We start from the raw sequence: 144,179 nt of genomic DNA on the forward strand, positions 1-144,179 counted from the left end.
GAAGAAGTTACAGACCAAAGTCTCACAGCAAGTGAGCAGCAGAGATGTCGCCTGACTTTCACTTTACTGACTCTCAACCCTGTTTAAAGAACCTTCTCTAGAGATTTTAGTCAGTACTTTTGGAGTAGTAACATTATATTTGATTTCAGAAAGTCAATTTTGGGAAGCTTTTGCAAACTAGATTAGAACTGCTAAGCAAGAACTAAAATGTAAAATATGTTGCCAAAACTTGCAACATCTTCAATTATAGTACAAAACAAATGTGTAACCAGAATAGTTTCCAGAATACGAGATTTGAATGATTAAGGTAGCTTCCTTATATGGAAATTTAGGACATTTTATAGGCCCTTTGCATTTGCAGTTCTTCTCCCTAGTATTGGCATGGCTCACTTCTTCATGCCCCTTAGGGACATGTCACCTTCTCAGCAAGGCCTTCCCTGGCTACCCTACCTATGAATGCCATACACCCACTCTCATACTTCCTGTACTGCTTCCTTGTCTTTCATGTCTCTTTGACACTCATCCCTATCTAACATGGGATATATTTTACTTTTTTAGCTTTTCTTGTTCTCTGTGATCCTTAGCTAGAATGTAGGTCCTTGGTGGGGTGGGGAGGGCGTAGAAAAGATTCTGACATGCTGAAGGAACTCAATAAACATTTATTGAGTACTACATGAAACACAAGTATTTTGTCATTTACAAGACCACTTTGCTAATTTTATTAGCATAAATTGCCTTTAATTTTTTTCCATTTCTAGTAGGATTTCGTTTTGAGATTTTAATGTATAAAGTGAGTATAAAGTTTTATAGTTTAGTAATACTGGATTTCAAGTTATTTAAGATGAAAGATGTGGAAACAACCCAAATGCCCATCGATTCATGAATGGATTAGCAAAATGTGGTATATGTATACCATGGAATATTACTCAGCTATTAGAAATAATGGCGATATGGCATCTCTTTGGTTCTCCTGGAGAGAGCTGGAACCCATTCTATTAAGTGAAGTATCCCAAGAATGGAAAAATAAGCACCACATGTACTCACCAGCAAACTGGTTTCCCTGAGTGCACATTTGGGATTAACACCAATTGGGTATTGGTCAGAGGTCGGGGCTGGATGGAAGGGATGGGTGTATACCTACTTGATGAGTGCGATGCGCACTGCCTGGGGAATGGACACGCTTGAAGTTCTGACTGAGGGGGATAGGGTGGGGGGAGGGGAGGGGTGCACACCTACATGATGAATGTGATGTGCACTGTCTAGGGAATGGACACAATTGAAGCTCAGACTCGGGGGGATGGGGAGGCATGGGCAAGTATATAGCCTGATCTTTTGTACCCCCATAATGAGCTGAAAAACAAACAAACAAAAAAAAAGGATAGAAAAAAAAGATGAAAATGGAAATGTGAAGTTTATCTAAGAAAATTAATTTTCTTCTTCCGTAACGTCTAACTCTTCATCTTCATCATATTCTGCTTGTTGATCCTTTCTTAGTCGACACGTAGATACCTGTCCTTTTCCAGATACACACTTAGTTGACAGTGATCTCTGAAGAGATTAATTTGAATTTATTCTTACAATATCTCTAAATCTTCATCCTCATCAATCTTTTGTATGTTTTGGCAGGCAGCAGGGTAGACCTCTAATGCCTTGCAGTGAAATAACATTTCAACTGTGATAAATTCTGAAAATATAGTCTTTATATTTTTTATTTTCTGCTTTTCAAAATTGCCAATTGTTTTCCCCAGATGACGAGTTATTTGGGTAGCATCCGTTGTAGCTCTCTGTAATTTGGTTTCTGTCTTGCATGTTTTTAAAGACTGAAATTCCAAGGATACAGTAACATGTCCATCAGATGGGTTTCACTGACGAGTTATTTCTGAGTTAACTGCTTAGCTTCTTGATTCCTTGCTGTTAATGTTGCTTTGAGGTCATCTCATTTCAGTGTTGCAGTGGTTCCATAAGCTTTCAAAGGTTCAACTACTTTGGCTTCAAGTCATTCAACTTCTGCTTGTCAATAATCCTGAAGTATGGCAAACTTATCAGCAAAGTTTTTCAGGCCCTGCTTTAAATTTGGAGTCTCTGTAGAGGCATACACGTTGATTTCATTCACCAGGAGATCTGCTTTGTCTCGCAGCCTGGCAGTTTTCCGTACGTAGGCAGCAAAGATTTGGCACAGCTCTCCAAAATGCTTCTCCACATTTGTGACAGCATCTTGCAGTTGTCTGGTTTGAGCGTCCCAGACACCCAGTCTCCAATGCTCCTAGGCAATTCTCACTTTGCTAATTTTAAAAGAAATTAAAAGTAAAAACTGATTTAGAAATTATGTATGTAACTTAGTATTCCATATATATAACTTGCAAAAACCAGTTAGCTTTAATAGGTACTTATATTTTGTACTTAACAAATAAGAATAAGTTTTATTTGACCGTTTTCCAAAACAGTGATGAAATGTTTAAACTATTAAATATCTCAATTAAATGCCTAAATAATGTTTTGTCATACTTTTGTGCATGGATATGAAAAATATTCAATGTTACAGAATGATATACAATATAAAAGTAAAGGTGAGAGATACAGTAAGTCTACATATTTAACTTTAGAAGATACTGACAATTTTGTAAAGTAATAGTGCTAATGTTCACTTCTACCAGCAGTGTATTGTTTTTGCTCCACATTCTTGCCAATACTTGGTACTGTTGGTTTTTTAAATTTTATTGACTCTGGTTGGCATGTGGTGGTATCTCATTTTAGTTTTATTTAGCATTTCTCTAATTACTAATGAGATTGAACATCTTTCCATATATTTATTATCCATTTTGATGCCCTCTTTTATAAAATGTCTATTTAAATGTCTTATCTAGTTTTCTATTGTGTTATCTGCCCTTTTTATTGATTTATAGTATTTCTTTATATATTCTAAATAGGAGACCTTTGTCAAATATTTTTGTTGCAAATGTCTTTTCCCATTCTGTTGCTTGCCTTTTCACTCTCTTAATGGTATCTTTTATGAGCATAATTTGTTAATTTAGTATAGTACAGTTTATCACTTCTTCCTTATTGTGTCCTCTTTAAGAAAACATTTACAAGCCCAAGGCCATGAATAAATGTTATGATATCTTCTAGATGCTTTATTGTTTACCTTTCACATTTATATATATAGTTTCCTCCCTCATCCACCCCAAGTTGATTTTGTATATGGAGTGATGTTAGGTTCAGACTGTATGTTTTCCATGTGGATATACAACTGAACCAGCACCATTGATTGAAAGGATAATTCTTTATCCAGCACTCTGCAATATTACCTTTGTCATCAATTAAGTATTCATATAACTGTGGCCCTATTTCCAAACTCTGATCTTTTCTGTTGGTCAATGTGTGTATCTTTGTTTAGTACCAAGTGTCTGAATTACAGTAGCTTTTAAGCAAGTCTTTATATTTAGTAGAAAAAGTCCTCTGGCTTTGTTCTTCAGAATTATCTTGGCTTAGGCCTGGCGTGGTGGCTTATGCCTATAATTCTAGCACTCTGGGAGGCCGAGGCGGGAGGATCATTTGAGCTCAGGAGTTCGAGACCAGCCTGTGCAAGAGCGAGACCCTATCTCTACTAAAAAAATATAGAAAGAAATTAGCTGGACAACTAAAAATATATAGAGAAAAAATTAGCTGGGCATGGTGCTGCATGCTTGTAGTCCCAGCTACTCAGGAGGCTAAGGCAGTAGGATTGCTTGAGCCCAGGAGTTTGAGGTTGCTGTGAGCTAGGCTGACACCACGGCACTCTAGCCTGGGCAACAGAGTGAGACTCTGTCTCAAAAAAGAAAAAGAATTATCTTGTTTTTTTTTTTTTAACTGTTTACATTTCCATGAAAATTTCAGAATCAGTGTGTCAATTTCAACAAAAAACACAGCACACCTGAATTTACATCAGTTTATATATTAAATATATAAACTAATTAGGAGAGAATTGAAATTTCTGCAATACTGAGAGTTCTAATTTATGAATTTGATATATACCTTGTATTAAGAGTTTTAAAAATTTCTTAATTTATCAGAATTTTAGGAATGTATAAAGTGAGTGGCATGACATTTATAAAACCAAGGTTAGAGGAAGAGGTAAATCAAAAGAGATAAGTTCTGTCTGTCCTGTTATTTAATTATAGGTGGTAGAACAATTTAGTCAACTACTTGCTCTCAAAGCAGCCCAATCTGCCATTTAAACCCAGGCCAAAGCCAAAAGTATGTGACTCTAACTGTGGTAAGACACATTCCGAGAGGGAAATTTAGTAACAGAAACTTCGGCTGGGGGTCACCTCACAAGAGAAGGTTTGCTTATATTCAAAAGATAAGCCAGCATGACCAGAGCTCATATATTCAGAGTCTGTACTCAGAACCAGGAGAGAAAAGATTGTCACTGGAACTGAGAACATATGTTGCAGATAGCAATAATCAGGAATCTAAACACCTATGTACAAATACAAACTGATAATCAAGAGTCACCAATAATTTAAGAAAAACTAACACAGGCACAAAAAAGGAATATCAAACTCAAAAACAAAAATAATTTTACCTTTTGGGAATGGGAAAACAAAATATAGGAACAAAAGAACACTAATTATAATTAGTATCAGATAAACAGGTAAGATGTATCTGTCTTGACACAACTAGCTTCTATGAAAATGAAACTAATTGTTATAAGTTTAAATAAAACAAAATCTTAGTATTGGGGATGAATAGTAGAAATAACAGGTCTAAACATCAGTTTCCTGAGCTGGAATGTTGAGCTGAGGAGTTTTTACATAACCCATATAAAAATCATAAAGATATGAAAAAAGTACAGGAGTTTGTTGCATTTGGTGCCTTTTATTTCTCTTTTCGGGCTTTGAAGATTCCTCAGCTTCACATACTATATGCATTTATGTTCAGCCTTTGGGAGACAGGAGAGAGAAAATGTTTGAAGTCATAAAGGGAACTTCTAGAAAGGATTGAGCATAATAGATGTAACAAAATAAGAAGATGCAGTGGAAGGAAGGAGCAGTTTTATATTTAAGTAACTGATATACTTACCTTTATTATATTCTTCATTTCATTTTTTGTGGGGTTTAAAAAAATAGGGTCTATCTTTTCCTTCCATCCTCCTACTCCTACAGTTAGCAATTTGTTTGTAGTTCTTTTGAAAGATGCCTTATAATTTTATGCAATGCACTTATATCTCCCCTGACATAGCATCTTCAGACATTCTCTATTATCTCCCACTATAAAAGGTGAGGAACTAGCTAAATTTTATTTAATATTCACTGTGTTCCAGGCACTGTATTAATGCATTTATCCTCACAACAATCCTATGAGTTATGTACTATTATCATCCCCATTTTACAGATGATGAAGCTGAGGCATCTAGAAGTTAACTGGATCAAGTTTACATAACTGGTCAGTGGTGGACTACACTCAAACACATTGGCTTTCATGCCTCTGCTTTAACATCTTTATACCATATGGCTTCTCCATAGGTCAAGGCTATACCTATATTATAAATCTGTTATTAAAGGATTATGTAAGAATATAGGTACTTTTATCAACCTTAGCTATGAAATTTTAAGTGTAGAAATTTGCCATATGTTATGAAATTATTTATAATGGAATTCTGATACCAATGGTTTCTCAGTACTGATTGCTCTGGAAATACTTACTGGATGGATTCTGGTGCTACATTTAGTTTTTTATTAGTAACTGTGAAAATAATTCCCGTGTATTGTTAAAGCAATTAAATGGTGAAATAACTTTAGAACATTAATCTTTACTTATAAATAAATTCCCCTTGGGCAAACAATACATGAAGATAAGATGATACAGCTTAAAATGAATAATAGGCTTTTATTAAAGTGTCTAAATATGGCAATAACTGAAGAGGTCAGCTGGCAACTGTACTGTTTTGGAAAGCTACTGACTTTGGGAGCAAAGTGATGTTGACAAAATCACCTCTACTGTTCAGATTTGGAAGTTTGATGGCATCCTGTGTTCACTCTGTAAACAAAAATATCTCGAGGAAAAAAAGGAAACAAAATGTTTTCCCCTCCTTCCCCAAGTGGCACACTCTCTTGGCTGCAGTCCCACAAATATGTTCATTGAAACAAAACCAAAAAAGTGTTTACAGCCAGATATAAAACCAAAATTCTCTATAAGAAAGCTGATTCAGGCCGGGCGCAGTGGCTCACACCTGTAATCCTAGCACTCTGGGAGGCCGAGGTGGGCGGATCGTTTGAGCTCAGGAGTTCGAGACCAGCCTGAGCAAGAGCGAGACCCCATCTCTACTAAAAATAGAAAGAAATTATATGGACAGCTAAAAATATATAGAAAAAATTAGCCGGGCATGGTGGTGCATGCCTGTAGTCCCAGCTACTCGGGAGGCTGAGACAGAAGGATCCCTTGAGCTCAGGAGATTGAGGTTGCTGTGAGCTAGGCTGACGCCACGGCACTCACTCTAGCCTGGGCAACAGAGCGAGACTCTGTCTCAAAAAAAAAAAAAGAAAAAAGAAAGCTGATTCAAAGCCATTCATAGGAAAATGACATGCTTAAAGCTTCTCATAGCTTAATAACATCATCTTTAAATAGATGTTTTAAATGTTATATTCAGAACTTGACCTTAACTTTTAAAAAATCCAATTTAATTACTTTATGTCTCCACTATATAGGATTTGAGAAGAGAAAGTTTAAAGTCTTTCTCAAACTCATCCATGAGCACTGTCTTCATTATTTGTCTTTTGTTCTTTCACTTGCTGTTTAAATAACATAATGTTTGCATTAAAATGTTAAAAATTCAGTTTCAAAGACATTCATAAATTCATTCTGAAAACTGAAGAGAGTTTTTATATTTTATTGGGATTCCCGCAATCAGGTAGATATAACCTGAGATTAACCTGATGTTCAGAGGCATATAATATAGTTGAAAATACAAGAACAATGTGATGATTTGGTAGCTTCCTGCCAATCAAGGATATGTCCCAGAATATAGAGCAATAATTTGGAAAATATGGGAAAAATTTTAGAGATATGGAAGAAAATTCAAGGAGGTCTCACTTCCAAATTAACAGGACATAAACAGATGGTGGCAGAATGATAATTTTTGAAAATAGAAGAAAATTGCCCTTAGTTTAAAAAAGACTTGATTATTCCAACTCCCACCCAAAACTATTGGTGGATGCTATCAGGGAGATATTCTGCAACTCCAAAGAAAAAGATAAATGCGGTGATACAGAAAGAACAATGAGAGGAAATTTTAAATAATATAGGTATGAGATGAACAAAAATTATTAGAAGACAGTGAGTACAAATTGAGAAGCAAGAAAAAATGTGTCTAGTCAGAATCACCTCTAGATGAATGAAATACTATAGAGATAATCTCTTTTAGGAAATCCATACACCTGCTTTTTTTCCTTACCTTCTTATTGAAGTATTAACACACACAAAAAGAGCACAAATCAAAAATATAGCTTACTGAATTTTCACAAAGTGATCACCCCTGTGTAACTATTACCCAGGTCAAGAAAGAAAACATTATCAAGACCGCAGAAGTCCTCTCTTCTGCTTCATGCCCTTCCCAGTCACTCTTCCTTCTCCCTTTCCAGAGAGTAACCACATTTCTCACATTTAGTGTCATAGATGGTTAGTTTTGCTTGTTTTTCAATTCCATATAGATGAAAATATTTATTTATTCCTATGCATTCTGTTGTCCCTGGCTTCTTTCACTTTTTGCACTCAGCATTATGGTTATAAATTTATCCATGTTTTTTTCTAAAGATTATTCTATTGTGTGGATATACTACAATTTATCCTTTCTATGATGGACATGTGGGTGTTTTATGGCTATTACAAATAATGCTGCTATTACAAACAATGCAAATAAAGGAAATTGGCCACAGTAAAAAACAACCTTCAACCTCTAGGAAGCTATAGATAATAGTGTTCAAGAATGAAATAATATTAATTTAGAAAGCAGCTTAAGATCTTCAAATGAAACTCTTAGCAAGTTATTTTCTTTTCTATTTTCTTGTATTCCAAGTATGTAATATATCTTGTAACATATATAATTAAATCTTACTGCTTTTATCTACTTTATTGATGATTAGCTGCCCAGTTATCTTCTAAGCATTCTTTGTATGTAATTCTCTTTTCTAACTGGAACACCTTTAATGAGAGATAGTTTCACTCAAGTTGCTGAACAGTTGAGTCCCATAAAGTTAATGATCATCCCAGGATTAAGTTTATCTCAAGAATTTTAGTGCCCTTTTTTATTATATTACTGATGCTCAGTTTCATCAGATGTGGTTTTTCTGCCTTCTTGCTTCTTGATCATGTTAAATCCTTTGATTTCCTGGTTCCATGAAGATATATCTTATTTGTTTTCCAGTGCTTTAGAACAAGTAAGAGATACCAATATATGAAAACAACCAGCAACCTTTAAGAAAATGATACCTCCATAATGCTTTCCACAGGGCTTGCACTAGTTTGCAGTCCCACCAGCAGTGTATTAGTGTTCCTGTCTCTCCACACCCACGCCAACATGTGTTGTTTTGGGGTTTTTTGATAAAGGCCATTCTCATTGGAGTTAAGTGATATCTCATTGTGGTTTTGATTTGCATTTCTCTGATGATTAGGGATGTTGAGCATTTTTTCATATGTTTGTTAGCCATTCTTATATCTTCTTTCGAGAAGTTTCTTTTTTTTTTTTTTTTTTTTTTTGAGACAGAGTCTCACTCTGTTGCCCAGGCTAGAGTGAGTGCCGTGGCGTCAGCCTAGCTCACAGCAACCTCAAACTCCTGAGCTCAAGCGATCCTCCTGTCTCAGCCTCCCGAGTAGCTGGGACTACAGGCATGCACCACCATGCCCGGCTAATTTTTTCTATATATATTTTTAGCTGTCCATATAATTTCTTTCTATTTTTAGTAGAGATGGGGTCTCGCTCTTGCTCAGGCTGGTCTCGAACTCCTGAGCTCAAACGATCCGCCCACCTCGGCCTCCCAGAGTGCTAGGATTACAGGCGTGAGCCACCGCGCCCGGCCTCGAGAAGTTTCTATTCATGTCATTTGCCCACTTTTTGATAGGGTTGCTTGATTTTTTCTTGCTGATTTTCCTGAGTTCTAAATAGATTCTTGTTATCAGTCCTTTATCTGATGTGTAGTATGCAAAAATTTTTTCCCATTCTGTAGGTGGTCTGTTTATTCTCGTGACTGTTTCTTTGGCTGTGCAGAAGTTTTTTAATTTAATCATGTCCCATTCATTAATTTTTGTTGCTGCTGTGATTGCCTTGGGGGTCTTCTTCATAAATTCTTTGCCTAGGCCAATGTCTGTAAGAGTCTTTCCTACATTTTCTTCTAGAATTCTGATTGTATCACGCCTAAGGTTTAAGTCTGTTATCCACCGTGATTTGATTTTTGTGAGAGGTGAAAGCTGTGGGTCCTGTTTCAGACTTCTACAAGTGGCTAAACAGATTCAAGTAGACCTGCCATTTGACCCAGCAATCCCATTACTGGGTATATACCCAAAGGAAAAAAGGTCATTCTGTAACAAAGACACATGTACCCGAATGTTTATAGCAGCACAATTCACAATAGCAAAGATGTGGAAACAACCCAAATGCCCATCAATACATGATTGGATTAGTAAGCTGTGGTATATGTATACCATGGAATATTACTCAGCTATAAGGAATAATGAAGATACGACATCTCTATGGTTCTCCTGGAGAGAATTGGAACCCATTATATTAAGTGAAGTATCCCAAGAATGGAAAAACAAGCATCACATGTACTCACCAGAAAATTGGTTTCCCTGAACATCACCTAAATACAAATCTGGGAACAACACCAATCGGATATCAGACTGAGGTGGGGAGTGGGGGAGGGGATGGGGGGTATGCCTACACAATGAGTGCATTGCGCACCGTTTGGGGAATGGTAACGCTTGAAGGTGCTGACTCGGGAAGAGGGGGTGGGGAAGGGAGGGATACATACCTACATGATGGGTGCAACCCGCACTATCTGGGGAACAGACACGCCTGGAGCTCTGACTTAGGGGGAAAGGCGGTACAGGGGCAACGTATGTAACCTGCAATTCTGTATCCCCCATAACAAGATGAAATAAAAAAAAAATAAAATAAAAAAAAAGAAAATGATGTTTATCTTAATTCTATAGTATTTACAAACTATCATTTAATGAAGGTTTAACTGGAAAGTATTAAAATCTCAGACCTAGTAGAGAGGATATTACCAGCAATTTCAGAATTCAAAAATAAGATCAGTTTGTTTGAATTGAAATTTCAGTTTTGTTTTCTTTCCTTACTCTGGCTATTGTTTGCTAAGGGGTAAGATATAAAATCACTGAGATTTCACATTGGAATTATTAATTCTAAAATAAAAATTAGTGGATTGTTTCTTCCATAAAATAACATTTTAAAATATATTCATTGATTAATCTTATTAATATGAAGTTTATAAAGAAAAAACTTTGGTGAGTCATTTTATTGATTTCATAAAACCTACAATTTTAAGGTTACACTTTGGTTTGTATAAAATGCCAAATCACAATAGCTTTAATGCCCATTACTGCAAGAGTCTAATGGGCCAATTAGACTCTTAAGTCTAATAAACTAAGGCCCACAGGCCAAAGTCAGCTTGCCATCATTTTGATAACACCTATACGCTAACAATGATTTTTACAAATGAACATTTGCAACCAATTTGATATAAGGGGGTACTAACTTTGAACCCTCATTAAGCAAAATGTTCCAAAAGAAAAAGAAACCCTTCCATTCTCATTAGTATATTTTTCAATGTACTCAATTATAATTATATTTTGAATTTTGTCAGTAGAGCAATTTGTTGTCTACATTTTGTTAGATTTTCTGTAATTTGTTATGTTCTGTATAGTATCCTCAATTTTGCCTCTCAGCCTGAAAAACCTAAAATATTTACTATCTGGTTCTTTACAGAAAGAGTTTGCTAATCCCTGCATCATTACATCACCAAATGCTACCATCACACTAGTGAATTATCACGATGGAATATATTTTTTATAAAATCTACTCAAGATATCATTAATAATTTTCTTACCAGAGTTGTAATTTTCTTGAACTTATACATATATCTTTTCTTCTGCAGCTACTATGAATGTAAGGGATTGGAATTGAAATATATTATTTTGGTTCATGTCTATGTAAAAAATGTGAATAATTTCTCAACTGTTAACTCAGCATATGTGACCACATTCAAGCTCTGCCTTCCTGCCTGCCTGCAAGGTATGTAACTATTACTGTCATTTGAAGAAGGAGTTGCCTGAATGCCCAGGGCCGGGCACTTTTCTGGGTATCTCCTTTAATCCTCACTCAGGGTTCATGCTCTGACGTCTGGCTCTGAAACCTGCTCTGTATCATGCTTTCTCCCATTGGGAGAGTCGCTATGTTGTTTTTTCCTACTTGTGTGGTTTTCGTGTTTCCTAACATGAATTATTATCACAGATTTCTTTTATTTTCCTCTCTTATTTACCTATTCTTACTATTTTTTAACAACCACTGTTAGTAATCCACATGTGAAGACACACATTCATGGTAAGGCTTGAGAAGTAAAGGGATTCTGGGACATAAGGATAGGAACGTCAATATTAGAGAAAAGTAAAATTGGCAGTGAGGTGAAGAAGGAATCGTCATGGAACTACTATACTCTTGCTCTTGTTGAAGTGAGTGTTAGGTGATATTTATTGGTATTTGAGGTTATAAGAGGATAGAAGGGAGATGAATTTGAGGAAATAACTTTAGCACAGAGAAGATTTATCATCTATTATAGTAGAAAAGGAAGAGCCCACAGGACAAAGATTGGAGATACGAAAAAGGGAAGGAATAGTTGTGGAGGCAGTGGGGGTATACTTCTTATACTCAAACAATATTGGAAAAGGAGGTGCTAGATGAATTTACTTAAATATTAATGGAGTAGAGAGTTGGAATTAAGACAGATGAGTGTCATCTTACTAAACTAGAAAGTGCCATCAGATTTCATTTGTTTAATTGCTCAGATAATTCAAGTGAAGTGACATGGAAATGTATATACTGGTTTAAGAGAGCTGACTGAACATTTTGACAGCTTTTTTCTGTCCTCTTTACCAAAATTCCATTGAAATGACAGGAGAAATATAAAACAATAATAAATCCATACCAACTTTAGAAAGCAGGGAAGGGTGTCATCAGCAGTGTGAATTTCTGGAAGATGCAAAAGAAATGGGAAAGAAAATGTATGTCAAATCCCAACAAAGTTGACCCTGCAGCTCCATAGAGATGGAAAAGATCCTCAAAACAAAAAAAACCTGGCAATAAGCCCAAGATTAAAGGCTTCAGGAAACTTGGAGGAATAGGCTTTGTCTTGTTGGCTAGTTAATTAATTATATAGAACAACATAGAACAATTGCACCACTGTCCTGCTTGCAAAGCAGTTGACTCTCTTATGTACAGGATAAAGCCACAAATATGGAAATCCAAATCTGATGTGGGAAATTCCCAAAAGAGACTTAGATGGGGCAGAGTCTTCCCGGACTTAATGGGCCTCAAAAGAGAAAGAAGTACATACACACACTCCAAAGATATACAACCTATACAAGCCAGCCTGTCAATGTGCCCAGTACCCATGTAATCATCGTCATCCTCAGAGTCAGGTGAACACTGTCACTTGAAATATACTCCAGCTAACAATGCAAGAACCAAACATTGAAGAATAACTGACATAAGCACAAAGAGGTATCAAACTTAAAGAAAACAATGTAGCCTTTGAGGAAACAATATTAAGTTGGGAAACAAAGAGAATTTGAAAATTATTTTACTTACGATTTTTAGTGACATTCAAGCAGATAAAAAATCTGGGAAGAAACGCTGCTGTGAAAATGAAATGATTAGTGACTTTTTAAAAAAAATCACTCAATAGTTGAGCTGAATAGTAGAAAGAACAGACCAAAGATCAGTTTAGTGAACTGGAAGGTTGGACAGACTAATTTTCACATAACCGCATGTAAAATGAGAAAAAGGAGAAAAATATAAGAATTTGTTAACTTAACATCCTTTCTTTTTCCTTTTTGGGGTTTGCAAATTCTCACCCTTGTTGCAATTCTTTGTTGGTCTTTCTTCTTGTCCCAATCTTGCTGTATATCTTCCAGAAATTTCTTACTGTTCTTGTATTCTGGTAGCATATCTCTAACTTTGCAGCATTGGTAAAGATACATTTTTAGATTTTTATTTCTACTGTCACTTTAGAATTTGGAGACAGACAAGAAATAAATACTTAGGTTTGATTAGTCACTTTGAGGCACAACAATATAATCTTAAGATTTGAGGGAAGAGCTTTTTCTCATTCAGTACTTTGGCTTTCTTTTCTTCTCTTTTCTTTTCCCTTTTTCTTTTATAGTTGGCTTATTTTTTAGAGTTGCCAGAAAAAGTACTTTTCTTTTCTTAGTAGATTTCCTTCTCCACCAGGGTGACATGAAGATTGGTGGTGGTCTCTCTCACCCCAAAGAGAATCTGCACATTCAGAATATTTCTCATTGGGTACTTGCCGGCATAGGATCATATAATCAGTCTGTCAAGGTTAGTAGATTTGCTTAACATTTTCTTCTTTTTGTTTTTGTGGCAACCAAGTGAGTATATGAAGTAAGTTGACTAGTTGGCTCTTTTTTAATAACAAAGTTTATGACTAAAATCATATAAGTGATCTCAGGTATGTATATTGACATCTTTAAAATGGGAGACCTTGATTTTGTAAGCAAAAACAAGAAAAACAATCCTATTTAAGATATCCTATAAAATATATTTATATGTGATTTCATGTAGGAAAAATTTTTCAAAACACATGCTACACAGTTTTTTGATAATTAACTGAAAATAAATATATATTTATTTTACAGTATAGTTTTATATCTTTAAAATGATTCCTGGATCAGTTTCTGCAGTGTAAAACTTCTAGTACTTCTTATTTGTTATAGTCTAGCATAGGATATAAAGCAAAGATATTTGTTATTTTTGGTTATTGATTTCTAGCTTAATTAAATGGTGGCCAAAGTATGCACTCTGTATGATTTTAGTTTCTTGAAATTTATTGGGGCTTGTTTTATGGCTCAGCACATGATCAATTTTGGTAAATGATCCATATGCACTTATGAAGAATGTGTACTCGATGATCATTGTGTGAAGGGTTGTACATATGCCAATTAAGTAAAGTTTATTAAAACTGTGCTTTAGATCTGCAGTCCTCAACCCCCGGGCTGCGGACTGGTACCAGTCCCTGGTCTGTTAGGAACCAGGCTGCACAGCAGCGAGCAAAGCTTCATCTGTATTTACAGCCACTCCTGTCAAATCACCAGCGGCATTAGATTCTCATAGGAGCGCTAACCCTACTGTAAACTGCCCATGCAAGGGATCTAGGTTACAGGCTGCTTATGAGAATCTAATGCTTAATGATCTGAGGTGGAGCTGAAGCTGTGTTGCTAGCACTGGGGAGCAGATTATCATTAGCAGAGAGGTTTGACTGCACAATAAGTGTAATACGCTTGAATTGTCTCAAAACCACCTCTCTCCCTGGTATGTGGAAAAGTTATCTTCCATGAAACCAGTCCCTGGTGCCAAAAAGGTTGGGGACCGCTGCTTTAGATCTTCTAGATCTTTGCTGATTTTTTCTTACTTTCTTTATCAATAATTGAGAGGGGATGTTTGTATGGATTTGTCTTCTCTTTAAATTCTGTCAATTTTTGCTTTAGATATTTGAAGCTATGTAAAATCACATTTAGCAGTATTTCATCTTCCTCGAGTCATGCATTCTACATTAATAATTGAGTAACTATACCAACTTTCTTTTGTTTTGTATTTCCATAGCGTATCTTTTTCATCTTTTTACTTCCAACCTTTCTCTGTCCTTATATTTAAGAAATATCTCTTATAAGCATCATCTAGTTATATTTTGAATCCAATTTGAAAATATTTGCCTTTTAATTGGACCAATTACTTTTAATGTAATTACTGATATATTTGTGTTTATATTTATCTATTTTCTGCTTGTCTCACTTGTTTTATGTTCCTTTTTTTCCTGCTTTACAAAATTTAAGGTTAATTAGACATCCTTCATTATTCTATTACCTCCCCTTTATTACTTTGTTAATTATATATTCTTTTACTCTTTTACTGTATATCCTAAAGAATACAACATACTTCCTGGACTTATTACAACCTAATATAACTTCATGTGTTTATACTTGAACAAGTCTAGATCCTTAGAATATTTTAACTTCATTTATTACCATACTTTGTGTTATTGTCATTAATCATCTTAGTCTTACATGTTTTTTTACCCAGAAAACATCATAGTTACTGTTTTGTACAATCACTATTTATATTTACCCACATTTTTACTCTTTTTATTGTATTTCATTCCTTCCTGAATTTCTCTGTTTCTATTAGGAATCATTTTCCTTTTGCTAGCAGAACTAACTTTAGTATTTATTTTAGTGAGGATACACTAGTGAAAATTTCACTTGATTTTTGTTTTTCTGCAAAAGTCTTTATTTTGTCTTAATTTTTGGAGTATATTTTTGCTGGATAGAGAATTCAAGAAAGACAATTTTCTTTCAGCAGCTTGAAGATATCACTCCATTTTTTTTATTTCCATTAAGTATAAGAACATAATTCTTATGCTTAATTCTTCCACTCTGTTTTTTATTATTTCCATTAAGCATAAGAACATAATTCTTATGGATATACCTTTGAAGATAATGTATATTTTTGCCCTTTAGCTATTTTCATTCTTTTTTCTTTTTCCTTTGTCTTTGGTTTTCATCAGTTTTACTGTGATGTACCTAGGTGTGGTTTTCTTTGCCTCAATGTCTTTCACTCTGGAAATTCTTCATTTCTTTAATTGTTTCTGTCCTAGTTTTTCTTTCCTACTCCCTCTGGGACTCCAAATAGATATACCTTCTTACCAGTCCCATATGGCAGCTATAATCTTTCAGTATTTCTATTCTTTTTATTCAACAAGTTTCAGCACAGATACTTTCTGATATTTCTTCCAGATCACTAACCTTCTCTTCAACTTCCAGTATGCTACTTAACCTACTTATTAAGTTCTTAATTTCAGTTATTACATTTTTTTCAGTTCCAGAATTTCCATCTGATTTTTTAAAAATAAATTCTAGCACTTTGGAATCTATAAATTCTCTGCTGTATCATCTGTTTTTTAACATACTAATTAGAGTTTTTTTTTTATCCAAATGGATAATTTCAATAAATGAGTCATCTATGGATCTGTTTTTTTTTTTCCTCCTATCCTGTTTTGTGTAATGTCTGCTATTTATTTTTTTATTAATGCTAAGTATTTTGTTAAACCATAGTGGTTCTGGATAATGTTACCTCTTTCCATGGATCTGGCTGGCTAACAGAGTGTTGGCAGATTACTTTATTCTAATTTGGGGACTCAACTACAGATTTTATAATGCTCAATTTGCCTCTTGTTTATCTCTGCTTTTCAATTACATGGACACCAAGGTTCCCAGTTGAGATCTCTGAGTTTTTAATCAGAATCTCTCCCCCTTAGAAGTTTCTGAACTCTAGTTTTTGCCTCTATAGGACTGTGAGACTATGGAAAACCTTGCTCAGTCCTTCATTGGCTTTCTGCCTAGCTTCCTCTTGTTTTGTATAATTCAGTATTTTAGCAAATGATTTCTTATTCTTCAGTTCATTTATCTTTTGGAAATGCATGATTTATTGTTTATATAAGATTTTAAAAATAATTGCACGCATCGTAAAATACACACTTTTAAAATGTAGTAGCTTTCCTTATCCTCGCATTTAAAAAAAGAAAAAGAAGCTTCTTCATATAGTCTGCTTTCCCTGGTAGCCAAATAAAGTTTGTTTGTTTTCTTTTTCTTTTTTTTCAATTTTCTTAACCAGGCTTCAGACTTTGTATCATTAAAGTAGTTATTCATGTTTGGATAGTCATAAGATTATAAAATTTAGCGTTGGAAGGAACCTAAGACATCATCTTCTGTTGGCTAACCTCCCACACAGTGCAGAAATGTTTTCTGCAGCATCCTTGGCATATGCTCATCCGGTCTCAATTTGGATATCTTCAGCAAAGGAGCTCATCATTTCCTGAAACAATCCATTCTGTTGGACAACTCTATTTTAAAGATCCTTATGTTGAGCTAAAATATGCCTCTTTGTAACTTATACTCATTTAATCATTGTTTCAAGTTTTCCTTCTGGAAAAAGTCAAAACAAGCGAACATTTCAGATAACTGTACTTAAAGCATATCTTAATGTCATTTCTGTCTTTTTTTTCTTTTCCTTTTTCTTTTTTTTTTTTTTTTTTTTTTTTTTTTTTGCTTTCTTGTCCCAAAGCATTAAACAGAAATTACTGAACTTGGGTTAAGAATCATAAGGAACGGCATCTATTTTGTAATGATTAAAACAACTAGCTTTATAACATACATATCCCTCTGACATTTTGAAGAAAGAATCTTTTGTTGAGTATCTTGAATTTTACTTTTGTGCAGAAAAAAGAATAAGAAGACTGCCATTTATTTTCAAAGATGACACCACATAACCTCTTATGGGGATGTAGAGGAAAAACAATCTTAGTTACCAAGATGTGATTGAAATCTGGCAGTGTACATTTTTGTTTTCTTTTAATACTTGTAGATTGCTTTTAAAACCTGTTGTTTGGGCCTTAATAATAATTATAATCATACAACAGCTAATACTTGCTGAGTACTTACTGTTTAATTCATGTATCTTGTCTCACTTTTAGACGGCATTTTCTGCTCAGTAAAAACCTCCCATCCCTTTTAATATAATATATGACGTAAGCAGGGAGTCAAAGAAAACATAAGAGTCAAAGAAAGTACTATTAGTAATTACATTGGGACAATAGATATAAACTGGAACTATCTAGGCAGATCAGAACTTATAGTCATTCTTCTTAAAGCTGAACTTCAGGTTATTCTATCAGCTAATACTATTTCCCAGAAATTTATATATACATGACACATTGTTTCAAATAATGCCAAAAGGCATTCTTATGAGGTCATTATGTCCCATCCCGCTTATGATTTAGGCTTCTGGCTACATCCTAACCCCTTTTTCACATTCATGATTGTGCAATGTAGTTTTTTGTAGGCAAAAACTGCCACTTTTTTCATAACCGGCCAAAAGTGAAAAAGGTCAATTTTTCTTACTGCATCATCCCTCAGCTAAAATAGCAGAAGCTGTAGGGTGTGCAAGGCTAGACCTCCTACTCTTAGACTATCCCTTATTGGCCCTTACACTGTTTTTAAGATGTGAAAAGAGGTGGAGTTCTCAAACCAGACTGCATAATCAAGTGGTGCTAATGCCTGAATGTCACTCTAGTTTTTTTAATTGCTCTGAATGGGGCCTGGGTTTGTTATTTTTAAAAATTCCCCAAGTTATTCAAATGTGCATCTACAGTTAAGAGACACTGTTTTAAGGCTACTATGACACAGGGCAACAAAAAAACAAAAGTTTTCTTCTAAGCCCAAGAAAGTGAAATGCTACTGACAGTTAAAAAGTGCACACAGGAGTATCCCACAGATTACAGATATTCACACCTCAAGATCAACAAATCACTCTGAAACATCTGATTAATTCTGAATGAAACTTTCAGAATCCTGCCAGTCAGATCAAGGGTGGAAGGAAATTTAATTTTCAAAACAAATACTCCCTTTTAACCTCAACCTGACAGAAATCAGTTTGATTAAGATCTTATGTGCAGAAAATAAAAAACTTGGTGAGTTAGTTCGATTTTACAATATTTCTTTGTTTTTAATTTCAGAATATTATGTGAGTACAAATACATTGGTCACATAAATTGCCTTTGCACAGCCCAAGTCAGAGCCACAAGCATGCCCAGCCCCCAGACAGTGCGCACTGCACCCATTAGGTGTGACTTTACCCATCCTCTCCTCCCCGCTCCCACCTGCTGGATCCCCGATGAATGTTACTTCCATGTGCGCACATAAGTGTTGATCAATTAGTACCAATTTAATGGTGAGTACGTGTGGTATTTGTTTTTCCGTTCTTGTGATACTTCACTTAGAAGAGTGGGCTGCAGTTCCATGCAGGTTAATACAAGAGGTATTAGTTCACCATTTTTTTAATGTCTGAGTAGTACTCCATGGTATACATATACCACATTTTATTATTAATAATCCACTCTTGTATTGAGGGACATTTGGGTTGTTTCCATGTCTTTGCAATTATGAATTGTGCTGTTATAAACATTCAAGTGCAGATATCTTTTTTATAGAATGTCTTTTTTTTTTTTTTTTTGACAAATACCCAGTGATGGGATTGCTGAATCAAATGGCAGTTGTACTTTCAGTTCTTTGAGGTTATCTCCATACTACTTTCCATAGAGGTTGTACTAATTTGCAGTCCCACCAGCAGTGTATGAGTGTTCCTATCTCTCCACATCCATGCCAACATTTGTTGTTTTGGGACTTTTTGATAAAAGCCGTTCTCACTGAAGGTAAGTGATATCTCATTGTGGTTTGGACTTGCATTTCCCTGATGATTAGAGATGTTGAACATTTTTTCATACGTTTCTTGGCCATTAATCTATCTTCTTTTGAAAAGTTTCTGTGTCTATAATATTTCATACTCTAGAAATTGCATCAAAGAAATGATTAGGTAAACTTGGAGGAAAATAAATCCATCTGCTTCCTTTTGTTAACAGAGAAAAACAGCATAAAATACCTGTTTCCCTCTGCTTTTGCTTTTTTGCTTTTTAAAATGGGTTTAAGGCAGTTATTATAGATTCTCTCTAAGGAGGAAATTTTCACACATATAATATTCATTAGGAGTAATATTAGATGATCGCCATACAAAAGTGCCTCTTCTTTTTTAGCTATCTTTTCTAATTTGTACACAATCAGTCATTTTACCTGTGCTAGCTCTAGGATGGATTGAGGAAATTTTTTTTTTTCATTTTAATATCAAATGTTCTTTTTCTTAATGACTTTACATCATCATGTCCATTGTTCTGTTTTTTTACATATTATACTATTTTCTTTCCTGATTATATTATGTTCAAAAAAGGTAGCTGCCAAATCATAATTATGACCCATCGGTTAGGTATTTCTGATTCTACCTGCTGGAATGAATCTCCCATGAGCCAGCATCTCAGCATTCACACTAAGCAGTGGTCCATAACACTGCCAGAAGGCTGTACTGCAATCAAACTTCAGTTCTGAGAGTTAATAGTTTCCTCACGCTCCTCCCTCTGTGAAGTATATTTAGCTGAGCTTGTGCATATGACTTCAGTTCATAAAAAGTTTACAAGTACAGCTGGAATGCTTAGCATTTGATTGTTACATAAATATTTGAGAACATATGTAAACTTGACAGCATTAGTACCAGATGTTCCAGTAACACAATAATGTACTTTGAATGTCCGTTCTCACTTTCGACTTGTTTACTTTGGCAATACCTCTTTATCTGCTAACTTTCAGATAAGCATATATTTACTCTATCCATAGTGTTGATCCTCTTATTGTTACATTCAAATTACATTTATCATATCTAGTGTATAGAAGGACAAATAACATAGACACTAATATGTTAAGTCATCTTTACATATATCTTATTATATATAATTGAAACTATTTTAAGTCCTAAATGTTTATGGCATATAAAGAAGAAAGCATCTTCTCTGGGCAAAAGTATATATACTCTCATCTCAATAGGAATTACCTTTCCAATTGGAGGTTCTCCAAGTATATTCTTTCTTTTTTTGACCAATAGTAACTTAAATGAAGAGATTTCTATCTACTGCACACATTCCTCTGCCTTCCTTAGGTTTTCCCCACCCTATCACCATACCTAACTGTATCTTTTTGTTTGGTTTGGTGTTTTGTTGTTTGGTTGAAAAATAATAATTGTATGTATTTATGGGTACGATGTGATGTTTTGATATATTTTACATTGTAGAATGATAAAATCAAGCTGATTAATATATCCATCACCTCACATACTTATTTTTTGTGGTAAATGATAGAAGCTTTTAGCATTCTAGAGCAGTTTTTATTTCTTTAGAGGTTTATTTTGCAATCATTTTAAACTTACAGAAAAGTAGCAAAAATAAGAATAGTATTTAATACGTAGAATGCTCACATATCTGTCTGTATATCTTCTACCCACATTCACCTGTTGTTGACATTTGCTCCATCTGCTTTATAAGTACACTCATGCATTCACCCTCTCTCTCTGTCTCTGCATATATATGTGTATATACACGTGAGATATGTATGTATATGTTTTATGTAAACACATGCACACACATTTTTTCTAAACCTTTTGGAAGTTAGTTGTATGGCCCTTTATTCCTATTACTTCAGCATCTATTTCCTAAAAATAGGAATATTGTCTTGCACACAAGTAAATTTAAAATTGATGCATATTTCTAATCTTCCACCGTATTCTAATTCTATTGGTTGACCCAGTGATATCCATTATAGTATTGTTTTTCCTCTAATACAAGATTCCACCTAAAATCAGGTATTACATTTAGTCTCTTCAGTTTTCTTTAATCAGGAAAATTTCTATAAAGCTTTTCTTTGTCTTTTGTAATACTGACACCTTTGAAAACTGTAATTCCATTTTTAATAATAGAAAGTTCTTTCTTTTGGTTTTGCATGATGTTTCTTCATGGGTAGATTGAGGTTATGCATTCTGTGCCAATTACAGACTGATAATGTGTTCTTCTCAGAGTGTCACAGGTGGAGGAACACTATACCCATCTGCCCTCAATGGGGATGTCCATCTTGATGACCCAGTCAGAGTAGTACCCAATTTCTCTGCCTTATGGTTATCCATTTTTCTCTTGCCACTAATAAGAAATCTGAAGGGCAACAATTTAATGCAAATATACTAGAGCATGGTTTTTTTAATGACTTAAGCATTTTTTATGATTGTACTATGTAAACCATACTATAAGATCCCTAAATCTGCCCAGATTTCCCTTTCCGCCTTTTTTTATCCCTGAAATGCTTCCTTTCCTCTCACCTATCTTGCTTTGAAACTGCTTTGGTTCTTAAGGCCACATGACAACATCTATCCAGTCTTTGCTTCGTGGCCTTTCCCAGTTGAGTTCTTACTTTTGGAGTCAGATTGAATATATTGGGTGTGGTCTTTGCAGGGGGGCTCTGCTGAGGTAGTTAAAAGGTTCTCTGGGAACCATAGTAGCTCCAAAGTTTACTGAAGGAGGTAAACTATTTGGAGAAAAAGTCCAAATATGGTCAAGAATGAAAGCAAAAGCTTGAAGCCAGAAACTTAATTCTTAGACTCAGAATGAGAGGTTATGTAAGCCTCCAAAAAGACAATAAATCATGAGATCCAAAGCCAAAATCAACAGGTTCGGAGACATGGTACAATTTATGTTAAGGCAAGAGGTTTAGAATTAATTCCCTGAGATTGATAGAGGTCTGTCTTTATGTGAAAACATCTCTATAGCAAAGAAGCAAGCCTAACACCCTCAAGAGCCTGATGCTGCCTTGCTTGGGCTTTGCATGATAGAACATCATGATTCAGTAAGGGGCATGACCTCAGAAGGAGTAGAGCAGGATCCAAATTAGAGTAAGCATAATAAGGAGTAGTGGGGAAAAAAGAAGTGAAAGGTAAATAGGTAAGTGATTTCTAATTTTCAGAGCAGGCCTATGAATCATACAACAGGCTCATAGCATGGATGCATGGCACAGTTCTGGAAGGAAGAGAGTCAATTGAGTTCACTGCTTGAATTATTTACCTTGATGGGAAATGTGTTTTATTTCTATATAATATTGTAAAAATTATTTTAGAAATACACTATTATAAACTTCAAACTCACCTCCAAAGATACAGAAAAACAAGAAAAATGTGCATTAAGTTAGTAAGAGTAGATCTAATTAGCATTCTTATAGAATGAGCTGTAGATTTACTGGAGATTTACTAAAGGGAAAAATACCAGAGCACCAGACTAGCACATCAATCATTTGAGATTGTCTGACAGTCCTGAAGAGGATATCCTGGCTGCAGAAAGCACATTGCTGTCTTAAGGCTAGGGGCCCAGGTCAGAACATAGTAAGAACAAAAGATGAGCAATTTTGAGAGGAACCAGCTGGCTTAAGGTGATCCAAAGTGCACAGATGTTAAAGACTTAGTGTTCCAACAATGCCATTACCTAACACAAGAAAAACAGAATAACCATTAAAAAAATTATAAGCTTGATTTACCACATTGACCCTTGAGGTCTGACTTTGGTGTTTCTTTTCCATTATGCTAATTTTCTATTACTATTTTAATGTAATTTTATTTTGTGTTTTCTGGTTGATGGCTGTAAAAAAGAACAGAATTTCTTTAAAAAGCTGAAAATTAAATTGTAACTGATCTTTGTTAGAAATATGTATAGAATTCTTCTGTTGATGTGAGATCTTTAGTAGGCTTTTTAACCAAGAATCTGTGATTTCCTCTATACTTACTTCAACATTCTCAAACCCTAACACAGGTGGTATTGTGGCAAGTAAAGAGATGGTAGATCTGAAGTCAATTATGAATCTTCTAAAATGGTAATTGAATGTAAAAGGGAGTAATCTAAAACTGAAAATCTAAGTGGTTTGAATCATGGGAGTAATCAGGAGCTAAAGACATAAGTGGTTTGGAAAATGTTAATTTTGTTGGTGCAGAGTGTCTATGGGTATGTGGTTAAAGTCATGAAAAATACTTCAATGTTCTTTAAGACTTTAGTCATTGTTTTCTATTAAATAATATTGAACATTTTGTGAATTCAAGGAATGTTACTAGTAATTATTTGGAGGCATAATACACTCTAGAAAACAGTTACTGTGTACCCTTTAAAGATATTTAAAATAAAGCACCATATATAGTAGAACCAACAGGATACTACCTGACTCAGAGGTATCCAAGTTTATTTATTCAATGAATATTATCAAATACTTAAAAACCTTTATGCTTATCTCAGTAGCATTATTGAGTACATGGGTTGGTCATGTGAAAATTCCATGTTATATGCACCATGCCATACAAGGAGATTTCCCATTTGCTCTCATATGAAAATGTGAAAACAATAGTATTAAAAGTGTCCCTCTGTGACTAGTTGTCTCTATTTTCAATTCTAGGTCATAATAACAGTATAAAATAAGCAGAATTACAAATTTGATTATCAAACTCTGCAAGTACATCACATTCGTTTGTTATTTGTATTCAGAGAGTGTGAGGGTGAGACTATCTAATTTAGCTGCAGCTTGCTGATTTTTTTTAAGCCATCAAAATAGCTTCATAGAGATGAGCTTTGAAGAATGGCTTAAACATACTCTTTTTTTCTTTCTTCTCAGGTTAGTGTCACTTCAAAAATAAAAATAAAAATAGGCACTCTTCCTGGAACATCGGGAGTAATGCTGGGTATAAAAAGGCTTAGAATATACTTAACTATAGTAATCCTTCCCGACACACATAGAGATGAATTGATAACCGGATTTGGCATTTCAAATATTTTTTACCCAAGGCAAAGGCTTTAGGGTGTTTTCTTGGAATTAGAGAGTTTAGAGATGAAAAAGGTGCCATTTATTATTTTCTCTTTCTGTCAACTGAGGACTTCTCTTTGCGATCATGTTTATAATACTGGGCCTATCTGTTCTTAAATGTTTCACCTGTTGAAAGATGTTCCATCAAAGGACGTGCTAAAATGTTAGCTCATGTGTACCCAAGATTTTGACTGAATAATATTCTAATAAAATCAAAAAGGTAATTTATTGGAAAAAGAACTTGAACTTACAATCGGAAGTAGTAAGTTCTAGTCAAGAATCTACAACATAATTTGTACATGATCTTGAGCAAATCACTTAGGATCTCTCATTTCTCTATTTCCTCATGTGATATGTGAGAGGTTTTGGCTAGCCTATAAGATTAGATCAGTTAGATAACGAGATGAATGTGTGATTTAATCAAATTAACCACATCAACTGATCAGTTTAGCCAAAATATTTAAGCCATTAATGTAAGAGTATAAACAATCAGAAAACTAGATTGTTGTATCTGAGAACCTCAATATTTGCTTTCTTAATATTAGTACTACTTTTCCAAGTCATAACAACTTAAAAGACCTTTCCCTTAAACATGGTATTATACCATTTTGCTGCAGTATTATTCTCCAGAATATTACCACAGCTTAGCTATTACCAGGGCCATAGAGTATAAGTGAACAAAAAATGATTAACTTTTACAATCCCACTTTATCATGGGACTCAAAGAAGAAAATACCTGCCCTTCTTTAAAAAATAAAAAAGATAACTGTATTCCCATTCCTCACAAAAAAAACCAGACTATTCAAATAGAAAGTAAATAGTCACTAACCACCCCTTTTTTTAAACTTGAGAGCTCATTAATTTTAATAAATTTTCTCTTTACCAAAACTGACATATTTTACTTCATCACCAGGTTATTTCTGATTGCAAAGATATAACCTTACAGTAGACTTATAATGAAAAAAGCATAGGATTTAGAATCAGGAGATCCAGCTTCAAGAATCTGTCCTATCACCTCTATATAGACAGATTTGGGTAATTCCTTTAACACCTCTGAGCCTCAATTTCCTTATTTTTAACAAGGTGGTAGCAGTAATACTTACTTTTGAAGCTGCTGTCAAGAAGAAATGAAATAATGAAGGTGAATCATAAAAAGTAGTATGCAATATTAATACTGTCACAAAAATATTCTAAAATATTTTATATTTAATAAATTGCATTTTTCCATCTGACTACGTACAGATAACATAATACATTTACAGAAAGTATTTTAAGCTCAAATATTAAAGGTGGAGGGAAAGAAGGAAGAGGAATGGAACCAATATTTCTTGAGTACCCTGCCACAGCATCATGATGGAAAAGCAGGCAGTGCTTTATTTTCTAACTCCAACATAATGTACTTTTTGACTCCTGAATAAGAGACAAGGCATCACCACGTTATCACCTCTGTAAGAAAAAGAAACATCCTTTCTGGGTTTTATAAATTGTGGCACAAAGAGGAGTTGCCCCTAAATGCAGAAACTCGAGCTTTCCTCTACCACCTCACTGCTGCACCATTTCACCAAATTTTATTTTTTAATATATAAAACATTGGCCGGGCGCGGTGGCTCACGCCTGTAATCCTAGCACTCTGGGAGGCCGAGGTGGGCGGATCGTTTGAGCTCAGGAGTTCGAGACCAGCCTGAGCAAGAGCGAGACCCCATCTCTACTAAAAATAGAAAGAAATTATATGGACAGCTAAAAATATATATAGAAAAAAAAAAAATTAGCCGGGCATGGTGGCACATGCCTGTAGTCCCAGCTACTCGGGAGGCTGAGACAGGAGGATCGCTTGAGCTCAGGAGTTTGAGGTTGCTGTGAGCTAGGCTGACGCCACGGCACTCACTCTAGCCTGGGCAACAGAGTGAGACTGTCTCAAAAAAAAAAAAAACATTGTAAGTATATAGCTTACAAATCTAATTGATGTGGTTCCTCACTAATCTATGAACTGATTTGTGTATCAGAAGATTGCTATTCAAGTTTGAATCCAGGTGGATATTTAGCTGAAATGCCATGAGAAAGAAAAGAAAAGAGAAAAACCGTCCTCATTATGAATATGAGATAATTACTTTTCAAAAATCATTGCAGCCCCAATCCAAGAAGGGGCCACAAGGTTTAATTGTGGGTGTGCTATTTACAGATTAATTAGGACATTTAACTTCATTTTTTATACCACAGAATTAATCCCATAAAAATTAGTGATCTCGAAGGAGTCAGTTGTCAACTCTGACAGGATCTCTTTGCCATAATCTATTAAAATGCTGCTTTTATCTTGTCTTGCCTGTGTCATATTTTATGGATTTTTTCATAAACACTGCCTATACTTCATAAATGTCTCAATTTTCTAGTCTATTAACATTACTTCAAAAGCAATTGATAAAAGAGTAGGGCATGCATGAAATAATATACCAATAATGTGAAGTGCTGGAGGCAAGAACAGTGGGTAGGATCTGCACAGCTTGTGAGCTGAAACAATGAAAGGATGTTTTATCTACTACAATAAAGAAACAAATGATCATTTTTGATAGTAGAAAAAAGATTGCTAGTAATTGGGCAGATGAAAAATGGGTTACACAGAAAATACAGCATATTTTGAAAATGATAACTGAAATGAGAAAATAAACATCCCCAAGTATATATTTACATTAGAGGGAACCTTTTCCCTTTGGTTAGTAAAGATTTCATATTCAGCCTGATTTGTCTTAGTTCTATATATGATAGTTTTATTCAATATATAAATATATTTCTTTTGAATGCATATATTTTAACAAACCTATATGTATTTAATGTATTGACTACAATAGATGTTGGAATTTATTTTTTAAAATCTTTATAATTTTTTATTTCAGTTTTTGAAATTAGTTTTTCTTTTAATGTATGGATGATAAGTCTATAGAATCCTCTTTATATTTTTAAAGCCCTGATGCAAGACCTAGGTTGATAGAATGAAATGAGAATCTTATACAAACTGACTTTTCAAATTTTGTAATTATATATTTAAATCTACTAAATGAAAAACAAAGAAGAGAAAGGGCATTAAACAAGATGCAGAATCCCTGATTTTTTTTCTTTCATGCTTCATACTTTACCACTTGAATTAGCTAAATGAATGAAAGCTAGTGTCTGAGCTTTCATTCTTAAGACATCACGCTTTATAAATTGAATGACGTTAGATTCCAGTATTCCTGGACAGTCATGGTGTTTTCCTGTAATTATCAATAGCTCCTTCTTTCATTCTCACACGTGTCTTGGCTTGGATGACAAAATATGTGAATGTGATAAAATGACTATTGGAAGGAATTTTTTATAATACATATAATTTTAAATTTCTTTAAACCTACATAGAGCTATCTAAAATAATTAGTGTGATTTAGTGCTGAAAAAGTGGTTCTTGATTCATATAATTCTCTTGTTCTTGTTTTTTAACTTGGAAACAACACCATTTTATTGAAATAATCAAGAAAAATCTGGACTAACCCCAGAGTAATCATTCAATTCTAGCACATGGAAAGTAGATGAGTTTTTTCATACCTCGAGAAATGGTTGCTGGTACTCTATGAAGGCAGGTAATGTAGTCGATTAAAGTACAGGACCCAGCATAATGATGATACCATATGTGTCTGTGATCTTACAGTGGCACAGAAGATCTGATCAAGGGGATTCTTTAGTTCTCAAATGTTGCAAAGAATATTTGCAAAGAATATTCCAAGAGCCCCAGTCCTTGGTACTAACCTAAGGAAACAGTCACCAGAACTATGTGGGAAATAGCCAGTTTTACCACGTGGGATGAGAGACAATACCCAACATAATAGCTTATTGACCTGACATTAATAATTCCCACCCTTCTCCCAAACCCATTTGTCTTTCTTCATCTCAAGAAACAGCATAAATATTGCTGATGCTCAAGCCAAAAACCTACAAATTTTTCACGTTCCTTCTTTTGTCCATTACATCTATCAAAAAATTCAGCCACTTTTACTCCCAGAACCCATTCAGAATCTACCTGCTGCTTTTAATCTCCACCCCTGCAGTCTTAGTCCAAGCTACCTTCATTCGTCTCCATGTTACCTGGCCTGCCCACTTCTCCTCTGTCCCCTCCTCCATGATTTATTCTCCTTATAGTACTCAAAATGATCTTTTAACATGTAAATCTAATTACATAATTCAGATTTCATTAAATTTAAAATAAAATGCAAACTCCTCACGCAGCCTATGAGTACTACCCAATACAACCCTGTCTACCCCATCTCCTACCATTACCTCCTATTTCATTGTGCTCCAACCACACCATCTTTTATTTATACTCATTCAGCACACCAAGCTTATTCTCACTTGCTGTTGCCTCTGCATGGCTGGCTACTCTTTGTCATTTGGGTTATCTTTTTAGAGGCCTCTCTGACTATTCTTTTGACTACTATTTCTACTCCCCCCTCACTACAACCCCTGTCTTACTCCCTCTAGTTCTAGACCAGCAATGATGACTTGAAGCTAGCTTTGTCAGTGACCTTGGCAAATATCATAATAATAGCTAACATTTATTGAGCACTTGCTATATATGTGCCAGCACTCTAAGTGTTTTACATAAATTCTACTTCTCACAACAGTTCTATGAGGTCGACACTATTATTATTCTCTCTTTATAGTTGAGAAAACCACAACACAGAAAGGATAAATAACTCACTAGGAAGTGACAGAATCAAAATTGGAACCCAGATTTTCTACCTCACTACCCCACTACACTGTGCTACTTCATATGCAGTAGGGTGAATCATGTCATGTGGTCAGGAGAGACTTTTTGGGGTTTGAAGGCCAACATGAGTGCAGAAAAGATAAAAACAGGTCAGCACTCAAGGACAACGACCAGAAACAACATAGATTCCTCACCATAACTCAGCGTGGGCAGAGCAAAAGCAGAGCCTGGCACCAGCCAAGGCACAAAGCTGAGTCAACTGGTGAGTCTTCAGGTAAGAGCAGCAGTGAGATGAAAAGCAGAGGCAGGCACGCAGGCTGCTGGACACCCTGAGCTTCTGTTTGTTTGTGTTTCTTCATCCCACTGGCCATTTCTTCTGTCTCCTTTGCAGGCTTGTCCTCTTTACCTCCTGTGAGTTCAGCCCAAGCCCCTCTTTCCATGCTATATTCTCTTCCTAGGTAATCTCATCCATATACATGGTGCCCCTCAGTCACCACCTATGCATATACAAATGACTCACAAATTTATATCCTTCATCTAGATTGTTCCTCAGAGTCCCAGACTTTTATATCTACCTGCTGTTTATCATCTCTTCATGAATGTGTCAAAAAAAATCAAATGTAGCATGCCCCAAAACAATTTATGATTTGCCCCTGATACCTTGGCCTCTCCCAATGCCCCTAAGTCAGTGAGGCATAAATACAAAACCTTGGCAACACCCTTTAAATTTCCCTCTCCCCTATCCTCATTTTTTTAATCCAGATATGATAGGACAAATGATCTTCTTCCTAAATATTTGTAGAATCCATTCACTTCTCACCATCTCTGTGCCCACAGTCCTAGCACAAGCTCCCACCATCACTTACCCAGACTGCTCTAGCAGCTTCCTAACTAGTCTCTTGGTATTAACTCTGGCTCTTCTTCCAGGGTGATATTTTTTTAAAGTGCATATTTGATTGTGTTGAACTCTTTGTGGTTTTTTTCATCATTATTTTCTCTACCTCAACCACACTTTCAGTCCATATTCATTCATTCAACTACATTCTAGGAGTTGAACATATGGCCCTGGCCTTTTAGAGTTTATATTTTAGGGGAGAAGCAGACAGTAAGAATAGCAACAAATATAATAGTTTCAGATTCTGCTCATTACTATGAAGAAAATAAGTTAGGACTCAGAAATAGAGAATAATTTGGATGAATCCATTTTTAGATTAGAGAGTCAGGGGAGTCTTTCCCCCTAGGAAGAGACAGGAAGGAGGTAAGGTTGGGGGAGTGGGCGAGTATGAAAGAAAATGTCAGAGATAAGATTGGAGAGAGAGGAGGCAGTGAAAAGTGATTTAAAAAAGGGGGTGGATTTAGCATACATTATGAAGGTGGAGCTAACACAGGTTGGTGAAGGAAAGGTAGGAATTAAGAATGGAATGACACTAAGGTTTTTTCCTTGACCATCAAATGAATGGTAGTCTTATAAATTGAGACGGGGAAAAATAGAGAAGGAGCAGGTTTGGTGGGAGTATAGGAAACCAAGTTATTTCTTTTTTTTCTTAAGGAGGGGTGGCTGGGGCAGGTTAAATTTACTATATCAAGTAGGTAGATGATTACAAGAGTCTAGAACTCCAGGGAACAGTCAGGACTGCAGGTATAAAATTGAAAGTTTTAGCATATGGATGGTGATTAAAATCTAGGAACCTAGTAAAGACACCTATAGAAAAAAGAGAAGTGAAGAGGGATCAAGTCATGTAGCACTTTCAGTAAAATCAGGTACTATCCTTTTGTGGATCTCCATCTGTTTGAGATAAAAGGAAAACTAAGAAAGTGTGGTATCTCAGAAGTGAGGAAAATACTTCAAGAATGAGGGAGTGGAAAAAATAAAGAAGAATTAGGTAGTGAGAAAAATGCTACACTGAATAGAATAAGATGAGGACAGAGAACTGAATTCAGGGTTTGGCAAAATTAAGTTTGTTGAGAACCTAGACAAGCCTGGATTGAACAGACTGGTGAAGATAAAAGCTTGGTAGATGGTGTTTAAAGTGAAAGTGGGAGAATAGACAGTGGATATGAACTCCGCTTTCAAGGAGTTTTACTATAAAAGGGAACAGAAAGAGGGCAGTTGGCAGAGGAAAACTAGGGATGAGGGGTATAAAAAGATTATTTTTAAGTTTGGAGTTATTACAGGATATTTTTTATGTTCTGGGTATAATCCATTAAAGAGAATAAAACTGAAAACACAGGATAGTGAAATAGTAATTTCAGAATCCACGTCTTTGTGTTGGCAAGATGGGTGGGAACTTGAAGTAGAGCTATTAGTCTTAAATAGGAACAGAGTAATTCTATTGTGATCCAAAGGAACATGCAGTATATGGGCTCATCTATTTGTAGATTCGGCACTGCAAAGATGAAATAAGAAACTAGATCAAAAGTTTAGGGAAGATGAGATAGAAAATGGTTGTCAGGAGAAAGAGAAAGTTAAAATATTAGTACTAGGGAAATGTAGTAAGATTAGGCAGCATTAAATGCCTGCTTGAAATTTGTAATCATAAGTGTAATGTGATGCTTGTCTGCACCGTTATGTGTTTTTCTCTAGCAACATTCAGCAGCTTGGATAGTGGCACAAATTAGCTGGAGAGCAGGGTGTAGCTTTTGGGATTTTGACAACAGATTATAGCAAGGAATAAAGGAGTTAAGGGTATGATTAAAGTGCTAGAGCCTGGGATCTGAGCCAGGTTAGGAGGGATATGAGCATATTGGGAGGGTAGTGGTATAGTATAAAGTGGTAGGGTCAAGAAATTAGAAGTCCGGCCTGGGCGTGGTGGCTCACACCCGTAATCATAGTACTCTGGGAGGCTGAAGCAGGAGGATCGCTTAAGGTCAGGAGTTCGAGACCAGCCTGCGCAAGAGTGAGACCCCGTCTCTACTAAAAATAGAAAAGTGAGCCAGACTTGGTGGCATGTGCCTGTAGTCCCAGCTACTAAGGAGGCTGAGGCAGGAGGATCGCTTTAGCCCAGGAGTTTGAGGTTGCTGTGAGCTAGGCTGACGCCACAGCACTCTAGCCCAGGCAACAGAGTGAGACTCTGTCTCATAAATAAATAAATTAGAAGTCTGAATGGGGTTGAAAATTTTAGAGGAAGGGTACTAGAGTAAGTAGACTCTAAATTAGAAGATGGTAGTTAGCAAATGGGATATTTAAAATCAGAATTTTGGAAGTAATGTGGTTATTGGTGATTACAAAGCCAATCAGTATTTCCCAAACTTTTTGGACTGGAGAAAGTAACATGATGTTTAAATCAACTCAGCATATATATATATGTATATATATATATATGGTATGTAATTGAATAAATTTTTGTGAAACAATGTTTACCTTACTTCATGTCATGAACTATGATAGTTCAAAATGTATGTTACTTTAAAAAACCTGGTTGTAACCCATTAAATTTATTTTCAGGATTACTAATGGGTCAAAACTTGCATTCTGAAAGAACAGCACTAGTGACCATGGGAATGAGTGATTGATGTGGGGTGGAGGAAAAGGTTGTTGGAAATGTAGAATTCAGCCACTGGAGAGTTCACAGTGTCAGTTTGATTATCTACCTAGATATGGAAGTCATCAGAGATGATGGCATGGAGGAAGACAGTGAAATTGGGGCTAAATTACTCCATGGGTGAGTGGGGTGTCAAGGGGATTGGTGCTTGACAATACCTAGGAGAGGAAGTGGCAGTGTAGTCTGGTGGTGGTTTGTACTTCTAAGAGGCTGGAGATGTTAAAAAGCTGGGGAAGACACACCAGCTCCATGTCGTAGAATGTAAGTGGGAAAGAAAAAACAACTTCCATTATGAGGTACTCAGGGAAAGATGCAGTCTTAGAGTGTAGCTTGGTTTCTCTGTGAGCAAAAAGGTGAAAAAAAAGTCAACAGAAAGGATTTTAGATATGGGGGGATTTGTTGCTGAGAGATTCTGGTTTGTAAAGGATCCAGGGAAAGGCTTTGGGACATCAGAGAGGGGTGGGAGATAGGTCAAATGAAAATGACTTGGAAGGCTGAGATTAAACATGAATCTGTTTAGTTTTGATGATAATGTAGGGAAAGTTGGGTAGACAATCCAGGATTGTAGAGATGAGAAGGCAGTATTTCAGCTGAGGAAGAGCAGCCTTGCTGGGAGCAAGGTACTTCCAAGGACGGCTCCTTCAATCCTGAGGTAGCTGATGTAGCAATAGGAGGGAGATTTGGGGCTGTGAGGAGAAGCAGTGTCACTGAGCCCCTTGAACTCACTGTGCAACAGGACCTTTGCACATAGCTCACCCTCTACCTGGAAGCTAGCTAGCCACCCATATTTTCTTCAATCTCTGCACAGCGTCATGTCCTCAGGAAAAGCTTCCCTCTCTGGCCTCCCTGACCAGGCTCTTAGAGCACCTTGCACTTCACTTTTATCCCCTATGTCACAGTTACAGTTTTATACTTACCTGTAGAACTCCTTTGCTAGACTAGGCACCATGCAAAAGGGACTATACCTGTTTTTGTTCACTATTGTATCTCAAGCACAGTGCATGGCATCTTTGCTAAGCAAAGATACATTTAATGAAATGAGAGCTACCAGATGTTGATAAGAACAACAACAAAAAAAAAAAACCAGCAGAAGGAACTAAAGAGAACCAACAGGAGGTACTGTTGAACTGTTGAATTTTCGAGGAAGGCTTCTTGCTAGAATTAGAAGAGCCACAGCTCAGTCCTCATGGACATAACTCAGTTGATGCTGAAGGAACAGTACTATGAACCTAGTGTCTGAAAGCAAAAAACTATTTTAAAGACAATATTAATAGCAATTGTAATCACCAGAGTGGTGTGAGATGGAAATTTAGGGGGACTGCAAGTCTGGAGACAACTTCAAAGACAGCTCCTTCAAGAACCAAATCCTAATTAAAGAAATAACAACTATTAGAGTTCTATAAGTGTCTGAGGGAGCAGGATGGACACAGGAGAGAAGACGTGCATTTGGGGTTGGCGTGGTGTGGGAATAGAGGGAACAAGGAGTAACATTACAGCATTTTTTAAAGCAGGGAAACAACTGGCTGTGTTTGGAGTAGATTCAGGAACTAGGGCACTTTTAGGAGTGCAGCAATGCCAAAGATGGCTGGGGAAGGGCAGAGTTAGTCAAAGTTAGAGCAAACAACTGGACTGGCTGAGATGCGGGGCTCTCTCCCCACTGAGTAGGACTTAGAGCCTAGAGGTTGGAATGCCAAAGGTTTTATGGGAACTGGGCTCTCCCCTTATGCTAGCAAGTGTCACCCAAGAAAATACTATGAGACAGTAATACAGAGTTAGGTCATCTTGGACAAAAGTCATAACCAAGTTGAAAAATCACCACTAGGGAAGATTTCATTCTGTTTCCATTTTAATTTTGTACCAGTCAGGAATACCATTGCATTCCTTTTATACCACCCCTCTGCATTGACAGTGCATACTCTTCATTTGTCTTGTTAAGACCTGCATTTGAGAAGTGATTTTTTTTCCTTACTGGATCATCATTCAATAGCAGAGTAGGACACCCCTGAGCAATCACTGAGTTTCATCTTTCTGTCACAAAGGAATTCAGTTACTTACCTCTTGCAACTGCATTAACTCTTTCAGGCCAGCACTTTGGAGGAAGTAATTTACTAAATGGTGCCCTTGTGGCCAGAAAGCCTTAACACACATAAAAGGAGAAACCATGGATTCCATTTCTCCTCTTCAGAATGTTGGAAACAATTAGGATTAATTATGTGTTTTTGCGTGGAAGTGATGATATGAATTTCAATGGCATATAAGAAAAGAAGCCTATTTTTTAGTTCCGGTTTAGGTCTATTATAGCTGCACAATGTCATTATGAGATATGACAAGGAGATAACTAAATTATTCATATTATAATTTTATTTGTGTTCCATTCTTTATTTTTCCTGGAAAATGTCCCTATTTGTTATTAAAACTAGCATGTTTTATAAAGAGATTTATGTTAATTACACAGAAAGCTGCCTTAGTCAGAATAGCAAATTCTATAGTGAATTTCAGCATTTTTTAATGTGTGATCTCTATGCTGTAGAATATTTCTTGCTAATGGTTCATGCCATCTATATATCTTGTGATCTTTGAACCCCATGTTCATTATTATGGTTATAGCTATACCCAAATGGCAGCATATTATTAAAATATGAGGTAATGATTGAAGAAACTAGATATAATTATGCTTGTAAAGGAAAACAAACCTTCTAGGAGTAAGTTTTTAGAAGGCAAAATAATACCTTTAAAATGTTATACTTAAAGTAAACATATTACGACAGATGAGAAATGCCAGGTTTTCAGACAAAGAGGGGGAGAGGCTGAACACACTATCAAAGGCCATCTCAGAAAAGTTGCTCACTTCAAAAAAATGTACTTTAAAAAAAATAGGAAGTTTTTCAGGATTTTCTTTTACTACATATGCATTTCCTATTATCCAAATGAGTAAATATAAAATCATTTTTATTTCAGCAAATACTAAAGTCCTGATCCTACGAATAGGAGGATCCTATGAATGGAGTCATCACTAACTTTGCCATATTTAATCTTCAGCCCAGTAGGCCTATTTCTGTGTCATAAAGGCCAGCAGCCTGGAAAACAGTGAAGACTAATCCCTGTCACCAGCTAAACCAGTTCTGTTATCACATTAGTCCTGAACATTTAAAGGGGAAAACAGTTATCAAACATTCTCATATCAAGGTACAGAAATATATTTCACAACAGAGACCCAGACTTAGAGGGCTGATGTTAAACTAGATGTCTTATAGACCAACCACAAATTTGCAATTAATCTACTGAACTTCTCTTTAAAAGGAGATATATTTATTATCAATTAGGACCAGGTAGACAAATTACATTTGTAGTATATTTTTAATGTAGTAATAGCTTACTACCACTGCCAGGTGTTTGGAGTGTGTTTACCTTGGATACAACTATAAAGAATATATTTTTAGAGTGGAACTCCTTTTCCTGAATATGTTTTATCAAAACAATTATGAGGATGTATTTTGAGGGCCGGGTGTGGTGGCTCAGGCCTGTAATCCTTGCACTTTGGGAGGCCAAGGTGGGAGGATTACTTGAGGCCAGGAGTTTGAGACCAGCCTGAGCAAGAGCAAGACCCTGTCTCTACAAAAAGTAAAACAATTAGCTGGTGATAGTGGTGAGAGCTACTGGGGAGGCTGAAGAAAAGGATCACTTGAGCCCAGGAGTTTCAGGTTGCAGTAGGGTATAAGAATGTATTTTGAGATTGCATTAACATTTAGATATGTGTACTGATTTTTTTTATACTATTACTCCTTTTAGGGCTCAGTTTTGAAAGCTCCCCTGAGAAAGGAAAGAAGTGCTTATGTGAGGAAGCAAGAAGGCTGTTAATGAATCAAGTACTAGGAGAAGGTGTGGCAGTGCCTAGGTCAGGAAAAAAATGAGTGAGCAAAGAGAATTGAACAAAATAGCAAAATAAGAGAATAGTGGTATAGGACTGTGATCCCCAAATCCCTAGGCCACGGACCAGTACTTGTCCGTGGCCTGTTAGGAACCAGCCTTAGGGTTCTGCCTCCCCTATCCTGTGGAAACATTGTCTTCCATGAAACTTAGGAACCAGGCGGCACAGCAGGAAGTGAGCAGCAGGCAAGTGAAGCTTCATCTGTATTTATAGCCACTCTCCATCGCTAGCATCATCGCCTGAGCTCCACCACCCCTCCCCACCATCCGTGGAAAAATTGTCTTCCATGAGACAATTCCATGAGTCCTGGTGCCAAAAAGGTTTGAGGACTGCTGGTATAGGAGATAGAAAATGGTGAAGACTGTCTCAGAAGGAAAATAAGACCCAGAAAAAAATGTATATCATAAAAAGCACCACCCTGACAAGATAATTTCCATTAATCTCTGCTCAATTACCGTTCTTCATGTCTGGTCATTCATAAGTAGACAAGAATGAGCTATCCGCCATAAGCCCTAGGACATCACAACATCGTCTTTGGTAGCTGACATGCTGGAAGTAAATCCTGGAAAATTGGGAGGGGATGAGAACATTAAGAAATCTTCTATTAAGTCAATTTCCCTCTTCCTTCATAAGAATATCTTACCCAAATAAACAGAAAATAAAATATGTAAGAAGAGCCAAAAATTAACATAACAGGCCTGCATACGTAAAATAATTTAAAAGTGATGCTGTGGAGTTTTGCCCTAACATAAAAATCTATAGGATGAACTGTGTTACAGTATCACACTTCCCTTACTATAATTTGCCTGAATTGCTAACCAGTGTTTAATGTATTTTTCCTACTTATTGTTGATTGTCAGGTTATAGACATGTAGATTTTTATTTTAAATTGCTATAAAATTATAAGACTTTTTTTTTTTTAACTGGCAGTGTAATGATTATCTGTAATGCTTCTGCTTTCACTTCTTTGAGGATTAGGTTAATTTTCTGCTAATGGTTTTGGAGAGTAGGTAAGCAATTTCCCTTATTGCCTGTGAGTAACTTGTATGGTGGACATTGTTTCTTTTAAATAAAATTAACTTGTGTTGGGAACTGTTAATATTAACTATATGAGAATAGGATTGGTTTAATTATTTTACCTTCTAAAATCTATTATAATTAATTAGGGTTTTTTAGTGCTGACCAAAAAAAAGTATCACATGAACCACCCCAACCTCCTAGTAACAAACAATGATGGCATGCACAAAGGGTGGATGCTTTAAGTGGCAGAGGGAGGGACAAAAGTAGATAATTATTTGTAGCGATGCTTTTACTGTTGTTTGAAATGAGACAGACTAACAGTGGCAGCAGTCATTTTGCCGAATCAAAGTCCATGTTAGTCGCATTATACACTGCCACAAAAGGTTGTTAAGGCTGGTATTAGCATGTACCACTGAGGACATTGGAAGGACTCGATCTGTCACACTAAATCGCCTTCTTGCCCTCAACCATTGAAGTCTCCAGCTCCTCTGACATGTTCTTTCATTAATGGCTCGGCCTTGACAACTGATCCTAATTGCCTCTGAACCGCACTTCATGTATTATTGGTGTCTGCCTGCCCTGGTTCATGTCAACAAGCCACAGCATGTGCAGGGTGTGCCCAGTGCCTTTGCTGAAATGATGTTCCCATCGTCATATTCCTCTGAGGGGAGTGGGTCCTGGGAGGGCGGGGAACCTGCAGCCGTAAGGCCACATGTTGCCTTCTAGGTCCTTAAGTGAGGACTTTTGACTGAATCCAGATTTTACAGAAAAAATCCTTTTATTAAAAGGGGTGCAGCAGAGGAAGATGAAGCTTTTCTTGCCTCCTTTGGTGCTTAAAAAAGAACGATCTTGAAATCAGAAGGCCTCAGATTCCCCAGCCTTTAAACCTTCCATTAAGGCACAGATGTAAATGCTTACTTAAATTTGCCCTTATTTTAGTAAGTGGTAAAGTGTGTGTTCATTGTAAAACCTTTTCAGCATCAGTTATTATGGCTTACATTTCTTTACAACTTTAGTACAGTTTACATTCCTTTTATTTTGATTATGCATAACAATTTCAATTTGATGTATGATAATGGCCAAAAAGGTCTGTAATATTATGTAGTTTCCAGGTAGAAGTATGCATTAGACCAGAACTCCCCAAAAGTAAATTATTAAAGGATATTTTTGTCTTAACATTTATCAACAGATTTATATTTCTGCATTTTCTAGAAGTAGCTAAAATAATCAATTTAAGTGCATTACATGTATTAAAAGCCTTTATTTTGTTGTGACATTTCAAGAAACCCACATAAAGGAAAAAACAGTTTAGATACATTTTAATTTATAAGGTGAGTTATTTGCTTACAGCAAAATATTTGAAAATCTAAAACATAAAATGAGATATGCTCAAGATATTTACCTCTTTTTTTCTGGAAGTGTCTCTGAGATTTAAAATTTACCTCATTCCTATGACAATTTTTTACAATCCCATCTCTGATAATATGAGATTCTTTCAATCTTTTCATCCTTTTTTATTTATTGAAGGCAGTTTTCTGGTGAGCCTCTTAAGCATGCAAGTTCTACCCGTGATCATAAAAAATAAATCACAGAAGCTCTCCGGTGCTAGGTATCATTTAGCCTAATCTAGACAGTGACATTTGGGCCACTAACAGCATAATCATGGTTATTGCTACAAATTGCTCCATGTTTGAGTTTTAATGTTATAAGTAAATTATGCCACCGGATAAAATATATGTTTCTTTGGGAATTAAACATGTTTATTTCGGCAATGTGGCCATGGAATAGCACGTAGACCTTAAGCTTCTTTCATGTAGTAATACTGCCACCTTCTGAAGCCCAGAGGAATTATCCTCAAGGTTAGCTGTTTTAAGAGACTCCTCGGTGGCCATTTGCAGTGACCCAGCAGCAAGAAACTTCCAGTCTAAAGCATCCAAGTCTAAAAACTGTCTGATTTTTAGCATATAAACAATAAGTTTGATTTTAACTCTTCGTTTTAAATAGGTAGAAATGAATCCAACAGTCGGTAAAAACACTATTTCCTCTTTTCATTTTACCCCCAAATACCTTTTATTTTCTGGGCTTTATAACTGTCTTTATTGGTGATGTGGAGTTTTCTGTGAAAAAGCTCAGGTGATGCAAAGTTAATCTGGTATGGAAGTTGCACAGCAAAAGCAATTGCTGAGCAGAAGTGGGGCAGTGGTGGCCACAGCTGGGATTGTGAGAAGGGGATGGCAAATGTTTTCCTATCATTCAATCAGACAGTATGCCCTTCAGCAGAACAGCAAGCTCTCCTGATTCTTTGGAATTAGTGAGATTAGCATGAAGCACATAATGCAGGATGATGGGATTTGTCATAATTTGCATTGTCCTGGAAAAATGCGGGTTGATAGAGCGATGCATCTTGGAGCATGTCATGTCCCACGGGCAGGTCACAGAGGAAGCTTGGCAGAAATAATTTTGTGATATGTGCATCAGTTGCAAATGCTTCATAAGTAATTTGTCAAAATAAAATAAAATAGGAAGATGTTAGGAAGGTAGAGAAAGTAGGGTCATTGCGAAAGCATCTGAAAAAATTGGGTATGCCATCCTCCACAATCACATTTTCAGTCACTAAATAAAAATACATTCATTCTCCTTTTGGTTTCAAATTCCCAATGCCTTTCTGATAAGTCTTTCGTTTTTCCATGGTCAAGGAGTAACATCCTGGAAAATGCATGTGTGTTTCTGCAAAGTTTATTTATGGAAGTGCCTCACAGATATTATCAAATATAGCCACATTAGGGAAGGTTTTCTGAGAGATTGTGTCTGACCTTGATAATATTCCCAAACTACAGATAGGAAAGGATAATCGGTATGTAGTTGACAAAACGAACATGACAGTGTTACTTATCTGCAGCAGCATTTCTGGAAATGGGCATGTAGAATTCAGACAGGCAAGGGAAGCATGCTTTTTTAGCATAGCGTTGTAAGAATGCAAAGTCCAATGTCAGATATTGTCCTTGGTTTATTTATGGAGCACCTGACAGTGATGCCACTGTCTTTGATATTTAGAAATTTCTTCTACCCAAGAATATAATAACTAGTATTTACAGGTTATATTATTTATCATTTCAATATCAGCTTCTACTGCACAAAGACATTTTGCAATGTCTCCTTTATTTGTCTCTATACATTTCAAACAAAAGATTAATGTTGGCAGTTCAGTAACACTGATCTTCTGTGACAGTTGAACATTTGTGGGTTGAGGGTCTAATAAAAAAAAATTTAAGTGTGGGTTTTAAGGAAAATGAAAAAAAATAATCGCTTGTGAGGATCAGTCTTATAATAAAAATGTGTCTTCTTACTACAGTGTTAGTAGGAAGAATACCCATTTTCTCAGATGGTTATAATTGTAGAATTAGGTTTTATGAAAACTAAAATTACCCTAGGGCACAGCTCAACATGAATAAATCTTTCAACACCCAGTATCTGGAAACATGATACACATGAAACTAATAATGCCCTACAATTACAAGTAGATCAAGAAGAACTGTGTGAAGTTTTTAAAAAGCATTATTTATTGAGATCTATAACATGAAAGTGACTCTGAATAATGTTAGCTCAGACCATTTTAAATCATTTGTTGTTTGTAAAATAATAGCCTTCTATATAAACCTCATGTGTTTTTAAACTTGCCCTCCTGTCTATAATCTTCAAAACTGGTTGCTTTCAAACAAACTGTTTTACTAATCAGAGATAATAAGTACTTTATGGTGCCAATTGTCAAAAACTAGATTTTTTGTGAACATTATTTTCCTAATATATCATCTCTTGACTCATAAAAAGATTTTCTTTAATGAACTGTGTTTTCTGAGTTATAATGTTTCAGCCCAATTTCAGCATTGTGGCTATAAGTGGATATTCTGTACAATATTTGTTTCATTAAGAGTTGGCATTGTAGACTCCATTTTTATTATCTTATGCCACATTTTAGCTATTTTTTCTATTGTCTTCTTTTTGCTGTATACTACTGTGCAAAAAAAAAAAAAAAAAAAAGGCACCTGTTGCTTCTCCTGTGAAAGTTCTTTCCTCACTGAAAAGGTGCTTGTGATGCCAGATAATTTGCCTTGGTTAGAATTTTTCTAGCGCTGTCCCCTAGATGGCAAAGCCTTTGTACTCTTAACTAATCTTCAGGGGAGAATAAAAATACCACTTAGCTTTCTTAGCAGAAAATGATAATAAAAAAAAACTTCTTCAAACAAATATACATCTCACCATCACCTCCCAAAATTTTTAATAAAGACTTTAATTCTATTTTTCAAACAAAGTTTTCTAAATTGAATAAACAGGATAATGTGCTAGATATTAATGAATCCATTTTTGCAATGTCTTTAAACTTTACTATTCTGTTACTCTAGCTAGTGAACACCAACCTGGCAATGCTAGTTTAACTCTCAATGCTTTATGAACTGTTTATTCAGTTATTTGTTCACTCAGTCAGTATATGCTTCTAGTGGTTATGGTGCCTCTTCTGTGTCATTTGAAGGATGTTGTGCAAGAATTTATTTCCCATGGGGATGAAGAGTGAAGTGAGCAGAGAAGGCCCAATCAACAAATTTGATCAAGAGGTATTTATTGGGCAAAGCACCTCATCCAGAGTTAATGGCATTGCCACTCTGTGAATGAGTCTTAGAAAATGAAGAGGTAGATAAAGGAATTAGCTTATTAACATACTATCATCACATCTGGACTAGATCCAGTTCTTGGTGCTTGCCTGGAAGATTCATTGCTGCTACATTATCAGAATACCTGGTAATACACATATTAATGGAAGGGGTACAACCAAATATTTATTTGAAAATAAAGTGATGTTTCTTGCCCAAAATAGATGACTTGAAGAAGCAAACTATACATGTTTTCCATTCTGTTTACACTAACTTGTCTTTAACAAACTTAATGCCTCCAAGATTATTAATAGTGATTGCATGCTTTTTCCATTTTGCCTCAGCTTCAATAGTTGCCTCTTTCTTTCATTTCAGAGTTGTTGAACTCTTACTTTCATTTCAGAATGGTTTTTTAGAATTCTCTATGGTGAATAAATAATAGTCTCAAGGAAAAAAAAGTAAAAGATAAACTAACAACTGAGTCAGCCAAGAATCTCATAAGGAAGAATGTGCCATAGAGACATGATTATAGGTATTTCAAGACATACAGGTAACTTTCTTCAGTAACCAGGAATGTTATAGCTAAACAATTATCCACCGAATTTGATGCTAAGTGTTTATTTTTAAAAACAAAAAAATAAATTAAGTAATTACTTAATTTTAATTAAAAAGTACTACTTTAAAGAAAAATATTTGGCTACCATAAAATCTTTGAAAATATGTTGGTACTGGCAGATAAGAAATCATGGCTAGGAGTAGAATAAACTCATTTTAGATACAGTTTTCTTTCTCCCTACCAGGGTAGATATCTCTAATGCATCTCAATGTGCATAAATTTTGGAGGATCCATTCATGAATTTTCCTTTATATCTGTCATAGTTTTGCTTCTTTTAATACAAAAGTCATCATAATTGTTTCTGTCTTAAACTTGCCATATAAGTTCTTTTACTAGGACTATGGGGAAAGATGTTTCTTCCTTCGTCCATCTTTACTTTTCCAAGCTCACTCCCCACCCCCCAAAATTAGGAGTCTATTAGCTATTATAAAATAATTTATATTATAACTTTGTACAATCTATATAATTTATATTATAAAATTTGTATGATTTATATTATAAAATATTTCTGAAGTTATAAAGTAAATAAATCAGTGAGTTCTCTCGCTTTTTTCTTCTTCATTAATTTTTAAATCATCATTTTTATTGTTCAGAAAATTTTAACAGTCTATTAATCCTTGATGTAGGTAAGACTTCTTGGAGTATTTCAGGATTAAAATTTAGCAAAATGACAAACATATTATTATACTTTAGGGAAAAAAAATAAGCACTTCATTTCCTTTGCACACATGTTAATTTTATTCCTCATGGATAATTTAGAAGGATTTCTTCTTGTATATATTATATGGGAAAGATATTATTTGTAAATATGTGGTAAGATCATATTGTACATTTCGTAGGTTTGGTTGTCATCAAGCTCTCAAAGTTTCTGTAAGTGCATGGCAGCTGACAAGTGAGAATACATGACAAAAGAAAAAAAGTCAGTAGTTTGACTGTGGGAGATGATCAGATCACACTTGAAATGGAAAGCTTCCCTGTTGCCAGAAAAGAACTGTGTCCAGAAAAGAAATAGTGTTCCTATATCCTGTTGGCCCCTCAGAACTGGATTAAAGATAATGGATTCTAAAATTTATGCTTAACAAAAGAATAAAACATCTGAAATTACCACAGCAAAGATAAAGAGAGCCAAAAGAATCACTAATACAACTCTTGGAGAACCATTTCTTCCCACCAACAATTTATATTGCTATGGAATATTATCAAATGTCAAAAGTAGTTTTACAGGGCATTCAAAAGTTGTCTAAGACCCTGTGTGTGTGTGTACTATCCGCACAATGAATAAAAGTAAATCATCTTTCTTTATAGAAATGATGACCATTGTTTTTACTTTAGGTTGAATGGATTTTGGTGTTAATAATGGGATTCTAGAGGATCCTTCCCTGGGGTTGGAGGGGAGGGAAGGACCATATAAGTAATGAGTCATTCATGAATGCCAAGAGAAATGAGGAGAGCTGATGACAGGAAGACACATAAATCTTGCTTCTGATCAGGAAAGGAAGCTAATGTGATAGAATCAAGGGCCAGGAAAAGATAGCATTCCCCTTTAAGGCCATATGGCTGCTATGCGAGAAAACCCAGAATGTAGGTGAGAAAAGTTTGTTCAGATCTACTAAAGAAACTGATCAGGGACTGGGCTCAAATCCACAGAGACTCGGTATATTTCTCATGCTATGCTAAGCAGCTTATCATTTAATCCTCACAGTTGTCCTCTTAGATGAATAATATTATCCCATTTTCATGTATGGAAGCTGAGCTTCAGAGAAGTTCTGTAACTTGCCTAGAAGCACACAGCTAATAACTGGTAGAGTAAGGATATTAACTTCAACTCTACATGACTTCAAACCTATGTTCTTATCATGCAATATTTTTCAAGTTTGGGAAAGAATGAACCCAATAAAAAAGGAAAGACTGAGGTTCTCTAAAAGCTGTGTACAGAAACTGAATCATGCCGTAGGATTACCAAAACCAACTAATGAACTGGAAAATTGGTTTTATATTTGGAGAGAATAGAAGAATTGGGGGTAGTCTTAGAGAAGCAAAGATTAATAAGATGAGTAGAATAATATTGTATTCTCAAATATTATCTTATCTTAATAATATGACCCATCTTCATGAGAATAATGCTGCAGTTGTTCTTTTATTAACCGAAGACAATATACAAGGAAATGGATTTAAGTGAAAACAAGGAAACAAACAAAACAAAACAATTATTTGTGGCATGTGAGAATGTCTTGACCACAGAGTATCGAAAGGCTATTATAGGCTACCTGAGGTATCTACCATAGATATCTCGATTAGAATGTGTCTCTACAAAACATTCTTCCTTTAGCTGTATTAGCTCTCAGAGATCTATTGCCTGACTCATACATGATAGTCAATAAATGCTTTAAGAATGAATGTATGACTGAATGAATGAGCCTTTTGCCACCCCACCCCCAGCCTGGGAATTCATGAATTCCTTTCTAAAAGGGATGATACCTGAACAAGGGACCAATGTTTTAGACAGAAGAATGGATATTAAGAGGTCATGACTTTGTTAAAAGCTATAGGAAAACAAAATGAGTTCTCTGGCTTCCAGCCTCCTGCTCAGGCCAAAAGGTATGTCTCCTTTTGGTCACTTTTTAGTGAAAAACTTTATTATTAGCACATGTTTTCTGAATTAGAAAAATTATTTGGGGTCAAAATATGTTGATATGTATTTAAATGACGATATATATTTAAATGACAATGTTTTTCTTGGGTCTGTAATTTTATGAGTTATTTGGAGGGGATATACCCTGATTACTTTGTTTTAGAGTGGGTTGATTATGTTTATAGTTTTAAAAGGAAGTAGTGATGTAATTCACCCTTTAGATCTCTTATAGACAAGAGTTTGCTTGAGGGAGCAAAATTAGGTGCCCTTTTGCTTTTTACAGTATAGTTCACTCAGAATTGTAAATGAAATGGTATCAAAGGCCAGATAGGCAATTATTTGTCTATTTTAATATTATATTTGAAGCATTCACCAGTAGAAAACATGGAAAAACAATCAATTATCTGTGCAACGAAGGCCTAGAAGAGCTCAAACATTTGTTGTAATATCTGGGAGAACTTGAACTTTTAAAAACCAACTCTTTGCAATGAAAATTATGAATAAAATTGAGAGAATTCCTAGGATTTCCATCCTCAATGAACATAAGGTGAAAGAGAAAAATAATTTTTTACCTCCCTCACCTACTTAATGGTGCTTTAGGTTTTATTAAAGCTTCTAGAAATTTAAATTTGAAATTTGCACCTTTAATATGTTTAAGATAAATTAATAAATAGTTCTCTGTAGCTATAAAAGCTCAATATGGAATAATTCAAATTTCACATTTGGATTATTATCATTAAGGCTGATGTGTACTGTTGGGCCGTCCACAGCATGCATAATTCTGTGCTATCATCTCAGTTATCAGTGTATTTTCTCTATATATACCTTTTAAAAGTCTAACCACATCACAATTTCTACTTTAAATCCCGTCTCATCTATAATACTTTTATGCCAGTCATGAACTGCAAGTGACTTTTGTCTACCCTAACCTCTAATATCATTAATTGGTTAAGACTCTTTGGTTATCAGTTGCAGAAGCCTGCTAAAGCTGTTAAAGCAAACAGTAGGAAATTTATTATTACGATGGTTTCCATCAGAACCTCAAGGGTAGGACATGACTCGCCCTCCGAAGGTTACTATAAATTAGAACTAGAACCAGGAACTAAAATCAGAATAATAATGATAGCAAAGATTTATGTAATGTGTATTAGTTTCCTCAGGCTGCCATAACAAAATACCATAGATAGAGTGGCTTACACAACAGAAATTTATTTCTCACAGTTCTGTAGGCTGGGAAGCCCAAGATCAAGGTGCCAGCCAATGTGGTTAGTGGTGAGGGCCGTCTTCTGGCTTCTAGACAGCTACTTCTCACTGTGTCCTTACATGGGCTTACCTTGAAACACACACATGAAGAGAGATCTCTCTCTCTTTCTCTTCTTATAAAGTCATTAATCCACTTAGATTAATAGCCCACTCTTATAGCCTTGTTTAACCTTAATTGCCTTCTAAAAGTTTGGTCTCCAAATACAGTCACTTTGGGGGTTAGTGCTTCAAAATATGAATTCGAATGGGACAAAATTCAGTCAATAGCATCATGCTTCCTAAATAACTGCCCCTTGTCATAAGCACTTTAGATATATAATCATTTCTCAGTATCTGTGGGGGATTAGTTCCAGGGCCCCCATGGATACTAAAATCTATGAATCCTTAAGTCACTTATATAAAATGGCCATAGTATTTGCATATAGACTATACACAGTCTCCCATATACTTAAAATCATCTCTAAATTACTTATACTACCTAATGCAATGTAAATGCTGTGCAAATAGTTGTTATACTGTGTTGGTTTTTTACTTGCATTATTTTATTGTTATAGTATTATTTTTTATTGGTTATTTTTTGAATATTTTTTGACCTGTGGTTGGTTGAATCTTACAGACACAGAATTCATGGATATGGAAGGCCAATTGTATTAAGTCTTAAAGCACACAAGAACCCTATAAAATAGGCACTATTTTACCACCATTTCATAAATAAGGAAAGAAAGCAGAAAATGTGAAGAAGTAAGTAACTTGTCCAAGATTACATAGGTTATAAATGATAAAGCCAGTTTAAACACAGCTGTCTGACTATAGCGTTCATGCCCTTGAACAGTGAACTAAACTGCCCCTGCTGAAGCCAACAGGGCTCCCTTCTGTCATCTCTGCTTCTATGTGAGTATTTGCTCTGCCTTGCAGCATAGCTTTCTCTATTTCTTCAGTCCACAAGAGGAAGCTGCCCAGCCTTCAGCCCCAGAGTTTCCATATTGCAGTTCTTTCAATCCCTGTCCCATATGTCTGGGAAAGAGAATTCTACTACCAGTGTGGGTCAGCTTTGCCCTGCGTAGTACCTGACAACATTGATTGAAGAAGTGAAAAAATAAGTGGTTACTATGTATTTCATATTACTCTAACTGCTTATACTCTATATGTATCATGGTAACTGCCAAAATGGATGAATCATGCTCTCTTTGTGTTTACTCATCTTGTTTCACTATTATTCTCCCCTGAAATGGCACCTTGATTCAGATGCTTTCCTTTGAAGTAAGTTTAATTGTTGTGTGCTTTTTTATTAAATGTTTTTTTTGTCTTCTTTCCCTGAAGAAATGTTTGCAAAGGATATGTTTTCTTGCTCCTTTTCTTCAAATAGTGAAAACAAAGGTCTCTAATTGGGGTGGGGAGCCAGAAAGGGTGAGTAATGCTTATTTTTTAACTCAGTGAACCTTATTTGAGTCCTTCTATTCCAAGGGAACTGTCTATGTGTGGGGCATCATGGCAACTTTTGGGGATAAGGGTTACAGCCATGATGTGAAAGAAGTTTAGCTGAACTAACCCTTTTGTACGGAAGCCTTATGTTTGCTTGCCGGTGGTTTCCTTGGCATGTTTAGAACTCACCTCAATTTTAATGCCTCTCTATCTGATTAGACCAATAACTAAAGAATGTGCCATTGGTAGGTAGATGATCTTGGCTTCAGCTCCCATTTCTGCCAGTTTACAAGCTATGTGACCTTTGGCAAGTTACTGAACTTCTCTGAGTCTGTATACTGAGCTATATAATGGAAATAAATGATCTTTATATCATAAAACTGCTATGAAAATTAAATGAAAATGTATCTTAAGTATTTAGTCTGTGTTAGAGACTGCACAATATTGGCTTTCTTCACATTTCTTTATTCAGAGAATATAATCATAATAAAAACATGGAATGGACTGGATTCTCTTAGGAAGTTGTCATTCCCTACATGTATAAGAGCATTTTGAAGGATATTAGAGTGTACTAGATAAATCTTAGATTTTTCCTAGATGGCCTTAAAGAAATAAAATAGGCAAAATCTCCACTATTATGGACCAAATGCATTAACTAAGTCCTAAAACTAGAAATAACTGTTGAAAAATCACTCTAACTTCATTATCAGCACAGTACTACTTAAGGTACAATTTGTGAAGGCTGGAACAAATGTATAACAGTAGGCTCTGCCTACTTCTGGGCTTTGGTTCCCAAAGCCCAGATGTTTCCATTTAACATTGAAATTCTCTTACCTTTAACTTACAATACAAATAACAAAATAGCTGACAAGATTAGCAGAACTAGTTGCACTCGGTTCATAATATTGTTTCTCTGAAAATGACCTTCTACTTCAACACAGCATAGACTGAAGATTGTAGCAAGTAATCTTCCATTCTTTCTTTTTCTTTTGTATTTCTTATTTTCCTAGTTGTGCCAATGAATACCATTCTTTTGATTGTTAACAGACAGCAGATCCAACTCTGTGGATTGCATCTTGTATTTCGGCTCGTGTTTTTAAGAGTTTAGAAACACAGCCTTAGCAATGTGGAAAAAAAATAAGGAATACAGAGAATGAGGTCCTGAAATTCACTGAAACAGGTTTATTCTTACTGAAAGCCCTAAAAGAGTCTAAACATCTCATGTGTTCAAGGGTTTCTGGGGCTGCATTAAGTTCTCCCTACTCTTAGAGCTTTTGTCAAATACTATAATGAGATATTTTACGCCAAGAACAAGCAGTAACTAATAAATTTGGGAAAGTTCATAGAACAACAGTGAAAAAAAGAGTATGGATCTTAAGGAATTGGAATTATTTAACTTAGAAAGGAATGACTTTGAGAAGAGTTAATAGTCTTCCAATATATGAAAGGATTTTATTTAAGTAGTCCTCATAATATGCTTTCTGTTTTTATAGAATAACAGGGGATGAGTCTGAATAACAGCAAAAGACTTGGGGATTGATATTGAGGAGTTATTTAAACAAGCCATCAATATAATTTGCTCAGAGATTTATATAATAAAAAAAAGTAATTTCCATGTTGAAAACATTCATCTTGGCATTTTTTTACATGAACCTATTTAGTATTCTTTAGTTTAATTCTATTTGATTCTCCTTGCCTAATGGTCTTTCCTCTCCTCCTACCTTTCTAGCCTTGTTTTTCTATCTGATGTTCTTCTTCATGTGCCCTAATAGCAGTTAGTTCCCAAAAGCCCAATTTTTGGCCCTTTGTTCTTTTTATAACTTTTTTTCATTTTTTATACCTTCTGTTAATTAGCCCATCTGTCCATAAAGTTCTGTATCATGACTTCCTATATTCTAATCTTATATTTCAAAAAATATGATATTAAAAGATATCTTGGAGTCATCTCACCTTCACTAAGTTTTTTCTACTTCCCCTTTAAAAAAAAAGAAGATAAATACTCTTCTTTCCCTTTGTTCTCTTTAATGCTACAAAATCACTAATCTCCCAGGCTCCGGAAATAGGAGCCCTCAAGTCACCTTTGAATATTTCCTCATCACCTCTGCATTGAACTTGTCACCAAGTCCGGCCATTCTTTCCTTAATGACGTCTCTCAGACCTGTCTTTTCACCTTCATTCCTACCATTGCCATCCTTATCACCTTTTATCTGCACTACTGCAGTTTCCTCCTATCTGTTCTAACTAGATCCAGGCTTCTACCTTCCTAATTCTTCCTGAAATTATGGCTTCATCACTATTTTATTTTATTCTTAGTATGTTCCTGCTCAAAATACTTGAGTTTCCCTTAATATTACTACATCAAATTCAAATGATTTTTCCTGGCTTCCATTAAATTATATTGGTAGCATTAGGATCCTTTTCGAGCACGGGACTAAGAAACCTTGTAGTTCCCTTCCCTCCTCTACCATTCACCCGTTGTCCTCATGAGGTTCACAGGGGAGATAAATATACCAGCCATGATGGAAAATGAGTAAATATGAGCCATGTGTAATATTAACAGGCTGTCTGAAACCTTCAGATTATTCTAGGAAATTGTTGAGCAATTGGAGGTTTAGGCACAAATAGTTTCTTCATCCTACAAAGGCCAGATATTGCCACAAACAAATCACCATGCCTTAGATAATTAGAACTCCTGGAAAGCTAAGTGCTGGTAAGATTGGGGAAGACAGATAGAGGCAGACTGAGTGACTGGCAATAAGGAAGTATGAATAAGTGCCTGCCTTGAGAAAGACTTATTCCTCTGCCTGATGGGTGAGAAAAGAGCAGCAGCTTCAGGGAGAGAGCTACCTGACTCAAGGAAAAGGCCTTAATCCTCTCACAGATCTAGTTTCAAAGGTAGAAGAAAAGCAAGAAAGAGCATCATCCTTGTGTGACCTTTTGGCACACATAAGTAAAAATGGTCTGGTCCAGGGCAGGGCATCTCACCTAATCTGATGAGCATCTCCTCCCTTCCCACTCACCACAGTTTACAGGGCTCTTTGGAAGCAAACTCCTGGTAGACTTATTTTTCACTCCTCTCAGTTTTGTTTTGTTTTGTTTTTCACTGCACTTTATACTGTCCATGAACATTTCACATTTCCACTTCCTAAATTATAATTTTTTCTTCATTGCATCCTTCATATATCCAAATCCTTGAGTTCTTTCAAGATCAGTTATGACTGGACTCTTCATTGAAATCTTCTACTATTGCTGCCTACAGTGATGATAAATTCCTCCAAATTCCTATAATATTTATAATTATTTCTACCCAGTTTTGCACTTAATTGTTCTCTAATCATTTCATGTATGTATGTTTATATCATGTATGTATGTTTGTTTCATGTATGTATGTAAACTCTTGGAATCCATGAACCATGTGTTTCTTTTCTCTCAAGTAAATCTCCTAGCATAGTACCTATTTCATTGTAGAAACACAGAGCTAGAAAGGACAATAGCAAACAATTATAAATTATTATTGGTTGTTTAATTAAATAATTATCTTTTTGATTCTTAAGTTATATCTATATGATACAGTTAAATAAAATCACAATGGAAGTATGTAGCCTGGTCTACCTCCTTTAGACATTTGATTAAAAACCAAGAGTATTACTCGAAATACTTAGTAATCATTATTGAACTGGCACTAATGAATCAGAATGGATTTTGACTGGTAAGTGTCAAATGTATGTTTCTCAATTGACAGTGCAAACTCTAATTAGTTCAGAACTAAAATAAACTAAAAGTTAAATTCCCATTACTGATTTATCAGAGATTAACAGTTGGTCTATAGCCATGTATTATAAATCTTAACTTTTTTATTATATCTACCTACAAATCCCATAAAAGCCACCCAAGCTGATTTAATACTTAACCTGATCGTGCTTTCTTTTTTGTATCCCACTACCATAACTCTCCCATTTATATATGCTGTATATGATTGCCTATTCCATGCACTGTCTATTTATTTCAAATGTTGATAGACCTGTAAGCATCGTATTTGGAATGTCATAGTCCACATACATGATAAGCATCTCCATTGGCTACTTTCATAACTTTGCAGTTGTTGCAATAACAAACACCACTGAATACCAGCCAGTGCCCTGGAAATGACATAAAGAAGTCTTTTCTGATTACTTCTTATGTAGAAATTACTTTGGGCCTGTATGTTTCCAGATTGCACATACTTTTACAAAAATATGTTTCTTATATGTGTCCTGGAGTACTTGTATTCAGAATCAACCAATTAAAACCAAACTAAATTGTTTGACTATAGAAGTAGCCCTCTACACACTTCAACATTACCAAAGCAATTTAGGTGTTTTGTTACATTGAGTCAGTCACACATTAACTTTACCTCAAAATACTGTTAATGCCTGGACTGTCATATGACAGCAATATAAAAGAGAGAATGTGGGTTTTTTTAACTTGTCAATTTACTTTTTTTAATTCGTTTTTTGCATTGGTTCCATCTTTTACCTGTCAAGTGGTAAAAATTTGTATTTCTAAACTGAACTCTAACATACTATGAGGATTAACATGCGTTTTAAAGATAATAGATTAGTGAAAATTCAAAAGTAAAAACTATGGAGTTTTTTTAAAGACAGAAATGTCTTGCTGGGTGCTAACACCTTCAGAAGCTATTATTACAGTGTAGCAGAGGAGGACTCTTGCAGATGGAGAGAGTAATGTTAAGATTCACACCAGACCTTGTCCTTCTATGTCTTTTCCCCCTGTGCAAAGGAATCTGTCAGATCTTATTCCTTTCTTTGAAGAAATGCCTAAAGAATGTCAGTTCAGTCTGGCTACACTTAGGCATCATGTGGAAGATTGTGGATGCCTTCAAGAAAAAGAGACACATTCTGAAAAATGTAATAATTTAAGGGTTATCAAAAGGAAGTATTTTGGCTTTTGTGACTGGGTTGAAAGTTTACTCCTTTTTCATAATAATGGTTTCTTACATTCATACTATGCTTTTTCCTTTTCTAAGCATTTTAGGATTAAATGTCTTTGATTCTCATTATATTCTAAATTTAATTTGAAGTTATTTTACTATGTTTATAGTAAAAAACAGTACTGTTATTTTGTGTTTTCTGACCACTAGGACCTGTAGTTTATGTTTGGCTATTTTTCCAGATGGATTATTTTTCACTGCGTGGACTATGGACAGCATGACCCAGTCCAGAATGATGTAATTATTTCTGTTAGTAATAATTATGAACATTGGGGTATAATATACTTTCATTCAGTTGCTTCTGAATGTCCAACAAGACTCTCAAAACCCTACTTTTCATGTTATGCTCATAAATGGCCTATGGAAGCCAAATGTTTCATTAATGAAGTCTTCCTGACTCCCAACAGAGTTAGGTACACTTCTCCCAGAACACCATGCACACTATATTGACATTATATTGGGAATTCATTTATGGTCCTATTTCATACTTATTTCTATGTTATCGGTAACCTTAGCTCAGATTGAGTAAATAAATGCAGAAATGAATATATGTGTTTTGCTTTGTTGTCCTGAACTGTTAACTTCATTTAAAGGCCATTCCACATGGTACTACTGGGTATCCACCCACTGAATTTCAGGGTAAGCTCAGCAATGTGATTGGGAGATACAACAGGTACTCAAGCAGTTTCTTTACTAACTTTGATTAAAATTAAAAATAGTAAGCCATTTTGTTTTTCAAACAGCACCTGTAGACCAGTATTTCAAGAAAAGAAGTCTAAGAATCAAAGAGAGTCCATTATGGTTTATGCACGGACCCAGGATAATATAGAAGACATAGTAAAGTGTTGGGTCAGGTCAGAGTAGAAACTTTAAATGCTATTTTGAGCAAAGCTTTGAAAATATTGAAGGGGCAGAGTGGCATTGCTTGTAGTAGGAAAAAGAAAAATTTAGGTGAAATAAATGTCAAATTGAATCTAATTTACTAATTTGAACAGATAGGATTACAGAAAATGAACAAGACTTTATTTTTTGTTTTTATAAAATATTCAAGATAGATTTTGCTCCTTGTTCTACAAGGGGAAAAAAAACATGACATTTAAGGAATACTTATTTTTATACTGATGTCCTTTTTTATCTCTGAATAAAACAGTGAGGCTTGATCCATATTGAATGAATTTTCTGTATGAAAAATCAGCATGGACTAAAATAAGGTCATTAAAAAACTATAAACTAACAAGACATGATGGTGCATGCCTATAGTCCCAGCTACTCTGGAGGATTTCTTGAGTCTAGGAGTTCAAGGCCAGCCTGGGCAGCATGGTGAGACTCCCATCTCAAAACAAAACAAACAAACAAAAATTATAAACTGTTATGTTCCATGTAAAATATTTTCTTGTTATTATCCTCTTATCAATTCAGAGATAATACGGAAGAATCTTCTAGAGTTAATTTAATATCTGTATATTCCCATGTACATAGTCTCACTGGGGATTTGTCAAGATTAATGATATGTTTATAAAATGTCTGAGACTCTGGGTGAAATGTGATATGTAAATAGATTATTATTAGTAATAGTATAACTACTACTATTTTAATGAATAACGTATCTTCTTTAGTTATCAAAAGTAATGAGTTCAAACCCATTGAAAGGTCTCTCTTCATTAGAAAATTTTCATGTCAATTTTCCGCATGGTACCAAATAGAGATCTTACTTTTGGCACGTAATTATCCACATCAAGTTATAATTGTCCAAGACTCAAATATTTTACAGGCATATTCCTTCTTTGAGTTTTATGGATCGGAAGAATCAACATTGTTAAAATGTCTATACTGCCCAAAGTGATCTACAGATTCAATGCAATCCCTATTAAATTACCAACATCATTTTTCACAGATATAGAAAAAACAATTTTACGCTTTGTATGGAACCAGAGAAGACCCTGTTTAACAATTTTCTGATTATTTTTAAGGGCAAAATTTTACATGATTCTCCCATTTTACTTTTCTACCTTAATTCTTATAAGCATGAGAGTAATCTGTTGGCAGACTCCTGGAAGGTTCTTTGGTAAAGATCACTCTACAGAGTCTGGCAAGAAAACAAAGAGATATTTATTCAATTAGAAGTAAAGGAAATCTTGCATAAAGGGCTATTCATTAAGATTTCCTTTAAAAAATCACTTAGAAAATGTTGTTTTTAAAAGACTTAGGACAAATTAGTAAATATGGATTAAATGTGTTCTGAGTCATAACAATTAATTAGAATTTTTTATGAAATGTGTTTACCTTATTTTTGAAGCACTTTAGATATTACATGAAAAATTGTGATACAACTTTTCAAAAAGGAAATCTGGAAGGGCTCTAGAGGCCACCGTGTAGTAAATCTTATTTAAATCCTTAATGAATAGAAAAAAATGGTACAACTGTATATAAACTTATTGACTGTTATAGAATCTTGCGTTACAAGTATTCTTTCTAATACATTCCTTAGTTGTATCCCACAAAAGTCCCAAAGTAATAAACATACAGAGAAATACAAGGATTATATACAGTAGTTCTCAAAGGACCCATTTTATATGACTCCACTCCATATCACCTTGAAATATATGTGATATTCTCTTCTCTTTTACTTAGTATAACTTCAAGTAAAACTATTTTAATTCATGTTTTAGACCACTTTAACTTCAAATTTCCATTCTTTTCTGTGGCTGAAAAGAAGAGTTTTCTTTTTCTAAAAACTTTCTAGATTTACATTTTTACTCTATTTGTTTTGTTTTGTTTTGTTTTGTTTTGTTGTTGTTGTTGTTTTTATTAGAGCCAGAGTCTCCCTATGTTGCCCAGTATCATCTCAAACTCTTGGGCTCGAGTGATTCTCGCGCTTCACCCTCCCAATTAGGTGGGACTACAGGCACTTGCCACCACACAACCTACTCCATTTCAAGACATCAGTTTACCTAAGCACTTCTATCTCATATGTAAAGTTTATACCTGATAATTGGGAGAAGCCAAATCCATATTTGTACCTATATTAATGATCAGGGTGAAAACTATTAAATACAGAGATATTATGCAGTGACATCTGCAAAAGGTAGTCAACATGAGAAATAATCATCATAAAGAGAATTAAGTTCAACCTGAACTAAAAGAGCAAAAAGACCTTCAAGAGAAGGAGGGAGAAAAAAGAAACCCTTAAAGCTAACAAAGACCTCCAGGAAATACTGATTTCACATCAACTGAATGTTTTCAGTTCTGCAGGATAGCAAAGAGAGTGGTGTAATTATGGGCACCATGCTTGGAGGCACGCTGTATTGCTGTACTGCATCAGGAAGGATAAAATCTCTCTATAAAAGCCTAGTGAAACTGCATAAGGAATGTATTTGGGGCATCCCATTAAAGACAAAAATTTAATCATATGGATAGGATATGGGGCAAGAAGGACCAAGGTATGCAGAAATGACTTCCAAGAGGAAATGATATAATAGATTGTGGGCTTTGACTTCTGGGAATTTCTTTCCATAAATCAATAGTCAAGACATGAATAACTATAAGGATGGGTAGGTATTAAAATGTTATATAAAATATATAAAATGAAAGAAATGACTTAGAGCTCAAGAAAAATTAATGAATATCACTGCGTTAACAATTTTGCCAGAATCCTCCACAGATCATATTGATGTCCTTAGGCCCAGTACATCCAGAAAAAAAGAAAAGGCTACTTTGAAGGAATTGAGAGGCTTTCTGAAATGGATTGCCTGAAGTCAGAGGCTCAAAAATAAGAACCAGAAGATAACACAGTTTTTGTAAAGGAACTCTCCCCTTGAGATAGGAAAGGAGAAAAAAAAAAAAAAGTACTATGTAAAATAAATGAAAATTATAATAGTATCTGCATTTTCAACAGAACTGAAATGAATTGGAGAACCATTTGTATAAAATCACTTCATTTATCATAAATTTCCAGGAAAATAATTTACATAAATGAAGTGTTCAGATTACTTATTTAAATATTTTTAATAAAAATCTTTCTAAAATACATTTTACTTTACCCTGCATGTTAAAAAGAATATGCTGAAGATTTTATTTATTCTTAAAAATTTATGATGACTCATAAACATTAATTATTTTTCTCTAAAATAGTAATTCTCCCAAAGGCTATTGAAATTAATTGGACTAGTTTTCCACACTTGAATTTCCGAGCATTGGTACTTGCTATATGTAGGTCTTATGTCTTCTCCCTGGCTGCTACTTGGCCTACTTTCACTATTTGACATCATCCACAAATTGAGTCTAGTGACTCCTTCCCTGCTTCTTTCCAGTTTGTTGTATCTAATATATTGCAGGCAGAAAATTCAGACAAGAAGCTTGTGTGACCATAACTAAAGCAAAATGAGTTTCAAGGAGACATTTGAGAAACTATCCTAAGATTGTATGAGCTTAAGCAGGTGGCTCTTTTAGAACCTATATTGGCTGCTCAGTGGCTTTATTTTGGAGAGGAAGATGGAGAGAAGCTTGACCACATTCTGTATAGTAAACATCGTGACATTATTTATTTCTGTATATCAGTTAAATTGTTTGAAATTGTCAGTGTCATCACTACATCAAATATAAATAGGAGCTGTAGAGCATGTTCCAGAAACTGGCCCTGTGAATCTGTGCTTTATAATTGAAATCTTATCATCTATTTTATATTATTTGATATGAATTAATACTATCATTAATTACAGGAATGCCTTCTTTTTTTATATGATAGGTTATGTGTCAAAGATAGCTTCTCCTAGTGGGAAGTATAATATACATGCATAGTCATACTAGTAGCAAAATCTCCACTTGGAGTAATTCACAGTTAAGCCAGTCCTCTTCTTTGAGTTACCCCACAAAATTTCAAGAGAAGTGTGGCAAGAAGTTTTGACTTATGCTTTCCTCTACAGAGATATGATTAGAACACACTCAGTAGAACTGAAGAAGGGAAAGCAAGGGAGGGAGGATCATATAGGAGGAATCTTAAGGAGAATAATAATATGGAGTACTAGAGGCAGTAAATATAAAAGGGAAAGAGAAAGAATTAGGGAAACTAAAGGACGCATAGGTGTTTTCAACTAGTGAAAATAATGGAGTCCTTAGGAAACCATGTAAAGGATAAATGTCCAAGTATTGGCAAAAAAAAAAAAGTGAACATGTTTTAAAGAAAGTTGATTTCCTATTTTAATAAAGGTTTATTGCTACATTAACTCATCTCTAAGCTTTCTGAGACAACTTGTAGGAAAAAGGGTATTAAGCTCTAAGCCTAACTCTGTTTCTAAAGAGCTTTCCAACATTAAGCAGGTACTAATTCAGACTTTAGTTTTCTCATTTATGAAATGAAAGATTTAGATCAGATTATTTCTAATATCCTTTCCAACTCTAAAATTCTATAATTTTCTGAGGAACATATTTTAGAGTATTGGTTTAGAATTTGTACAGCCAAATAATGTCACAATGAAAGTGTTCTCTTTTCATGTCTTATACTACTTGTGACCATCCAGGAGACTTCCATGTGGATCGTTTCCTTCTAGGAGGAACTGTCCTGTCCTTCTCCTTTGTAGAGGAAAACAGTTCCAGGCAGAAATATGACACCCACCCTCTCACACCATTGATGGTTTTTAGTGTAAGAAAAGCTCAAGGATAATCAATCCATTAATGAGTCAATGGCTGTACCAAGTGGGTTGGCACAAACTAAAAATAGTAAGACTAACACCTTGCCCAAAAAGATATATGTTGAACCAATATCAAGTTGCTAAGGTGGAAAGAATGAGTAGAAGATGTCATAAAATAGGAGGGACCATGATGTTCCACAAGAAATTTCAAGTCCATGAGAAACCAGAATCTAGCAGGTAGAGGTCTATGGAATAGTGGATTAAGCAGCCAGTTGGTAGAGTTCCCTTTAGTGCTGCATTTATGTTCTAAGTATAACACATTCAAATTCTTTAAGAGTATCACCACTCAATCAATAGGTAAAAATTTTCTGGTGAATTACTTACTATTCATTGTAATTATAAAAGAAGTAAGAAAGTGCACGCATACATAAAGCTGAGACCAAGAAAATAATATTGTTTGAAAGCTAAAATGGAGATTCCTAAACAACTGCTACTGAGGTTCTTATAACTACCTTTAATCCAGAATAAGACTTTAGTTACAGTACTCATGAGGCATTTCTCTGAGGTTCTATTTCCTATAATGTCCCGTGTATCTCCATAATAAATCCCCATTTCTTGAACCTGTTTTGCAGATAACCCTAATTGTTATACTTTCCAAATCACTCCCATCTTTACTATGTTTCTCAATAACCTTTTGAAGTAGTTTAGATCTCATTTTGTGAGTATGGAAACTAAGAGAATGTAAGTGACCTCCCAGGGCCTTCTGACTCTAATCCGTTTTCAGGACCATAGGGAAGCAACTGCCCAATATGGTATTTCTCTGACTGGACCTTTTACCCTCTGTGAGAAAAATCCAGCCCCTAAATTTTTCCCAAAGATGTTACATGTTCCCAAGAAATAACTTACATATACACAAAAAAGTACCCTTGCCTATTTATGGAGTTTGTACTATTGTTCTTCTCCTTTTCTTTTTTGCTATGATAATGGCATCTTTACAGAGTGATGCCTGTCCCATGTCATTACTGATACTTATGATGCCCAGTGCTGAAAGCCCTAAATTTTATGCTAATGGTACCCACTCTTCTCACAAGTCACCAGCACTCCCTATCACTATCAAACCACCACCATTCTATCGGTGCTAAAGTAGCTGGCACCAATGCTTCTAATGTCTACTGAAGGACCTCACAAAATTTCACCCCAAAGTATGAATCCTTGGTATAAAGAATATTTTGAATTAAAGGCTCTTCTTAGAGATCAACAGGCCCTTGGAAGAAGCTTGCCCTCTATCGGCATAAACCAGACCCATCAAAAAGAACTATAGGCTGACTTCCCTTCTTCTCCCTGTTATCGTAATATATTGCAAGGAAAAATCAAGATCAAGAATGCAACCAGACCTGGCCCAAATCATTTTAAACATAATACCTGTCTCTCAGGTTAATAACAAGTCAATATGTTTCCCCCGTCCATTCATTCTCCCAAGTATCTATATCTATTCATCCTCCCTAGCAACAGTTTATTGCCCCTAAACAGAACTACCTGTACTCCTCATTTCCCCCTCCCCTCCAAAAGAACAGTTATAAAAAATATCTGAACTTCATTAGGATATTGAGTAATCACTCTGCAATTCTCCCCATGTGCATGATAAATAAACCTTTTAATCTGCCTTAATTGTGAGTTGATCTTTCAGCAATCTTTGTGGGGGGAGCAAGTTTCCCCTAACCTCTACACTACCAACAGACCCATTGTAGTTTTTCTTTATGCTCTCTTTGCATATTTCTTGCTATAAAATTCAGGAATGATAAAGTGAAAACCATCACAGCTGCTAGAATTCTCCCCCACACATACACCCACCTCCACATACACAGACCTCTGACCCTGAACCAAACTTGTAAACTTCTCTTTACCTTTAGGTCAGAATGTATGTTCTTATACTGCCATCTCCTGCCTCCTGACTCCCTCTCTTCCAAATAGATCCCTGGTGGACCCAACCTACCAGTTCTGTGCAGACATGCCCAGGCATGGCTAAATCCTAGCATGAACACAGATCTTGACATCTACTAAACTACTAATTAGTAATGAAGCACTTTCTGTCATTTACACACAGCCTCTTTTGTAAATTATTCCTGGTGAATTAAATAACTTTTATTTCTAAATAGAAAAAATATTATAATCTTAAGTGCATTGAGTATCTTGAGAGCCTTCAAAGATAAAAATATATCGCTTATGTGAATGGCCCTTTATCTCTGTGGTTGTTACCGAAAGTTCGGCACTTGTCCCCAAGGCTGCATCAGAAGAATGAGGACAAGTGGTTTGAGGAAAAAGAAAGAGAAGTTTATTCATTTGCCAGCAAATGAGGAGTATAGGGGTCTCATGTCTTCAAGTGCTATAGTCCTCCCTGTAAGCGGAAATACTGAGCTTTTAAAAGGAGTTTTCAGCTTGGGGCTATTGCTGTTTAACTACAGTTGATGGTCCTGATTGACCCCATCTCTAGTGAAGACAATCTGGAGACCTCTGCCCACACAATTCCACTGAGCCATCTCCTGTGGTACAAAACACAAAGGACATTCCCCTATCCCTCTGTTTACTGCCCTTGGGCAGGCCGTTCCCTCTGTTACGAGCTCTACCTCCCCAAAATGCATAACCACAATTTAACCATAAGGAAAACATCAGAAAATCCAACTCAAAGAACAATCTATAAAATTCCTGACTAGCACTACTCAAAACTGTCAAGGTCATGAAAAAACAGGAAATTCTGAGAAACTGCCACAGTCGAAGGAGACTTAATTACTAAATCTAATATGGTAACTAGATGGAATCTTGCAACAGAAAAAGAACATTAGGTAAAGACTAAGGGAATTCAAATAAAATATGGACTTTAGCAAATAATAATGTATGTCAATACCAGTTCATTAGTTGTGACAAATGTACCATGATAAGGTAAGGTATTAACAATAAGGGAAACTGGATTTGGGTTATATAGAAACCATGTACTAAGCTTGCAACTTTTCTGCAAATCAAAAACTATTATAAAATAAAACATTTATTAAAGATATGTATATGTTATATAGATGTGTGTATATATAAACATATTTATATCATATACTGTATATTGATATATTTATACATATAAGTGTATTATATCTATGCATAAATTTTGTGTATGTGTATGTGTTATTCTTACCTTTAGGAGGTATATATTTTTGCTTAGCTGGACAAAGATTATAAAAAGTCTTAATTGATAGAATAGAATGAGCAATCTCCTAAGAATAACATTCAAATTATTTATGAGTAACCCCCCACCCCCAACTAATAAACTCATTTGGTTGTTTAGTCGTAGGCAGTGATTTGCAAAGTCAAAAAAATTTTTAAGACAACCTTTACTAAAGGTGCTGAGAGTAACTGATACATCCAGAATTGCGATGACACATTCACATTCTCCAGAACTAATCCATAAAGTTTGAGCAACTTCTTATGGCTGAAGGGGTGATGCCTAGTTAATGATCAGAGAAAAATACCAAAAACTAAAGTAACATATACCTCTGGGGGAAACAGCTTTTTAAAAACATCTGTGTTAATTCTTAAAGAGGTCATAGAAGCATTTGAAAGGAATATCTCCATGCTGATACCTATCAAATTTCAAACTATTTATCATGAAGCCTTTGGTTAAGAATATGCTTGAACCCTCATTTATCTTCTCTTTTATTCTATTGATTTCCCATACTGATGGATGATTGAAGATTTTACAGTCTGGTTTCAGAACAGCAGGTCTATTTGAGGGGATTTAAGAAAGCTCCAGTGCAGGACTAATATATAACCTTCTTTTCATTATGTTAATGATTATTTCCTAAATATGTTGTCATAATGGATCTTCCGCTGTCACCTGAGGAAGTAAGAAACAATCTTGTCTCATATTTCTCTGTTTCCAAAAACCCCAAGCAAGGCAAGATCACTTTTGCATCACCTTTATACCTAATATTTTCTAGACCAGTGATGCTTCTAAAGTGTAACTGTAAACCATAGTTGCAAATTGGGTTACAAACAAATTTGCTTAAGGCATAAACCACAAATTAAAGTAATGATCACTTCAAGATGAAACTTTTTTGTGTGTATTTTAAAATCAGAATGAAAGTAGGTCAATGAAATTTAGGATATTTTAGAGTATGTACAGTATTGTATTGTTTGCCAGTACCTAATTTACAATTACAGAGCTCCATGAATATTGAAATGATTCAGCTTCCCATTATAAATGTATGTGGCAGTTTGGTTGTTGATCAGTTTATGAAGTTAATGCAAATGGAACTGTCTTCCTGTCAGCATTTGAAATCTATAATGCAGTCATGTTGTATATTCAGGGACAGGCCATTGACAGTCAATTAACAAGTTTGATTGGTATGTCAACTCATTCTTTTGAATTGTTAATAGTATGTTAATAGCATTCGTTTCTTTGTGCAGTCCCATTTGCAGCTTCACAGTTACAGCTATTTTTTATAATTCTGAGTAACCTAAAATAGTGCCTTAATAATAGATTATTAAACACCTGTCTAGTGTAGCTTAGGGAGGTTTTTCTAGACTGGGAGTTTGCAGTGGATCCCTTTGATATTCAAATCAACAAATGATAGCCTTTTTATTCAAAACGTAAATTCTTTTGATGGTTAGCTTGTTAAGAAATACTCAGCTCTAGTCTGACCTGATCTGGTTTCCCATGGAAAAGATCTGATGCCGTTTGAAGGTTCATAAATGGAATGCCAATGACAATTTGTTGTTGACGTTTTGCCGCCTCAGCCCTCAGATGCTGCTGGTTGATGTGCCGCTTTAGCTTCACCAAATAATCCTTGCAGGTAAATGATCTATGGATTGATCAGATAGTTTCAAAGTGAAGAGGGCTCTTCTGTGGTCTGGATTTTTAGGCTTGCAGGGGTACTTAAAAAGATGCGTCAAAATTGACAGATAAATCTTAAGGCATAGAATGATGGGAGAAAGCAGAAATGTGGGAATATTTTTAAGTGACTAGCATATTAGAGTTTTGAAAACCTTCAAATGTCGATCAAATCTGTTCCCCATAGCAGATTTATTTCTACCTTGGTTTTTGTTATGGTTGTTTTGTCTGTGTGCACAGGTTTACTCTCACTTTTCTGGGGAAGTTGATGAGACATTAAACGTATTATTCCCGAATGGTGCTTTGGAATAAGGTTGTGAGTTCATTTGCACAGCCATGTTTTATTCATATAGTTCCTGTGCACCAGAATATCAGAATCTGCCATTTCTCTAGCCTAAAAAAAATTGTCTATACCAAGGAAGCAGTAAAAATTTTATTCCTTTCCCCTGCCCCGTTCTTTATTTCTCTTGATGATGCTTTCCACGACCTGCGATTTATATTTAATTTCATTGGCAGAAGTTTCTTTACAATAATGTGGAAAAAAATCCCACCAATGTAGTTTAGATATTTAGTTAATATTTTTCCATTCTATGCTTCAATAAATTTGGAGGCACAATTTGCATGTTTTTAAATTTTAGAACTAGATGGTTCTTGAGAGATTGCTATTCAAATACTTTTAATATACCGATAAGAAAACTGAGGCAAATAGTGAGACCTCACAGCTAGTTGGTACAGACCCATCTCTTTATTACTAACCGTGTATACATCCTGCTTGCTGCCTTTGGAAATATACAGAAGCTCATTTGAAGGTCAGTACAATTCTAATCTACATTTCTCAACTAGATAGAGAAAGTTGCTAAAGTTTTCTAGCTATAACATAAAAACCTTTACACTATAGTTTAAGAACTATACTTACCACTAGTAAAAAAAAATTATAAAGAGCATATATTTTTAATGTGTAACTAAAATATCTATAAATCAGGAGGAAAGAAGGATAAAAGGAAATTACCCACTGTCTTAGATGGTTTATTTGTTCACCATCTGCCCGTAGGCAAGACCACAGAACTTATGACCTATCTCCGGATGGGGAGAGGAAAGGAAAAGCAGGAGGCACACAAGCATTAATTGATAACAGGTTTTGCTGTGTCACCTTAAATAACCCTTCAGCAGTGTTTCTCAAAGTGTGTTTCACAGATCACAAGTCCCATAAGATGCTTGGCCACCAAAAGGTTCTGTAGCTAGAGAATCAGGACAAATATGTCCTTAATAGAGATTCACATTGTCGTGATATTTGTTGGCAGAGTAATGACTCTAAAAAGTCCTGCAACAAAGAGACTTGTTTAGCTCTATTTAACCCAGGATTTCAAAACCTAATTTGAACACAAAACCTTTGTTTCTTTATTTGTTTATATGTTTGTGTCTTTTAAAAACGGTTAACATCTTTCATGGAAATTTAGGGGATACTAAAACATCATTAGCCAAATTATTTAATTTCATTATGCTTCAATTTCCACATCTATAAGTGAAGGTAATAAGAGTACCTATTGGCATGAGGATTAAATGAGCTAATATATGTCAAACACTTAGTATAGTGTCTCTCACATTGTATTTGCTATTAGAATTATTTCTTAATAGTAATATTGTTGTTGTTATTATTGAATGAGTGAGAATGGTGCCATGGTTTTATTCATTTGGGTTTACTGGGTATATATGTGTAATAAACTGTATATGGGCATTAGACTGGAGTCTGAGATTTTCTGAGTCAATAGGACAAGGCACAAATGAGGGGAAGCAGATATGTAAGATGAAAAATTACAAAGCAAAGTGGTAAGGGCAGTTATAAAGATAAAAACCAAAGGACTTTGGGAGTGCTGAAGACAAAGTTTCTATTGCTAATAGAAGATCTCAAAGGTTTTCCTTAGGAATTGACCATCTACTGAATGTCTGGGAAACTGCATGAGGAAGAAGCAGGGAAATTACAGAGAAAGAGAATAGCTTTACTTTCGTGAAAGGGACTGGTGTATCTGGGGAATGAGGATAAGTGTGGGATCTTGGATGTGGCAAGGGGATGTGGCACACTGGCATGGGAGATTGGGGCCCAAGTATAAAGGACCTTGTATCCAAGCTCAGAAGTTTGAGTTTTATCTTGTAGACAACAAAGCAAGAAGAAAACTTTTAGGCTTGAGATTGACATGACCAGCCTTGTGTTGTAGAAAGAAAACTTGACAGCTGGGACTAGAGGAACAAGAGAGAAGGGAGGCAGGAAAATATGGTGGGAGTATGGACTGAGGCACAGGCATTGGGAAGGGAGAGGCTACACGTGGATTAAAGAGAGTTTCTGACATAGAATGAGAATGCATGACCAACTGGTGGGGGAATAGAAAAATGAAGGAACCAAGGATAAGACCAGCATGTCAAATTTCGGAGATTGTATAATATAAATGGCAATTCAACTGAGTTTTATAAATAGAGATAATGAGTTTTTCTAAAAGAAATTGATCCACGTGCCTACAGCCTGCCAGCATTTTTGTAACAATGACCTTTTTTTCAAAAGGGACTAATTGAACATATGTGTGGATTGCATGAGACAACTCATGCAAACTACTGGTAACTCAAATCAAAAGTGACTGACTCAGTAACTTACTGGAAGTATAAAGGATATACATTTAAAAATTAAATATAAAATGCCATATGCAGTGTTAAAAATCATAGGAAAGGCCGGGCGTGGTGGCTCACGCCTGTAATCCTAGCACTCTGGGAGGCCGAGGCGGGTGAATCGCTCGAGGTCAGGAGTTCGAGACCAGCCTGAGCAAGAGTGAGACCCCGTCTCTACTAAAAATAGAAAGAAATTATATGGACAACTAAAATATGTATATACAAAAAATTAGCCGGGCATGGTGGCGCATGCCTGTAGTCCCAGCTACTCGGGAGGCTGAGGCAGTAGGATCGCTTAAGCCCAGGAGTTTGAGGTTGCTGTGAGCTAGGCTGACGCCACGGCACTCACTCTAGCCCGGGCAACAGAGTGAGACTCTGTCTCAAAAAAAAAAAAAAATCATAGGAAAAATCATTGCTTCCTTATCTGTATACTCACAAAACTTTATACATGGCTCAGCTAAAGCACTGCTAATATTTGTATTATGTTTATTATTTCATATGTCTACCTCTCCTCTCCTTTTCTCCTTTCCTTTTTGAGTTTTTTGGGTCCGGGATCTTGTTTGTCTTTATGTTTCCAGACCCATCCACAATTGATATATAGTATATATTTAACAAACAGTTTGAGTATATATTAATAATATTTGAAAAGCCATTACTCTGATTTCATTCCCAAAATAGAAATTCAAAAATATTCAGCAACACTAGTTATAAAATATTAGATAAGAACTTTCACAAAATATGTTTCTTGTACCTGCAAAACCTTGAGATTTTACTGGCTGGCAACATATATTTGAACTGCCATGTTACATGAACATTAATGAAAAAATAAACCCAAACTCTTAGTTTGATGTTTACTACATGACAAGTTTCTCTGATTTATACAGTACTTCACATTGTGGCGGGGACATTTAAATCATCTTTTAAATATCAGCCTCTCTTTCCTGTACTGACTCCTTATTGGCATGCCCTTCTCTTTGAAGACACAGGAAGCTCTATAGTCTGGGGATGTTAAGCCATTAGACTATATCTTGTACAATTTTATCAGAAGTTGGTTAACTGTTCTTCCTGTTACCTCATGCTGTGCTTATAAGTATTTTAATTTACTTTTATGTTCTGCCAGTTTTCCATTCCCTAACACATCACACAAACTTAAGTGATAACGGAAAAGACATTATCAGCTTCAAATTCAGAGCTAATATGCTATTTTTAAAATTCTTCTTTAACTCCCAAATTGGAGCAGCGTATTATTTTCTATCTACTCTATTTAAGCAATACCAAGATTATAAATCTCACTAGCAAAGAGACAAGAAGTAAAAAATAACCAATATAAAGACTGTGGAAGGTCTTAAAAGTTTTCATAATTATTCATTCCACCATAAAGAATTTTACAGGAAATAATTTATCCATGTCTGTGTTACCCCCAGAAATGTAGATTTATACTATGTATCTCCTTAAGTACATTGAAGATTTATTTTTATTTTTAGAAAAAGACTTTATGCTTTGAAAAGACCATTAAAAACTCTCCTTCCTCAACTTGTTTTTATTTAAATACATGACTTTTTCAATCGAGATCTCTAATCACAAGTCTTTCCTAATTCTCTGTAATATGACAGTATTTCTTCAGGTGGTAATTTCATCCGTAGGAAAAAATAAGGTTCATAAAAGGATACTTTCTCCAGGGCCAAATCAGGGGCTTTAGTCCCTGAAAGTATGTAGCCATCTTGTTGTTCAGTAAAAGAAGTGCCTTCCTGATGTGTTTAGCCACTATATTTACCTTTGACTTCATATGGACCACTTTTTTTTCCCAGGTAATTATAAAATATTCCAAAGGTCTGGAATTCTGTAATGTAATTCTACAGTTTCCTCTAGTTCTGCAATCTCTTCATCTTTATTCATCCATTGTTAATTCTAATACTTTAGACATATTTTTATTAGAGATATTACTAGAGCAAGAAAAGAAAATTATAATATATGAAACTTTAACTATTATTTGCCTTTTAATTATGTAACTATTACTGGGAATTATTTCCACAAAAATTATTTACCCAGGTTCTAGATTGGGTAAAATTCTAATGTCATTGGTATATACTATTTATTTTATAAAACTCTTGCCTTTTAAATAAGTCAGAGATGGTTTTTCAAGGTGGTATAGTGTAAAGGTGGAAAGGTGTTGATACCTCTTTTCAACATAAGAATCATTGCTGACACCCCTGTAATAAACACAAATTAACAAGAGAAAAGCATAACAGATTTATTTAATCAAACCTTGACATGACATGGGAAACTTCAGATTGAATGGCCCAAAGATACAGGGAAAGTTGTCTGATTTTATGCTTAGGTTTGATGAAGCAGGGACAGCATGTACAAATGTGATTGATCTAATAGTAATAGACTGAAGTTGCGGGTGGGCAGGATCCAACAAAGCCTGTTCAGATTATTTTTGGCCTTTCTGTGCAGCATTCCTTCCTTCCAGCTATGGGACAGGACCCTCTCAAGAATAGAGAAGGTCTTGTGACCTACAGTCACACAAGGTAGGTCAAATAATTTCTTTATGGCCAGTTCTTAAACAGAAAGGTGGGGGGAAGTTAGGGTAATAATTGTAGGTTTATGGCAGGCTTTGGAGAAAGGGTTTCTGATTTCTATGACCCATCTTGGGGGAAGAGGGATTCTAGTTTCTGTGGCTTGCCTCTTGGTGGGGAGGGGAATAAGGGGTGTGAGATAGGAAGGCAGGAGAAGGTCAGAGAGAAACTTTGCTTCTGAGGCTTCTTCTGAGAACTTCACTTTAGGGTATTGTTTTTCTGAGCATATATCTTTAGTTACACATATACTTCAATTTTTTTTTTTTTTTTTTGGTACATAAGGATTGCATCACCAACAAACTGACTTTATGTTATGCCCTTTGCACTGTTTACCATTGTCTTTATCCTGTCATTCACACGTTTCCCATTTAGAATCAGTAAAATTTATTTGTTAGACAGTTAATCAGGGTTTTAGGCTTGGCTGTACAGATGAATGACAGCAGAAGCAAAATGATATATTTAACAACCAAACCTTGCTGCTTTGACATTCTACCTGATTCTTATTTCTTGTTTTGATGCATAAGTTTTTACTTTTATTATCACTACTTTTTAAACTAGAACAGTGAAACCAGTTAAAAGAACCAAAAATAGTATTTCAAGAGGACGAAGAGATACAGTAAAGATTTATAAATTGCGGTCTTTGGGTATAGAGACAATTGCAAACTAGAGAAAGTCTTTTAAGGCCTTCCTTAAGGTGTTTCCCCTCCTCCTCCCAAATGAAAGCAGATCTTCCATAGACCTGAAATTCCTGTTAATTACTTGGGGCTAAAGAGATTCATTTTCTGTAAGTTAAGAAAGCCAGATTTATCTTGTAACTTGGTAGAAGCTACTTGGTGGCAAGAAAGTGAGTTCCAGTAATGAAAGCTGGCAGTCCAGGATTTGTGCTCCACTCTGTTGGCATATGAAATTACAGCACATCATTCAAACAGAATCAATAATCCAACTTTTATGTCCTTTGCTAGGTACAGTGAAAATTTTATTATTCTGTGATCATTTTATTCTTGCCGGATTAGGTCATGTGCTGTAGCAGTAAGAAGCAGCTCAAGTAGATAGAATATGCAAGATCAAAACTTGTGTTTTTACCAGCATACCATAACGATCATATAATATTCAAGGAAAGATGCTATAAAAGTCAGACTCTTTATTTCCTTGAATCATCCCTGTAATATTCTGAATGATATTTAGAGGTTCAATTTACCTAAAGAAAGGAATCTTGCCCCTCGGTGTGGAATGAGCTTTATAAGCTGTGGTATTCCTTAATTGAGGCAAATGGAATCAGCAAGAGATAGTTTGTTTCAACGTAAACATTGCTCTACATGAACAAGGAGAGAAAATCTGATCATGTTCTTGCTCCTTTGATTTAGCTTCTTCTGCATCGCTCTTTTTCTATGGAACAAGAGTATTTTTACAGAAAAGATGAATTGTTCTTAGGTAAAATCTACACAGCCATAAAAACCAGGTAATAAATTTACTTTAAAGCATCAGCTCCTAAAGTATGTTTGCATAGTAATGTATGGACCAGGCCAAAATCCAGGCTTGAACATTTTCTCCTTGTTATCACCTCGTTAAGCTCCCCATGTCTGAGCCATGCCTCCTACAGTCACAGGTATGGTGCCACTAATTAAGAAGAAGGGGCTCATTACCAATTCTCATTAACATCAATTGGAGTTTTAAAGCCAAATCCCTGGACTGAAAATTTACCCCCTTAATGTTCAACGCAGGTGAACGAATAAAATCATTTAAATGCCTGTATCATGGGGTAGTGCAAATGTGCTCTCCAAGGATGAACAAATTGCTTACTACAGTCTGGCACTAATCCCATTGCTCAGTAAAAGGCAGGCAGAGCTTTGAAGAAAAATACTATTTGAAAGGGAGATACTGATGGGGAAAGAGAGTGGGGGATGGGGACTAAATGAATATCCAAATTATCACTAGGATATGTGTCATCCCCAGAATATATGGAAGAACAAAATTAACAAAAGCATGTTTGAAATAGTGCCTGACAATTAAGTGCTCAACAAATAAGATTTTAATTAACAGATGAAGAAATAAATGGTCACCAGTATGTTTTAACCTGCTGACAAAACTTACCTCTCAGACTCTTCGCATGTGCTTCAGAACATCCTGGATCATATTCCTTAAGCCTTTTTCTGTAACTGTAATGTCTTATAGATAGCATTGCACATTATTTTATTGTGGGAGGTTCTTGACATAAGACATTTCAAAATGCTTAATTTCATGAAAAGTTAAAATGTGTTGATTTGGTTGATTTGAGTGAGCTGTTCTGCAGTTCATTGAAGTGATAAGTCATATGGAAATAAGTCTTCTTGGAAAATAAAAGCAACCTTCCCTTGTATCAAATAATGCTTTCTCTCCTTTGTAAACCTAGAGGCTAACCAATTTTTAAACTAAGTTTCTACTTTCCCTCACAGTTTCCCTTTCTTACAATAAACAATGACCCTGTAATATTCATAAGACTAACGTTTGTCCCTAAACTGTATGTGGATTAGAAAATTGTTTCCGGTTTATAGAACCATGATAGATTCCTTTATAAATTGTTCATATTTTTCTGAGTGGGCATGTAGTTCATATTTAAATCACATTAGCAATGTGTAGCAGGATTAGCTTCCCCCCAAAAGTATGATGACTTTGGTCTAAATTTTTCATGAGTGTCAGATTCCTTCATGATGTTACTACTTGTCAATGGTAGTTACAAGATCATAGCACATTGTTGCTGGAAGCAGCCTTCAAAGGCATCTCGTTAAATCCCCATACAGATAAGAAAATTGAATTCCAAAAAGTTGAATTGACTTCCCAAGTTCACAGGTTCATAGGACCCTACCTAGAATTTTGGTGTCCAATTCAGCCCTGGTATTAAGAGCTGAATATCTCTAGCTTCACTCCCCCATCCCAAACTACCTTCTTTTGCAATTTCAAAATTGTTTTAAATTTCTAATTAATCAGGGTAAAAGAAACCTTGAAGAAATATTCTTCTGAAGATCACTTCTTTTACTTAAGATAGGCTTGCCTTACCACCTTATAAGGATTAACTTTTCATCTTTTCATCTGCTTAAAAATTGAAAGACAGTGATAATGGATGCATAAGTGCATCATGGGATGAATAAATTGTGTGCTAGAGAAGAGAAAATGAATGTGTTCGTGAAAGAACGAGCACATCAATCAGTGGTTGCATGGTGTTTGCACCAGTGTGTCCAGGGGACACTTCACCAATCAATCATTCAGGAAACTCCCTCCAGCTTGCAGAAGGAGAAAAAGATTTTACACTAAAGTGCAATAGAGAAAGCCTAGCATTTACAGAGGTCATTCAAGGGACTCTTCCAGTTCTCAGAGAGGAGGAAAAAGTGGAAGGGGCCAAAATGCCATACAAACCCATAGTTTAGATTTTTTTTAGTGGTGATAACATGATAAACTATTTTAATTTTATATTGATTCAAATGCACTAATTAAATATTTTTGGTATATCCCCCTCTTACCTTCACATAAAAAAATGACATTTGTATATAGCTTCTGCCTTCAAGGAGCTTAAAAACGAAAAATGTTTATCCTTCAAAGCTTTCATTGCTACACTGAATTAAATCCAATACTACTGTTTTGCTTAAACATTAAACATACAAATATGTACAGGAAATATTTCAGTTTTATGAATCATCCATTCAATAATTATTGGCCATATGCAAGATACTATTAATATATTAGCTGTTGCCTTGAAGTAGCTTATACACTGGTAAGGCAAATAAAATTAGTTTGTAAATAATTATAATGCAAAATAGAAAGGAATTAAGTGACAGAATTATATAAGCAACATTGTTCCCAAATTTCCAAGGAGATAAAGAGAACCACAGAAACATGAAGAGGTTTTCCAAGAAAATCTTATTACTGAGTTGCAGATCTGGAAATTGGCTCCCCAAATGCCTCAGTTCTCAGGAGTATTTGCTCCTGAAGGTGGTGTACCATTTTCATAGCTAATTAAAAATGAAGCATATTGAAATGTCTCAATAAAATGTTGTCCAGTAGTGAGGAAAGGCAATACTGCCAAAAAAAGTGATTTTGTAAGCTGTAAGCAGAAAATAATTCTTACCATACAGTCCTGACAGCAAGACTTCATTTACTGCTTAATGGTCACTCTTTCTATGCTAGATCTTCAAATCAAGAAACTGGAAGAAATTTTATGTAAGGATTACCATCAAAATGATATTGTAGAGGAAAACCCAAACAGCCAAATAATACCTAAACGCATCCATTCCAGCCAAAGAAAAACAATATCAATCATTATGTACAATATGAAAATTATAGCAGCTAAGACAATGTGAGGTGTTTAGTATTGAAGTTGAAAGCATGAACTTGGGGATTAGACAGATAGAGTTTGAATTCCGCCTGTGCTATTTGTTAGCTACATGACCAAAGATTTCCTTTCTTTCTCATCTGTAAAAACATAACATCACACTAAAAGAATGGTTCCTCCTTTATCGCCTGAAACAGAGAACAAATATTTCTTTAATATTTGTTCTCTTATCATACTTTGTCTTATAGTTTGCTATAGGCTTATCTGTTGACCTGCTAGCTTATAAACTACTTGGGAGTCTGAATTTCTTTAAATCTCTTAGTGCTTAAAGAGTACCATACACATAAGAGGCACTTGAAAGGTGACTATTGATTTGAATTCTATGGATGATGACAAAGCCAACTGGACCTAAGGCCACGTGAACAATCTATAAATCCTTCCCAGCCATCCCAGTTTGATTAGTATCACTATGGGTCAAGAGTAATGTTCACTATGTACATTATTTTCTTATACCAGGTGTTTCCTACCAACAACAATGACGATAATAGCTATTGTTTATTGAGAGCCAATTATAAGTCTGGTGTTTCCCTTATATTAACTCATATAGTCCTCACAATCACCCTTTACAGAAGGTATTTTAATCCTATTTTATATGTATATCACTAAAATGATACTTAGAGGGATGTTAACTAGGTGGTCCAAGGTCACACAGCTTGTAGATAGAAAAGCCTAGATTGTAACTCATGTCTAACTCTAAAGGTACATGTTTTTTCTTATTATTCATATTATATTTGCAACGTTAGAGGTCTTACATTGAACATGTTCATAATTGTATTTTATTGGTAGTATGCTATCCACTAGTGAAATTCAGGGGTGAGTATAAACATTTATACTGCTTATAAGTTGCATTTTGTTTAAATCTCCCAAAGACTTTCTCAACCACTTAATTAATTACTTTCAGAATTTTCAGTTTCCAGTTCCCTCAACAAATCACCAGGTGATATAATTTGGATGAGCCACTTATCTAACTATCAATTTTATTCACTGTGAACTACAAAGAGTGTTTATTAACAGAATACATTAAGGGGGTCATGGAAAGCTCAAGCCCCAATCTTGAGGACACTGAGTAACTAAATGACTCCCAGATTACATTAATGAATTAAAGCAACTATTCCTACTGCTGATTACCTAAACTCATCAAATTTCACTGGTTCACAGGTCCACAGAAAGGATATCAAAATCATGAGTAGATTACCATTATAATACATATAAATAACAGATACCTGATTATCAGTTAAAGTTTTTCTAACATAGGATTACAATAAGACAAATTCCTTTAACAGGTTCTGTGTCCCATAATTATTACTTTTTTAACTACCCCAAATTATTCCTATTTGAAAAATTTCACCAAAATCCAATTTGAAGTTTCTTACTTTTTGACTACTTATATTGACCTAGATGTTAACTTTATAAAATGAAATAATTATTTTTCCAAGAATAGTGTAATGCTGACTTAATATGTCAGATACATGTTATTTCATATTCATGTATGTGAGGCCAAGAACATAAGATTTAAAGCCAGAATCCTACATGGTTCTATATAAATAGTAGATTAGAAAGCACTTTGTTCTTTAACTTCATTTTATCACATGTTAAACTAAGTATTTGTGGTGGTGGTGTTTCAATAGACTATTAGTCATATCGTTTTCTTTTTTTTACTTAGAAAATATTCATAACACAAATAAAACGTTGAAGGCAGAATCAGTAATTTCTAAGTTGAATATTCTGCAAAAGTAGCACATTTTCTTGCATACCAGACAGCAAATCACCGACAGTGTGTACAGCATACTGTGGAAAAGAGTAATGTAAGCAGAGACCTTGGCACACAGGAATTCCAGTATTTGAGAAATAATTCTCTATTTTCAAAAGCTAAAAGCTGGAAGACTATAAGTTTGTATGAATTTGAAATTTTTAAAAATTGTACATTCTGGGAAACACATACTCAAAACTGAATTTTTGGTAGGAAAAGTCTGAAATTGCAGTTCAATCAGGCTCTCCATGTTCTCTATGGAGCCAACACAAATTAGGCAAAGGAGAAAACTCTCTTCTCTTAGTTCTAATATTTTTATTGGATTTTTTCTGCCAACTGATTGACTCATGTGTACACATTGAGAAGGCTCTTAGAATCAGACTCTAAGATGAAGATTTGTATTCAAGTGTTTATGAAGGAAGCTCGGGCCAGGAAAGGAAAACAAGCCTGGCACAGTGTAGTCTCAGGCAAAAGTGGTCTTGCACGGGAACTCTGCAGTACACTTTATACCGCAAAGTTGGCCCAGCCAAGGCAAGGGAACTGGGCTTTTCCTACCTCTGGACTAGACAATCATTGGGAAACTCCCAGGCTCTCTTCCACCAAGAAAGCCAAGTAGCTCCAGTAACTCAGAGGAATATTGCTGTTACGTCAAAGGGAGTTGAGGTCACAGAATTGGTAAAAGGACTTTAGGACAGATTGCTGACATTGTCTCCTACAGATTGTCTCCCAGATACCAGAGATGGAAGCAGAGCCTGACTTACGCTTTCTTTGGTATCAATTAAGAATATTTTGATTTCAGGATACAGAAATTGAATAGCTCTCTCTTCAGATGTAGCTTGATCAGTGTACACACATCATCATCAGGTTTCATCTCTCACCTCTGCTTCCTCTGGATTTACCCCATCCTGACAGGACCTCCCACACACCAGTCTCTGTCCTCATTGCCATAGCAGTTCCAAGCTTCATATACCCATACTACCAAGTACCAATCAAGTAGAAAAGGGGGAATCCTTATCCCAATTTTCCCAACAAAAATACTGAATTACTTGCATTGATACAGTTTAGATCACATATTCAATCCTTTTCCAATTGAGAAACCCATAGAATGCAATGTGTTCATTGGCTTCAGCCTCTGTTACATGCCCATTCCTAAATCTGGTTTAAGTCCATGAATGGAGTCAATGTTATTAAAATGTCAGGGTTTGGGCATCCTGGATAATATTGGAAGAATAAAGTGCACACTAGGAAAGCAATTAAATAGCCACTGGTCTCTTTTTCTTACTGTAAATTTAGATTGGCTGTATTCTGAACCTAATTAATTTCAGGCTGTACACATGACAATGTTTGGGCCAAGTTGTGAACCCAATTGGGATTAGCAAGATTGGTTTGGGTGGAAAGAGGGACAAGGAATTCTCAGAAGTTAGGCTATGGTATATGAAGCATGAGATATACCACCACCACCACCATCACCTATCACCCCACTCCAGCAAGCAAATAAACAAAGCCTTACTACCATACTTAATCTGTTGGAACAGAGGTTTGCCATTAAATACAGCTTTTTAATTAGATGTCTCAGGAATTTCCTACAGACCCAATCTGGAGCAAGCCAAAAGAGTAAGGCTTAGTCACTTAGGCATACGACTATCTCCTAACCATTCCTTCATTCATTCCCTCAATATCTACTAAGCACCTTCTATATACCAGATACTCTTCCGAATACTAGAAGTATAGTGGTCAACAAAACATAGTGGGTTCCTGCTGTTAGTGGGGGGGATTATGCACAATAACAAATAAACAAGATATTTGTACAAAGTGATAAATATTATGAAGAAAATAAAAGAAAATGAACTTGAGGTCAGGGAAGTGGAGAATTTATTTGAAGGTGATGTTTGAGCTGAGATTGGACTGACAAGAAGCCAGCCATACCAAGATCTATAAGAGCATTAAAGACAGTGGAAATATTAAGCACAATGGCAAGAAATAGGAATAAACTCACCATATTAGAGAACAGAGGAAAAAGGCTAATGGCTGGAGTGTGGTGAGTGATGAGGGGAGAGATGGGTACAGAGAAGACATTGGGTAAGTCTCATGCATAAGACCTCTGTGTCTGTCTCTGAGGGAAGCTAGTGTTCAGCTGGAAGTGAACTTTAAATTCCAGCTGCCTTCCTTCTTCAACTGTTCCCAGGGCAGACACTAGGGTTCTTTAAGCCACTGAAGCATTTCACAAAGCCCTAAAAGAGTCTTGATGGTTTGTTGTACACAATACTAATTTTCTTTTATTGATTTGGTATTATAACAGCCTTACTTATGTCTTATTTTAGAACCCAAAATCCAAAATTTATTTTTTGACAACAAAAAGAACTTTTACCATTTTATATCTTATCGCCCTGACTTAAAAAATACAGTGGACACTGTTCCATGTCTGTACACGTAGTACCTCTTCATTCTTTTTCATAGTTGCATGATTTTTCATTGATAAGTGTATGATTTATTTCACCAATTGTCTATTGATGGATATCTAAGTTATTTTCAGTTCTTTTCTATTATAAACATTTCTGCAGTTGAACATTTTTGTACAAATATCTTTACATTCTTGTGCAACTATTTTTATAGGATAAAGTCTCCATAATAAAATTGCTGAGTGAAAGTATAAAAAATAAGATATATATTGCTAGACTGCCTATGAAAATGTTATACCATATCCCTCCCATACTTGGCAAATACTAGAACCTATCAATCTTTTTTATGTTTGCAAATCTTAGGTGGAAAATGTTGCAGAAGTTCTTATTTTAGTCATCCATAGACTCTCAGATTGTTCCTCCTCGTTCCTTGACTATTTTAACTCCAGGTTCTCTGTCAATTCTTGTAATCCCAATATCCTTCCAAGGTAAAAAAGGTTGTCTTTCTAATACCTGACCTACTCTTTTTTAACCGTAGACACTAAATTTCATGGCCATATGTTAAGCCTTGTCATTACCCAGAACAGCAATCCCTCCATAATCTCTTTTGAGCATCTCACTCTCTGATTGCCACCTTCTGTCTTTTCAGTTCGCTCCTTGTAGTACTCTGATTACACTGAGACCTACAATCATTAGTCCTACCATCTCTTAATCTTTCTTAGTCCCCTCTTGTCCTGCCTTCCTATCCCCTTTTGTCCTTTCTTTCTTCTATTCCCTGGACAGATCTCATAGTGCATCATTATGATCACTCTATGCATTTACTCTCATCTTCTGTGCCCTCCTCCCTCGCTACACTTACCTGATGAAACCTCGGTCCCAGTTAAATCCAGTTCACTGTGCATACCTGCACCTGGACAGCCAAACTTGGCTAAAGAAAAACCACATGCTGACTAGTTTCACTTCAAATTTGTGAACTTTTCCCCTAACTGAATACTTTGTGCTTGCCCAGCAATTTTACTATATGCCCTAATTCATTCACTCTCTGACCTCCTTGACGACTAGTTCACAACTTTTCCTCTCCTCCCAGACCTCCAACACTTCCTCCTTCTTCTTCACACTCTGATGATGACCTTAATTCACTGAGATAATGAAAACAATCAGGGGAAAATTTCCACACCCTCCCCCTCCACGTTTAATATTTTCCCTACGTCTGCCATCCTCCTGTTATTGCAGATAAACTGCCTCTGCACATATCTGAGGCCAATTTTGAGACAAACGAACTTGAAGTTATAAATAGGGCTACTGACTATGGAGTAAGTTGACCTTTATATACGGGCTGGACAAGACACAGAGTGCCAGATTTACTGTTCAGTTCCTCCTGTATATTGATATCAAAAGGAACACAATCTAATGATTCATGTCGTCATGAAAATGGACAAGACCCCATAAATCATTTGACCTATGCCCTCATTTTAAAAGTTGAGACCTTAAGAAATAAAATGACTTTTGTAAGGATATATACCTTTTTTAAAAAACTGGGCAGTTAGAGGAAAGATGGCAGGCAACATGAGGGTAGGTTCACAAATTTTTTTCTGTAGAACTTACCAAAAGTAAATAAAAAGAATTAAAAACAGAAAATGTGTGAGCAATGCTATAAATAGGGAAGGATCAAAATGCAATATTTAAATGCAGAACAATTAAAACCAAATTGAAATAAAATGGTGAGAATTTACACAGAATTTCTCTTCTAGTAATGTGAAAACAAATTTTTTTATTAAGTGTTTTTTTAAAAACTCACTAATATTCTCCCAGTTGTACTCTCAATTTGAAGGCACAACAATTAGGGGTAAAAATAGGGCAAAGAAAAATACGTTGATTTTTCCCTTTAGGAGCATCTGTCCTTCATTGTTTCAATACAATAACCTGGAGCCCTGGCTTGAAGAGACACCAAGCTTGCTCATTTCTCTTCTGGAACCAGTAGGAAAAAAGGCAAGAAATAGAAAATAATCTTGATGGAGCAATTGGCTTGATCAGGAGCAGCAAGCCACAGTCAACAAAGTCAGGATGGCAAATGTGTATCAGGAGAACAAAGGAGGAGCTATCAAAAACTGAATTCCAGCCAGGCGCTGTGGTTCATGCCTATAATCCCAGCACTTTAGGAGGCCAAGGCTGGAGGATCACTTGAGCCCAGGAATTTGAGGTAACAGTGAGCTATGATCATGCCACTGTACTCTTGCCTGGGCAACAGAGCAAGACTATGCCTCTAAAAAATGTTACAAATTTTTTAAAAATCCAGAATTCCATCTGATATATGACACAAAACTAACAATATTGAACATTGGCACATGCCCACTGTGTATATTATAATAGAATTTACTGAGTTCAGGAAAGAAAAATCAAAGGGAATACATCCACACTATTTTGAACAAGGGAGGCTTGGATAAAATGGGCCCATTCAGAAATGAGACCTATCAAATACATTTTGTTCCTACCAAAAAGGAAAAAAAGCAGCAATGAAATAGAACACACAAAATTCAAATAGAGAGGACACTTTACAAGAAAATGCAATTCAAAAATGGTATAAACTTTTTGCAACTGCTTTTGCACACTTGAGAAAATTGAAGAGAACTTGGGCTTCATGAACTAATGAATCAAATACGTGATAAGATGAAAAGGAATCTTACAAAACTAAAGAAAGAAATTGAGAGGAAAACAACACTACAAGAAAAATTTTTTTTAATGTATTAAAAACAATAAAGAAGAAACTCAGCAATGTAGAAAACCCAGACAGTGATAGAGGACAGGATTGCAAAAAGTCACACAAAAATAAGAGATCATAAAGAGTCAAGCACTTAAAAATACCAAAGTAGATGTGAAGAGCAAGGGAAAGCTAACATATGGTTATTATATACTGGAAAAAAATAGAATAAATCAACAAACGTCAAAAAAAAAACCTCCAGGAGTGAAAATAAAAGACAGATCTGTATCTATAGATCAGAAAGTTTCTATTTATTTTAGAAAATGTTTATACAGAATGGCTAATATTGAGATATATTTTTAAATTCTTAAAGTACAAGGATAAATAAAGCATGTAGAAAGAAGAAGCAGACTACTGAGAATGAGGGGACTTAAGGGCTCAGATTTTTTTCACAGCATAATAGATGTGAAGACAATGGAACATTTCTATAGAATTTTCAGGTTAAACCATGTGTGTGAACCAAATTGGTATATTTGAGAAAAAAAATTCTCAAATATATAAATGCATCACCCATGTCTGATTTCTTAAAAATGTACTTAGACTATAACTCAGGCTTCTATTCCCAAATTATGATGGATTAGATTCTAGGGTTACTAGATAGAACAAATAAAAGTGCAGAATACTCAGTTAAATTTAAATTTCAGATAAATGATAAGTAATCTTCTAGTATAAGTATAGCCTATGCAATATTGTGACATACTTACACTAAAAGTATTCTTTGTTTATATGAAATCCACATTTAACTAGACAACCTGTATTTCTTTTTTTTTTTTTTATTTCATCTTATTATGGGGGATACAGAATTGCAGGTTACATACGTTGCTCTTGTACCGCCTTTCCCCCCAAGTCAGAGCTCCAGGCGTGTCTGTTCCCCAGGTAGTGCGCGTTGCACCCATCATGTAGGTATATGTCCCTCCCCCCCACCCCCCCTTCCCGAGTCAGCACCTTCAAGTGTTACCATTCCCCAAACGGTGCACAATGCACTCATTGTGTAGGCATACCCCTATCCCCTTGCCCACCTCCCACCTCAGTCTGATATCCAATTGGTGTCATTCCCAGATTTGTATTTAGGTGATGATCAGGGAAACCAATTTTCTGGTGAGTACATGTGATGCTTGTTTTTCCATTCTTGGGATACTTCACTTAATATAATGGGTTCCAACTCTCTCCAGGAGAACCATAGAGATGTCGTATCTTCATCATTCCTTATAGCTGAGTAATATTCCATGGTATACATATACCACAGCTTACTAATCCAATCATGTATTGATGGAAATTTGGGTTGTTTCCACATCTTTGCTATTGTGAATTGTGCTGCTATAAACATTCGGGTACATGTGTCTTTGTTACAGAATGACCTTTTTTCCTTTGGGTATATGCCCAGTAATGGGATTGCTGGGTCAAATGGCAGGTCTACTTGAATCTGTTTAAGATACCTCCATAATGCTTTCCACAGGGGTTGCACTAGTTTGCAGTCCCACCAGCAGTGTATTAGTGTTCCTGTCTCTCCACACCCACGCCAACATGTGTTGTTTTGGGGTTTTTTGATAAAGGCCATTCTCACTGGAGTTAAGTGATATCTCATTGTGGTTTTGATTTGCATTTCTCTGATGATTAGGGATGTTGAGCATTTTTTCATATGCTTGTTAGCCATTCTTATATCTTCTTTCGAGACAACCTGTATTTCTTGTAATCCTAGGTAGTCTGAAAAATATCCTCAAATATACAATTATAAATGCTAGATTTTTTTTAAAAAAAGACAAAATTATTGTTAAAAATGTATGACTGAGCTCATAAGAAAGTAAAAGAAAGCTCTAGGGGAACAAATGGAAAAGAAATTAGCAAACTAAAGGTGAAACTATGGAAATTATTTGTTGGTAACCAACATGTGTATGTCTGAATGGTCATTTAGGTTCAGAAAACAAAGCTTTGAAGCTGCATAAAGGGCGAGCAGGATCTGAGGCTACTAAGAAAATATGCTCACCAGCAAAAGGAGACAACAAGGAATTTGTCTCTCTTGGCTTAGGCACTGGGTAGAAAACAAAATAAAACACATTCCCCTGGGAATTCAAACACACAAGTTTTCCCTCCAACAAATTTGGAATTGAAATGGCCTTATCAGTGTGGTCCTGGAAACCCTAGCAGGTAAATTAATTTCAGAGGGTCCCAATTAGTAAATTGGTAGTGTGAAACACCTGGCAGAGTCAAATACAAATTCTCTTTAAAGAAATGCAGACGAGACCCAGGCCTTGTAGTACTTACACAGATAAAGTCATGCCAAAATTTAGTTCACCATCAAAAATAACAGAATACATCAACAGGCAAGCCACTACAGAGAAGAATTACTAGAGTCATAAGAACAATAAATGAACAAATAAATAAAAAAGAAAACAAAACAGCTTAATTAGAATCCCAGGAACTTCCTTTGTTAGAATTATTGGATATATAATATGAAGTACTTGAAGAAATGTCAGACTACTGAAAGTAGACAGATTTTTTTAAAGAAAAAAGATTAGAGGCAGCTGAAAGAGAGAATGAGCAAACTGGAATACAGAGCTGAAGTAATTATCCAGAAAGCAGCACAGCAACACAAAGTTATGAATAATACGAGACAGAGGTTAAAAACATGAAAGATAGAAACAGGAGTCTGACACAGGTCCAACTGTGCTCTGGAAAAAGAGATTAAGGAGACTGAGGTTAAAGCAATACTCAAAGAGATCATGAGTGAGAATATTCCAGAATTAAGAAAAGACTTTTCATGCAGAACAAATAAGAAATTCACACTTAAACATATGGTGTTTTAAATCCAGAAAAAAGGATGACAAGAAGATCTTAAAATAATATTCTGCTGATAAGAGTACATTGACCAACCTTTCCAAAGGATAGTGTAGCAATAGTTACCCATTATTAAAATGTCCATATTCTTTTAACCTGTGATTCTACTCCTAGGAGTTTATCCTAAGAAGAAAATATGACCTAAAGATATTGCTCCCTGTGTAATTTATAACAATAATACTTTGGATATGATTTAAATAGTGGTAGAAAAGTAATATATAAATCATAGTATCTTGGAATATTATGCAGCATTCAAAATGATTGCATATGTATATACCCACATTTACTGATAAGTACAGATCTCCATGGCCTATTCATCAATGAGTAAAGCAGATATTAGAACAGCATATATTGTATAGTACCAGTCACATAAAGATACTTACACATTTATGTTTATATTTAAATTGTCTTAGTATATTGCCCAATATGGTTGCTATAAATAAAAAGAAGTCTGAAAAGATATTGGAATGATCTAAAAGATTAAAAATGGTTATTTCTATTTGAGTTTTCTTTTTAAGAAGCGTGTTAAATATACACATACACACACAGTTAATATCCCAGATTTTTTGTGTCCAAGGACAGTTTTTTTTCCCACTAAACCTGAGACCATTTTTATGATATACCATTTTCACTCATACTGATAGGGCTTTCCACATAACTACAGTTGTGCTACACTTTTCTTTACCTTTTCTTTACCTTTCTACGTATGTTAAAACTTTATTACCACTCCAAAATATCATCTAACTAGTGAATTAATGTATTTTGTTTACCTTATGTATGTAGACTGAGTAAAGGTATTCATTAGTATAAGGGGAAAATCAGTTCAGAGAAATATACAAAGAGACCAAGTATTTTAGCTAAAAAATAAAAAATAAAACTACATCACACTATACTAATATGCCTGATCCAGACTGCCAAAAACTGAATAGAAACATGAGCATTTATAGTTATTCCTAATGTTTCAGTCATTTCCATAATAAATCATTTATTATTATTATTATTTTAAGAAAGAGTGTCTTGCTATGTTGCCGAGGCTAGAGTACAGTGACTATTCACAGGCACAATGCTGCTACTGATCAGCTTGGGGTTTTGACCTGCTCCATTTCTGACCTGGGCTGGTTCACCCCTCCTTAAGCAACCTGGTGGCCCACTCTCCTGAGAGGCCACGATATAGATGCCAAACTTAGTGCAAACACCCAATCAGCATAGTGCAGTACAGCTCAGAACTCCTGGGCTCAAGTGATCCTCCTGCCTCAGCCTCCTGAGTAGCTGGGACTATAGGCATATGCCATTGTGCCCAGCAATAAATCATTTTTTTATGAAGGTCCAAATAGGACTAGTTAAAATCACAAATAAAAATAGTATTGAGGACAGCATGATTTTCCTAAGACATTAGATAAAACAGAACAATTCAAGGTAATTTGCCGACCTAACTCTTCTCACACATTTAAAGTTAAGAAAAGTAGAATTTTCAAATTGGGCCTCTTCATTTTACAATCTTATTCATTAAAAATAAATCATCATGGTAACATACAAGTGACAATGAGCACACTCAGCACCCAGATCTTGGTTTCTAAATACTGTTCCCCAATAAAAAGAACCAGGACTTTTTGAAGAAATGGCTGATTCTACATATGGGGCAGAGAGGATACAAGATCTTACAGTGCGGTATCTTACAGTGTCAGAAAGTAAGGAAGTACTTGAAAAACAAAATGATAGGGACATACCAAGCAGACAGAGAACCATTCTGAGCAAGTCTCCAATGGCCAGAGCTGGAACAATTTTAGCAACAAAATCCTAAAGATAAATATACATGAGTTTATGCTGATATAAATAATTCACTACTCTTAGGAATAGATTGGATTTAGTAACTCCGTTCTAAATGATAGAGCATAAACAGGGAGGGATAGTATCTTTATAGTAAAGAAACCTGGTAAACACTACCTTAATCAAATGATCAAGGTTAACATCATCGGTGATAAATTGTTTTCATTGCAGGTACCCCATCATATGAAGGACATTTCACCTCTGTGGTATTCTTACTCAAAACCCATAATTCCAATCTAATCCTGAGTAAACATCAGATAAACACAAATTGAAGGGCACTGTACAAAATGTCTGATTAGTGTACCTCAAAACTGTCAAAGTCATGGAAAATGAGGAAAGATTGAGAAACTGTCACAGACCAGAGGAAACTAAGGAGACATGATGACTGAATACAATGTGTTATCCTGGATGAGATTCTGGAACAAAAGGGAGACATTAGTGGAAATACTGATGAGATATGAATAAAGTCTGGAGTTTAGTGACTAGCAATGTATCAATGTTGGTATCTTAGTTTTGACAAATGTATGACAGTAATTTAAGATGTTAACATTGGGAGAGACTGGTTGAGGGATATACATGAAATCTCTGTATTATCTTTGTAACTTTTCTATAAATCTAAAATTATTCCAAAATACAAATTTCTTTAAAAATAATTAACTCCACTATATACCTATTAGAATGGCTAAAATTGAAAACCTTGATGATACCATATGCTGGCAAGGATATGGAACAAGAGTAACTCTCACCCATTGCTGGTGAGAATGTAAAATGGTACAGCCACTTTGGAAGACAGTTTGACAGTTTCATACAAAACTGAGTATATTCTTAACATATGACCCAGCAATTACATTTCTTGGTATTTACCCAAGTGAGTTGAAAACTTATATTCACCAAAAAAAAAAAAAAATACATGGATGTTTATAGAAGTTTATTCATAATTGCTAAAAATTAGAAGCAACCAAGATATCCTTCATTAGATGAGTAGATAAATAAGCTTTAATATATTCATCCAATGGAATATTGTGCAACACTAAAATAAACTATGAAGCCATGAAAAGACTGGATGAACCTTAAATACATATTGCTAAGTGAAAAGAAGCCAATCTGAAACTACACATTGGATAATTCCAACTACATGACATTCTGAAGAAGGCAAAGCTATGGAGACAGTAAAAAGATAAGTGGTTGCCAGGAGTTCCAAATGAGAAAGGACAGGATAAATAGGTGGAACACAGAGGATTTTTAGGGCAGTGAAACAATTCTATAAGATACTGTAATGGTGAGATCATGTCATTATGCATTTGTCAAAACTCATAGAATGCACAACACAGAGAGTGAAAGTCTAGTATAAATTATAAACTTTAGTTAATAGTAATATGTTCAATATTGGCTCATTGCTATGGTTTGAATGTTTGCTCCCTCCAAAATCATGTTTAAGTTTAATTGTCATTGTAATGATAGCGGGAGGTGAGACATTTAAGAGATGATTAGGCTGTGAAAGCTCCGCCCTCATGAATGGATAAAGTGCTGTTTTTGTGAGAGTGGGTTCATTATCACAGGAGTGAGTTTGCCTTGTCTTATTCTTTTTTTCTCACTCTCTTTTTGCCTTTCTACCATGTGATGCCTTCCATCATAGGATGATGCAGCAAGAAGGCCCTTGCCAGATTCTGGCCCCTCAATCTTGGACTTCCCAGCCTCTAGAGCTGTGAGCCAATAAATTGCCACTCATTATAATTTACACAGTCTCAGGTATTCTATTATAGCAGCACAAAATGGACTAAGAAAATTGGTTACAGACAGTGGAATGTTGCTATAACAAACACCTGAAAATGTGGAAGTAGCTTTGGGACTGTGTAATGATAGGTAGAAGCTGGAACAGTTTTGAAGTGAATGCTGAAAAAAGCCTATATTGGTTAGAACAGAGCATGAAAGTTGATTCTGTAGAATTGATTTGGAAGGACTCAGCAAAAGAGAGCTGCAGTGAAAATCTGAAACTTGTTAGAGATTATTTTGGTATTCGAGATCAGAATGTTTGTAGAAATACGGATAATAAAAGCAATCTGATGAGGTTCCAGGCAGAAATGAGGAACTAGGTATTAGAAACTGGAGTAAAGGCCATCCTTGTTAAAAAGTGGCAAAGAACTTGGCTGAATTGTTTCCATGCCCAAGGGCTTTGTGGAAGGCAGAATTGAGAGCCATGAATTAGGATATCTGGAAGGAGAAATTTCTAAGCAAAATATTGAGGGTGCTGCATGGCTTCTTTTAACTATATATTGTAAAATATGAGAAGAGAGAAATAATTTAAAGCTAGAATTTATAATTAAAAGGTAAGCAGAATGTAAAGATTTAGAAAATTCACAGCCTGGTGACATAAAGCATGAAAAAGCTTGTTTGGGAAAAAATACCAAGGGTGTGGTCAAGTGACTCTTTGATAAAGGGGTTTGTATGGATAGAAGGAAGCCAGATGTTATTCACCAAGACACAGGGAGAAAAATCCCAAAGGCATTGAAGGTAAGGTTTCCAGAGGCACTGTCAGCATTCCCTGCCCTGCTCCACCTCAAGTGTCTGCTCCTCAGATTCCAGTACAGTGCTCCTTGGGCTCCCTTGTTGTGATTCAAGTGAGCCCAGGTACAGTTTTAGGCAAACCTTAGTGTCCACATGGTGCTAACTCTGCAGACACACAGAGTGAATGAGCTTGGGGCTATGGTGGCCTCCACGTAGATTTCAAATGATACCTCAGAGAGCCAAACAGGGGTGGAGCCACTGCAGAGTGTTCCCACCAGAGCAATGCCTATTAGAGCCATGGGGTTGGGGCTGCTGCAGAGAGTCTCCACTAGGCAATGCCTGGTAGAGCTAAGGGGTTGGGGCCACTGCTGAGGCTCCAGAAATGTAGAACCACCAGCATGCAGCCCTAGCCTGGGAGAGCTGTAGGCATGAAATTCAACCCATGAGAGCTGCTGCCTGGGCTAAGCCCAGCAAAACCAAAGGGGTGGGGCTTCATGAGGCCCTGGGGGCCCAACTCCCACCCCAGTGTGTTCAGGAAGTAGGACATGGAGTCAAGGAACATTATTTTGGAGACATGATTTGATGTTGTTCACCCTGTTGGGACCAGTTACCCCTTTTTTCTTGGCTATTTCTCCCTTTTGGAATGGGAATGTCCACCATTTGCCTGTCCCACCATGGTGGAAAGGAAGCATGTAACTTGTTTTAATTTCACAGGCTTACAGTTGGAGAGGAATTTGTCTCATGATGAATTCTGCCTGAATCTTACCCATAGATGATTTAGATGAGACTTTGGAGTTGAAGTTTTGAGTTGATGCTGGAATGAGTTAAGACTTTTGGGGCTATTGGGATGAAATGAATGTATTTTGTATGCAACAAGGACATGAGTTTTAGAGGGCCAGGGTTTAAATGTTTGTCCCTTCCAAAATCATGTGGAAATTTAATTGCCATTGTAACAATGTTGGGAAGTGGGATCTTTAAGAGGTGATAAGACCATAAGAACTCCACCCTCATGAACAGACTAACACTGTTATCTTGAAAGTGGGTTTGTCCACCTCTTGCTCTCTCCTCTCTCTTGCCCACTCTTTGCCCTTCCACCCTCTCTTTACCCTTCTGCCATGTTATGATGCAGCAAGAAGACTCTCACCAGATGCTGGCACCTTGATACTGAACTTTCCTACCTTCAGAACTGTGAGCCAATAAATTTCTGTTCATTATAGATTACCCAGTCTGTATTATTTTGTTATAGCAACACAAAACAGACTAAGACACTCCTCAATTGTTACAAATGTACCACACCAATCCAAAACATTAATAGAGGAAAGTAGTCAGGGGCTTGGAGGGAGAATGTGGTCATTCTCTGCATTTTCCACTCAATATTTCTGCAAACCTAAACCCTCCCCCACAAAATAAAGTTTATTTAAAAAAATAAATTCAGTCAAAATCTAAAAGAAAAAATGTGTAGATAGATATACGATATAGCAAGTATAATAAAATGTTAATGGTGGTGGTGTATATGGATGTTCACTATAAAACTCTTTCTACTTTGCTCTGTATTTGACATTTTTCATAATAAATGTGGGAAAAAGTCATTGTGAGTAACATTAGGAGAAAATATAACATAGTAAGGTCCAAATGAACCTGTAAGATTTAATTCTAATTCCATTATGGATTTCTCACATGATTCTGTAAAAAAAGAAAAGTAACTAGATTTAACTACTTGAATTACTTATCTAAATTATGAAATCCAATTGGTCCTGTCTTTAAAACCCAGAGTCTAGAAAAAAATTGCCTATTGTCTGAAATGCTAACCATGTGTTATCTCATTGGCAGAAGAATGTACAGTACTTTTTAGTTTTTTAAATAATACTGATGACATGGGAATAGAATCTAAACAACTACTTCCCTGGACTTTGTCAATGTTTTTGTAATGATTTAGCACTGTTTTATTTACCATCCCAAAACATATTTTTTAATTACTTGCTACAACATGACAATAATTCCAGTTTTGAATGGTGCATATTTCTCATTATGAATCTAAATATACAGAATGTTTGCTCTGTTTTCAGACACCACACTGTGTAAAAAATGGTGTATTAAAAATAGTAAGACATATTTGCATATTTATCTGTATTAAAAGCCTCATAAAACAGTTATTGCAGATACACAGCTGTTGCTTTTTAACTATGCTTTAAAGGAACCATATCTCCTCTCCTACATAAAATATATACATTTTCAAATGTATTATCTGAGCCAAAGGAGTTGCAAAGCTTTAAAGAGGAAAACTTATCTCAGAGAAGAATTATAAATTTTTAGTCACTGTGTCCAAATGATAAATTTTTAACCTAAAATGAAAAACTTGTTCCTTTGCCAAGTCAGATATTATACATTGTAAACAGAAAGTAATTCTGGAAGCTCCTACAAATTATGGCTGCATTTCAGCATAGAGACTGTTTACCTACTCCACAGAGCACATAAAAGGATGCTGCTTTATATCAACAGCATTACAGAAGACTACACCTTGTGACTTAAAATGACAATTTCTCTTGTAAAGAACTGCTTCTTTTAAGAGCATTTTTAATATCTTCAGGAAAACCAATAATAACATCTTTCTTTTTAATTAAACAGGAAACTTTATGTCCCTGGAATGCTATCTACTATCATCTTAGTAGTTGCCAGAAAAGAAACCCAAATTGTAAAATGATTCTATTGAATTTCATTTTTTAAGGATTTTAATATCCTAAAGAAAACATGACTGTTTCTTCAACTCGATGATCATATCATGTTCAGTTGATTAGCATATAATTAAAATGAACACCAGTAATTTTCATTTTAATATCTGAATTGCATTGTTTTTCTCTAAAAGGCTTTCAAACACAGTTGAATCAAAGATCTCACATTTTAGAGCTTAATTTCACCAGGTTAGCTAAATAAGAGGGTCCTAAGAAGGAAAGATTACCATATATTAAATTAAAAGTTTGCCACTTTGTAGCATTAATCCTGTTAGAAAAAGATGATTTCTGTCTAACTTAATCAGCAAGAGATCTTTATTGCCCTAAGTATTAATTGATTAGGTTCTCATTAAGGTCAAAAGTACACTTGACTGACCAGAGGCAGCCAATTAGCAAATTGTCAGCCTTGCTTATTTATATTGACAGAACATAATGGTACTTATTTGATTGTCAAGTCAGAAGGTCACTGAATCTTTTGTGCACTTTGCCTTCCAAAAGGGCAACAACAGTCATTCAGACACCAGAATGCATTCATAACAAAGATTTAGCTTATTACTTATTGACTGAAATCACTCTTAGAAACAGGTGTTTCATTCTCTTTGGACAAATACTATGTTATTTCTTTGTGAAATATTTGAGATTTGGTTGAAATCCTGTGGTTGACTGTGTCTGAGAACTTTTGTTCAGCAAGCAGCTTGCACTTTTTAAAGAGCAGATCAATCCGATCCGATGATTACAGTTGGTCCTTAGTATCTGTGCGTTCTGCATCTGTGGATTCAACCAATCGCTAATCGAAAATGTTCAGAAAAAAATTGCGTCTGTACTGAACATGGACAGACTTTTTTTCTTGTCGTTATTCCCTAAACAATAAAATGTAACAACTATTTAAATAGCATTTACTTTGTGGTAGGTATTATAAGTAATCTAGAGATGATTTAAAGTATCCAGGGAGGATGTGCATATGCTATTTTATGTTATATCTGACTTGGGCATTCTTGGATTTTGCTATTGGAGGGAGGTCCTGGAACCAATCTCCCATGGATACCAAGAGAAGACGACTGTATATCCCTTTGCAATATAGACTTTTCTCCTTCTGTGTGACTTTCTTGTAAAAGTTGAGCACACTGGTGCTGAAATGGCTCTGGGACACCACTCTCCAAGTTTACAGTTAGAACCATTTTTGAGTCTCACTTTAATGAAGACATTGGTATACCTTTTAAATACCTACTGCGGACATGAGAAATTGTATATTTGCTATAAAACAAGGGCGAAATGCAAATTCAAGGTCATTTATGAATCAGTAATTAAAATTTCTGCCTATAGTCCCAGCGACTTTATCATCTTATAAAGCTTTACACCTAATTTATTAATATATGGTGGTGATATAACTCATTGCATTTGTTAGCACTTTTTTATTTTTTCTGTTTATCCTCTTCTACTTAAACTTAACATCATTATCCCTTACATTTTCTATTGTTAATTCAAATATTACTGATGATAACGTGAATTAGATTTTAAGGAGGAAATAACTTTTGTTTAGCACATTGCTTTTACAGCTTGTGCCTCTAGCTCAAACTAGAGTCAGCCTAGATTCTCCCCTTTACATTCTGACCTCCCCAAATATGCATCCCATCTAGAATCATATTCCATCAGTGGAAATCATCAATAGATATAAGTGCCCTCCACTTCAACCCACTGCCACTGCCCCAGTTTAGCAACTTTTTTTTTGATTGAACTGTTTTAGCACCTTTTTACTGGTTTTGCAAACAGTTCAATGGCCCTCTGTCAGCATGAATGTGTTCCCACTAGATTGTAACTTAAATATCCAGCAAACAGTTCAGTGCTTGGCTCATACAGGCACTCAGTAAACATTTACTGAATAAATAAGTGAATGGCCATAATTAGCTTTTGCTACATGTAAATGTAAACTTTGATAGAATAGTAATTTGTTATGATTTAATAACTCAAGTCAATATTTTTGCTAGTATTAAATTATTAACTAGTACCTTCTCAGACTATTGTAAGAAGCAATAAGTTTTAATTCAGTCATGTGACTAAACCAAAGGCATTGAATTTGAAAACAGAGTAAGAATTAGAATTGAAGAAAAAAATTGCTATCATAATTCTTGAGTAATTAAGCTACCAAATATATAAAGAAAACAAATTTGTATACTACCAAAACATTTGTTTGTGGAATTATATGGCTTTGAGATGATTCAACATTAGAGATTAATAGTGACTATATATTGTCTACAAAGTACTGAGCATTCTATATACATTACCTTTAGTCTTCTGAAGCATCATATACTATAGATATCGTAACTGTCATTTTACAGATAAGAAAACTGGTTTCACGTAATAACTTGTCCAAAGGCGCATAACCCCGGCCTTGCTGGCTCTGAAGTTCAAGCTCTCTATCTACCACACTGATCTGACTCTAAGTTGGTAGTCTTCAGAATTTTGGAAAAGCTATTTAATGTTATTCTGCAATAACATTACAATTCTTTACTAAATCTATAAAAATGTTTTATATCTAACATTGGGATAGGGGCAAGCACTAGAGTCAAAGACAAGAAAAATGACAGTGGAAATTAAAGGTAATATGATTTAGTAGTTAAGACTGGGTGGGAATTGGCATCATACAGCCCTATTCTTGTGTCCGGGTCTGCTGTGTACTTACTACCTGTTTAACCTTGATTGGTTTACCTGACCTCTCCAAGGTCCAGTGCACTTATCTTTAAAACAGATATAGTAACAGTGCCTACCAGTGGACTTGTGAGCATCAAATGAGATTATGCAGGTAAAATGCCCAGCTCAGTCACTGGCACATCATAATGGCTTAGTAAACGTTAGTTGTTGCCATTGTTAATAAAGGTTTTCCACAGAAATGAATGGTTTGAGTTATATGTACTTCCTTATTCTTTGTTGAATCTGTGTGTTCTGGTATTGCAGTAGTACCTTCTCTAGAGTCATATATTACTCTGACACATAGACAAGCATAAGGCTGGGTTAAAGATAAGATATCTAAATATTTATGTTTGTTAGGGGCTCCTAACTGACAATCTCCACCACGTGGGCAAGTGGCACAGAGGTTACCCTGTGCAGAGGGTATTCAGTGTGCTATTCCTGATCCCCTGTGATGCTTCTCAAACATGCCATAAAAGACATTGATCTCTTTGGTGAATTGCCACAAAAACTGGTGTTAGAGTAATTCACAATAAAATTTCAGGGCTTGCCTGTCTGAGTACCAAACTCCAAGAGGCTTTCTTAGTTACATTGCCTCAGAATTATGAGGAGTTCAATTCAGAGTTAAAGAGATACTTTGAAACGAATTATTTGACATGCATCATCCTAGTGTCTCTTCTGCTTCATTACCGCCTTATAGATGATATGTCCTGAGGTTAAAGGGGAAGGGAGTTCCTCATCTTCTCCTGTCTGATCTTGGGCCCATTATCCTACTGATTGAAAGAAAATATGTTTATTTCATTTAATAATAACTTTTAAAAGAGTTGGCCAACTCATACTGTTTTCTTTCTTTTATTTATATACCAGACAGGCAGATAAAACAGATATTTTATTGATTTTCTCCTTTACTGAGGAGTTATTAAAAGCTCTATAGTCAAGCAGAGAAAGAAGGAACAACGTGGATTCACACATGGAAAGTATGTTGACTTGCGCATTGTCTAGTAATTAATAAGAATTTATTGAGCCCCTGCTATGAGCTAGTAGCTTAGACCCTATACTATCCTTGATTCCATAGAACTCACTTTCACTCAAACTTAAGTACAAATGTAACATTGATTTACACACTTACTCAAGACAAAATTTAAGAATTTTAGGCCGGGCGCGGTGGCTCACGCCTGTAATCCCAGCACTCTGGGAGGCCGAGGCGGGTGGATCGCTCAAGGTCAGGAGTTCGAGACCAGCCTGAGCAAGAGCGAGACCCCGTCTCTACTAAAAATAGAAAGAAATTATATGGACAACTAAATATATATATATATAGAAAAAAATTAGCCGGGCATAGTGGCGCATGCCTGTAGTCCCAGCTACTCGGGAGGCTGAGGCAGGAGGATCGCTTGAGCCCAGGAGTTTGAGGTTGCTGTGAGCTAGGCTGACGCCACAGCACTCACTCTAGCCTGGGCAACAAAGTGAGACTCTGTCTCAAAAAAAAAAAAAAAAGAATTTTAAATACACTTCAGCCATTAATGCCAGGTGAAACTCTTATTCAGTTATCCTTGCAATGACAACAGTTTGCACTTAATATTGGCTACTTAACTGTAAAGAAATGAAGTTTTCATATTTTACTGATTTAACGTGCCCAGAGCAATCCTTTACTGTATTCTACTGTTAGTTATTCTAACATTTTTTTTGCATCAAATAGTTTTCATTCTATGATAACAGCTAAAGTTGTCTTGTGCAGTTGTTACCTATTCTGACTAGCTCTGTGCTCACCTAAAATAAAGCATGACAGCATGGACTGCCCTTTTAAACATGTTTTGGTTTATTTTAAACAAAGGAACTGTATAAATTAATTGGAAGTAGAAAGGTATACCTTATTCTCTTTTCTGCTTTACATGTTTCCCATGAATTTTAGTATTTGTTCTGGGTGAAACCCATTTCTTGTCATTCAATATATTGCTTTTGAAATGCATCTTTTCAGCAAATATTTATGGAGTACCCACTATGTCCTGAGTTCTATGCTGCTGACTTCATGGAACTTACATGCTAGTAGGGGTAGACAAAAAAAATAAACAGGGTAAGGGAGATTGAGAATGGAGGTAGTAATGTAGGGCGTAAGAGGAAGTTGCAATTAAGCAGGATGGTCATGGAGAGGCTCATTGAGACCATGTCATTTGATTAAAGACCTGAGGATGTGAAGGATTTAGCTAAGAAGATTACAGGGGTGGGGCAACCAAGGCAGAGGCAACAGCCAGTGGAAATGTGCTAAAGTGGAAGAGTTTGAAGTTTGAGCCTTGTTTGAGAAATAGCAAGGTGACTAATGAGGCTGGAGCAAAATGAAGCTATGAGGGAGCCACAGGTGAGGTCAGAGAAGTAAGAGGAGAGTGCCAGGGATTGTGCTGGGCCTTATAGGCTGTGGGAAGGAATTTGGCTTTTACACTGAGTGCAATGAGGAGCCAAGAGGTTGAGCAGAGGCCTGACCTGATCTGACTTCTATGTTACAAGGGTCACTCAGGTCCTGACTCTCTAGCAAGGGTAGAAGCAGGTGGACCAATTAAGAAGTTGAATTAATATCAGTATTCCAAATGAAAAATGACAGTGTGGCTTGGATCAGGGTGGTAGCATTGAACTTGGTGAGAAATGGTTGGCTTCTGGTTATATTTTGAAGGTAGAACTAACAGAATTTTCTGGCAGATAGAAAGTGGGGAGGAAAAGAAAGAAAGGATTTCAGGAAGATTCAAAGGATTTGGGCCTGAGCAACATAAAAATAAAAGAGAGATGAAAATCCTTTCCTGTATATTTTATGCTTTTAATGATTCTGTATGTTAACTCTGTTTATACAACTATTTTAACTTCTATTTTACCCTCCTGAACTGGTGAAAACTCAACCAGTTCTAACAGCACTTTGAGTTCTCTTGGTACATTCAGTGCAGTCCTATGAAAATTGCTTTACTAGCTGTCACTTCTGAGAACAGCACCACCTCTAAAATTTAATGAACAATGTAACATCAACATGAGGATACTTGGGACACACAGAAGAATTAGAAGACATAGCCCTTGTCTTCTTTAAGCTTTATTGTAAGGTAAGCAGAGATCTAAGTCTCCACCTGGATTTGGATCTCAGACACAGGGCCTGGGAGTAGGGATGGGTGCTTTTAGTTGGCTTTGGATCTCTGTGTGATGCGAAGTGGGGTCCAGGTGAGATGGCTTTGGGGAGGCAAGGCCCAGAATGAAAAATTAAGTCTCAAGTCAAGGGATCAGGCTGGACATAACAACCAATCTGGAGGAAAAGACCTGCCCCAGGACACTGTGTATATTTTTCCAGTTAACTTAGAAGATATTCTCATACTTCTTTTTTCCAAATATTTGAGAAAAGCCTTGCTATAGCCTTTAAGTATTAACAAGAGGTCTAGTGGGGAGGTAGAGGAAAGATTAATACATATAAAGAGAAATATAAATAAGTGTCAACAAGCATAAAAGCCTATGGTATAACAAAAGTTCATATCCACAGTGAATTATCTTTATCATGCTTCTTCTTTATTTATGGACTCACTTTACTGTCATTTTGGACAACTACTGTTAACAGTATCTCATTTGATAATTTGATGTTGACATCTCTCTTTTTCCTGGATTTAGTTGAATGCAAAACAAAGCTTTGAAATGCAAATAATTGATCATTTTTCCTGTCCTCAAGGAAGATTGGAACATGGTAAACCTTGAATCAGTCTTGGAAAGAATCATCTAATTACAGGAAAGTGTAGGAGTCTCAGGTCTTACCCTTACATATATGAGGACAAACTGAACATGAAATACAGACTGTGGCAAACTTTAATTCTTTCCCAAATCAGATTTTCATGAAACGTTTTTATTTCTTTGAGTGAGGCAGATTAATTTCTCTAATACTTTATACATCCACTGTTAAAATTTAGTGCAAAAATAACTCTAGTGTCAAATATAAATTATGTTTAATTTTGAAGAAACCTTTTCTCTTTTCTTTGGTGCTGGGACAAACTGCAATTACTGAAATCCAAAGAATTATAAAGCACTATTTAAGCATTTATATTAGATATCAAAATTAGAGGAGAATACAAAGACTAGCATATTAAAGGAGTAAGGTTTCTGAGACAAGATGAAGCAAGTTTAAAAAGTTTTTAAGGAGAAAGTACAATGTTCAATTTTAGAAGGAAAGGAAGAGAGACAACAAAATTTGGCAGTGACTCTGACTATAAAGAATATTATTCGAATCGTCTTCATAATCAAATCTAATAATATGCTTTGCTCTTTAATAGAAAATTATATTTCTTATATCTTTATGAGTATAGAGACTTCTCTAAAACTAAGCAAACTATTAATATTTGTAAAAGGGGAGTTGAATTGAGAACAGATCATATTCTTTTAAATGACCTTTCTCCTGTCCCTTGCAGCAGAGAGCCTGAGTCAGCCTTGGGCCCTTAGCATTCGGTCAGCCCTAACCTGCTTGTCTTTCTTTTGCTTCAGAGCATAGAATCATAATCCTGTTGAAGTCTCACTCCTCCATCTATTCAAGTTGACCTCTAACAAAATTCTGACTCTCTTTCCCTCCATTTGTCTGTTAAGAGAGTTTTCATTTTAAATTCTTCCAATTTAACAGAGGAAAAAGGTTAACAAGAAAGTCAATCTCCCCTCCAAAAAAAAAATGGTCCACAGTTTCCCACTGAATTGGAGCCAAAAACTCTGCCAATTTTGCTCTCATATCTCTGAGCTGTAGCCTGACCCTTCATATGACCAGTGGGGCTTGTTGCACAAGATCTATCTGGGCGCTTTTCTCGAAGTGCTATCTTTGTCCATATTTCAAAACATTCACAGATATTTTATCATTAATTAGTATTCATATTATGTCTCAAACAATCTGTTCAAGAATAGGGGAAGTGAACTAGTTGAACAGCTCTTCTGTTTGGTAATTAACATGGATGATGTATGTAGAGCCGAAGGCCTTACAAGGGGAGGAGGTAGTCAAGTGTGGGGTAGGTAACTCCTGGAACATTTACATGCCTACCTATTTTGGATGCTGGGTTTCTCCAAAAAAATTGTACTTGGCAAAAAGGGTGGGGAGACACAGGCCTCTTTAAAAATAGACCCATGCCTCTTTGATTCACAGCATCCTGGATTTGCTTTTCATCATGTTAACATGCCACTTGGGAGCTGGCTGGACTCCCTTGTTCAGTGACATATATTTCATAGTGTTTTTTTTTTTTAAACCATTTGTTCTTTGAACCACAACATGCTTTGAATTTCTCTTTCAAATTTGAGGGTGTATATATAGATTGATCAAAACAATATTTTTAACATTCCAAACAATTTAGAAAGATAGTGGATGGGTGTCAGTTAATCTATTATGTTCCCATCTTCCTCCTCCCCCTCTTCAGCTGCTAATCTTAGAACTTGTGTGCCAAATTGTGTAAGATATTCTTCCAATAGCTACATGTGTGACTCTTTTGTGAGCTCTACAGACAGTTATGAGGACAGATTTGGAGTTGCATATGGGACTGTCACATGGTTTGATTGCCTTGTCTTCCAGGCACTGAAAATTTTTTCACTGAGCTTTAATACTGAGGAATTTTTCGTTGTGGTAAAAGTTCAGCAAAGTCTCTATTAAAGGTTTTACACACCCTGGGAATGGGGAACAAAAAGGAATTTTTATTCACCAAACTATGTATTTGGCATCTATATATATTGAACAGTTCCTATGTTTACTCTTTCCAATACTGAAAAAAATTCAGGCCTTCATCACAGAATTTTTTTGAAAATCAAAAGAGAGTTAGTTAGCCTTTATTATCCTCCTTGCTCTTTTGGAGCAAGATCTAGTAAATGTCTCAACAGAAAAAAAAGTAGCAGATGCTTTGTAAAAAGGTCTCATATAACTTATGTCCAATTATAGATGCTAATTTACAGAAAAAAATATGGTCTATCCATGTCTTTAGGAGCCAGAAATTCCATTTCTTTAGTCTGTGAGATGCATAAGGTACAAATCCATTTTCAACTTTAAAGACACATATCTGAAATCTTCTTGTGACCTAAACTCCACAGCCCTTCATGCCACTTAACCACAGGGCCACCATTAAGGAATACACAGCCTTGAAGCAAAGTCTTTTCCCTAATTATATTTTACATGTTCCTCAAGGATAAATAATAACCTAGTGATATCTGTGTCCAGTGAATAAGGACATGTTTTATGATATCATAAAAGTATTAATCACATATACTCAGAGCTAATTCTTTTAAGGTTCAGCCTTAAAATAGTACACAACTGTTTATACACTATTCAAAATAGTGTATGACTATTTATCCTTGTATTAATTTCTCCCTCTAAAACAAATGCAGTGGTTAATTATTCAGAGCTGTACCTTTATCCTCTCATGGATCAAAATCCATGAGAAAACTCAGTCAGCTTTGTTACATTGGGAACGAAGTCTTAACTCAGAAATAATAGTGATGGCTATCATTTATTGATTTCCTGCTCTGAGCCTGCACTTCATATAATAGATATTTTATATACATCTAATCCCCAGAATAACCCACCGAAGTAGATGTTACTATTATCACCATTTTTCCAATTAAGTAAGAACTCAGAGAAACAGCTTGAATGAAGAGAGAAGTGTTTTCTTACATCAGACTTGAATTTCCTTTTCCTGTTTCAGGCTGGAAAAGTACTGCACCCTGCTGAGAAAATTGCACTAGTACCTTATACAATGAAGCTTATGAGTGGTGGAATACAAGCAGAAGCCACTGTGTCCTTAAACCACACCTTGAAAATCTTGGAAGCTACACGCAGGGCATCAGACTTCACACTCTTATGGCCCACTGTTATGTAAGGAACAGCAAGTTCATTGCCACTGCTCTGGGTACGTGGCAGAAGAACTTAAAGACCCATAAAAAGGTACCTACAATATCTATTATATTTCCAGCCTACAAAAGAGCAATTAATGCAAAGATTTTCTTCAGACAGTATCAAGTGTTTCTCAGTGCACTTCATAAGGATTTGAACTAAAATCTGGGATAACAAAGTTTGTTACATTCTGCCTCGTAATTGGCTATGCAAACTAAGAAAGAAAATTGCTTAATAGAAAGTTATAATCATCACTAACTTTGTCCTAATTCCTCCAAGCAATGAGTTAAGAATTCTTTAAGAGCAGCTTAGTGTTCTTAGAAAATGTTGAAAAATACTTTGTTTGGAAATATTTCTGCCCATATGTCACACTATACTTTCTGGGAATGAGGGGTGGTGATTAATTTTTTTTCATATTTTATTCATTTGGGGAAAGTTTACTTTATTTCTCCAAGAACATTTAAAAAGAGCCATATCTTTCCATTCTTCTAAAATATTTAACAGAGATTCTTTTTTTAGCATGAGATCTGTGCCCTGGTTTAGGACTGAACTTTTATCCCACAGACATCAAAAGTAGTTTCTGAAATGTATTGAATTTAGATCATACCATTATTTATACCATTGTGTCATCAAAAAGTAAAAGACATTTTAAATAAATAATAGAGTAAGCTGATTATTAAAATATATTCTAGGAGGAACAAGAATCTGTCCTTTGTTGATGTTAAAAACTACATTGAAAATATATCATTAATTCCAGATATTATCTAACCGGTAAACCCATGAGATGTAAACAATCAGTACAACTAATAAGAGTTTAGTAAGCTTGCTAATAAAAAAGGAAATATGAAAAAAATCTTTAACCTTCTAGCTATCAGGAGTAACCAATTTAAAAAAATAATGGGAAAAAACCCGATGCACAATAGCATCAAAACTATCAGAAATTTTAGGATTGCTATAAATCTTTATGGCAGGATGATGCTTTTAAATAGTAGAAAGATATACCATGTTTCTGATTGGACATAATTTAAAGATACCGGTTTTCTATAGTTTTACTTTAAAGATGAATTCAATTTCATTAAAATCAAATCTCATAGGGAATGAACTTAATACAATGATTCTGAAGTAGATACAAAAGAAATAAAGTAGGCAAAAAGTAGCCTAGAAATTTTTACCGAAAAAGAAGTAATAAGAGGGGTGTGGGGGAAGAGAGGAGGAAGAATGAGAAAGTCTTATACTGCTATATATTAAAATATATTGTAAAGACGCAATTAAAATCATATGGCATTCACAAAGTAGTAGTTAAGAATCAGTGACTCAAACCCGAAATTTCGCTTTAAATCATAGGCTTTCACATTTATAGAGGTGTTAGTATTTCTTTTTGACCAAACTGGAACACCAGGTCATGCTGCCTGTTGCTGATTTGGCAAACCTCATTTGGAGATAGTACCTTGTTTTTCATGAATGAGACTTCTAAATGCCGTACCCGCTAACAAAGTGGAGTTTGCAAGGAGTCAGCACTAGCTGCTTCTTGCTTTTGGTTATGACACTTGTGATTTTTTTTAATCCAGTTGGGTTTCAGGCTTATATATCTGAGAGCCTTTTCCCTCCCCATGACTCCTGGGGTCTGTAGAATTCTTGTGAAAGTTGCTTTCTTCAACTGATAGGGAAAATATTTCCTGGATTTGTGCTTTATTTTAATTTATTTTTGCTGTGGCTGACACATTTGAAATTAAATTATTTCACAGATTCCCCTCCCCCCAGTAGCCTCATTTGGTATTCAATGTAAGCTAAAAATAAAAATGATATAAAATTTTAAATTATTTAAGCTTAAGTTTTAATATAGAATAAACATATTTATTCATAATGTATTTCTTCTCACTTATCCACAGATGTGTATCCTAAGTTAAAACAAGTTTCACCAAGGAAACAGTTTGTAGAATACTTTCAGTGAATAGTAGGCAAAATAAGGGCTGGTCATCTAAACAGAGCTTGAAAAATAAAGGTAATTTCTAGGCAGTCCAACCATACTCACCTTATAACTAAAGGTATTGCAGATTACCACATCAAACAGAAAATTTGAGAATTCCAGTTAGTGGTATTTAGTTTCCAGCTTAATGTCAATTTAGGTATATACTGCTTATAGTAATTTGCTACAGAATCATCATATGTCATTATTTTAAGAAAATACATTTATAGCTAAGAAGAAAATGAGTTTGGGAAAGATCATTTTGCTGAGTTGAAATTGATAGTCTGCATTACAAGGTATAAGGAATATATCTAATTTTGATTTAAAAAACAACTTGCTATCAGAAGTTAAATTATCATTTTACAATTTCCTATAAAGAGAAAGAAAGTATTATTAGTTTAATTACCTATGCCTAAATGAATACTTGAGTATATTCTTACTGGGATAATTAGTAATCAGAACATATCACAATAAGCTATTATACTCTTTCCAGAAATTTTTAGGTTCTTCGGTTTTCTTTGAAGGTGCTGAGAGAGTGCAGGACTGACACAATATTATTTAACATGCTGATACTTTTTAGGATCATAATGTTGGTTGTTAAAACTTTACTAAATTGACTTGACAGCTTCAAATTAAGTATCATCTTGTGTTTTTCCTTTCTCCATATCTTTTTAATGACAGTGTCATACAATATGATGGTTTTATGAGTAGTTTTGCTACCTCATTCATCTGAGTAATCAATGAGGAGATGAGCCTTATGGGTTGTAGTCCATTTGTATTGGATAGGGCAGATGACATTATTGATAAATGAAAATATTCCAATATTTATTGTATAATGATATCACAAGGACTCTGATTTCTGAATTTTAATACTTTAATTTCTATAGTAACTGGAAAATTAAGTAACTTATTCAGTTACCAGGTATCCATTTAATCGTATCAATGTGTGAATTGTAGCATTTATTACTTTTCAGTTAATACCTTATTTTATATGATGGGCATTTCTCTCTCAAAGGCTTTGTGTTTACTTATCTGATTTCTGATCAAGCTACTCACTTTGGTCTTGAGGATTTTAAAGCTAAACACAATATTTGGAGCAGACCGTAAGTTAAAGATAGGATCCCAGAAGTGACAGAAGCAAAGATGCCACCGCAGTTCTCTCCCATTATCACCTTTGTCTTGTGGGAGCCAGAGAGGGAAGGGGTAATCTTACAGACTCTCTTTATGTTTGCCTCTTGCATAAATTTCTACTCTCAATAGATTACCTAAAATTATGCTCTAATATAACTGTGGATGTAAGGACATAATGATATGATTCGTATTCCAATTATATTTCATTTTCTCAATTTGGAATTGAGTCATTTGAAGAAGGGTTAATGCTGGTGTAGTGTCCTTAATGCGCTGTCTTCTCAAATGTTTGGAATCATTCCAAAATCACATTCACACTAGTAGAAATAGATAAAATCCAGTGGGAAAGAGGACTTCCCTTCTTATTGTCTACAATTTTGCACTGTTTAAATGCTTACTGAAAGCATGTAGTCATGCCTTACTTTTGGAATGGCAAAGTTAAAAAAGATAGTGTTAGTCATCCTAAAACTTTTATTGCCATTGTTTTTATTTTCAAAAATACTGCCAATTATATTATTGAAGGTCCATGTATTTAAACACTACTAGGAGCCCTCTGATAGTACCTCCAGGTTGCTTGCCATTTTATTTAGAGAGCAGTATAAATTCTTTAATGGTAGTGACTATTTTTTTCAAGCTAAGAATCAAGACATATTGTCCAACAGTTTTTTTTTCAATTGTAAATTTGTTATTGTGAAAACATTACAAAGCCATAAAAACTAAAGTTTTTATATTTCGTTATAAATTTTCATTACCTTCATTAATGACTGACACCACTAAATTCCCAGTATTTATTTTAGCACACAGCCTTGAACATAGCAAGAGCTCAATGTTTGTTGATTCTTGTACTGATAAGCAAGGTAGGATGGAATACATCCACAAAAACAATTGGAAATACGAAGAATTTAGTTATATGCTTTCAAAGTAGTAGTATGATCTCACTAATCAAATAGAAACTAAATTCTGATGAGATCGGTCTTTTTAAAAGTTTTTTTAATAAAAATAAACTATGGAATTATACTCAAAGAATAAGTTGAGCAAGCTTTATTTAGTGAAAAGTATAGTTTTCAATGGACCAAGAGGACAAGATAACTCAGACCTATTCAGAGATAACCCATTCAAGATAGACTCTCTTCTGTATAATTTAGAGCAAACTAACAGTAGTTGTATTTTTACTGCCCTGGCAAGTACAATGGACCAAATACACCCTGATGATCCAGATACCTCCAACACTGCAAGACAATTTCAGAAGCATTGATTACAATGGCATAGATAATATTTTGGTAGAAATCTCAGGACCAGTAATAAACCATGAAAAAGACTAGCGCTCATTGAAATGGCATGGAATTTGAAATAGTCTACATGTATTTACTGTTTCTTTTAAAAAAAAAATCAAAGTCTAAGTAATATATTATAAAAGGCATGTGTATTTTGTTGTTACTAAAGCCTTTTATTTCCTTTATTTATGGAATCCCATATATGAGTGCTTTCCAATAAAATTTGGGAAGTATTTTTACTCCAAACTTTGTATCTACATTGACAGACCCTAAACTTCCCTGATCTTTTCTCAATTTCTCAGTATCTGTGTTTTTATCCCTTTCTCCTTCCTCCTTCAGTACTCAGTTACACATTGAGAGACAGAGACAAAGACAGACAAACATATCAACTATTATTTTGGATCAACAAATAGGAAAACTTCTCAGGCAACACTGCAATGTGGTTATGTGGTTATTGTTTTAGGAAGACTTTATTCCTCCCTTCTTATTTTAAATTTTGCATATTTGGAGAAACTCTGTTATGTCAATCAATTAATGGGAAGAAGGGAAAGTCTCTAGAAGTGAGGAATTTGATTACATTTATAGTGAAGCAATGACTCTTTTCACTGTATTTTGCTAGAGGTTTTTCTCATGAAAGTTCTTACTCAGAATTTTGGGTATGTCCCACCTCCTTCCCCCAAAAAGGATCACATGTTCCTAAAAATAAGACATGAAGATGAAGACTACATCTCAACATTTAATTTGTCTTCCAAGAATTTCATATGGTCCCAAATTTTTTAAAGATAAACTAAAAGTATTAAAATTGTATTTTAGATAACCAAGTCCTGTGTGAAAGCAAATTTTCTTTTATAATATTTTAAGAGAACTAGAATATTTATCCAATTAATCTTCTTTAAAGATGTCATGCTCTTACAGGGGAAATAACATAAAAGTGCTCAATAATAAATTTAGACCTAAGTCATTTGGACTTTGATTTAATCAAATTTATCAGAAAATTTTTTTCCATGCCTTAATTTTTAAAGACAGGATGATAGTAATTAATCATGCTGGTGAATAAGGAAATAAATTTTGGCATATTAAGGCAGTGTATAAGCTGACATTCTTAAACAAAAGCAGCCTGTCAACTGTGGTGCACTTAAGGACAAGAAAGATTGATGTTTGCCAAATGTAAAATCAGAGAGAAGAAAAATATGTTTTCAAGCTTAGAGGATTGCCAACAATGAAGGAGAAAATAAATAAAAATTTAGATGTACAATATTGTTATACCTTGTCAAGGAAATGTTAATTGAAATCAGGCCTCCTTTTTAAAAACATAAGATTTCCACCAAAAAACTACTTAGGAGTCTGACAATTAATGCAAAAGTAGAATTTTAAAAGTACAAAGTGATGGCTGACATTAACAAAAATTATGCTGTTATATTATCAAAAGGCTATGCCCTTATATTTCAGTCTCAATGATCTCCTACTGATTAATTAATATAATTGGCTATGTTACTAAGAAAAAACTGAGAGTTTTGAAAAATATCGACATGAACCATGTGGGACTCCATCATAAATTTAAAGCTAAAATATGCAGGTTTATGTTTATTTCTTCTGCATTATCAGGTTTATGACATTTATTTGGTAGCTATGTATTGTTTTGAATGTGCAATGATTTGAGTTATTAAAATACTGTTCTCTTATGATCAATGTTAAGATCATACAGTACATTGAAATGACTAGGTCTTTCAAATCAGAGTGGTATGTTTCATTTCCCTAGGGTTGGGATTAAATTGAAATTGTTTATTCATTTATAGTAATTGTAATGAGAATATTTAACATGGGTCAAATGGAGAATAGGAGCACCCTAAAAGTGCTTAGAAATAATTTGCTTTTTTTATATATTGTTTCAAAGTGGGATTGAAAAAGATTACCACGCCTTGTTTAAAAATAATATATTGTTCTATTTGTGAATCTAATGAAGTCTGTGGCAGAAAAGAACACAAATTGCACAAATGAATTTTAGAAAATAAGAAGATCTGAATCAAACAATTAGACATTTGAAATGCATGAGATACTATTAACAATCTTTACCTACAGAAATTCAAAGATTATGTATATTTTTTAAAAAACTCTTAATGTTTCTTTTTTAGTCCCATAACGGGAAGTAGGGAAAAAATTGTATTTATTTGCCCACAGACCTGGGAAAGAATTACCCAGTAGAGCTATATACCCACACAGCAGATTTTTCCAGACTCCTTTTTCCCCTGAAGCAGTCTTTTTATCTGAGCACGATAAGTGATTTTTCCATCTTTCTCACTGAAGTGCTCAGGCATATTAGCACCTCTCTCCCTCTTAGGACATTGATTTTGTTAAAGCCAAGAGAAAATAAATTATTTCTGTGTGCTGGTTGGGTGTATCTCTTCTCTTGTGTTTTAAAAATAATAATAATTGCTGAACAAGAGCAGCCTGTGTACAAAACTGTCCTGTCACTGAATGACTGGCTACTGAAAACCCATTTAAAAATTATATTTGATTGGATTGGTATCACCTGATCTTAGAGAAAGATTCGTTCAGTACAAAAGAATGCTAGTGTCAATAAAATTCATTGAGCTCTAAATGATATTCAGAAACAGTTTTAGAGCTAAAACATACCCAGTGATTGCTCAGGACTAGATTACACTGTCTCAGAAGAATATGATAAGTTGAGTCAATGTAACAGGCTAAAATAATACAACATTTTCTAATACAGTTGAAGGCTTCTGTCCTAAATGAAAATGTATTTATGTTGAGCATATTCTAACATGGAAGCTTGTTTTGAACATTCCAAGAAATCCAGCAATTTTATCAGGAAACACAGAATTGTTGCTTATCCTAAGAATTATTAAACAAGGGGAAATCTTCCATTTGATAATCTCTCTGTGATAACAGGGAAGTTCTGCTGTATAACCACCATCTGTGGTCTTCCCAATACCATTAGGAGTCTATTAATATAGTTGCTATTCCTTGCTTGTGCTCGATGATGTCCTTTCAGCTGTGCCCAGAAAATAGTCACTATACTGCAAACAGCAGAAACAGCCCATATCAGTATCTAAAATGAGAAAAGAGTGCCTAGAGATAGCACCAGAATTTAAGAATATTCTGGAAGTTCTGGACAAGTCAGTAAGTCAATGAACTGATAAAAGATGCATTAGGAAAAAGAAAAGCAAATTCTCATTTTCATGAAATATATAATCACATACAACATAATTGAGATCAAACATCCTAAAATTGCTCAAGGCTTACTCACCCTGTTTCAGAAGAATATGATAAGTTGAGATAATGGGAATGAGCTGACACAATAGACTTTTTCTAATACAGTTTTAGACTCTGACCTTAAAGAAATGTATATTTGTGTTGAACACATTTTAACATGGAAAAACCCAAGTGAATCAACTGAAAAACTACTTAAACTAAAAAGAGAATTAATTAGGATGGCAGAATACAAAGTATAAACTTTAAGTTTTTCCATCCATCAATATTTTGACTTGAGGGTGGGAAAAAGAGAAAATAAATCCATAATAAACCCGATTATAAAGTATCTGGTAATATCTTGAGTAAAAATTACACAAGACCCCCACCTGGAAGGAATTATAAAACTCTATGGAGCAACATACAAAAAGATAAATAAAAGTCAAGAATTATGCTTCTGAATGGGAATATTATAAAGATAGCAATTAATGTACAGGTATAACTTTAGCACATCAGCCAAAATTCTAGTGGGATTATTTTAGGAACATGAAGAAATTTTCTAAGATGGTTAGGATTTAGAATAGCAAATAATTTTTAAATTATTAAAAAGGGAAATATGATCTATTAAATATGAAATATTTTCTAACACTACAATATTTAGAATGGTATGGTACTGCAGCTAGAAATAGATCAATGGAATGGAACAAATAAACATAAGATTAACTCTAGCATTTTTGTGAACCAAATGTGACAAAAGAAGATTCCAATAACGTAGATAGGGTAGATTATTCAGTGAAGGATAGTATAAGATTTGGCTAGAGTTTGGGGAAGAAACAAAAGAGGGCTACAATGGAATTCAGACATTAAGTTTAATTTTTGAAGAATTTTAAATTACATAGAAATGTTCATAATACAGAAAAATATGAAACTATTACATTTATATAGTATGAGCCTAGTCAGGAAAAATATGTATGTGTACATACATGCATGGAAAATTAACTGACAGGTGTTATACCAAAATGATAGAAATGGTTAAAAAAAAAAAAAGGGAAATTATTGGCATGATTGCAGTTGATTTTAGTTTTCTTCTTTATATTTTTTTGTAATTTCCAGCTTTTTTCTTTAATTACAATATATTTCATAATCAGAAAAATAAATTTGTCTCTGGTTCTTAAAGCAACCATCACATTATCCAAGTACATTACAAATATTACATTTTTAAGCATAAAGCAATTGCAGAATTATATCAAGAATATATAATTTTATTATTTTTAATCTCTAAAATGGGAAGGCTTTTCTTCTCCTTTTGCAACATACAATTAGAACGAAATCTATAAGCAGGGAACATATGGCGATGCTCACCATTGTATTTTCAACACCTAGCACAATGCCTGACACATAGTAGGCAAGCTGTAAATATTTGACTAAAGAAATAACTAATTAATTAATGTAAAACTAGTCTATTTTTTAAAATATTAATTGGTTCTTTTAAATACTCTTTTTTATGTTAGTCATTTTTTTAGGATACAATCTAATTGAAGGAGTGCCAATCCTTTGATTACCTAATATCTAACATAGACCAATTCAAAATGTTCCCACTTTTATTTGTAGACCAACTCTAGATGTAGTATAGTACAAAAAAGCAAGAATTGAGAAGACCAAAAAAACATCTCACCACCTTCCATTTTGCCAAGGTAGCCCTAGAATTTCATAATCCTCCTGGGGAACTTTGGTTTGGAAACCTAATCCTCCTTAAAATGTAACACCACATATTGTTCCAAACCCTCTCCCTCCCATTTTCTTTCTTTCTCTGTTTTTCAGAGAATCTCTGGGCATTTGACTTAGGTTCTCCATTTTCTCGGGATCCAGCTTATTTCATTCGAAGTGACCACAATGGCTTCTCCCATGGGAAACAAAGAAAGCACTCTACTGTACCTCTTCCTTGAAAAGCTAAACTTCTAATTCTCAGAGAGCAGTTTTGCATTAAGCAACCCCCTGGAATCTACATTGTCATGACATCATGATGTTGGATGCTTCCCTTTCCCTAAGTCCTGGTGCCCTTATCTTAAGAGGTGTATTTTTTCTTATTTCCATTATAGGCTTACTCTCCTCTTGCCTTCCTCTGAGCATTGTCCCCTTCTGTTCAGTAAGGTATTTCTTTTTTCCAAAAGCCACTTTATTTCGTGTTCTAAGTGAATTACCCCCTTCTTTTTTTACTACACAAGCAATCTCCAGATAAGAGTCTGGTAACATGTCATTCTTGATTTAGATGAAAAAATAGTATAATGACATTAAAATAATTGACCTAGAAATCAAGAAATTTAGGGTCTAGTCCTTACTGTTTTTCTCTCAGCCAGAAGTTAAAATGCATAGCAGTTAAATCAGCTGCAGCCTCATTTTTTTCTTAAGAAATATCTGAATATTGTCTTCTGTCTCTAACAGTCTTTGATCATTTCATTATTTTTTTATTCAACCAATGCCAATTATTGAATTCTTAATAATTTTCTAGTATTGTTTAAGGTATTTATTTGGGGTATAAAAATGATTAAGAGGTTCTCACCTGCATGATACAAGATTGATTGCTTTCTTTATGAAACTGTGAGGGAGATAACTATTCTATAAGTGAGATGTTTAATCTTGATTTCTGACTGAACTTCCTAGACAGGGACTTTTAAAACTAGAGCATTAAATTTTGTTATATCATTTGTCAAGAAGACAACAAACTATTTTTTAAAGAATTTCTGTACTTAAAAGTATTTGAAATGTTAGTATTTATGGGAATGCATTTATATTTTTATAATCACTTACTTACAGTAGGACGCTACCTGTATTCAACTTTTAAGAATCACTTTTGATCAGTCAGCTTTCATCCATTATGATTTTTCAGAAAAAGACTTTTGGGCCTGTTATACTATTACTTTTAAAACATAGGAAGATGCACCTTTGGTATTCTTCAGGAAAAACTTAACACATTTCATATTTTTTCACCAGATGAAATTGCTTTTAAAGGAAAGAATAGCCAGATTGCTTTCCAAGATGAATAGTACTGTCTTACACTTGACTCAAAGAGTAGAATAAATGAATAATTTTGTATGCAAGTTTTTTGGTTTACTTACAACTTTCTGCTAAGACTCCAGAGACCTTTAAGCAAAGGATTCCACCAATTACATTTGTTGTATGTGTGTGTATATATTTTTTCCAGAAAGCATATGTTAGTAGGGCTATTAAGCAATTAGCTTCATGCATATAGATAGTTCATTTTGCACCAAACCATATGATGTGATTGGAATTTATAGAAAGCCATCTTTCTTGCCAGAAATTGAGGCAAGTTAATTCTCTAGTTTGGAGAAGTGTGGTCTTATGTCTGCAATCTGTACCCTTAAAAATTAGGATCCTAGTAGTCTATATTCGCTAGCTTAGAAGAGTGCATAAAATAAAAAAGTTTTATTTTTATTAAATGAAAAAATTGAAAAAAATACGATTAGGGCACGTGGTTCATACTACATGTTTACTAAATGTTTGTTAAATTGCAATACAATAAAGCCAGCAGGGATTGGCATTAGTTTTTTTTATATAAAATATGTGCCATGAGGTCTCATGTCCTTGTCACATTTGGCTCCGAGCTTTCTAGCCGTCTATGCAAAAAGGGAAATGCAATCAGTGACAGAATCTGTAATGTCCATGAGATAAAAACAAACTGGCTGCTCAGTAGAAGCCCAGCTATTTCTAGGGACTTAATAACTATTTCTGGAATGAATGAATGATGCTGAAATCTGAGAAAAATTGCTTCCATTTGCATTTTTAGGAAGCTGCTTGACTCTTCACCATATTTACTCTTCACTCAACAAACAGAGTGTCATGTGGCTATGTCTCAGACCAATGCCCAAAAGTAGTTCAGGAAAACTGTTTTTATGGGGGTGAAACACAACAATTGCTTCATGATGTGCCTTAATTCAAAAAATAGTTTGAAATATCTAGAAATCCTAAAGCAGTAGATAGAGAACATTTCAAGCATGTGTACATTTTCCATGTGTAAAATAAGATTCATTGCCACCTTTTGAAGCTTTAGTTGCACTTTACAAAAAGAGTGTATTACTGTCTTGTCTCATTTTTATAGCACTCACATCCCTGGCCACAGCCATTAATCAGGTTTTTTTTTCCTCTCTCTCTTTTGCGGAGGTGGGGGATTATACGAAAAAGCCGTGGAGCATCTAGTACAAGATGTAAAATTCTACATGATTGGCCTTTTGTAAATATTAAGCAAAATCAGTAAATCAAAATGATCAGATTAACATATTTTAGCAAAAGCATCCATATGAAAGGAAATGTTGACATTCTTTATGAAAGCTGCTTTTTCCCTTTACTGCTGCCATTTTTATTGTGGATTTCCCTGTTCAGCACTTAGTTCCAATTTTTTAAATGATCCATTTCAACACTAGACAGCAATATTCTTCCAGTCATATGAGTTTTTGGTTGCATTTTATTACATTAAAGATTGCAGAGCTCTACTGTGAATTACTGTGTTAACATACCTTATATTTTACAGGACTATGTTCACAAGAATTATTATGACCATGTCCAGGAATTCTTTGTTTGGGTCTTTGAAATGAAAAGTCCAATGCAATTTAACCTTCAGTAGTAACTAGGCTATGAGTTCATTGTATAAACTCAAAAAATTTAGAAGTATGAAAACATTGAATAATTTATTCAAGAATCTCAAAGAGATTGTTTGATTTAAAGAGGTACCCAGTTGAACATGGTAATACTTTCAAGTCATAACCAATTTACTTAAATATAGTTTGTCAGAAACTCTGCTTATAAATTGGTCGCTTGGTGTTATTAATATAAATTCAAGTCCATTCAATGCTATCCCCACCCTTAAGTAATTTCCTTGCTAGTGGTGCAAAAAAAAAAAAAAGGACACAAATAACTTGGCAAACCTCTTTTCAACACATTGTCAAGTGCCTTATAAAGCAAGCTCAAATGTGGCAGAAAGCCACCATCGAGTTTCAGAGTCAAAGAATTCATAAATTGTTACAAGTTTATTCTGTAGATCAGCTACCCAGAATCTGGGAGTTTGTGCTAATATCTTACTCTCAACCCCTTGTCATTTCCTCTCCTCCCAGCATACATACCACATTGCCCATCTCCTCTCATTAAACAGATGGGGCAGGTAGAAAGCAGAGTTCCAGCTAATGGGCAATCAGAACTGTACTAGATTTAAGAAACTGGCCATTATTTATTAAGCTTAATATCTCTATCAAGGATCCCCCTATCCCTTAAGCAATGATTAATATTTATCTAAAAAATGACAAATTGCCGAAACTTTAGGAACTTTTTAAATCTCTTCACTAGAAATGGCAGAGTTTCTGACATGATAATCTATTTTCATGTGTGATAATTTTATGTTATGATCTCTTTAGCATAGCACAATATTCTTGGTAATATTTGAGGACTGTTTTTATGGTTTTACCTTAAATTTCATGTTTACATTTGGAGATCAGTTTGTCTTTTTCTGCTGGAACCCATTATAAACATGACTGAGTATGCTATTTTACCAATTGAAGAATATCTCATGTTATCAAGACTTGCGTTTCTCATCTGGTCTTGCAATGAGAGGTGATATTTAAAATATATATCATCTACTACACGACCCCACCTGTGACCCACCAGCCAGTCCACACTTCCAGGTTCTTTTGTCTTCCTGTGGCTCCCTCAGAGCTAAATTCCCATGGTGGCTGAAGTTTCCATAGATAGCGACAGAAGAGACAAGCTCTGGTCAGCCTGTAGGATCTCTGTGGCAGCAGCCCAGGAGGCAGGGCTGACTGGTTCCAGCATCAACCAGTCAGAGGCGGAGCAGGGTTCTGGAAACCTGGGTATTTAACTCTTTAGTCACTATTTCAAGGAGGCCCTGGGTGCAAAGGCAGCTTGGCCAGGACACTTTTACCAAACTGTAGGATAGGAGGTTTTTTGGGTTTTGTTTGTTTTTAAATTTTTTAAGAGGCAGGGTCTTGCTATGTTGCCCAGGCTGGACTCCAACTCCTAGGCTGCAGCAATCTTCCCACCTCTGCCTCCCAAGTAGCTGGGACTACAGGCACCAGCCACCTTCTTCAGCTCCAGGATAGTATTTAAATACTTTAATAATCTGTAGAGCCTTACCTGTTAATGCTAGCTGTGTATCAGACCTGCTTACAACCCATCATAAGAAGTTAGATCTATAGACTTAAGAGAGTGTGTGGGAATAATTGGGCATTTTAGCTTGCTATCTCTAAGTTTCCTTGTCTCCCATGTTTGAATCTGACCTTCTTCTACTTTGAATGTGGGTTCAATGCCTGCAAGACTTTTGGTATCTGTCTACCCAAACTTTTGACTTTTTCCTTCTATGCCTCAGTTTCCTTTTCTGTTAAATTGTTATAGTAGTAGCACCTCAACATACTATTGCTGTGAGGTTTAACTGAGATAAACCCATAGTACAATGCCTATACTATAGTTAGTGCTAGCCATTATCTACTTTTCATGGGATCTGCAATTAATGGATTTCATAATCATACATGCACTTACATAGCTGATTTGGTACATTTAACTATAGGAGCACGTGCTGTGCATTGTGTTAGAACAAAAAGATGACCAGAAAAATAGGTTATTATTGAGTATTAAACATTTTCTTGCTTTCAGAAACTATAGAGCTATTGTGTGCCCTGATGACTCAAAGAAGCCTGGGGTTTCAGGGGCTTATGTCAGCTAGTAGCTTCTGGGCTTTTATTCCTAATGAGAAAGGGGTATTCTCTGTCTCTAGAAAGGAGATTCTCTGTCAAGCTTCAGGTCTCCCTGTACTCATATATTATATTATCTTTTCCTTTGACTTCTGCTCAAAACTGGGGAATAGAGCACATCTTAAAAGCACCAATGTCAGGAAACCCCAGGCTCTTTTGTTTCTGGGCAACATGAATAAGAAGACTGTCATAAAAGATATGGAACCTTAGGAGGAAATAAATAAAAATGAATCCTAGAGGGCAGCATTAAAAAGTGTATAGAAAAACTCTGTTAACTAGTCAATGAGTATTTTTAACAAGATTTTCTTGTCATCCTCTTTGACTGGCATCAGAGTCTTCATTTGAACTGTGTCATATTAGGTGCTCTGAGCAAAAGTCAATTATAATTTAGACTTCTGATGAAGACTAAACATCAAAATGAGAGTTTGAAGGAAGCAGTGCGGCATACCATTTTCTGAGAGCTTGTTCGAACCATGTCTGTTTGTTTCCTTTTCCCTGTTGGTGGTTCATCATATTCACAATATGTTTTCTTGTGTTCTGTCTTCCCTTCTTGAAAGTCCTGTTCACAGGTGGATGTCATTGTCTCCGTCACATATTGGTTTAGTATTGACTAATTACTTAACCTTTCCTGATACTTTCTTCATCATCCGTGACATGGAATACATTCTTCTGATGCATTTCAAAACCTCTCAGCTAATTCTGTAGTTATGATTTCCAAGCCAAAACTGTTTGTAGTGTTCCAACTCTAAAATTTCTTCATCTGAGAAACATATATGACCTCTTCTTTGAAGGGGTCTTATTGAAGACACTTTCCTCCTGTTCTTTTCATTTACCTACCTTTATTACTGCCAGTAAACAATTGTCATGACCATTTAAATCAATAAGTCAAAGCCAAAAATAAAAGAGAAAGAAAAATGTGAATTGAATTTACATATGAGAAATTATTAAATAATAACTCATCTTAGGTTTGCATGTCTGTTGATATGATTTTCTTTGTTAAATGAAAAATTACTGTCCTTTTTGTAAAGTTGAGATCATTTAGCAAAGCCAGATTTAGTGAATGTCTCAATCTTTCTGCATTGTTCTTAGAAAAGGGAGAGATCTGAAAAACTTTTTTAATTTTAATGATACTATTTCATGTAAAAATTTTACTATTCCCATATTAATTATAGAGATTATAAGTATATTTTACCAGCAAACACATTATATTTTCCCTTGTTATTAGTATTAATTTTGAGATGAAAGATGAAAATTTAGCATTATAAATGTATAAAGCATTCTGTTCGATCTATTAGAACTTTTAATACAATTCAATATGCACATATCATTCAGTGTTACAAACATTAGTTTTTCCCTCTGTTTCCTCTCACTTCTACATTCTCTCCTCTCTTCCCCTCCAAGATTGGCAGTTTCTAGACAACAACAACCTTGCCTGCCTTATGCTCATTTCTTATCATCACACGGGTTCTTGGCATGGTGCCTTGGCAAATAGTGGGTGCTCAATAAATGTTGTGTAAATAAATAAATAAATGATGTTGATGTGATCGGAGCATACAAATTGTGTAGGGCTGCTATACATTTTCAAATTCAGTAATCTTATTAAACAGTGTCAATTAGTTATCCATATCTTATAGACAGTAAGAAACAGCAATGAATCCTGTAAAGAATAATACTCAAGCTTAATCCCAAACAGGTTATGATTCCATTCTGTGTAGCAAGGAGGATGTGATCACTGAAGGCCTTTCCTAAAATTTGGAGTGTTGTTCACACATGGGGAAAATGTTGGTTAAACATGAAAATAACTTTCAATGGGGGAAAAATTGAGCTATTCTGCCTTCAAATGGGACTACCACCTAAAAAGAGGCAAGTCAGCATCAAATAATAGGGTAGAATGAGGAGGGAGCTAATATTTATAATCTCTACTTTGTATCAGCTACTATGCCAGGAGCTTTACATGTTGCTTCCTGTAGTTGTCATAACAGCACTAGGAGTTGGGTGGTATTATTCCCTTCTCTTAATGAGAAAACAGATTTCTCACAGCTGTCAAGTAAGAGTCATGGGATTTAAACTAAAACTATACAAACCAAAACCTATTCAAAAACCTATAACAAAAAACATGATTGTATTTCACCCCTGTCTTTAATCCTTTCTGGAATAAGGCAGGGCATACATCAGTTATACAAATTATTCCCATAAGCTTTGTCAGAAATCGCATCATCTCAGCAGTAGGGAGAGTGAGTGTCAGGGAAGGAAGGCTTCACAGGGGAAGGGTGCAGACTTTGACTGGAGATGAACTTTGGTTTATATCTCTCTTAGAGATCCTGTGCAAGTCACTTACCCATGCTAATCTTTGATTATAACATTACTGAAATGACGATGTTCATAGGTTCTCCAAATGACAAGTATAATGTCTGAAACAGAGAAGGCTTTCAAAACAGTGGTTGCTTGAATCATCATTTGAGTAGAATTGTGCTTCATTCTTCTTCCTGACGATGCTACTTAAAGGACATGGCCATTAGAGCAGAACAGAAAAAGAAGACTATTGTCTGCAGGGAGGCCTTAGATGTTATGACAAGGGGGTATACCTTGAGGTATGTGTCAGTTTGAGGTAAAATGCTATTGACACACAATTAAATATGGCATATTACATTGCATTTAATTTTTTGTTTGTTATTGCTTCATTAAACAGTGATTGATAGTATATCTTGAAATTGATCAAAATTTAGAACAAACTATTTTTGAGAGAAAGGTTATGTTAGGGCTTAGAAAATGACACCCCAAAAGTATAGCACTTTGGCATGCAGAGCACTTTGAACTGAATAAGAAGGCCGTTAGAGCTGCCTTGGAATCAAGGACTTTCTGGTTTCTCCTGTCCCCTCTCCACCCCAGCTTAGGGTAGAGTCTTACTCTTATATTCCCTGATCCGCTTTACACTGAAACCGACAAAGAGAACACAGTTGCCTTTCATCTCCTCCCTGAAACTGCATTATCTGTCACAGGAAACAAGACTGAGAAATGTAACCACGCCTCAGATGGACTTTGTTACAAGATATTGTCTGTCTCTTCTGCTCATTCAGATTCCAAAAAAAATCATTTACAAGATAGCGTCTGCCTCCTAGGTCTATTCATTTCCTCTAAAAATCATCTATTACCTCTCTAAAATTGCCTGTGGTCCCCCCATGTCCCACTCCCCTATGAAAAGAGTATTCCAGCCTCAACCATCTAGCTCTTCTTTTAGTTTTCATATTTTATATGGCTTCTGTGCTTATGCACTTTAATTAATTTGTTATGGCTTTTCTTTTGTTAATCTATTGTTAATTCATTCCAGCAGACTTAGACTTAAACCTTTAGAGAAAAAGTTTGAACTTCCCTTCAATTACAAAGGTACCTTCAAAGAATTTGCAAATATAATGTACCATAAATTATAGTCAGTGTCACCATAAATATACAAGGAAGAAGTGAAAACAGAGAGAGATAATTTCAGGTTTAGAACATAATTCCAGGTTTGGGGTCTGGGTCTTAAATCATAGAATGGACTTTTATAAGGCAAAAATAAAAGGTGAAGGTGGATTACATTTAAGGAAAACTCACTTTACAGAGTTTGGGTTGAAGAAAAGTAGCAGGAGGAGGGATGGAGAGGTTGAGGGAAAGCACGGAATGCATATATGAGAAGCCTGAGGACTTAAAAGCACATAATCTGACAAGTTACCAGTTTGGTTTAAATTAAATAATTTTATCTCCTACAAGCTAAAGGAATGTGAGAAAAATGGGAGAAAGGACACTGTTGGGACTCAGAAACTGATATCCCAAAATAGGGTGCTTTGACATGCTGAACAGAAGCCTCAAGGTCCCTCTGCCCTTCTCCCCCTCCTGTCTCTCAATCCTCTCTCTCTCAAAGCACAGGATGAAATGGTTTTCAGAAGTTCTATTATCTGCCTGAAGTCCAGACCCACCAAAGAAGAAAACAATTACCTCTGGTCCCTTCCCTGAGTTTTCATTAACTGAACTCATATCCCAGGAAGAAAGACTAAAGTCTGTTAATACACCTGGACAGACTTTTGTCACAAACCATTGTCTGCTCGGGAAACTCAACAGACTTTGTCCCAGGCCATTGTACGTTCTTCAAGCCCATTGAATTCCCCTAAAAATCATTTACTACACTCCCTAAAATCTTCACATTCCCCATCTCACTTTCCCAAAGAAGAAGGGTAAATAGCCATCTGTCCCCCATTGTGTGGTGTGTCATACTTTGTATGAGTGGGCTTCAGATTACAAAATGAAATAAATCAAAAATCATAATTAAAGAAGTAGACCCACAAAGCAACTGGAAAACCCAGGTAATTATTGCCCAAAAAAAGACAGCTGGGCATAAACACTAATGAAATTTAAACCTTTGCTTGGTAACTGTTCCCCAACATATAAATGAATACCACTAAGAAATTCTGTCCAGGTCATTCTCAGTAGTTATATCAATTCATTCAGCTATTGGTGGTGCACTTGCAACTCAACCTGGCTAAATCATTCAGAATGGAATCGTACTCAGAATTACACCATAATGAATTCTACAGTGCTCTGTAGTGGGAAGAGCTCAGGCTTCAGACAGACCTTGGTTTGTATTGGTTCCCTCAAATTATTAGCTGCATAATTATAAAATGAGGATAATAGTGCCCACTGGTCAGTTGTCATGGTGATTCAATGCAATGATATATTTGGGGAAACTGATATTTATTGAGCACCTACCATAGGTCAGGTAGACTACTATTAAAATCTTCTAGGAACTTGATAAAGTAGATATCAAAACCAGAGCCAGGCTTTGAACCCAGGTTTAGCCAACATTTCATGTTTCTTCTACACTACGTAATGAGATGCCTACTGTGGTACCTCATAAAACAGGCCCTAAAAAACACTTACTGAACTGAATGAATGGCTTGATTACAGTGGAAGTGACTAAATCATCACACCTATTCTTTACATTCTTAAGCAAAAATTATCTTTTACTTCTCTTTTTAATTTTTGAGGAACCTACACACTGTTTTCCATCCTGGTTGTACCATTTTGCATTCCCACCAAAAGTACAAAACGGTTCCAGTTTCTCCACATCCTTGCCAACATGGATGGAGTATTTTTAATACAACTCACTTTTGTAGAGCCTATCCAACTTAGGTTTTATAGAAACAACTGTATTTGGTTTCACATTCATATTCCATAGGCAACCAGCATATTCAAGTTTGGAATAAAGACAACTGATAATTTGTAAATGCATAAGTCAAATGGTAGGAGCAGCATGGTAGGAATTCTGGAGAAGAGCTAGTAGCCTAAATCATTTATCTTGCCAGGAGGATCAGGGAATATGCTTACAGAGGTAATGGAGAGGGCTATTTATGTGAAATGAGTTAAGAGTGCTCCTACACCTTCAAATGAAAGGGTTGGAGGAGATAACTTCTGAATTCCTTTCAAGTTCACAATAGGTCTTCATGGTGAACTAAAAGTCATAGAACTGGATTAAAATTCAAAGACATCATCAGGATCATGTATTTAATAATCCTTGGAAGGTTTTGAGCACATGGATTTCACACTTTGTGCACTGTCCCCTCCCTAGATTTTCTCTGAAGGCATAAAGGAGCTGCTACAGGCTTTCTTCTAGTTTAAGAAGTTGCACCTCTCTTTTAAAGATGATTCTTCTAGCCTGGTGCGGTGGTGCACACCTATAGTCCCAGCTACTTGGGAGGCTGAGGCAGGAGAATCACTTGAGCTGGAGTTCAAGGCCACAGTGTGCTGTGATCACACCTGTGAATAGTCACTACACTCCAGCCTGTGCAACATAGCAAGACATTGTCTGTTTAAAAAAAATTTTTTTAATTTAAATAAAAAGTGTTTCTAAAACACATTATAGTAGGGTTTATGCTAGACTAGGGATCCAATGACATGGATTCAAGTGTTAACTCCACTTCTCACTGGTGAGCAAAACATACATTTCTGGAACTGTTTTCCTTTTATAAAATTAGAGTATTGAACAGATGATGTTTATGGCTTTGTTCAGTCATAAATTTTTATAATTCCATGATTTTTAATACTCTATGCACTCAGAAATTTTCATATGAAAATTGTCATTTATTTGGTAGCAACTGCTACTGAATAGTCCTTCGCTATTTGCAACTCTACCTTCTAGGCAGTAATCAGCCTGAAATTTTCTACTGAAAACAACAATTCTGTTCCTTGTGCTACATACGAGGCTGCTCTGTCACCTAATGTCATAGTCATCTACAGTTAATTCCAGATTGCTCCAGGCTCTGCTTCAATAATAATATAAAGCATTTCCCTGCCCTCCCTTTTTGGAAATATCACACTTCAGAACACTATATTCCAGTTTGCTGAGTATCCTGCTGTTGTCTCTTCCTCACACCTGATCAGTCAGCAGAATTGTGTTTTGATGAGTATCCCTTCAATCCTGGTGGTCTGGCTGTTTTCAAGGACTTTGTAGTTATTATTCTTTTCTTGTCACTTGATATTCAGTTGGGATGGCAGGTAGCCCAGATAAAATTATTCCAAAAGGTAGATATAATGTCAGCAGTTGTCCATGTTTTATGTACCTATAAAATATTAGAGAGCACAAATTTTTAAGTCATTTGTTGTGGATTGGTTTTTTCTGCTGCATTGGAGCTGTATTTTCTGTCCATTTTTCTACATATATGTCTTCATTTTCAATTCAATTCTATTCCTATTAGTCAATTTCTAATTAAACCTAAAAACAGCAAGTTTCAGTTCCATATTTCCAATAGAAAACTTTAGGAAATCTTTAAAACCATAGAATCTCTCCTGGAGATTGCTAAGGAAGCTCAGTTGTCTTTTGAGCTATTGAAACTGCACAGTAAAATGCTGACACTACAAAGTCACCCTGTCTTATATATACTTCAAGAACACACAAGTCCTAGGTGACTATTACCATGATTTCCAATGTTACCTATAATCTATTGAGTTTGAAAAGTTAACCCAGGTTTCCAAAGGCATGATCTAATTGATATAAACTCTTGGGACATAGTTGCAACTGAAGATACACAAAAATGTTTGCTTTAGAAGAGACATGTCAGAAAACCCAATTTTTCTCTTTCTACAATGGAAAATGGGTCAAGCAATTCAAAGCAATCAATCAACCTTAGTATATAGGTAAGCCCTTTTATTAGGTCAACTTCCTCATACTGTAATGATCCCCTTGACCTTGTCATTTGAATTTTCATGAAGTGGGGGAGTTTTTATCTCCTACTTGGAGATTTAGCTCTGCTCCAGGCTTTGAGACCAATCCTATTACTTTTCGGTAGACGGATTATGAGTTTATTTTAGAAGCGCAGAATACTCAGAATATGCATTTCACTTTCCCAGTAATTACACTTCTAAGAAGTTTCTTTTTGTTTCTTTGAAGGATTTAGATAGTTTTCCTGGAACACTGTTAATGTCATTCTTCTAAAAGTATGTTGTCCATCAGACTTGGCTGAATGAATTCATTGCAAAAACAGAATCTACACAAACACAGCAAACAAACATATAGCATCAACTTTGAGAGTAATTTACAGAGTTGTAAGAATAAGCCAATAAATTTATTGATTGTTGCATTTACATCTGTTGCAGTTTGATTTGTTGGAAACCCTGTGACTTGGATTTTACAGTATAGGTTCATTTTTCTGAATAAATTATGTCCTAACAGTCTATGCTGGACATCTAGTCTAGCAGGTCTATCCAACAGTGTTTTAGAACATGTAAGTACTACTTTTAGCCCTAGGAAAGGATTTTAATGTCTAGGGAAGAATTTTTAAATAAAACCTCGCTAACAGTCACATCTATAAGCACCTTAATTTAGTTGAAATTATGTTTTCTCAAGGATGGTTCTATTTTTAATATTATCCACGAAGGAAAAAAATCCTGGTCTAATGATTTGAAATTATGTTTTTATAACATAATTCATTTGCTTTTACTTTATATCATAATCAGTGTATTGCTTTGATCATTACACGGTTATCTTTTATCTGTTGTGTAACAATCATTCTACTGAAGGTTAGATATTGCATGATACATCAAGTAAGTTTAACTTGAGCAATTACTGATTATTGAGACTCTGGGGTCTCTGTCAAGAAGTTAATATTTTTAAAGATAAAATGACTTTATAATCTATAATTATTTTCTTATCAATTACATTTTTATAGTCTCCTGATTAGCTGGCACTTGGTGCTTAACTTTACATTTTATCTCTGCAGGGTCCTTTTAGACACTATTATTGCAAAGAAAAATCAAAAATCAAAGTATATTCTTAGTATTATACTTGAAGCAATAGAGGCGCAATTGCTGAAACAGCAGCCAAGCATTATGCTATAGAACTAACTCACAGCTTGGTGCCCAGTCCCTGCTGAGAAGGAAATGTAGGGGAACTGGCAGAGTTTTACTACATCTGCTCCCCGCTGCTAATGAGCTTTAACCTGTTTCATTCTTATTATGCTTACTGTTTAGATATTTTGCTTGCAAAATTAATTTTTTAGCTGGGAGAATACATAAAAGAGGATATGATTTGTAAAATAGTGCTGTTTAAAAATTAAAAGGTATCAGCAAGGGAGATTAAAGGCTGTAATGAACGATATGGTTACTTAATATCAATTCAAGGGCAGAAGCTCAGGTGGTAAAACTGGGGTTGTTTCTCAGTCTCAGTTCTTTCTGTAGTGTGGGCTACAGCTTTAGGAGGCATAGTCTTTGTCTTGCATTTTGCATCTACTCCAATATAGTTTATATTTGTCAAAAAGAAGTGCTAGTATTTTCTGTTTTGAAGCCTTCATTGATCCTCTAAATGGTGCCAAGTTTTAGTAATATGTAGCCTCTAAAAACAGTCACATTTCAGCAACAATATTTTGTTATAGCCAAGAAATAATAACCTTTTTATACCTAACTTGCTATAACCTACAGCTGATCACCTAAACAAAAACAAAAAGAACTCAAAGAGTAAACAGGCCCTGACATTATTCATAATAAAATAACAATATCCTTTACATAATCTTTAATAATATCCTCACAGAATCTTGCTATTTATACAACTTTCATACATCCCTTTTGTTCCTCACCTCAACTTTCTAAACTAATCAGATAGGCATTGCCCATTTTATAGTTATTTTATAAATGAAAAATGAAAACTTGCAACGGCATGTCATTTGTCATAACTAGATGACAATTGTCAATGGGTCAGCATAAATCAGCGCACACCCTATGAATGGGGAGTAGAAACACCATCTTTAGATTTGCAGAATAATCCTCACCATTATCATTACCTTTGTCAACATAATTAAGCCCACAAACCTGTCCTAGTTCTTGAATAGAAACCAAATGTATTAAATTTTCAGCCAGAATTGCGTATTACTTTTAGTAATGATATAGTTTGATACATTCTGCAAGGAAAAGCAGGTTACTCTAGTATAGCATTTCCCAGACTTTTAACCCTTGAAAGTGAGAGAAAAATTCTTACAGATGTCTTGTTTTGGTCAGCATTTTTTTTTTTATAATTTTACTTGTACATGTAAAACTATAAAATTATCTATGAACTCCTTTATCTATAGCTTTTATACAACTATGCAACCAAAACAAATGTAAAGGTTAAATAAAAACAAATCTACAGAGCCAATACAACTGTAATTAAAAGCATTACTTTATTGTAATGACACATGCCATAATTTATGTTAGTTACAAATATATGCCTCTTTATTTAGGACAGACATTTTAATAATATTCTTTATAACATTGACTAGTAAAGAAATATCATTAAACAAAGATACGTTATGAGGCATTTACTTTTATAGACTGCTAGTAAGCTACTGCAAATTAACACTTACAAAAATAGGTTTCATATGATACGTCTCCTCACCAAATAAGTGCTGACTCCTATAGTCTGACTTCTTTTCTGGTTTTTATAGATATACTGCAATATATCATGTAATGATTCATTTCTCCCACTATTTCTTTCTATGTGAACCATTGCAAAACCTTCTTTTGTGTAGCGTGTCATGGTACCATTTGGCTTGTACTTGGCACAAGGGCATCATTTATATATTAAGGACACCTAAATTCTATTTCTGTTAGTTAAGACAGTTAAAATGGTATACTACTCCACTGTAATATAATTTCCTGCTTTCAAATTGTAATCTCAATTTATTAAATAAGTCAGGGAACTAAACTCTTATTCTATTAAACTATCTTTTAATGGTGAATTTTTACAACAATGCAGTTTTGTTTTTATAGCTAACAAAAGAATCTGAGAACAATAATAGTGGACACAGGAAGAATGACTGCAATATTTAGTGACTATGTTTGCAAATGTTTGTGCCAAATGAACACCTTAACTAAAAAAAAAAAAAAGGAAAATTTTGCTGAAGTTTTCAGACGGAAGCAAAGGAGAAAGGATGTTTAGGTGCTCACAGGCACTAATACAAATGTAAACATGAGCATAAATACACGTGGCAGTACCCAAATATAAGGTGATCATCTAGCCAGATCTATAAGTGCTTATGTCCTTATCATAACAACCCTGAGATGGAATTAGTGTTATCCCCATTTTATAAATGAGGAAATTGAAACGTTAAATGATTGCCCTAAGACCGGGGTGGGGAACCTTTTCATGTTGAAAGGCTGCATTAACTTAGCTGTAATCAAATAAGGCTGCGTTCAAGAAACTACAATTAGATACACTTAAACATGTACATTATTTTGTAAAAAATCTAACTACTATGTACTTAATAATTTCAAAAAATGAAAACTATTTGTCAATTTTAAGGTTAACTATCCTTTTAATTACTTTATGGTGTCTGCTTTTTGTTGGAAAGCATTTGAACATTTGGTTGCAACATGGAGCTCCACAGTTTAAGTTGATCTTCTAGATGGATATCAGTCATTTGTGACCTTAAGAGCATCTTGATTTGGGTTAGGTAGAAGAATGTAGATTTGCAGCAATAAGTGGTTGAAAAGCAAGAAAGCATTTTGGGGGCATGTTGCTGAAGGTGTGGGTATTCTACTGCATTTTTCCATTATTTTAATTGGATCTTTCTTAGCGTCAACAATGACTATAAAGTGTCATCTATGGAGAGATCAATGAATTCCATCTGTAGTTCTTTAGGCGCCTAGGTGGTATCAACTAGGTGAGGTTGAAATGCTAATTTGAATGGGATGTCATGATTCTCAAAGTCAGTGAAGCTTTCACTGTATTTTATCTAATTAATAGATCTATAACAGCTATGTATTCCTCGAATGATTCACCTATATCATCCTACTCATCAATGACCTTTGCTCACTGGGGAAAATGTTCATCTGAAATTTCCTTTTGAATAAGAAATATTTTGAAAAAAGATAGCTTTTTTTGAAATGCTTGGATTTTTTGTCATATATAGTTTTACCTTGCAAAGAAATATTTAAGTCATTTTGATTTGACATGGTATCACACAGAAATGCTGCATTCCTATAGAAGTCTTCTTTCAATAATTCACATTACTGATTATGTTCTTCATAAAATTTAATTATCTGTTCTCGCAGAGATAAAATTTGGCTAACACTTGTCCCTGTGTTAGCCAATGCACTCTGGAATGATATGGCAAACCCACACTGAATACCTCATCATTCAACTTTAGCACATTATGAAACTGATGATGCTATGTTGCATTTGTGTGAATATAGTTAACAATACTCATAACTTATTGTAAAGTGTCACTTAAAATACTAGCTTTAGCACAGAGATTTTTCTGATGCAAGATATAATGAAAAGAAATGAGAGCATCTGGATCTGTTAATATTGTTTTTTATCTGTGCAATAAACCCTTCATATTTTCCTATCATGGAAGGTGCACCATCTATACGTACACTCACTAAATTTACCAAATTCAGTCCAGCTTCATGGCACTTATCTTGAAAGTTGCTGACGATATCTACTCCCTGTGCTTTGTTTGCAAGAGTGCCCAAAGTGAGTAACTCTTCGTAGCAAAGAAAATCTTCTGTTATGACCCAAATCAAGTATAAAACCTGCATCAAGTCAGTAGTGTCAGTTGATTCATCCAAAGCAATTGAATTATATATATTTTCTTTTCGAAGTATTGCATGAAGTTATTCTGTTAAGTTGAAGGCAATTCATGCTGCCAATCAGTTAAGGTTCTCCTTGAAAGATGCGATTGTTTGTAGTTTGAAACATTATTGTGGTCTAAGCATACTACAAATTCAACAATGCATTCTTTCACAATTTCTACATCACCAAATGGTTTTCCTTTTTTCCCTGAGTATATAAGCTACTTTATAAGTTGCTTTAGTGGCATTATTTCCAGGTCTTATTGCTGCTTGAAAGAATTGTCTTTGCTTTTGCCTTTCATCTTTTACTTTCTACGATACAAACTTTTGCACCTCTCCCTCTAATTTAAAATATTTGTAGTCCTTATGAATGTTATAATGCCAATGAGCATTGAATTTCTTTAATGTTGATGTTGCAGTATCACAAAGCAAGCAAGATAATATCGCAATTCCCAATCTGCATTAAAAATCTATTTGCTTCCTTCAGCATTCTCTTGGTCTTCTTTGACACGATGGGCTGTTAAGCAGACAGAATTAAAAAATACTGTTGTGCTGTGCAACTATTCACAAATTCCATTTCAAACAGAAACACAGTACACTTCTGTCAAAAGCTGTTAACAGACTGGTGTACCCGACCCCCATAAACTCTCACCAACCAGCCTTGTGCCGTAGTGGTGCAAGTCAGGTGGGGGAAGTTAGAACTAAATGATGAGCGACCATAGCAACTGTCAGTTTAGCTCTTACAGCTTACAGATGTTTTAATTGTGCCAGTCAATCTGGGAGGATTATTTCTTTGAAACTTATTTTATTCTTTAGTATTTTAAATACATTCATTTTAAAAATAAAATAAAAATATAAAAGACAAACAAAAATATATTAATAAAAGTAAAAGGATTTGTTCTGTAAAATTTCAAAAGGCCACATTTAAGGACTGACAAGGCCACATGTGGCCTTAAGGCTGCAGATTCCCCACCCCTGCCCTAAGATCACACGGCTAATAAGTGGTAGAGTGAGGTTTTAAACCTTAGTTGTCTGGATAGAATCGGTACCCTTAATGGGAGTGACAGTTGGGAGAACATCAATGTCAACACAGCTACCTTCATTAGTCACTTAAAGCACATTCTTATTTTGTTATATTGCCTTTTTTGAAGAAAAATATATAAGAATGGAATTGTAAAAATTGCTTTTACTGTAGTTATAGGTAATATATATTAAATTTTTTAACTAAATATTGATTTAAAAGGATAAGATATATTACTTTTTGTTCAAGGAAGTGAAGTAGGCAAATTTATTTTTTGATTAATCAAGCATTGTAGAACTTGTGCAAGTGTGTGTGTGTGTGTGTGTGTGTTTTCTAAAACTAGTGTCTTATTTCAAAGGACAACTAAAAACTGAAAGGAGGTTGACTTTTCTTATATTCAGTGTAAATTAGAGCAATTATTTGAGAATATACTTTATCTTTCTCCAAACTACCATTTTAAATTCATTAATTCATTGATTTATTCATTTATTCATTCAACATCAATTTTTTTCAGATTATAGTAGTAATGCATATTCATTATAGAAATTTGGAAAATCTGTTATAGTACAAAGAGGGTAATGAGGATCCTCTTCTCCTCTCTCTACCGAAGCTAATGAATGTTTAATATTTTGGTGCATTTTCTTTTATAAAAATGTCCCAGATGTGATTGGGCCCCACAAAGAGTCTTCCTTCTGCCTCTGAGCAGGAGTCAGCACTTGGTCACCTCTTCTCAAAGCAAATCTACCTTTGCAAAGTATAAGAGAAAAATGAAAATTTTACAGTTTTCAGGGGGCTGCAAAAGAAAATGATGCAATACATACTGCACAGCAAAACAACAAAAAATCTCCATCAGACATCTGTTCTTTGCCATGCCCCTAATTCCTATCAAATACCAACTGCCTCAAACTCCTTGCCTACCATTAGTCCTGCAGCATAGAGCTGGTCCTGTCTCCCAGCTTCTCTTCTCTCCTCATTCTCATACATCATCGTATCTCTCCATTCAGTAAACAAAGGACCCATCTTAGTACCCCCTCTCTTTACAAGCCAGTAGAGGCTTGCAAGAAACTGTGTGTTTTATTCTTGTAACAGATAATATTTTTCTGTCCCATTCAGATATGTATGCATGTATGTGTATATATATGCATACACATATTATATATGCATTTTATTATAATGAAATTTTATTGTACCTTTGAGTCTTTGAACTTTTTCTCCTACATAATATAGTTTATTTTTTCTTACAATTAAATGTTCTTTAAATGAAAACATAGTTGTTCATAGTTGAACAGTATTTTATAATATACTGTAATGTATTTGCGCAATCCTTGGTTAATTTTTGCTATTATCTGTGATAAACATCCTATATATTTCCAATTATTTTCTTTGTGAACATTTCCAATTATTTTCTTAGAATAAAATCCTAAACTTGAATTTCCAGGGACAAATTAAATAAACATTAGAAATTTGATAAAAATTGCCTTCCAGAAAAACATTAGCATGAAATGTTTTTTGAGCATTTTTTGGGTACCGTAGACACTATACTAGGTGCTTAGGATCCAAAAAAATGTAATTGTATTCTCTGTCATTGAAGAGCTCATAGTAGAATACTTGCTATAATTAAATAGTAGGTCACTAATATCTCCCTTAGAAAGTCTGTTTGAATTTGCACTTAGTGTTGAGAAGCTGGTAGCTCTCAACAATTTAATTTAATTTTTAATTATATACATCACAAAAAAGCTTTCTAATTCTTGAAACCAGCTAAAAATTTTTGTATACAATATTTGTCAGCACATTAAACTGTGAGTATATAAAATAGTTCTCATTTTGCCCCCAAAAATCATTTTTTAAAGAATTATTTATGGATTGAAAGTTATTTTAATTTGTTCTTAAAAAGGAAATGACTCTTGTTCATACAGATGTTAGATAACAAAATTATCATTTTAAAACTTGGTTACACCACAAAGAAAAGATAAATGCAGGAGGCAATTGTCACACTAAATACCCTGATTTGATCTTTGTACAACATATATATGTATCAAAACATCAAATTTTACTCCATAAAATATGTGCAATTACAGAGCATCAATTAAAAAATTAATTAATTTTTTAAAAACTTGGTTCCAACGAACATCTGCTAAATCTATGACTTCGAAGTCTCATAGAGATGTCCTTAACACTTCTTTTCTCCATGAGTCTAGCCACAGTAAGAGTTTACAGGCCATTTTCAGCATTACCAGAATGCAAAGGATATGAGGAGGGGTGGATGGAAATGGATTAACCTTGTGGGAAAGGCTGAATGATAGTTATTTCCCAGTTTAGTAGCATAGTAGCATTAATTGGCAAACACATATACATTCAATTCTGTGACTATAACTTTAAGTCAAGCAGTTTTCTCACCAACATCTTTAAACAAAATCATATACTATACATAGTTGGTTCTAATTATAGGTCTTAGAAATGCTAAGGGACATTAGTCACTTTGATATTTTATGTGTCACCTGAAAAACATTATGATCTGAATGTTATTATAGTAGTTAAAATGGACAATTTTGTGCAATTAAGGCTGTTAAATAATCCAAATAACAATGGAGTCTTTAAAATGGAGTCTTACAATTGAGAGATAGTATGATAAAGAACTCTGACAGGCTAGAAATAAAGATGAAAAATGGCAAAGTTAGGGCCAGCAATAGCCAAGCTTTTAGATGTCCCTCCCATCCTTTTTTTCCATTTTAGATTAAATAGTCCTCATAGCTCTAAATGTGACAACACATTTCATAGCTTTAAATTGGATAGTTATTTTAAGAGTATCTAAAAGACATAGTGATAAGAGTAAGGATAAACACAGATTTAATTTTAACAGCTCCATCATGACATTATACACAATACCTTATATTTTAAAAGGGCTTACCATACTAAAAAAAAAAAAAAATTAAAATATGTTGGTGTTGTGTGTACAGCGAGTCACACAAAACGATTATCATTTGTTCTCCGGAAATGAACTCCATCTTAGCCTTAAACTCTTATTATTTCTTCACAGTTGAAATGCCAGTTGAAGGCACACAGAAATTTAAAGTAACTGATTTAACAACCTCAAATAAAGAGAACATGTCTGAAAGTTTGTCTCAATGTTTGGCTTGACCCAAGAGAGTTTCTCTTAGACTTATTTTCTAAACAGTACTCTAGTACCTTAGGCCAACAAAATGGCCTTTAAGCTTGAATGAACAAGGTATTTCTTTTCCTCTACTGCAAAGCTTCACTATTTCATCTTTTCAAACTCTTTTACTGCACTCAATGTGGAATTATATTGACAAGGGTAGAATTTATCTCCTAGAGGAGAATGCTATGCTTCTGTTAAGTGCTAATATAACATTTATGTGTTGGTACCTTAATAACAGCCCCAGCTTACCTAATGAAAGTTGAAAGCAAACAGTACTCTCTGAGATTTTATTATGACTGAAGTGACTGCAATTTGAGGCAAATTATCCCTATTTTTGTTCCCATATCAAAAACAGAGATGCTAAAGCAATTGCTACATGTTTGGTATGGAATTAGGTTCCACTCTCATTAATCTACAAGGAAGAGCATTTTTCATGTAAACAGCTCACGAGGGTCAGAGAGAAGAGCTGTTTCTGTGAAAAATGCTTGTCAATAACTTTGTGAGTGAATTTTGAAATAAAGTGCCTGTAACCTGTCATTATTCCTTCCTCTCAAAGTCGAGAGTGAGTGGATGAAAATTGAGCATGTGAATTGAAAACAGGGTGAGTGTTATGGCCTTATCGACTTCAGGTAAAATGACTGTTTTAACTTGTTATTATTTTTCCATTCAGAGGTCAGGCAATGTACAGTATTACCAGCATAGACTGCAGTGTAAGCAAATTGGTATACAAAAAGGCTATTACCTACACTCACAAAGCAGAGGAAAGTATAAGTGGACTCCTGATCTCTACAAAAACAAAACAACCAATAGTGTTTTGAAAAAGAATAGTGTATGTATGTAAGTATAAAGAACCTAGGAGGACAAAAATATAAACCCGTTTAAATAAAGATGTGTATGTTTAGAAGCCAGGTAGGAAGTATACATTTTAGTGATCATTTTTAAAAATTATATATTAATCATACTTGTTTTATGAAGGAATTGTGGGATCATACTGAATATTAGATATCCCAACTCTACATGTCACCTTAAAATTTTTTCCTAAGATCATCTTAAAAGTAATTAGCTCTTGAATTTTCAAATCTATCTGATGTATTCTTTTCAAAACCAAAATATTACCATGGTCTTCCTTTTCCCTGGAGAGAAAGAAAATCAGTGGGTTTTCAAAACATTAAAAACCCTTTCTTTGTCTTCTAGATTTTTATTTCTAATTCTGAAGAATAGCTTAGGACTTCAGTGTGGCTATGTTAGGTTTGCAAGGAAAACATCGGCTTCTCCATGTAATCTCAGGCCCATAGAAAATGTATATTTAATCCTAGTGTTTGAACACACTTTTATTTCTGTTTCAGAGGACCATCTAGTGTTTCTGTCACTGGTAATGATTTTTCCATTATAGACCCTGGTGGACAGAAAATGGGCAGATTGGACTAGTAATTAAAAGAAGTTACAGAAAAACTGAAAGCAAGTTTAGGGGGAAAAGGGTCACATGTCATTTTGAAGACACGTTCATATGTCTATATATCAAATTCCCAGCTAATATAAAAGGTTTGGATTCTTTCACTTCTAAACAAGTTTTCCTTGGCTTCAAAATAATTACAGTGACCTAAGATTAAAAAAAAAAAATTGGCATTTCTCTTCTTCCTATTTGATCAGATTATTCATTCTCTAAAGGAATATTTACTGGTTGGGCATTGTGCCAGTCATGACAACACAATAATCTGAAGAGTGTTCGTGCCTTCATCTAATGAGGAAGAGAATAAGGAAAATAGTGAGATACATTGTCATGATAACACTAGAAGAATGCATGGTCCATGGAGGCAAGGATTTTTATGTTTGCATTCAGCTACATATTATAACCACCTAAACCAGTACTTGGCATACAGTGGACACCTAACAGATATTTGTCAAATGCTGAATGGATGTGTTAGCGGCATACACAGTGCATTTAGGCGACTATGGGAGAACCAGGAAAGACTTCTCCAGTGAAAGACATGTCTGACTTCCAGGGATGTTGACATGGTTGAGCCAAGCAGAGTTGGAGCAAGACCTTCTGTATCGAGAGAACAGAAAATTCCAAAATTGAGGTTAAAGAGAAGAGAAATTTGACAGAATTGCTGTTAGTTTTTCATTGCTCTAGCAGTGAGTGAGGGGTGAAGCATGGAGAGCTAGTTGAAGTAAATAGAGGCCACATCTTGAAAGGTTTTATAAGCCATGCTAAGGAGTTTGGACATTAGAACAAAAGCCATTGAATACTTTTAAGCATTCAGGAGTTTTTTTAAAAGGCAGGTATGTTTAGAAAAAGACCACTTTGACTGAGTATGGCATATGGATTGAAGAAGAAGACTGGAGTTGAAGAGACCAGTTAGGAGGCTTTACAGAAATCCAAGCAACATACAAATGATGGTGTCCTACATTAAGGTGAGAGTAAAGGAGCAGAGAGAAATAGGCATATTTAACTGATTTTAAGGAGTTAGAAATGAAAAGATTTGGTGGCTGCCGGCAATGAGGTGGGGAGAGGGCCCTAAGGAGGACAAAGAGACAAGGACAAGGCTCAGTTCTATATCTCTGGGCACCTGAGTAGGTAGATGACATTTCCCAAGACGAGAAAGATATGTTTGGTAGGGAAAGTGACACATTCACTTTTAGACATGCTAAGTTGTTCAAAATATCATGTTGAAATAGCTTTAGTTTCTGTACTGATCCCTTCCTTCCTATAGTCCCAGACTAAATCCTTTACAACTGGATGAAGCAAATCTAAATACCTATCATAGGAGCTACGAGTATAGATTTCTTATACATAAGACAAATTGCATTTTACCATATAAAAGTACTATTCTTTCCTTAGAAAAGTCTTTATGAAATGCAAAGGTAGCTGGGCATGGTGACATGCACCTGTAGTCCCAACTACTCAGGAGGCTGAGGCAAGAAGATCGTTTGATTTCAGGAGTTTGAGACTTCAGTGAGCTAACATCATGCCTGTGAATAGCCATTGCACTCCAGCCTGGGCAACATAGCAAGACACCATCTCAAAGAAAAAAAAAAAAAAGAAATGCAAATGTATAAAAAGAGTAAATTGTTTCTGAGAATTAAGTTATTACAATTATTCTGAATTGTGACTTGTCAATGAAAAGCATGACACCACAAAGTTACTACAAATGATGCTCTGTACCCTTTAGGAATTAATTAAGAGTATATCTGTACAGGTAAAGACACAAATATTTTTGCACTTATAGTTGTATGGCTTGCAGGCACTAAAGTAACATGTTGAATTGAATGTGCAGGTTAAGCATTCCTAATTCAAAATCTGAAATGTGCCACAATTTGAAACTTTTTGAGTGCCAACATGATGCCACAAGTTACCCTAAAAACATTATTTTTTCCTTGTATTAATGGTATGTCATAATTTTTACTGTTAAGTACTTATATGTGAATAAGTGTAAGAAAATAAGTACATATTGTTAGCATATAAATTAATAGTCAGGAATGATGGTGATGCCAAACGACCACAAATTATCCACATGGGTGATGGAGATATTTGCTTTCTGATGGTTCAATGTACACAAACTTTGTTATATAAAATTATCTTCAGGCTATGTGTATAAGGTGTATAAGGTGCATAAGAAACAAATTAATTTCATGTTTATACTTGGGTCCCGTCTCCAAGATATCTCATTATGTATTTGCAGATATTCCAAAATCCAAAAAAATCCAAAATATGAAGCACATGTGCTCCCAGGCATTTCTGGGAAAGGATATTCAACCTGTACATGCTCACATAGGTTTTTAAGCATAATATGTTTTTATCTTTTATCTTGCTTGGTTATGCAAAAGATATTAAAATAAAGATACAGAAAGTATTCATAATGCCAACATACATAACAGGAATCCTAGTTGATATTGGTAATTATAAGCAACAATTATTAATTAAATAAGAGCTAATGAGCTGAAATACTTTATATGTGTTTCAACCTATTTTCATTTATTACATAATTATCAAATTACTAAATATGTACTTAGTGTGTATATGTAAACCTAATAAGGTTTCTGTAGTACTGGCAGATCCATTCTAACGTCAACATCCTGATTGTTATCTTTTATTTCCAGGAAGAACAAGTGTTACGGCAATACCAATGACACAAGAAGTATCCTGGTGGTGGTGGTAGCTCCCCATCTCCCCAGAGATGCTGTAATTTAGTGACACATCATTACTGCAGCAGATGAACCATTTTAAAAGAAGCATTTTGCTTAGAAGAAGATATCTAAGGGTTTTCAAATGGAAAGTGAGGCTGTGGCATCCAGTTCTGCTTTCAGTGCATCTATCTCCATCTCTTTAAGATAGATGTCACCTTCTATTTCCTTACCTGATTTAAACAGCACTATAGAAGACCTGACAACTGTGTGTGTACAAGCAAGGGGAAGACTCTCTGAAGTCCACCAAGCCACAGTATTGTGTTTTAGATGATATTCTATTAAAAAAAACAGCATTCATGCTGAAGTTCTGCAAGCAGGTAAGAGGACTATTAGGCAAAAAAAAGTACAGATTGTGGTGCTTGTCAGAGAGATAGGGAGAGGGAAAGAAGAGAGAGAGAGAGAGAATAACATAAGCAGCATGGGAAACTTTTGTTCCCTAACCAGTCAGTGAGAATGAGTATAAGATGGGAGATACGAATCCTCTGTTCCATCTGTTGATCTCAGTTCTCTTGTGCCTTTTGTGTGAACCTCTCACTACCCTATGAGTGATTCCAGAGTTTAAAGAAATGTATTTTTCCTACTATATAACCCTCTATTATATTACAGATGATGTTGTACACATTATACATGTATACATGCATGTTGGAGAATCGGTTTTTGAAACTAGTACCATGAATTCTACGCTTTCGAGATGACTTATAAGACCAACTCCAATGTAAATCAGGCTCCCTGGTCCACACACATAAATGAGAGCCAAAATCTTATGCCAAAACCAGCTCTGACTCAGGGAGAAGCTCCACCATTCATGTTCCAAGAACATTTTACCAAAAGGGCTTTGATTCATTCTTCTAAGAGACAGAAACACACATGTGCACTTGGTCGTGTTTCACTGAATAGCTGGCTACCCAGGCAGGAGGTCTGAACCAAAAGGCACACTTCATTCTCATCATACAAGTCAAGCTCAAGAATCAGAACATTTTGTCAACCAACTAGTTAATTTCCAATTTAAACAGCAATGGGAAGTTCTCACTCTTCCCAGGCCCACGAAAGTTTTGGTTTTCATTAGACCAGCCTCATGTAAATGGCAGAGTGACTGAATTGATTCAGAACAATCAGTTCTAATTTGATGTACTATTCTTTTATCATATTAGACTAAATTGCATGCAAACCTCTCAGTAGGTTTTAAAATGCAGTTGTACTTCAGGCCTTGCTATAGGTGCATTTGAATTCAATATTTGCAAATTGAATTGTACTTTGAACATTTTATGGACGTTAGCTTTTAAAATGCATTATTTCCTATATCAGATATTTCTAAAGTAAAGTGAATAACTATGTACTCATTTATCTTTGTTTAAATGCAAATTTTAATACATTGAATTTGTTTAAAGCAAGAACCTTTCTATAGCTAACTTTTAATCTTTAGGTCTTTTGGTGATTGTTTCTTTGCAGACTAAACAACATAACAATTATGTCTCACGAACATTGTGGCATTCTTACCTTTATGTTATGGGAAAGAGAGCAAGTCAGAGGTACTCTGGTCGCCATCACATGATCAGTCACCTGGCTCTTCCATGGATAGTGAGGCACAGAATCCTCATTATCTGAGTTCTGGCTCAGTGTCCTTTTCACTGCTCCACTGTCTGATCCAAGAAGAAGGGGAAAATAAGTGTATGGAAAATAGAGAAATGACTGAGTACCATATATTAATGCCATCAGAAAGCCGATCAATGACTTGGAAATCATCCCATAAAGGGAAAAACACAGACTATACTAATAAAGTCAGTGCATAATGATCATAAATCTTTTTGCACTGAGATTTTCCATAGTTTAATCCTTTGTGAAATAAAATACACCATAATGGTCCATAACATACCCTCCTGTAACAACTTCAATTTTGGGGAAATATTACAAATGTGTTCATAAAAATAATTCTGGGCATATCTCTTCATACCTGTATGGTAGTTTTTAAGGGCAGGGTCTACACATTCACATTTTTATTAATATGAATATGAAATATTGATTAAGTCATATTAATTTAACTAATGTAAAAGATGGTGCTCTAATACTGAGCTCTAATGGTGCTCAGTATCTATTTTTTTTTCTGCTTACCTGAAGCAATATTAGAAGGAAATTCAACTGGATATTCCCTAATAGATTTAAAATATGGAATAGAGAAAGCAATGAAAATGTGACAAAAATAAGCTCCTCTCATTCAGGAAGGAAGGAATGAACATAGAACCTGACAGAATCTGATTATTGTTCTATTAGGACTAGCTTTAGAGAAAAAAATCAGCCTAGTAAAAATATATTTCCTTTTTGCATCTTACCTACTTGAATTGCTGACATTCCACAATCTTATAATATTCTCTGAATAAATTATACTCATTTTGTTTAAGAAAGAAACGTAACATACATTTAAATAGTGCAGTTTTGTAGGGGAGAAGAACTGTGCTGAGTTGTGCATTATACTAATGGCATTTGGTGCAGAATGAGTCATCATGGTTTTTATTTATTCATTCATCCTTGGATCCTTTTAAAAGTCTCCAAGGCCCTAATGACCATCATCATTATCATCAGTAAAAACTGCTTTCTGGTGAAAAGGCAATAGGCATTAAATTTAGAGGCAGCATTAAATTATCGGTAAAGAGGACTTGAAATAGTACTACATACATATTCCTGGACACAATATACTGGAAGTTCATATAGCAGTAGTCAGGCAATCTTCTTTATAAAGTTTGAGATTAAGATGTTCTCTTGTCTTTACAAGGCAATATCATTTAGCTCAGGAGAATAAAGTATAGGCCAGTTCCTATGCTCCAGTGGTAAACACTGGAAGTCAAATGTTTCAGCCATATGAAGGTTCTTTGTTATAAATAAAACTTTTAAAAAAATTACCGGTATTAAAATTTTATTTCAAGAATTTCCCCTACCTCCTAAAATTCCTTGCATGTAATAAATAAACACTGTCCATTGAGTGGGTGAAAAAATCAGTGAGAAGAGTTTTGAACTAAACCTTGCTAAGTCATTTCTGTCTCAGAAATACATTAAATATTACAGTGTCATTCAACAAGCATAATAGTGGCCTTACTTCCCCGTGAGAGCTCCAGCAACAGAATGAGAACTCAATCCACAGGGCCAAAATCCACTCATTTCGGGATGAATTTAGTGCAATATCTGAAAAGTATGGGAAAGTTAGTACCCCATGATGAATCAAGAGTCATTATGCATGGCAGTCCCCTTCTCCTTCACTTATCCACCATTCCATCACAATTTGGGCAGTTGATGCAGTTCGGAAAGTTAACAGGAAGAGAGAAGACCAGGGAAGCTGACTTCTTTCCTTTGTGGAAACATTGTAGGTTAGTTCAAAGTGTTGTGAATTTGGAGCAAGGCTGAGTTAGAGATCATTCTCTGCTACAAATGGTCCATTCCATTAAGCTATCTGTCTAATCTTAGGGGCAGCCAGATATCTGATTTTGAAGCAGATGGGCAGGTATTTGACTTTCTGCCTTTCTAAAACCAACAGCAACAACAAAAATAACAACAACAGAAACTCCATGAAATCCCAGTATGGAACAAAAGGAGTACCAGGTAATATAAAATGTAACTCTTACTATAGCTATTGCTGACAAATTTTCCATCTCTATGAGTGTGGTTCTTTTACAATTTGGTCACTTTTTTAAAAAATTGATAGTGACAGATTTCTTTTTGAAAACAACTAGCAAACTTCAAAGCCTCAATGTCCTTTTCTGTAAAATGAAAATGCTACCTAGCCTTGACCACATTTAGGGTAGTAACAGTAATCAATTGAGACAATGCATGTAAAAGCATTTTTGTTCATTGTTAAGTATTGTACTAATGCAAGTTGTTGCTTCTAGTGGTTTTAAAAAAGGTATAATTGTGTTTTCACTCTTTATTACATTCTTTAATAAACAAACTTTTTGTTTTCCCCAAAATTGTAAAGCATCATTTAAAGGCATACCTAGTTTTATTGATGATTGTTATAGATTTCCCTAATCTGAGCAAATACTGAAGTAGAGGTTGTTGAAGGGAATTCACTTCTGTTGACACTCATAACTCTTCTGGTTCTTTAATAACTCTAAAAAGTAGAAAATATTTCCTTCCTTAATCAGAACCTTTTCGTTACCCTTTGCAAAGTGATGGTTTGTCTTCTTTAAGCTCCTCTTCCCTGCTACTTGGGAATGATAGAATTTCCTACCTCCAGCATGCTCACCTCCCGTACTAGAACAGACTGACCAGTGCCTCATCTCAGTGGCAGGCTTATGATGGAGTCCCATTTGGGAAAACAGTTGTGCGATTTGATGTTTTCCAACATTCTTTTCATTGTAATTCTTAGCATCACTATTACTCACTTTTTTTAATTTTTTTTTAATTTCAGCATATTAGGGGGTGCAGATGTTTAGGTTATATAAATTGCCTTTGCCCAACCCGAGTCAGAGCTTCAAGCATGTCCATCCCCAAGACGGTGTGCCCCACACCCATTAGGTATGTATATACCCCTCCTCTCTGACCCCCTCCCATCTGCCCGAAAGCTGATGAATATTATTACTATATGTGCATTAAGTGCTGATCAGTTAATACCAATTTGATAGGGAGTATTACTCACTTTTTAAAACAACTTTGAATAAAATGTATGTAGAGTTTCTTTTTGCATTCTTCCTTATCAGACTAACGGCATCACTATTTAAATGTTAATGGAGGCCAAAGCAGGATCTTGTACTTCTGTGGTTAATGTTTTAGAGCTGGAAAAAATCATTCTTAACTCTTGGATTTGTAGGAGAGGAAAAATATTTTTTTCTTCTACCCTTCTAAGTTTTTGACTAGAATATTTGTAACAAAAGACAGATGAACAAGAGAAAAGCATATAAATTTATTTAATGTAAGTTTTATGTAACATGGGAGCTTTCATAAGGAAATGAAGACCTGAAGAAATGGTTAAACCTGAGCATTTTTATGCTAGGTCTGATGAAAAGTGGAAAGTCATGGGAAAATGTGATAGAACAACGAGTATGAGATACATGTAGTAAACTGAGGGGAAACCTAACAAGGATTGTTTGCTCAGATTCCTCTCTGCATCTACCCATGCTCAGAGATAAGGACGCTCCTTTCCTCAGGGTCTAGGGAAGGCATCTCTCTCATGAGAGTCTTATGACTTGCTTCAGAGAGAGGGGCAGGAAAAGTCAGAGAGACTTTCTGGTGGTTTCTCAAATTCCTTCACCTTCAAATATTTAAGGTGCCAAAGTGCCATATTTTGGCATAATATGTCCTAAACCCCATCAGTTTCATAAATGACATAATGCTCACATTGTCATCAATTTCAGCATATATGTTAGGAAATCCAGTATATATTTCTCTTAATGATATTTTGGATGGTGATTTGTTTTTGCTACTATAAGAAACTTGCCCCCAAATTATTTGAGATGAGATGTCAGATACTTAAAACTTTTTAGGCCTATTAAATTTTATTGATAGCTGGGAGTTTCTGGACAATTCTTGTGTATACTCTATAGACTTCTGAAGTAAATTTGCCATCCTGAAATTTAGGTTGTTCAGAATTATACACCAAGATTAGTCAGCTAAGTAGACTTGGGTCTTCTAATTACTGATCACAATGACTTAAGAAAACATGTTTAAGCTAATTAAACATTTAAGCAGCATTTGCAGTCAAAATAACTTCTGGGGGCTCAGCATTTGCCCAATTTACCATACTAGGAGCAAAATATTCTAATCCTTCAAATAGATTAAATTGAGTGCTGGAAAATTCAATTTCATACAGCATCTGCATGTCTATTTATATAGAACTGAAATTAATTATGTAGAACTATTTGAGTTTTAATACCTGTAGTTCTAGAATTTGGAAATGTAAAAACAGCCTTTATTGTTATTGATATACTTGAAGTCTTCACCACCAAACCTCCTCCTTGGTAAATTTTAATACAGTTTTTAGAAATTCTTCCCTTTAAAATTAATTTCAGCTTTCTACATGTAAATCAAACGCATTGCACCAGAACAAGACATATAATAAGATGAGACATTGTTTCAACTGTACAAAACTGAGAATTCAGTCTGACAAATGTTTATTGGGCCACAGAGATTAACAAGATAAAATAATCCCTACCTGCTTGCAACTTAAGTCTTAGAATAAAGAGGGCATATGTCATGAAGGTATCAGACTGTGAGAGCTCAACTCTTTGTGTGGCGGCTACTGTATTTTGTTGACACTAATAGTACTAAGTATTAATCTGGAAGAAGGCTGATAGAGCATTTCTTTATCATCCAATCTTTTATCCATGGTTGGAATGGACTCCACGTTGGAGAAAGTGTTATATATATAAATTTACCAAACAGGTAAGCTTAAGGGGAGGGTTGGACTTACTATATTCCATTACAAAATAGAAGGAATGGTCTCTTTTCTAAAAGGTTCATTGTTAAGGTCATTTAACAAGCAAACACCTGTAGTAACATTAACATAGGATGAATTTTGTAAAAAGTCAATTTACATTCAAAAGGTGAGAGCCGATAAAACCAAAGCCTAGGATAGTGATAATTATGGAGTGATCATTTTATAATAAAGGGACATCTTTCAAAAGTTGACATATTTAGATAGCCAAAGCCAAAGGCACAGGGGGGAAATATGGCAAGTGATCCTTCTAAAATTTGGCTTTTTTTTTCCCTCCATAGAAATGCTACATTACAATTTAAAACAGAATATGGGCAATAAAATATTTTTATACCAAACTGTTAATTTAGGATGAATACACTTAAAACCAAAACAGTTGCTGACTGCATAAGGGAAGAAATTTCACGGCTGGTACTTCCAGTTTTTGTTAAGAAAGCAATTATTTTTCTAAGTTTCATAGTTCAGGCATTAGAATTCTGCTACTGTTTCAAAAAATAAAAATAAATAATAACTAGTTAAATTAGTGTTTGGAGAAATGGATTAGATTGTAATGTATGTAAGCAATTAAGCAACACTGACTTGATTCACTGTGATGTCTGAAATGGCATTTTAAAAAATGAAAGTAGCTAAATTTGGCCCTGATAAAATATATAGCAGCAATGGGTTAGGAATTTTGCAGTTTTGCCCAAAGAGTCCAATCAAACAACCCATATATTAGGTGGCCGTTAACATGCTGGCAGCTGAATTTTTTACATCAGTTTCCAAGGTTGCACAGTAATTACATCTACTGTGAGTCATTTTTGCAGCATATTTTATAAAACTTTTACAGGTTTTCTGGGAAGAGATTATTCAAAGTCACCTTTTATAGATTCTGCCATGAATATCAGACAATTCTTTGAAAATGTTAGTGTTTACCACTCACATTGCTTCTGGTTTAAGTGTAGTTGGCATTTGAGGGTTTAGTATAGTATATGAGTAGAACTTCCTTTTCTTTGTAGACCTTCTGTTCCCTAGCATTGCTAGTTTATGTTCCCACTGAGCTGCTGCCAGAATAAAATAAATCCAGTTGCCTTTTGCTGCTCAAGGCCAACCCAGCAACCATGGAAAGAATCAGTTGTTTTGAGCATTTGTCCTAGCATGTCATCAGAGGGTAGTGATGTGCAATATCATCACCAATACAAAGGGGTTGCTCATTCAAATGGCTGACTAATTTAGATGTAATATTTTGGTGCTTGTCCTTTATTTTTATTCCCAATTATATACAGTCAGTGCCCAGAGATGTATTTTAGAATATGATTGGATAAACTACTTAGCATAACTTTTAGATCTACTGCTTAATTAAATCAAATGTGCATTAGCTTATTCTATTTGCATTAGTATATTTTCACAGCTGAATGAAAAGTCCTGGTGGTTTCTTCAAATTAATGTTTTAAATATAGCTTACTGTTTTGTTTCAGGGATGGTGTGATATTCATTCTAGAATATAAAGGCCAGGTAAGAAATATGATAAGAGGTTGCATTTTGGGGAATGTTGCATGTTGTATTGGAATTCAGGAAGAGGGAGGATAAATGACAGTAAAACATGACTCTATAGAAAGTTAAAAGGTAAAAGGGAAGGGAGCAAACTGATCTTGTTTGCTGGGGTCAATAGCAGCCTCAGCATGGTCTTCAGTCAAGCCCCAGTAAGATGAGATAACTCTAGCTCAAAAGATTTGGGGAGGTGAGATTATGGTTGGCATCATAGAACCAACCTCTTTCACTCTGCTTCTCACCAAGGATCCAAAGAGCAAATTTAATTTTGTTTTCTCCATTCCCTTCATTTTCTCACCATGGCTGTAAACATGGTGTAAGCTTTGCTGATACCTCTGCCTTTGCCACTTTGAAATCATCTCGGTTCACAAGAAACTAGCCCTGTATGTTGTGACCACTTGTTTATAGGTTTTTCTGTTTGTTTTCTTTCTCATTCAAAGGAGAACACATTTTTGAAAACAGATTCCAGACCTTAATATTTGTAAATAACAATTTCTACATTTTTAGGAAAACATTTGAAAACTGCTCATTTATTCATTCATTCAACATATATGTCTATTGAGGATCCGCTCTTTAGTGAGGGCTCTTCTAGGCATTGGAGATTCAGTGGTAAATACAAAGACCTTGTCCTTATGAACTTTACATGCTGGTGAAAAAGAATTGATTTAAAAAATTAATTATTTTAAGTGCTGTGGAGAGAAAAAAGTAGGGTAAGGGAGACAGAAAGACAGAGTAGTGGCTATTTTAGGTAAAATGCTCAATAAAGGCCTTTGTGAGGAGGTGACATTTGAACAGAGACCCTAGATGAAGTGAGGCAGTGAGCCCTGCAAAGCTTTGAGAGTAGAGCATTTCAGAAGGACTACATAGCTCCTGCAATGGCTTTAAGGCAAGAATAAGATTAGCTTAGTTAGAAACAGCAAATGTAGCCAGAGCAAGGCAAATAAAAAATTGAAAGGATGGAGACAGATTATGGAGGACATTTGAGATCACACTTAAGAAGTTGGATTTTATTCTGAATGTTCAGGAAAGTTTCAGAGAAAGTAACATTTTCTAACTCACCTTTCTAAAAGGTAGCTCTGGCTGCTGTGCAGAGAATATTATGTTGGGGTTAGGGTTGGGCATGTGGAAGAGTGGAAGCAGGGAGACCCATCAGAAGACTCTACAATAGTTTATGCTAAAGATGTTAAGTATATTGGGCTACATTTATAGCAGTCGAGGTGACAAGAAATGGTTAAGATATTTTGAAGACTTGATAGGATTTGTCGGTGAATTTGGATGAGGAAAGTGGGAAAGAAAGTCAAGACTGGCTCCTGGCCCTCTGGCCTGAGCAAGAGGATAATGCTGGTGTCACTTGTCAAAATGGGATATCCTAGGGAGGAGCAGTTTGAAAGGCTTGGATTGCTAACAGATACCATAGACTGGGTGGTTTAAACAGCAGGAATTTAATTCTCACAGTTTTAGAGGTGGGAAGTCCAAGATCAAGGTGTTAGTTGATTCAGTTCCTGGAGAGTGCTTTCTTGCTGGCATCTTTCTGTATCTCTACATGGCAGAGAAAGAAGAGAGAGAGAGAAAAAGAGAGACAGACAGTGCACAGGTCCTAGTTC

General features: G+C 35.1%; 1 pseudogene; it reads right to left on the reverse strand.

Moving 5' to 3' along the window:
• Positions 1-1,425: 1,425 nt before the first annotated feature.
• Positions 1,426-114,769, reverse strand: LOC138398064 (CBY1-interacting BAR domain-containing protein 1 pseudogene; annotated as a pseudogene).
• Positions 114,770-144,179: the final 29,410 nt, after the last annotated feature.

Source organism: Eulemur rufifrons, chromosome 2 (genome assembly GCF_041146395.1).
Source record: "Eulemur rufifrons isolate Redbay chromosome 2, OSU_ERuf_1, whole genome shotgun sequence".
NCBI lineage: Eukaryota > Metazoa > Chordata > Mammalia > Primates > Lemuridae > Eulemur > Eulemur rufifrons.